Genomic DNA, 144,179 nt, shown 5'->3' on the forward strand with positions numbered 1-144,179 from the left:
TTATGGACAACATTGTTAGACCAAGAGAAGGACCTGTGTGTGTTTAAAATGTGTTGGCTTTTCCAGTTATATTAGGTGCCTTGATAAAACATACAGCCATTTTTAGTTATTCCCTTCAGTTCTAAGATCATGAGATCCAAGAGTCCTACCAATAGGTCTTCCATGTTACTGACCACTTTTTAACTGTATAATCTTTCTAAATGGAAATTGCCCGTTGTTACCGTTGTGATTAAAGCTTCCAAAATATGATTTGACAGATAATTGATAGTGAATGTCTTTATGGGAAATTCATACTGATAAAAGGCACATGGTGCAACACCCTGTGTTGATGTGGCTAGTGAATTGGTCTAAAGACTTTCATTTTGTTGGAATCGGGAATAATTTTGCACTGGAGCAACATATCAGAATAGATTTGGGGTGATTAGGACTATGATAAAAAGTATGGTGGCAGTCTTCTTGCAGTCTGTGCTGTTTTGTCCTGTGGCCTGGAGAACTAGTTCATGGTGACATTGTGTTAGAGACTGCTCTCAAGCCTCCTTGATGGCCAATAGAATTGTTTTTGGCTTCTTTATGCTTGCATATGCTTGAAATCAACATACTGGTCAACTTATTGGCTTTTTTTTTTTTTTTTTTTTTTGCTGCCTGTATATAGTGCCTAATTGTTAGGTTTCTAGCTGCAGCTGTATGAGACCCTGTCCCAGTGCATGCTTTGTAGAGGGAGGCAGAGGTCCAAGAAGTTGATATTCAGGCATAAAAATTAGGTCAGATTTATAGACACTGCTATAATGAGGACTGATCTTGGTCACAGTGGGGGTGCCAGGCAGTGCTGTATAAAACAAAAGCTTTGAAGGTGGCCTGAGAGTTGAGAACAAAAGCCTGGACTTCCAGGCTGTGTTCCAGGCACCTGTGTATATAGCAGAAAAGCAGGACAGGATTTGCTTGTACAGACATCCAAGGCCTTGTACAGACATCCAAGTCCCATCTTCTCCTTCCCAACTGTGGTTGCTACCTTTCTGTCTGTGAGTGCTTAGGCTACCAGCAGCATTTCAGAGCAGACTGGTAAAAGTTACTGCATTTGCTCTTGTTGTTTGTGATAGTTTTAGGCTGATGTATGCTATGCACTTTGTGTTTCTTCTCTCTTCAAATGACAGCCTCCCATCATGTGCTCAAAATGGTGACCTGAGTTTGAAATTAGCTGGGGTAGTTAGAATTGCAGGGGAGTTATATCCCCTGACAAAGCCAAATCTGCTTTACTGTATGCTCAGAGTGTTGTTCTTGTCTCAGTCGGCCTCTTTTCATTCCCAGGACTGGGTCTCACTCATCTCTTTCCCACACTCATGCTCTTTGCTCAGCTCCCAGGCATGCCCAATTAAAAGGAGGCATACCCTATCACAGGAATGTTTTATTGAGAGTTGAGCATCTATAATTCTACTGTAGACTAGATGTCGCATGTGAATCATGTAGAGAATTAATCTGCTGCATCAGTGAAAGTTTATAAACAGTGCTCAGCATGGCATTTTCTTATCTGTACCCATTTTTATCAGTCTACTAACCACAAAATCAAAAGGCCCACATGTATTGTAGCAATATTGAGTACAATGCAATTTTACAAGGTACCAAACACTTTAAAGTCCCAGAAGGCCTACAGCTCGTTGGAAAATAGCAATAATAGCAATGTAAATGATGAGAGTGTCCACAGGGGATGAATAATTGAATTATGGATGTGGAAAGGGCTCTAGTAAGGCTCTAGAATTGCAAGGCAGGTTGCCTTCTCCCCCGTTCTTGAATAGCTGCCTACACCCAGCCTTGCAGAAAATGAAGAGGTGCTGTTCTGGTGAGTAAGTGAAATATATATCTCACTAGGTTCCTGTTACAGACTTAAATGGGTAGTTTCTTTGCCATAGAGAAGAGGGCTTGCCTGAAGAAGTGTAAATTGCAATTGCTAGTTTGACATCTGTGCGATTTGGCTCTTCCTGCTATTCATTTTTAACCAGGCTCATGGTGAACACTGTTTCTCTCACTACTACTGCAAGGTCTATTTTTTAAATGCTGCTTCACTAAGAAAATTAAATACAGCTCGGCAATAACTCTGCATGCTCTTTGCTATGAGCAGTTACCCAGCCACCTATTAGTAATAGTCTCAGTGAACTGGGAAGGTTCCTTGTACTTTTCAAAATGGTACGGGAAGAAAAATGCATAAGGACCCCAGAGACTCCTGAATTGGGGAGAAGCTCTCAAGATGGTATCCCAAATTTGAGGCAGGTTTCTATTTTGTTTGTTTGTTTCTTTTTCCCTTTGACTTGATGAAAATTGAATACTAAGATAGTTTTTTTTCATTGTGCAGAGGGGCTAACTCCAGTATGAGCTGCTGAGGCCTTTGAAGCATGATGGTGCCTCATGATTGGATAATTTAAGGTTGTTTCTTTTCTTTTTTTTTTTTCTTCCTTAATGGGAGGAAAAAAGTGATGAGAGAAGAAAATATTTAGAAACCCTGCAAAAGGGTCTTTGAGATGAAGTAGGCAGCCCAGAAGTAGAGGGTGTTTCTGGGGCAAGAGAAGACAGGACTACAGAGCAAACCAGAAGTGAGCACCACAAAGACCCAAGAGTCAGTAAGTGCAGGCTCACTTGGGCCTGGCAGGACTGAGGCTCACAGTAGTGTAAAGGACAGAGGAGATCAAGTGGCCTGAGCAAGCAAATGCAGAGGCCTTGGCTGTACAGACAGTCTTGTTACCAGTAAAGTCACCCCAAGCTCCTACAGCAGCCTTGCTGGCTCAGCTGGGAGCACTGCCAAGTGTCTGTACATGCAGTCAGTCCTTTGCTCCCTGCCGCGTTTGACACTGTACTGGCAAGCAGAGCTGGGGTCTGGGAAGGCCTCTAAAGTCAGTCTCTAGTCTTTCTGACTTGTGTGCAGGCTGTTTCTGTACTTAATAGATAATCGTCAGTAGAGAACAAATCAAGAGGGAGAGATGTGATAGGGTCCTAGGAGGGCTCTACCATCTACTGCAGAAGCACAGGCTACTGTGCTACACACAGCTACTACTGCACACCAGACGGCTGTGGTGTGGGCTGCAGGGAAAGCAAGGACAGACTTAACTGGATGAGGATGACCTATGATTGTAAGTATTGATGTGTATCTGGAGGTGCGGAGACAGCTGATGGACAAGATCCATAGAAAGATATCATTTGTGAAACAAGCTTCATCAGAGCTGTTTGCTTTTTGCCGTAGTTCTAGTAGCAGCTTCACTCTGTAGCAAGTACAGATTGTGTCAGCTGTTTCTACAGGTACTGGAGAACTTGGCCAAGTGGAGTGGCTGGTTACGATAGGACACCCTCTTATTGTTGTGTTCAGTCTGTGTGGGAGCAAATGCCTTAGTACCAACACGCTTGATCTGAAAGGATCAAAGGATCAATCTACTGTATCAAAAGGAAAGACTGATCTCTGCAACTGTGAATTTATTCTATTACAAGCTTTGAAATTAAATCTTTCTCGCTATTTAATTTAAATCATACCTGCTTGTTTAGCTTTCAATATCCCTACTATTCTGACTTTTGTACTACTAGAAAAATGAGGGGTTTAAAATGAAATTGTCTGTGCTTTCTCTCATTGACCATATTGCAGTTTATAAAATTACTAGGTACCTAAAATAGTGCTAGAGAATGTGCATAATACTTTTGTATAAACACGGAATAGCATTGAATTGAAAATGGAGGTTTTTAAAATTCTTACATAACCTCTTTCTACATCTGTTTCTGTCTGCAGAGTGGAGATAACATTTTGCTATGTACTAGGTATTATTTAAAGTTGAATTTAATGTAAGAAGTTGTTGCTGTTGAGAGATGCCTACTGATGATGACTGTTACAGTTACTTCATAGGATTACAATTTCTTGACAACAGTATCAGACACCTTGTTTCTGTTAATTTTTCCATTGTCAGTGGCATTACACAGCTGCAGTTTGTGCTATAGTTTTCTAAATTTTAACTTTTTAAAGAGGCATTTAAAAACACCTTTTTTTTTTTATTGTGTACATGTTAACTCAGTGTTCTCTGCATTTTTTATAGAGGTTCTGAAAAAAGAAAAGATTGAAGTTCTTAGCTTCACTGCTCTATCAGGTAAAAAGAAGGGATTTCTGCAGGGTAGCTTGTGAGGTCTTGTGGCATTTTGTACATTAGTCTTTAAAAGTACTTGAAGGCTTTGATGACTTTTCACAGCCTGCAGTGTGAACTTTTGTGATGTGCATTTGTTCCCTGCAGTTTGCAGCTGCAGGCACTGCACTAGCTTTGTTTAAATATAATGCTGAATGCCTTTAAAATAGGTATTTGAACTTTGGATTAAGGAGGCTACTTTTGTAATATTAAAGGCCTTTTTGCTGCATACATCAAATATCTAACTTTCAATGCAATCTTCCTGACAGAAGCTTTGAAAACACCATTTTTAAGTCCTTAGTAACGAAAAAGGGAAATGGGTTCTTTAGAAATCTTTTGTGCAATTTTCCTAGTACCAGAAAGTACAAGTTTCCTAGTTTCCAGAAACAAGCAGTAAAAGAAGATTCAGAAATTTTTTAAGTGTTGGCTTCTGACCAAAAATTGTATGCATGCTTTGTCTAGCAAATTCAACCAAAATATTGTATACACAAGATAAATCTAAAACAAAAGGTTATGTTAAATATAGATTTTAATATGACAAGATGAAGTTCTACACTGGAAAAAAATGTTATATTTGTCTTTGATTTTAAACGGTATTCTATTTGCTTAGGCTGTGAAATGATGAAACTTGCCATTGTTTAGTTAATGTATTCTTTATATCCTGGATAGTTATTTGATGTGTAATATTTAACATATTTACCCACTGTTTCAAAGGATTTATGAGTTAATTTATTTTATGAAGTTTAATCTCATCTTTCTCAAAGTGAAAATTGGTTAAGAATTTCCCTACTTAGTTTGCATTTAGATTCTGATGAATGTTTTCTGCAGTTATTCATGTGAACAAGCTCTTGATTTCTGAAATACTCAGCTGAGAAAAATAAAAATGTCATGATAGTCATTTGCATAATTTTTAATGCAGTAACCACCTTGAAAACCCTGTAGGTTTGTAAACTGAGAAAATGTGGATTAGCTGAATAAGTAATCGGATTTATGAATGTAAGATTCTGATGGGATGGCAAGTAGTTTGCAAGCAATCTAGAGACTTAACATATACATACAATCAATTTATTAATAACTCTAAAGAATAATTCACAGGAACAGAAGTGTCCCCTGGAGTTCATTAACAAAGCAGGTGTTGAAGTCACTGAATAAATTGCTCAAAGAGATTAGCTCGTGCATTTCTGCTTGTTAGACCAAGTCTGCTATTGTTATAGTACTTTTTCAATTGCTTATATGTTAAGGCTGTGGCATTTTGTATGTTATTTGCTTTGTTCACTTAGTATTATTTTCTCAATCCCCCCCAAAAAAAACAAACAAACAAACAAAAACCAAAGATGAAGATGTAAAGTGGGGGAAATGTGACACCTGCTTGGTAACATCTTGATTTTGGTAGTTATTTGTCAGTCCCTTCCCCTTCCTCTCTTTCCCCCCCCCCCCAAATGCAAACTAGAAATGCAAGTGCTAGATGCAGCTACTCTATGGTGGGTGCAAAACTGGTGAGACTATCCAGTACCGTAGCCAAGGTTGTTCTGTGAGGGTCTGCTCAGTTGCTACTATGCAAACCAGATTATGGGGTAGACAACAATTTTTAAATTTGCAGGTAATACCAAGCCAAGAGGGACCTGTAGTTGGATGATAAGATTAAAATTCAGAGAAAAGACTAAAAAAAAAAAGTATATGCAAGCACAAGTTCTATGCTTTATTTTTACAGCCAGTGATTTTTAAGTGCCTGATGTGTTGATCCTTGGAAATCTGTAGGGTCCATGAGAGGTGATGGAGAGAAGCAAATTGTTACTTAGCATCAATGTAATTTTTGTGAAATTCCTAAAAAAGATCATATCTTTTTGGTGGAAAAAGTGTTCTACAATACAGAAAAGGTTGAAAATGATTGGAACTACATAAATCAGAGGTTGGGGTAAAAATGAGTGGATGGCAGTTGCAGTAGAAAGCATTGCAGCGACAGAGTGAACTACCAGCTGAATATGAATCAACAATATTGCAGTGCCCTGAAATATAAATGTCACATAAACAGGAAGCCTGCAAGGGACATGCAGTAATCCTTTCACTTGTCAAAGCTTTAGGCTCAATTTGAATGCAGTGTCTAGCTTTGGGCATTACACTGCTGGACTCTCTCTCCAAATGCTTCATATCTTTCTTGAAGAGAATAAGAGAATTTATCTGAGGTCGAGGAAGCATGATCTGTGAGGAAAGGTTGAAGAATTTAGGTTGCATGTGTGGCATAAGGAGGAGAAGGGGGCTGGAGGAGATTTCTACAAGAAAGGAAGGGGTAAACTGTTCTCTGTGCCCACTGTGGATTAACTCAATTTACTAAGCAATATAGGCCATTCTTTATACATGATCCATATTCTGTAACGTTATTCTTTTTACTAGTAAAAACCCCACTAGAAGAATCTGTTTTCTTATTTTCTGTGATGCCCTAAAGTGGGTAGTATGTAGAGGAATTTTGGTGTCCTGGGGTTTTTTTGGTTTTGTTTTCTCTCAGTGAGTGGTTGACTGCAAATTGGGAGAACTTGGGTTTTCTTTTCAGCTTTTGGTAGATAAATCCAAGGATATGAAAGGCTACTGCAGAGGGGAAGGGACCACCTCTCCCCATGTCTGCAATAATGAAATAAAGGGCTTGACTTTGCAGCAAGGAAGATTCAGGTTAGATATTACAAAAAGCTTTTTTCAGAGAAGGCAAACTTAGCCCTAAAATAGCTTGCTTTTGAAGGTTTTAAAAAACAGGTTAGATGTCTGCTGTGAAAGATCAGGTACAACTGATTCTGCCAAGAGACAGGAGAGTAGATTACATGACCTCTCAAGAATTTTTCCAGTTCTGTTTTCTGTGATTCTATCAATTCCATCATTATTCTTAAAAAAAAAAAAAAAAAAGGAAAAGAAAGAAAGAAAAAAAAAGAAAAAAAAAAAGGGGGGGGGGCACGGCAGATGGTCTGACATAAAGTAGGAATGTAAGACTGGCCTTTCAGGGTCAGACTGTTTAACCCAGTATTTCATCTTTAATGTTGTCCAAAACAGATGTGCAGACAAAACTATATGAACAGGGCATATATATGATACTTGCCTTCAGTATTCTCCCAGGCTGTAACCTCCATCTGTGGCTCAAGCATTTCTTGAGCTGTATGTGGTTTCTGTGTGCTTAGTAACTCTTGGTAGATTCCTGTTCTGTGTCCTCTTGAACTAGTCTGAGCCCACCTGCTCCATTACCACTAAAGATTTTATAGGTCTTTACCGTATCCAACCTTAAATGTCTCTCTCTTTCTAAACAGAGGAGTTCTAGCTTAGTTATTTGTTATCTAGAAGAAGATCCTTGGATCCTCCTCGTTGGCTCTCTTGGAACATTTTCAGCTCTACTGTATCTTCTTTGAGCTGGAGGGGAAAAAACCGCACACAGTATCTAAGATGTAGGCACTCCATAACTCTATACAGTGGCAAAGCAATGTTCTCTGTTTTATTCTGAATTCCTTTTCCAATAATTGATTATCTTTTTTTGACTGCTATTGAGCACTAAGCTTGTATTTCCATAATCTGTCTCTCATAATCTCAAGGTAGCAGTCTCAGAGTAATACTGGTCAGTTCATTGTATATGTGAAATTAGGATAGTTTTATTCTCCTGTGTATCTTTTTACATTTTTCTACGTTGAATTTCCTGTCCTGGTTTATTGCCTATTTACTAAGTCTCATAAGGCCCATATGTAGTTTTTTTAATTATGAGCCCTAATCTTCACTACCCTAAATAGCGAAGTAGCATCAGCAACTTTAACCTTGCAATTTACCCCTTTTCTAGTTTGTTAATAAATACAATGAGCAACACAAGTCCCAGCACAGATCTCTATGAGGACTGTTTACTTTCCTAATGCTATTAGGAGGTTATATCCTCCTTCGTTGTTGGTTTGTTCTTGAAAGGTGCTTAGTTTCCAGAAGCCTCTTGAAAAACCAAATAGACTGTATCAACTGGATCTCCATTGTCCATAAGCTTGTGGACATCTTCAAAAACAAATGACATTACTAGTGAACAATGCAATTTTTTCCTTACATGAGAAACTATTCTCTTCACCAAATACAAATTTGCTAATTTCCCAGTGTTACTGTCCTAGTTCTGACTCATAGACTTGGTGTGCTTTTTATTGCTTGTGATACAATGATTTCATCATCTGTGTCTTCACTTTCTGGAATACTGAAATTATAAATGAATGCATTTTACCTCTTGAAAAAAGATTTTGATGAAGAGCATTGTTAACCATGTGCTGTTGAGCATGTCATGTTATGCAGTAAAAAGATTTGCAAATGCATGTGAAGTTTTTCAATATGCATGATTAATATTAAAACTGGATTCTTTTTCAGTACCACTTAGTGTTATATTACTGCTGAGATTATTGACAAAAAATAGGTATGTCAGCCTGTTGTGTCATTTTTATTTCCTAAGCTGTGTTTGAAGATGGCTCAGCAAACTTCAGTAACAGGGAAGAGAAAAAGTAACTTCAAGTCAGAGTTATGCTGTCCTGGTCATGGCAATTGCTCTGACTTGGCCAAAGGCCTGAATTTACTTGTTTGCATTAGGTGGATATATGCAGTCCTTTGCAGTTAAAGAATTTTGCAAATGATCTCATTGTATGAGTAATTAAGATCTCTGCTCTGTTAATGGAGTCCATCATTAAAAAGGTAATGCATGTTTTTATTTAATTAAAAATATTATATCTGAGTACTTTTCAAGATTTTTTCCCCAGCTCCAATTCCTTCCTTCCTCCAATGAACTTCTAGCATGGGGGGGTGTTGTTTCCTGTAGCAAATATTAAGTGCTAATATGAACAGAAGATATCACTGTCTTTACCACCTTTCATCTTTTATGATTGAAAGAAATGTTTTCTGTATTATTTTGATTAAAAAAAAATCATTTAAATTCCTCTTCTGAAAGGTTCTAAGAAATCTTTCTTCTCCACCTAAGGATCTGAGAATGCATGTAATTATATCTAATAATTTCACCATTGTCAGATTAGATTGATTTTTTTTTTTAGTCACTTGTGTAGATTAGATTCAACACAGGTGCTCGAAGTGAAAGAAGGTGCATTAATCTGCAGTGACATTCTGTCTCTCCCAATTAGTGAATTCTAAGAAATGTTAGATAATGGAAGTTTGACCATGTGAGGCATTTTTGTTCGCGCTTGGACCTTAGTAAAGTTAAGGATGATTAGCTCTTCAAAGGCATCCATCAGCAACTTAAGTTTTGGGCCTGCAAAAAAGCATGAAAAGTTATTGGAAATAATATTCTGGACAAATTTAAAAGTTGGAGGACAAATGATTGTTTTTAAACTGACATTTTGAGGGAGACTTTTATTAAATTACTGTAACGTAAACCTGTAGGGTACTGCATCTTTGTGTAATTAAAATGCCTGTCAAAATTTTGATTAGCCTATTCACATTTAACATGTGAATTTGTTTGTACGCAGTGGTTTTTCTAGTGCTATGTAACCTTGTTATTTGACATGTTTGTGGTTCTGTGTAGTGTTGAAGGTTATGCACTAATTTCTTCAAACTGCATGTGGTCAGACCATAATTTTAATTATTTTCAGCACATAGTACATTAACACTACTGGAAGTGAATAGTGAAAGACAAGTACAGAAAAATGAAGTGCAAAGAAGTGACTTATCTCTGTGTTTGCATATCTTCTGATTTGGCAGAATTAATGCTGGCAGTGCTTTGCTGTAGCTTGAAGTATATGCTTATTCCTTAATTATCTCAGTTACTGAATATGCTCATTGCATAATCTGGGGAAGCAGTAATTGAGTCCATTACTGTAGATAAACAATTGCCAATTTATAGTACTTCAAATAAAATCATCTTGACTGTAAACAGATGTTACAGATTCTAAAATATTGATGCTATCTTACTTTTACCATGATGAAATCTAAAGTGATTTTCTTAATGTGCACTCTGCCAATGCTCTTTGAAAATGCCAATGTTTTCTTTTTATTTCTTTGACAGTCTACTCCTATCAGATTAAAATATTTTTTCCTTTTCACATGTGCCTTAATTTTTTGTTGAGCTATTTATCTTTTTTGTTTGTTTGTTTAATATTGGCATTAGCTAATGTCAAGAAGCTAGTCCTTTTTAATAACTTAAGAAGATTGCCTTTTGATTAAATCAGAGCAGTAAAGGATATAACTTTAGTTGATGAAGCAATGATAGTTTTGTAGATGTGTAGGCAGTTTTCAGTTTCCTACTTAAAAAAGATGCAATAGGTTCATCTTATTTGAGGAATGTTTCCATAAATCCCAATGTAGTATTAAAACAAAAAGCCAAACTTGGTAGGAGCTTAATGTTAATAGCAGAAAGTAGATTGAACAGCACAGTGAGATGTAGGAGTTGTCCTGCAGATGACAATACATAGTAATTTTTAGGTTTAATTCCTTATATTTTGCCAGTCTATTAATCCACCAAATCCAGAAGCAGTGGTCAATATGGAGTTTCTATAAAGCATTAATTGGTTGTGTAAAACTGTACTATGGGTTGGAAAGATGGAATTCTGCTGCATCTGAAAAAAATCTATATTAAAAAAAACAGGCTTGGTTGCTTTCTTCCCCCCCTTTATTGGTAATTATGAATTATCTGGTCCTATAAAACATGCAGGTACAAGACCGAATCCTACATCGGTGGGCTTGCAGTATGCTTGTCTGAATGATCTCTCTTGTGGTGGAGCAAGGCTTGATCTAATTCCTCCTGGAAGTGGGGAAAAACTCTTCATTGACCACAGTGAGAGCTAGAACTTCTCCAGAAACAGAAGTAACTTTGGTTACTCAAGGAGAATTATGCGACTGTGAGGTTGGAATTGGGGCCTCTAATGTCTTGTGTGAGTGATGTTGCAACCCATATGAAAGAGTTTCTCTCTTGGGACTGCCCCCTTGTCAGCTTGTGTGTTCTCATATTGCGACATATGCTATACAGCAGTGATTGACTGGATTTCAAAATATATATTAATTAAGTGGAAGTCAGTCTCCCTCCTTCTCTCCCTCCTTCCCTGTTGCGAAAGGAGTGATGCACTTCACTCATAAGAGGGAAGCAGCACTACGTTTATTGCAGTAAGACAGCAACTTTGTTAAGTTCAATCATAAATCAGAACGATTTAATGAGGTTCGATTGGCAAGGTTCACTCAGTTATTTACTGCATGAAGGACAGGGTCAGATGCGTGTGCAACGGAGACCTTCCCATTGAGTCACGAGGTTCAGACTGGACCCCCTTGCTTTCCAAACTCCTCTGGAGAGGAGCCTAGGTGTGGCTGGATCCAGTCCCAGTCCCAGACTTGGTCAATGGTTTATGTCTAAGGGATTATGTGCGCAATTAATCAGAGATATAACTCAGCAAAGTTTCGTGAAGTTCGCAAAAGTTCAGCATGCTATTAATCGTTTACCGAGGATCTGTCGTGGGTAAGGAATCTCTCAACCTCGAGGAGTAACCTTGAGAGGCGTCCCTGCTCAAGGGGACGTTCTGCAGTGCAGCCCGCTGCCATGCAGGAGAGCTCAAGGGGCTCTGGGCTGCCCCCTATTTATGGGGGGGAGATGATTGACTCATAGTCATATTTGCATACTAGACGGGCCTTAGTTGGCGTATGCTCAATTAGCCCCTACATACGTGCTGTTTACAGGGAGGTCAGGTTGAGGGGGAGAGAGCACATCAGTGGGGGGAAAGGAGCACACCGTCACATTCCCCCCCCCCCCCCCCCCAAAAAAAAAATAAAAAGCGCTCTAGAGGCCTATCCTGCTAATGCTAAAGTTTTGCTGTTGAGTATTGTGAGAGTGGGTACATGCCTCCTGTTATGCAGAATTATTCTCCCAGTCTCAAGGGGCGATTTCATATCTTATGCCTGCAAAATGAAATTGATCTCACAAATACATAGCCCAGAAGTGCTCATTTAATCTTGGAAGTAGTCCCACTGAATGTAATGAGCCCTTAGATAGTAGATTCTTTGGGACTTTTATTTTCCTTTGTGCCTTATTCAGTGATAAGCACAATATCCATTAGCTTTTATATTTAACATCTACTGTTACTTACAGCAAAATGCATTTAGGTTTTGGCTTAGAAGTGATATTTCAAACACATAAGCATAAAAAGTATGTGGCAAAAGACAACAGTTAAAATAGAATTATTCTGAAATTAAGATATTTGAAGAATCTGAGTTGGCTTTGTGAAATTTTGAATACTACCTTTTTGAATGCTGCTGCAGGGATTGTAAGATTGGGTCTTAGTTGGAAAGAGTCTTACAGCTACTAGAATTTTTGAGAGAGGAAGGTTTGTAGACCTCGGATAGTAAACACTCCAATCTGCTGATAAACGCTGATAGTTAAAGTAACCCTGGCTTCTACATTGCTGAGAATAAATGCAGAAAAATACAGATTAGCTCCAATGCTGACAGCCGAAGGTATCCGACAGTGTTACCCAATGAGGTGCTCTGACATCTATTCAAGTCAATAGCATGCTTCCAATTGACTTCACCAACTTTGGATGAGCTTTTCTTCCTTAGCTGTCCCTTCATTTCTGCATGTTTCCCAAATCATATTCCTAAAATAAGCTTCCTGCAGGCTGGATTTGATCTGCAGAATTGATGTGGTCTAATTATATATTTATTAATAAGCTATATTTAAAGAGCAATCTCATTTTAGATAATTGAGACATCAGTTTTTCTTCCCAGACAGTTTCAATTTTTGGTTTTAGGGCGGAGGAAAAATTCAACCTTGCTAGAAGAGTTTATAAGCTTTCTAAATACAATGATTTAGTTAGAACAGCATTTCTACTCTGGTTTTGTAAAGCCACATCCCACACTGACCCGAGCTCAGTATGAGGCCTACAGTGCTTGACCATATTCCTTTAGCAGCATGCTTTGGAAGAGTTCATGGGAAATTGTGCATGCTTTTTTAGGTATTTTTTCTGAAGGTTACTGTGCTAGCATCTTACTGTTTGATTATTTTCTCTTTTAGAAAAAAGAGAGGAGTAGGAAATAGGAGGAAGAGACAGCAGAAATAAATAGAAATGTAGGCAATAAAACCAAACTAGTCTATCATGCTATGAGAAAATTAGGTGAGATGAGTTGACTTGCCTATTTGTTTTCACTTTAGAACTGTTTGGAAGGCACATTATCTACTGCATTGGTTTTCATGTTAAAAAATTGTACTCTGGCTCAGCAGTGCTGTCAAGAAGTACAGTATGTCCCACCTCGTTAAGATCTTGTCCATCTGGCTAGAACAGCAGGAAACCTAGTCTTCAAATAGAAAAATAATCAGTTTTGTACATTTCCTTTCTTCAGCTCTGTATCTGTATTCATCTAAAAATTCAATGAAATTTTCAGGCAAGTGCTTCAGGAGCAACAATCCTAATACAAGTGCCATTCAGAACATCAATGCCTATTGTTTGGCATGTAGCAAGGTGACCAACTATGAGAAATGAGAGTCCAAACAAATAATATTTTGGATATGTTAGGGGAAAAAAACCCCTGCTTATTAAATAGAAATACAAACTGTGGTTGATTGACAGCATAATTGGAAGAAATATTAGAAAGGGAGGACTTTCCTCCTCTTTTTGAATATGTGAACAGGATTGCATCACTGTTTGGGCACAGAAGTGCGTCACTTCATGCCTAAAAGTATGTTTTATATGGAAAGCAATAACTGAGCCATATAAAAGAGAAGTGACTTGGAGCTTATTTGATTCACTACAGTACTATTCAGATTAAGGGTCTGTTCCACCATAACAAAAGTATATATTGCCAGTTGTGTAGACACCAACAAACTACAGATGTGTCTTTCCTGTTGGAACTAAGAGAAAAACAACTCCAAAAGCCAGAAGGGGGGGGGGGGGGGGAAAGCACAGCAAAACTGCCAAAACATTGCCTATGTTTTCAGGTAATTGCTTTCATCACCATTCAGCTTCTGGGAATTGTAGCACTCTTCAGGTTAAAGTCATTCTCTTCATGGGATGCATATCAATTCAGTGTCCTTATTCTTTACAGCGGCCACTCGGAGGTCCTGCAAGAAATTGATTTTAAACCTGTATTGTCTTTCTGAAAAATACTCCCCAAGACTGAATGAGGGGTTCTGATTAAACCTTTTTCTTTCAGAGACCTCAGATCTTACTGATACAGTTCTACTAGTTGGAGTTGCAACACCGAATGAATAAAGCAGTGTGACTTTATAAGCTCACTACTTTGCAAAGACAGAGTGTGGCTATTGGTGGAAGGTGGTTGCACACAAGGCTAAAGTCCCACATCAAAGGCTGGATAGAAATCAAATTGTATTTTGCAACTGAGGTAATACCAGAGGATGTGTAATGGTGTGCTAATGAATATTGTTTGCAATATAAAAGAAACAGTTTTTAAAAAGTAAATATAGAGTCAGAAAAGAGCAAATAGGCTAGAATAATTTGTATTTATTCTCTGCCTCCTAAAAATATTTACATCTTTAGTTCTATTGTAGACATAAAAGGTAAGAGAATTCAGTGTGTAACAAAAGAAATGAGCATGCAAATCAATTTCTGACAACAGACATCAGTTAACAATTTGCCATTAGGTGATGTTTAACAATCTGAGAGTAATGAAAGCAGTTTTCAGAGAGAATAATTTACTGTGTTCTGGACTATGTTGTTATACACTGAAAGAATAACTATGCAGAGCATAGTCTTTCGGATAGAGAGATTTAACACCTTGCAAGGCATGAGTGTATCTTTGAAGAAGTCACTTCACTGAGCATTTTCTTTATGCAAAGAAGGATATTTCAAATAATAAAGCAAGTTTTACTGTTAAAACTGCTAAACAGTGATATGCTGTAGTGAAAATTGAGAAGTATGTAACTAAATATGAGTATGGTTTAATAATGAAGTACAGGAATAGGAAGTAAGACCTTGGATTTTCTTTGAAATTTTGTCACTGACTTTCTTTGCAACCTTGGGCAAGACCTCAGTTTGCTTCCCATAAAGACAGGGGTAACTTTACTTGCATTACAGGGTCCTGTTTGGTTAGTATTCAGTGGCATCTGCTACTCTAAGTTCTGCCATTGGTCTAACGAGAGTGGGACTGAGACAGTTGTGTCAGCAAGAGCTTTGAGAACATTAAGTAAAAAATATCGTGGATGTATAACAAGTTTATTTATCTCAGATTTGCACTAACCTAAGTGCCAGTGTTTCCAATATTTAATAACAAGTCCAGCGTATATTCAGATAATTAGATAAAGAGCAAGACATTGTTTAGATGCAAAGATGCAATTTAAAACATGTTTGAGAACAATGATACTGTGTTTACTCTTGACTCTAATGGAAGTGATTGGCCAAGACCCTGTGGAAATGCCAAGGAGTTAGTTCAGGGCACCTGGAATGCAAACAGCTTACGACCCCGAGAAGGTAATATACCTTTTGTGCCCACTGCCACCCACTGCATCTTCCTGTTGACCTCATCAGACTGATGAGTTCACACAAAGGTTGTCACACTTGAGGCACCTGACCTCAGAATAGTTCAATAAGGAAACTTTACATTCCTACACTCTCTGACATTCCTCTGTGAGCTCTGTTGGTAGTAGGCTTCAAGATCCCATGGGGACTTGTGGTATTTGGGCATTGTATTAAGCACATTATCTAAGCTCTCTGGAAATACTTCCTTATTCAGCTCTTTGCTCATGCACATCTGCTCGCTCAGAGTGGAAAGCTCATAGACTTTTCCCTTTTACATTATGGGAAAACATCTCAGAAATGGCACTCTGGAGAGTTAAACCCTTTTTACAAAAGACTTGAGAAAAAAGATATGAAAATAGATTCATTTAAAATTAAATACATTAATTTACTTTAATGCTGCTGTGCTGGTTCTAGACTATAAACTTGAGCTTTTTCTCATCTTCTCAGAAGTGCATAGCTCTTTGCTTGCACAGTTTCTTTGCTTGTAACACTTGATGAAACAATCTTTCTTCACTGTCCACCTGTGCTAGGATCTCTGAGTATATATCAAAAAAATAGCATAGCTTATTTTTAATTTAACATGTTTGTATGAAGGTGGGCGAGAGTGAGGGAGGCTTGCTGTGGCTGTATTGTGTAATACAGATGAAAATATAGTGTGTTTTTGTTTTTGTTTTCTTCCCCTGGATCCACAAGATTACTATCCAGGTAGAATTATTTGCACTGCATAAAGGAAGGGTTAAAAAATGCAGGCAAACCACAAGGTGGGAAGGAGAAGTAGATCAACAGTTTAAGCAGATTTTCTTCATTTTGTCCATTCCAAGCAGTGCTGCTTTGGCTGTGGCAGCTGCTGTAGCTCTAAGGCTGAAACAGCGGCTGCAGACCATTACTTTGAGGTGCTGGACTTTTTCTTTAATCCCTGTATGTTGGCCTCATGCTTAGCCATGGTGTACTCAGCTCTGGTGCAGGATTTAGGAATTGGACAGTAAGCATTAAAACAGGGAGTGATTTTTATCCCCCTTGTCCAAAATCAGTGCATCCCTGGGAGGAAGACAGTGAGTCTACTAATATCAAAGGTCCTAGCAACACAGCAAGACAAAAGAAATCTTATCAGAATCCCCTTATTACTCAGATGTATGGTGGATAAAAGATTTTATACTTGCATATGTTTGAGACTGTGGGGTAGAAGGACTTAAGAATAAGAACAGAACTGTATGAATGTTAGACTATTTCATAATATCTGAAAATTGTTAATGAAGTCTGAGTGTTGGTTTATTTTATGGTTTTACAGAAAAGCCTCTTTATGTTTTAGATAAATTATTTGACCCCCCCCCCCCACACACACACATGTTGTCCACTGGTTCCAGAAATCAAAACCCCATGGAGAGTACATGGATTCCTGTGGTCTGGACCAGATCATAAGGGCAGCACTGAATTAAGAAATGGAGGCAATAGTTGCCTTTTGCTTTTGTCAGCAGCCTGCATGTCTACAAAGCTCACCTGCAGCAATTAAGTATTGCCAGTACATTGCTATTAAACACATATTTAAGTGGACAGCTAGCTGAAATTGATCCACCTAGAATTATTGCCATTTGGAGCTCTGCAGATTATAGAAGAGGAATGATCACCTTTATATTGAAAAGAGAAACTAAACAAAACTTTGGCTGGAAGCTGAGGAGGTGCTGCTATGTATTTGTTCTGGCCCTGGTAATCTTTCCCCAGGCATCCGCTTCTGGGACTGTCAGAGACAGGATACTAAACTACGTGGACTTTTGGTCTGACCCAAACTAGCCATTTGTGCAGGCATAACTCATTTCAAATGCCATGTGGTAAATGGCAAATATAATTAAATCATTAAATTGTAGTGGGTGTTGACCCTTTTAAAACCTTAATTGAGCAATAAAAGTGGAATCTAGATTATGGGTGGAGTCCTTTGGAAATAATATCTGGGAATGCTAATCAATGCACACTTTACTGTAGGAATATGAGACTAATGGGAAAAACCTATGAAATGCTTATTAAAGGCTTGCTCCAACTGAAAAGTGACTGGTGAGTAATGCATTTTTACCATGTTAATGTACTTTCCTTATCTGTCAGTAATTTCTTATGATGCTTGTAACTTAAATGTTCCTACTTCTGCTTGTGCTTCACAAGCCATATATAAAAGAAATAGTATTTTTCCAACACAACTGTTAATATATTAAGTTCCAGTCACTGCCTCCACTAGAAACCTGTGGAAGACAAATAGATTATTCACTTGTCACTGAAGACATAATTTAATGATTCAGCTTATCACTACACTAATGAATTCAGCGTTTTTGTGTCAGTTAATCTATGATGTGTGGAAAAGAGAAGACAGTAGCTTTACGTTGCAGACCTATCAGTGGGAAGCCCACTTCTGTCCTTTGCTTTTCTGTATTGGATAAGTAAGCCTATTTATTGTAGAAGCCACTAAGGTACAAAGCTGAAGCCCCTGAGTGCCACTTTTACAGTCCCTTTGAGAAGATACCTTCACTTTCAGGCAACTGGTTTCTAAATGGCCTCTGGCACCCCCACAAAGCTGCCTTGTTTCACATTTGGTGAAAACCTGGATATTGCTGACCCACTGTGTTAACAGTAATGGGTAAATAGTGAAGGATAGATGGAAGCATCTGGGTGAGAAATCTGTGACAGGCTGTTATGTCAAAATATTTAGTATCTGCTTCTGCTTTAATCACTCTTACTGTTTTTAAGTCAGTGACAAAAACATCCTGCTGGGATAGGAACACTGGGATCCCATCTGCAGGAAGAACAAATGTTAGACAGGCCTTGCTATTATGTAGACCCAATAGTATATCAAGCAAACATATTTGCTAGTTTTACTGTTGTTTTTAAGACTGCTTGAGAAAAGTTGCTTTAACCAGGCTTATAAACTTTCTAATGGCTACATAAAATTATACCTCATCTTTGTTTATCCATAGTGTAAAGCTACTCTGATAAAAATAAGAGAGACTTCATTTTTAGAGGTTTATTATACCTTTATGTTGCTGTAAGGCCATCTGTGTTTTTCTTGGAAGAAAACTCATTCATATTTCTTCCAGGATAGAACCAGTCAGTTTCACTTTGTAAAGGCTAGGACTGTTTGTGATAAATCCTCAGTCCTTTAGGTCACGTGTATATTTGAATAAGGTTTAATAGTTATTTTTCTTTTGTGGTTTAAAAATCCACAATTTGTAGTTGTGGATATTCTTGCTGCATGAAACTTTTGCTAATATATTGAAACATGTTGCTGTGCCAGAAATATCCTATCAATACAGCACTTCTTTTTTTCTTGTAACATAAACTTAGAAATAAGTATCAAAACAAATTATGACATATAGAGTAACAACAGGTTATGGAAGAATGATGAATGTGCTCCGGGTTTAATGTAGATCTTCAGGAAATGGAAGCACTTTTATATCTGCCAATCCCTTTTAAAAAAACTGTTAAACTTTTTGAAAACTGGTGTTTACATTCTTTGAAATCTTTATATTTAGAAGCAACCTTGTTCTTTGAAAAACTTGGTTTAAGCTGCCAAACATACTAACATCCTCTGATGTTGTTCTAAAGCTTGCTTTCAATAAGAGAATTAAGAGAAGGAAAAATTAAGGACTGGAAGTTGAGGAACTAACTCCTGTTGAGGAAGCTAATGCTTTGAAAATGTGGCCTCGGGTGGCTTGCTGCAGTAGGTCAAATAGGAAATGCATAATATCAATCAGGATGGATTTTAGAAATATTGAAAAGAAAGTGCAAGAGTTGCCAAAAACGTTCTTTTACCCAAGGCTTTCCTTAATGATTCAGAGTCTCCTGCAACTCCTGACTCTTCTGTGATACAATATACAGCTTAGGTGGCAGTAGCACAGTGTGATTGCTATTTTGTTTGCACTTGGTACCATATGAGTCAATACTTATTAGATTCTCAAACTAATTGGGTAGCATGATATCCATAGGGTTAGGCTTATGAGTCATTTCCCAGTCCAATTTGGGCTGTGCAGTGTCACTGCTTTTCTGTCCTTAAGTTCCTCCCCAGAGGTAGGACAGTGCCATAGTTCCAGTCCAAGACTGGGAAGAGGAGTGGGGTGAAGGAGACCTGTCCTCCCTCTTTCTTTTCCCCAGCAAAGGATCAAAGGAGAGGGGTTGTGCACACATGGGTTCAGAGAGCATCTATGGAAAGTGAGTGTGCAGGGGTCCTCATTCCCTGAGAAGTGAGAAGGGGTGTCCCTCCCAGAAACCGTGTGCTCTTACCCTTTGCTCTGGGTTACCGGCTCAGGTCCCAGCCATTCCTTCCTACCACCATTAGAGGTGAGGTGACGGGGAGCTGGGGCTCATGAACATCAGACTGGGTGGGGATCAGAGGCACAAGAAAGACAAGTTCTCGTGGCTATTGCTTGCTTGCTTGCTTTTCCTTTGTCCAAAAGGGAATTATTGTCGAGCAAAAATTCAGTCAGTGCTGCTGCAGCTCTTTTGGAGCAAATCAGTGCTACAGATGAAGAGTATAGAGATCACATGCTCCTGTTCACTTGGTTTGGATCACTGAGCAAATGAGCTTCTTACCCATTCTTGATTCATTGCAATGTCACTGGAGCAAATGGAGGACATACAACACTTTGTTCTTGCTCAGGCTGAAGGAAAGCAGCATTAATAATAATAATAATAATAAAAAAATAGTTGCATTTGATAGAAATTTTGGCTTCTGGGGTAAAAGTCGTGTATGACTACCTCTCAGAAGACACTCCAGGAAAAGTAGTGAAAGGAGATATCTTTTGGCAAATTGCTTTTTTGGGATTACTGAGAGCAGCAAGTTGAGAAACAGAAGAGATGAAGCTATGTGGGATCCCAGCTGACCATAAGAAATCAAATTGTGCTCTTTAGAAGAAAACCGATTGCCAGATTTATTAAGCTTTAATCTTATTTGCAGTTAGTAGCCCCAAAGAGAATGTGTTGCTGGAGACCTTGCAAGAACAGGTATTGCAGACAGCTTGTGGAACAAAGACAATGTGATGGAAACAATGCAAAAACAGTTCAACATTTGCTATAATAAAGTTAGCTTATGACTTTCTTTGTAACAAATTCAACAATAAATGCCAATTTCTTCATTGGCAATTACCTCTAGTGGGGCAAACACATCCCCAAAGTTGATGTGAAGAGAGTATTTATATATATATATATATATATATTTTTTTTTCTTTTTCTAGAGTGGATTGTATCTGGCATGTAAATATACATTTTATTTCTACAGTTTTCTTTTAAAAACACCATGCTGAATGAGTGTAAAATGCAAGTGCTACTTGTTTGCATTCGTTTCAAATTGGATGCTTTTTCAGATTCTCATGCAGTGAACTGCAGAATGCTGACATGGTGACCTGCTTCAACTAGGGAAGATTTCTATCCCAGTTCTGTGAGAATTCTTTGGCAAGGCTGCTCATAGTTGTCCTCATGACATAAGCCAAGCTACTCACATGAATTACAATTACACATACCTTATCTGTGGGATCAGGATGGTCCCAAGATCTGGCTCCAGGTACCTCCATGTGCCTTGCAGGTAACCTGAGTCTGAGTTTCTCATCTGCTCTGAATTTGACAGCTCTGGGATTTTTCTAGGAAAGATCTTTTTTTTTTTTTTTTTTTTTTTTTTTTGTCTTGTTCAGTTGACCTTTCTGCTTTTGCATGTGGGCCAGACACATGATAAAGGCCTACCCAGGTAACTGTGCCCTTCAGTGCCTGTTATAGTACCAATTACACTGGGGGTTGCCTTCTGCAGTGTACTACTGTTTGCCCTAGATCTGGTCTCTTAGGGTGGCCTGTGCATATTAGTAGAGTAGAGGAGTGACATAGTTTGGCCTTAAGATGACTTGACAAACATTAACCAGTGTTTGAAATTCCCCTGACACACACACGCAGTGTTGTGCATATATAATTTCTTGAGAGAGTACCATGAAATCAGAAGGGTGGCACTGACAATTACAAACCATTAAAAAGATTTACAAATTCTATTTGCTCTCATGACTTGAAGATGTACATATTTTAAAATAAAGAAATAACACTACAGAGTTGATTCACTAGTGCTCTGCAATCCATTAAACCTGAATCTCAATATACTTCTCTTAATACAACTGCCATAAACTTAGTCCTTAAATTTTACATTTTTGAATGTACACTTACTCCAAAGATGTATCTCTTTATCTGTGTGATTTAGTGAATTCATGTCACTTCTTAAAGTGTCTTTGACTGTGTCTAGAGGTCTCACATTGACTTTTTTTTTCATGAAATTGATAACTTTTTTGCTAAGTGAGTTTCCTAGACTTAGTTGCAGTGCAACAGAATAGATAATTGAGCTGACATAAAGACATTCCACCAGAGGGATTTGGGACACACTCTACAGCATCATCAGTCATAAAGGAACAAGTGTTAAGCTGCTTTCATATGGTAAAGTGCTTGCACATGATAAATCATCCTTGCTATAATGGCTAGCATAAATTGAAAAAACAGAGTTTTGACATAGAAAAGCCTGATACTCATTAAATTATCTGGCTGTGTATAAACACGCATGTATTAATTCCTGAGCCTGTAAATGCTAAATGTAGGCTAGCTCTATAGCTCTTGAAGTGGTGTGCATCACCTCATGTAGGGAAGCTGACTGTACAAATACAGGGTTCCTAATAAATGTATCAGCTGAGCAATCCAGCAAAGCTCAAATATGTTCTTTAAGCAAACAGGGTATCCAGTTCAATTCATTGGAGGTGAGCTATGTGTGAGTGCTATGCTGGACCAGGACCTAAATGAAGAATGCCTCTTTGTTCTGCTACTTATGCATTGGCTACCTTGGTATTTTTACACATAGGTTTACTCTGTGAGCTGATGACAATTTTGAGCCCTTTTTCAAAATATATTATATCCTACCACAGATGTTCAAACTTTAGTCAAACCCACTTTTAGTCTAATGCTCAACCTTGCTTGGCTAGATATTTTCTCTCCTCCAGTGACTATTATCCACTTTTGACTCTCTCCAATGAGGCCATAGCCTAAGAACAGACAGCTGGAGTCTGACTGCAACAATAGTGCTACTGTCTAGTCTCTCCTACTTGAAGATGATGGGTCTGAAATATCTTAATACTTCCAAAAATAGGGAAGTACATAGTGATCAAAATATGTGTACAGCAAAATACACTGAGGAAAAGGATTCCATATGCTCTCTGCCTAGCAAACTAGACACTCATCTTCAGCAGATCTGCAGGGGCATAGAAAGATTCTGAACTCACTGGCTTCATCTCAAGAAGAAAACATTCCAAATGAATCACTGGGAAGCTTAAGTACCTTTAAAAAAGGCCTACATTTATTTTGGAGGAGGCAAGAGCAAGTAGCACCAGCATATGCAAAGCGCTGCAGGAAAAAATAAACCTTACAGCTAGAAAAAATAAAAATATTGTAAGGGTAGTGGCTGCAGTAACCATGTGGTGGGTAAAGGACTAGAACCAGCCAGTGTCTGAATAGCAGTATCGTAAAAGGGAGAAATAAATAGAAGCGTCAGTAAAATTCCTTCTGCTACAAAATTGTAGCATCAGTATGAGTTAAGCACTTGCTTAACTTTGTCTGCACACCTTCCTTTTTTCCCCCTGCATTGTTTAAATTGTATTTAGAATATAGGGTTTCTGCCAAGGAATTTATTAAATATATTTATAATGAGCACAGCATGTTTTTGTTTTATATAAACAAATGCATCTTTATGATTATACATAACTTCAAAGACTAAGATTTACTTGTCAGGAAAACCCAGTATTTTCTCCACTGAACTTCTGCTTGTTAGTTAGACTTTTTAAAGAGGGCATATAAACATTGATTTGTAAATTTTAAAAAGCTAAATTTGAGAGTATGGAAAGGTGAAACACTTCCCAGAATTCCAATGTCCAGTATATATTTGTTTTCAAAGTCATTTTCTAGCTGAATTAAATACTCTTTGTACACAAATACTATTATAGAGCACGTCTTAACATTTTGATGCTGCAGTGGGTTTCATGTCTGTGATCTGCTGTATCGTTCGGAGGCCACTGCCAACAGGAGGTACACTGCCTATTACACTGTAAGGACCCCATGCAGAGTTTACTTTCAGCCGTGGGTACTCAGATTGCCACTGGTGTGCCATGTGAGGGGTGCACAAGCTGTGCCGAAGCCATACGTGGCCCTGGAAGGTCCCTGAACGGCTGTCTCAGGCAGCACCCCTCAGAAAGCTTGGGCAGGGCTACTGAGATAAGCAGTTCTTGCGCGTTCACGTGGACCAGACCGACTCTGAAGAGTGTTTAATTGTGGGTGTAGCAGATGCCAGCGCAGCAGTGATGACACAGAAAAAGTACAAACCCTTATACAAAGCTGCAATCCCTGCTTGCAGCAACGCATTAGTAGCCTGAAGCGTTTTATATTTATATATATATATAAAAATACAGGTGTTGCATAAAGTACAGTTACAGGATGAGGAGAAGGGAGCCGCAGGCCCACAGCACTCAGGATGCCTTGACCCACACTGCTCCCGCCCTTGTGTGTGTAGTCTACCAGCAGCACCGCCGCGGGGAAGAGGCTGCGCGGGCAAAGCCCGCACTTCCCGCTCGCTGACTTGGGCGCCACAACCCCCGGCCCGGTGCGCCCTCCCCGGCCCCGGGCAGGCTCCCCGCCCCGGCGCTGCCCCCCGGCCGCGGCTCATAGCCGCGCCCCGGGTACCCACCCGCCCCGCTCCACAGAGCCATTGCGCAGCACGCCTCCCACATCCGGGTGAGCGGCGGAGCGGGGCGGGGCGCGCGCCGCGGCCGTAACCACCCCGCCCCGCCCCCTGCCTCCTGCCCCCGCCCCCGTGCCGAGGATGGAGCCGCGGCGCTGAGGAGGGCTCGGGCGGCTGCGGCGCGCGGGAGAGTGGCGAGGGGCGGCCGGAGGCGCCGCCGCTGGGGGACTGCGGCTGCTGGCCTCAAGGCGCGGAGGGAGGCGGCGGCTGCTTCGCGGGGCTGTGCGTAGCCGTACCGCGCCCGGCGAGCGCAGGAAGAGGGGGGCTGAGGCGGCGGCGGCGGCGCAGTTCTCCCTTCCTGGCTGCGGAGCGAGGCGGAGAGAGGAGGCGCCGGGTGCCCGCGACCGGCTGCCCGGCTGCGCCACGGCGGCGGCGGGTGGGAGCGGCTGGTCGCCGCCGCCCCCCGCAGGACCGAGGCCGCGGGGCTCCGCTCGCGGGCCGCCGGCGGCAGGAGCGGGCGGCGGGGCCCCCGGCGTCGGGCACGGCGGCCAGGTGAGTGCGGGCGGCGGCGCCGCGCCGCGGCCCGTCCCGCTTTCCTTGCCCCGCGGCTCGGGGCGGCTCGGCTCGGCGCGGCTCGCCTCCTCCCCCCGCCTCACCGGGAATGCAGGAAGGGGAAGAGCAGCGCTGCCGCCGCGCCGGGCTGGGGGCGGTGGGGGCGGGGGGAGGTGCCGCCTCCCCGCTGCCCGCCGGCGGGGGGGCCGGGGCATCCTGCCGCCGCCCTGGGCGGCGAGGGAGGCGCTGCGTGTCGGGGGCAGCGGGGAGCCCCGCGGCGGCATCCCTGGCCCGGCCCCGCTGTCACCTCCGGGTCGGTCACTTAGTGGTCGTTGTGTAACGCGGGGCGAAATATTTTAGACTCTTATTTGGCGGAATCCGGATCAGGCTTATTTTGTTTCCCTTTAATTCATTTATAAAGCTGAGGAAAATTAAGGCTGTCGTTCCAAGTAGCTGCCTGAAGCAAGTTAGTCCTCCTGTGTCTTTACCCGTGTTAACAGAGGGCTGGTACCTCCTTCCACCCCAAGAAAGCAGAAGTCGTCATGCTGTGTCCATTGCCACCCCCCTCCCCGCATTATTATTAAATATGGCCACGTTTTTAGGTCCTGCTTGTTTTTAGCAGTCCCCTGAACCTGTCACTTTGTACACTTACAGGAGTGAGATACTGAAATGGAAACTGATTTTTTTTGTGCAGCAGCTGCTGAGAGAAATAACTTTTATGGCTATCGAACCAGCATCTTATGTTTATATAAATTATGTGAGCAGCACATGAACGGTGAATGAACGTTAACTAACAGCTGTGCAAAGCCGAAACTATGTAACTAACTGTGTATTTTTATACACTGCTGCTCTTAACTTAGCTCCTTTGCAAAGGCAGTGAAGATCATGCTACTCTGAACGCTCGGAACACCACAAAACTCGTTTTTCTTGTAAATACAAAGGGTTGTTTATAGTGGAGAAAGCATTTCACTTTCCAGTGCCAGCTTCATCGTTTTCTGTGACTTGGAATTTTGTCCGTGTCCTTCTGTCATGTTGGCCTTTTATAAGTGGTATTGCTAGCACTCTGAATTTGAATTTGTTGCTTTTTGTCAGGCTTATCTATAAAACATGAAAGCAAATCAGAGAGGAATATTTCTCAAATGACTGTAGATAGGGAGATTGTGGCAGCATGGTTGTCATCAGGAAATGATACATAATGGTACCTGGTAAGGGCACCACATACGAGCCACCCTTGGGATGAAGGGGATAATGATAATGCTTCAACTATTATTGGATGCTCTCTGGCTTTTCAGAATTGTAAACTGTGTGAATGAAGATACTTTATTCCTTAATTTGGAACAGTGCAATTCAAAGACACAAATGAAAATCATGGAAATGTTTTAAAAATACCATGTGACAGTCATTGCATAGCCCGATGGTGAGGTGGTGCAGTTCCACTTTTTTATAAAAAAAAACTTGCACACACACACCCTTCTCCTACACTCCCCCCCCCCGTTATCCTTATCATCTCAAACTGGATTTGTTAAAACACATCCAGGAATCGGATATACGTCGAAAGAATGGAGGTACTTCAGTATAAATTTCAAAGCCAAATTGCTGTTTTGGCAAAACAGAATCCTGCTGTTTTGTTTCTGGAAGAACTTCCTTGTCTTTGGTTCTGTCCTTTCTTTGTTGCACGCACATCGTAAAGCTGCGTATTAGCTGTCAAGTTGTTAGATACCTTTTTTTCTTCAAACAGCATGCTATTTCTATGATAGTCTTTGAGATAAGAACAAAAAGTAGTTTTCCAAGGACACTCATCTAAAAATAGGGTACTTCGAAATACTTAAATCAACTGAATGTAATTTAAATTACATTAGGTTTAGTTCATGAGACAAAGGATTCTTGAAAGATTTTGCATTTTATATTTTGCGTGACTTCAGTGCATGTGGTAAGTGTCAGACTATCCACCTGGCAGGTTGAAGTTTGATTTACAGGACCAACACAGCATGGTCCTCAGTTTCACCATCTTCCTCAGTCTGTTTCTTTAAAGATCTTCTGTGTGGAAGTACAGAAACTATCTCTAGATGTAGGTTTGACTGTATTGGGAGCCTTGAGTGCCTACAATGAAAAGCCCTCACCTAAAAGTTAAAACTAAACTTTTTTTGTGTGTGTAAGATGTATTTAAGCTCACTTTAAAAATTGGAGTGGTGCTTTTGAGAATAATACTTTTTCATACTCATAAATCATTTGCTTTGAACGATAATTCTGTTTTTCTTTTTTATTTTTGTTAAATTAGCCAAAACCTGGAAGTCTGAAATGCTATCAATGAGGTCAAGTTATATTGTATGTTTTGCATTCTAGCATTGCTTTTTAGGATCTTGATTTTGAAAGTTTGCTTGGAAGGTGGTTCCCCGCCCCCCCGCCCCCTTCCCCCAGTAGTTCCATTTTAGTTCAGTTTGAGTTTTGGCCAACACAGTCACTTGAACATTGGAATTGTCACAGTGGAGCTTATTCAGAGTTCATCTGGATGAATATCTTGTTGCAGATAGTTTTGAGAAGTGTTACAGGAGACATGTTGAATACTTCTGTCTTAGTACAGATCTCATACTAATACTTGACAGAAGTAGACTTGAATCCTTAACTGTGATGTTCCTTATTCTGTTCCAGGCTTTTGTTAACTATAACTCATACATGTCAACTTTGAATCCTTTGACTATTGAAATTATTTTCCTTTTGTTTACTTTGTTTAGACTAGCTATAACTGTGTATTTTTCCATGTCTTGCTTCATAATTCTTTTCTTCATATTAGCAATACAAATTTCTAAATCTGCTCATGCAGGTTTTTTCAGATATTTCATCTAATCCTGCAGCAGCCTTTTTTGAGATAGTGATGAAGAATGAGCCACTAATTTTATATGAAGATATCACACTTTTGTTAGTGCTTGTCATTGGTCCTCTTGAATCTTGGACATTTTTAATTTACAAGAGCTATGTTCTCAGATTGAACAGAGGTAGTCTTTGAGTTCTACCTCTTTTATACTAGATCTAGTGAATTTAGAATGTTGCTGACCATATTAATAAGTCTGTTTTTAATTTTCAGTACTACCCCTTTTATATTTACCAACTTTGAGTTTCATATGCTGCTGTATTGCCTGTACATCATGGTTGATTAGCTGCCAGTTGGTTACATTTCTGGTCTTCTGTCCTTGACTAACCCATATAGCTGTTACTTTTTCTACTTTCTTTTCCAGATTGTTAATGAGTACCTTTAAGTGTCACTTGCTTTATGGATCCTTGAAGCATCCTGATTTTAACCTTTTGTCATGTTGAAGTTTGACTATGTATTAATAGTCTGAGCTTCCTGTTTCTTAGCTAGGAATAAAACAAATTCTTTAAAACAAAATATAATTGAAATCTGCAAAATATGTTTGCAGTATTGTAATCATGGACTTTACTCAAGTTTAGTACCAAATCTATTCTTGATAGTAGTATTCTAAATTTAATTGCCCAAAATAAAACATTTTAACTGTATCCTTGTCATAAAAGCATTTTGACACCATCTTCTGCTAATTCTAGCAAAGCCTTTTTTCCCTTTTAGAATCTTTCTAGCAAGCTTAGTCCATTATGTGAAAAAAACGCATCATAAAAATCAATGGAATTGATATACTTTTAGCTAATGTATTAAAAAGCTTGCTAACTGCTCTATTATTCATTTTTTGATTGCTTGAATACTGCTTTACTCTATGAAATACAGAGGTTCTTAAGAGACATTCACTTTCAGTTAAACTAGAAGCTTGTGACTTTGAACATTGCATAAATATCTTGCATATGTACTGTTATAATAACTCCCAACTCCTTGAGGCGTTCTTAACATCAGGTTCATATAAAGGGCTGATTATAATCTACTAAAGAGTATTAACTTAAATTCTAAAACCCTGGGCTACACAGGTTACTGAATGACAGTTTATAGTTTCTTAAGGGAAATATGTCTTTGATTTCTTGTATCTTTGTCTGAAGGTTCAATGGAACTGAGCAGTAAATGTAAAAAGATTTCTTTGGCTGACAGCCTCAGTTGTTGCTGAAAGGAGATGTGCATGGAAACCTGGTTGGTTAAGAAAAGGTTCCCTTAACAAGGTGGTTCCTGTTGATTATTTTGCTTGGTATCACTTCCCACCCATGCTTCTGTTACCCAGAGGTTAGTTTTCAGGCATTAACCCTACTCCCCCTCCCTCTGCCTTTAAGTGCTAGATAATGGTGGTATGGGACTTGATTGTGAAAGGCCTTCAGAACTTTATTTTTTTGCCAGGGTGTGTCTGTGTGTGTGTGGGGGGGTTTTTTTCCCCCCTCTTTTCCCCCCTCTTTTCCCCCCTCTTTTCCCCCCTCTTTTCCCCCCTCTTTTCCCCCCTCTTTTCCCCCCTCTTTTCCCCCCTCTTTTCCCCCCTCTTTTCCCCCCTCTTTTCCCCCCTCTTTTCCCCCCTCTTTTCCCCCCTCTTTTCCCCCCTCTTTTCCCCCCTCTTTTCCCCCCTCTTTTCCCCCCTCTTTTCCCCCCTCTTTTCCCCCCTCTTTTCCCCCCTCTTTTCCCCCCTCTTTTCCCCCCTCTTTTCCCCCCTCTTTTCCCCCCTCTTTTCCCCCCTCTTTTCCCCCCTCTTTTCCCCCCTCTTTTCCCCCCTCTTTTCCCCCCTCTTTTCCCCCCTCTTTTCCCCCCTCTTTTCCCCCCTCTTTTCCCCCCTCTTTTCCCCCCTCTTTTCCCCCCTCTTTTCCCCCCTCTTTTCCCCCCTCTTTTCCCCCCTCTTTTCCCCCCTCTTTTCCCCCCTCTTTTCCCCCCTCTTTTCCCCCCTCTTTTCCCCCCTCTTTTCCCCCCTCTTTTCCCCCCTCTTTTCCCCCCTCTTTTCCCCCCTCTTTTCCCCCCTCTTTTCCCCCCTCTTTTCCCCCCTCTTTTCCCCCCTCTTTTCCCCCCTCTTTTCCCCCCTCTTTTCCCCCCTCTTTTCCCCCCTCTTTTCCCCCCTCTTTTCCCCCCTCTTTTCCCCCCTCTTTTCCCCCCTCTTTTCCCCCCTCTTTTCCCCCCTCTTTTCCCCCCTCTTTTCCCCCCTCTTTTCCCCCCTCTTTTCCCCCCTCTTTTCCCCCCTCTTTTCCCCCCTCTTTTCCCCCCTCTTTTCCCCCCTCTTTTCCCCCCTCTTTTCCCCCCTCTTTTCCCCCCTCTTTTCCCCCCTCTTTTCCCCCCTCTTTTCCCCCCTCTTTTCCCCCCTCTTTTCCCCCCTCTTTTCCCCCCTCTTTTCCCCCCTCTTTTCCCCCCTCTTTTCCCCCCTCTTTTCCCCCCTCTTTTCCCCCCCTATTGTCTATTGTATAGACTACTGTTCTGCATGATAAGATGTCCCTTAAACTTTTTGCATTTATTACATTTGCAGAAGAATCCCATTACTATTAGTAACAGTGTTACTGTGACGTTAGTGAAGACTAATGTATAGTGACATGATACAAAACTGATGTCCAGTGACTAGTGAAGTGTTAGTGTACTGTACTGTTAGTGAAGAACAGTATGAAGCAACAGTTTGTTGCTATGGAAGTTCAGACTGTAGGACCAACTGAAGTACAGCTGCTCTGAAGTTTGTTCCAAATGCAGGAGGGAAGAGGTTTTGCACTTTTTTTTTTTCCTTTTTTTCCTCCTGTGCCATGCTAATATCAACTTTTGGAACCTTTACTCTGTTAGAAAATTTATCAAAAAGATCAGTTCAGTGTTCTGCTGTTTAGTTGAAAGTGTATTAGCTTCCTTTGGAGGTGGAATGTGTGAATTGCTCTTTTGTTCCACAGCACTAGTCTTTCTTTTTAAAACTTGGCTTATAAATTGTAAGGCGGTGTAATTAACGCTGGTAAATGTTTTGGAAAGTCTACTTTATTTCCATTAGTGTTAGTGTTGGTTAAGCTGCACAAATGGTAGAATCCCTGGGAATTTTTCTGTGAGATTTCTTACTGTAGATTAACTCTTACCATTTTTCTTGCAAGTAGTATATCTTTGTAACAGGATGTGGTACTAATTTTGTATTAAGTTCCAATAGCTCTTCATGTGAGAGAATTCTGATTTGTGACTGAAGTCATATGACAAAATTTATCATCACAGTTATGTGGAATAATTGAATTGGCACAATATTCCCCATCCAAATTGCCTATGAAAACTTGTCAGGGCAAGCAGCAGGGTATACATGATCTTTGACTTTTTTTTAACAGCACGTCAGGATAGAGTCCAGAGCTTCAGCTGCTGCTTCTTATCAGCCTCAGAAATTATTTATGATAATATCACAGTGCATAAATACATTATATTAAGTAGTTCTACAGGAGATGGAAATACTGTCTTCATTCTACAGGTGCAGCTTGGTTGAGATGAACAGAGACTGCAGAATTTTGGAACCTAATCTGATTACTTTCCTATAATCATAAGTCGCCATTATCATATCTTTCTCCATGCCATTTACACCTGTACTCTGTATGCTAGCAATGCTTTAGTGCAAATTGTGAATGATAATCAGAATTACATTGAAAATTAGAAAGGAAGTGATAACACCAGGATTCTTTTGGGGAGAGGGAGCAGGAAACGTTTTAGTTCTTTGGAGGGTCTGTGAGGGATATTGGTAATGGGTTGGAATCAGTTGTCAGCAGGAAAAAGGTTTGGAGGCACCCATTAAATATTGAAATAAAGGAGCTGACTTGCTTAAGAAGAAAAAATTAACCTAATGACCATGGACCTCTATAAAGTGAATGAGGTATCTCTCACTGGTCTTAATCGGATGTCTCCACAGCAGTATTCTAAAATGAGTTCCACAGTGGCAGCCAGGGCTAGGACAAGAATTAGGACCAAGCATAAAGCCTTCTCCCACCTCTGCCAGAAGTGGGTGACAAGCTGTTGTAATTTCATGTGGTTACTTCTTAACTTTTCTAGGTAATGCTTGTGTGTGTCTGTCCATCTGTCTTGCTCCTTTAAAAAAAAAAAAAAAAAAAAAAAAGATTTCTGAATCTTAAGATGGTGCAAATGCAAATTAGTTGTAGATGAAAAGTGATTGGTCAGTTGTGCTTTCACTCTTTCTGTGACATTCATCAGTTTGATTACTATTAAGAATAATTTAGCATTAAGAACAACCTGGGATAATTTCTGTATATTCTGCTTCTGACACTTCTGCATTAAATCCATTGAAGAGAGAACATTCAGTGACAGGTCCTTTTTTTTTAAAATATCTTTAAGGACTCATTTAAGTTAAACTAATGGATTTATTTACTTTTCAGTTCATTGTGTACTCAGACTAATTGGGTTTGATACACTTTCAAACATAGAAGCTGAATCTTAATTCTAAATGGAAAACTCAACTTTGACTATTGTTTCTAGAAAATATTTCTGGAAGAAAATATTTCAATTTGTGCTGATTGGAATACTTCTTTGAATATCCATTTTGTGAGATAGTGACTGTCATAAAGAAGTTAAGGATGCATTTCAAGAGCATTTATCTTATTTAGACCATTTTGTGGTTTTAAACTCTAATGTCTGTAGTATCATGTGAGTAATGGTAGTCTGATATCTTTGAAAATGGCTAAAGATAGCATACCAGAACAGTCTTGTTCCAAAGAGATATTTAGAATAACTGGTATACCTAAACTATCTAAAAAAACATGCAAACAATGTCTGACTTCATTTAATTCTTTTCCGATATATTGCAAAATTTTGCATTTTTTTTTCTTCAGGGCTCACAAATCAGAAGTTTAGGAATGTAAGCATCTATATTTTAGTAGTGTAGTAAACCTACATCATTTTCAGTTTTCAAATTTTGAAGATAGTGCACATATATACCTATCATGCTACAAATATTAAGCTTTGTAGAGTGCAACAGAGGTAATGCAATTAAAATATGCTTGTTTGAAATAAATCTTTCAAGCAAAATGGACCCTGTCACTGAAAGTCCTTTTTGTCCTCAAAGAAAGGCTATAAAATGGAAGTCCTTTTCCAGGCTGACATTTCTAAATATTTGATTTTTGTGGAGAATTTCTTGAACTGAGAGTCTCAGAAATACTAAGTTGTGCGGCTCAATATCTTTTTGGAGTAAGAAAGCACAGCACCACCTTCAGGAGTCTTACTGCATGTTAAAAATATGGTAAATCCTTTGTTGTGCTCCAAACTTCCAAGGCCTTTAGGTTTTTACCACAACTTGCACCTTGCTCCCTTTTTAGGCACTTTCTGTTTTACCAGATCTTATACAGAAGGAGTTGCATGTAGGTAGGATGAAAAAATACAGCACATTAAGCTTGCAGTTGCCTGAAACTTATCTTTAATCAGTCTAAAGTATCTGGCCTCTTTAAAGAGCAGTCTGTTGGCTGATAGCATTCTGGAAATGGAGTGTAAGCTATCTGTGGGGAAAAAACTCCCATCTGCTCAGTGGTGGTGTTTCTTTTGCAACTGCTGCTGTGGTTTGTGTGGGCATTGAAGTGAATTAGGAGAATAATGTGGCAGGAAAGGTGCGTAAGAATTCTTCCTTCATTGTAAAAGCCAAAGTTCACTTCTGCAGCAGAACAGAATGGACCAGCTGCTGAAATGTTAGATGGCATACTTCTCAGAAATGTTTTTTGAGCTTCAAATCAGTTTTAACTTCTGGCATCGCTGCTTTTATTTTTATGAAAGTTGGATTGAAATGTTTTCAAAGGGTATGGATCAACATCAGTCTTAGGTACTGTTCCTGCTGTGCAGAGTTCCAGAACTAAATGGTCAATTATTTAGCCTTCAAACTAATTCTGACAGGTTGAAAGCATAAGAAGTATTGGTAGCATAGCTTTAGGAAAACTAGCGTTCATTATAGGTTTAACATGCTTTAAAGTCTGTATTTGATGTTCAGCTATGAATAGATTCATTCAATTGCTAGGAACTGTGTTAACATTTCATCAAGTGTAAGGTCATTTGTATACTTGTATTTGAAATACTATTTTGTTGTACAAAATGTTAGTCAGGCAAAACTTGGTTACTTGACTATCCAGTAGTTCCAGCAGCTCTAACAGACTAGTGCAGAAAACATTAAATAATCCATAAAGTCATATAAAAGTACAGTTGGAAGAAAAATACCTCCCTGCGGTACCGCAGAAGCAGAGCTACTCTGACAAAAGCATGTGAAAAGTCTTACCTTATACATTCAAAAGGCATATGGTATGCTTGCTAAAAGATGAAGGACACTTTTTTTGGGGGGGGGGTATTAGACATTCAAGTACTATTTCATAATACTATTTCCATTATTCTGCTATGCTGTTATCTCATCAAAGGAAATAAGGATGTTAAGGGAAAAAAAATTATGGACAGTTTCAGAAAGGAATCTAGTGAATAACCAGACCCAGTTAAAACACTAAATCAAGACATACCTTGTGTGTGCAGGTCCAGCATAAAACCTTTCTCTTTATTAGAATGTGTTCATCAGGGTATATATCCAATTTTGCATTACAGTTCTAAATCATATCTGCAGAAGTAAGTTTTCAAAAATGTAAGATGACCAATACCTAAAAGAAACAAAGTCATCTTGTATACTGACTTTGTTAAATCTTTAAAAAAAGAAACCCCATAAAAACCAGAAAACCAAAACCCTTATTTCTAGAAGTAATTTATTTTCTTTCCTCCCTCAGGTTTCTTTCTTTTAGTCCCTTTTGGATTTTGTAGAGTTGTTGAATCACATCTTTTATTTTGCTTTTCCATATCCAGGAAAACTAATCACTTTTCTGCAACCAGTTAATGCTTGAAATCTGTTGTGTGCAAGAAATGGATTGTTCCAATCTCAGCTGTGATCTGATTTATAGAAGTGCAATAATATTTTATTTTCTTTCTCTGGATTATCTCAAAGCTTTTTCATGCTGTTTTGGACTGTTTTGACTTTTCCTCACCTCCTCTTTTTTTTTTTGACAGAGTAAGAACTTTTTAGGCTGAAACAATAGTTTCTCTACATTTCATGTGCATTACGTATACTTGAAAAATGCCTACAATTTTTTTTAACCACACTTCACTGTTTTGAAAAACTTTATAAAACGTCTCAACTTCTGCCAGGAAAACCATGCCTTCTATTTTCTGTACATCATGTGTCATCCACAGCTTGGGGGATAAGACTGAGTTGTGGTCACTTGTATTACTCCACTAGGTTGGATCACTGTAGGGTTTTTAAATGAAGAAACCAAAATGGGATGGTTTTAAAAGTGAATAGGCTTTCTTTATTGATGCTTCTGTGTAGAAGAGCCCAGACTTTGATAGTGTGCAAGTCAGGGACTGATCTCCAAATCAAAATTTTGGCTTTGAGATTCCTTGTAGCTAAATTTTCAACTGTGAGGCTGTAAAAATATTTGAAAACAACTTTCTCATAATAATCAAGCCATGTTTTGTTGTAGAAGCTAATAAGATGGTGATTTGCTATAACTTCTGTCTGTAGGGATGATCTGTACAACCTATTTCTTGTGTCTGGTCCACAGAAAAATTTCACATTATTCTAAGGGCCTGTGTTTGCTGTGGTATCCATCACTCCTAACCCATGCTGGCTAATTGCTAGTTTAAAAGAGCTCACATTGATTACTGTTGCAGCATACCAGCTTTATGGTTTTCTGTCATTTGTGATTTCTCCATTTCTTCCTTTTGCCCGAGTATGTAATGGGTGGTTGGGTGTATCATTAATTTTTATTCAGAAGGATGTGGTAATTTTTCAGGGGTGGGAGAGGATAAATGTATTTGGAACAAGCCAAAATAATAAAAATTCCTAGTAACTTTGTGGGGTTTTTGACATCTAGTTTGAAATGTCTTGCAGACATCGCTATCTGAAAGTGAAGCTCAACAACTTTTCAAAATCATCGCTGTAGTGTAACTGGAGTTTTTCAGAAAAAGGAAAAACTCCACCTCAAAGTCAAGTTACTGAAAAAGTTCATTTTACTATTACTGGTACTTGGAGGGTATGCAAAAATGGCACGATGTTTTATATTTTCCTTTGTACATGAGTTCTTGACTTAATTTTATTGACTAGTGGTATTTCAGTGTATTTTGAACAGCTTAATGAGTTCTCTTCTGTTTTAACAAAGTATTAAGCCATAACATGGAAGGCAAGCTAAGATATGTCAGAAGAGAGAAACAATATTTATTTAACAGAAAAGTGATGACTGGCATGGTTGAAATAAATTGAAATCTCTATGTGGCCAGCCATATTGAAGCAGAAATGAACACAATGGCCTAAGTGACAGCTGCTGTTTTTAAGGAATTCCCAATCTGACTGGAGTCAGTTTGGCTGCAGAAAGGGGGATCGGTTTGGTTCTTGGTGGCAGCAGCTGGAACAGTGCTGTTCTGGGATCGTGAAACTTGTCACGGGCTGAACAGTCACTGTCAGAACAAGGAGAAAAAAGTTTAGCCAGTCTTATGCAAGTAGTTATTGAAGAGTTGGCTTCCTTTTTGAAAAGAGTGTTTGTTTCAGATGAGGAGTGGAAGAGGGAAAGAATTTATTTATGAACAGTTTGAATGCTTATGGAGGAACATTAGCAGAAAAGCTTGAAACTTATGAAATCAACTGTATATAGACTAGAAGAATTTTAAGAGGCCTCTAGCCGTCTTAAAATTGTTTGTGTCTGAAAATCTATTGTAAGTGAAAATTTGTGGAGAAAATGCTGTTTTCTGTACAACTTCACAAAGAAATCTGAATAGAGCAATAAACATTTTCTTTTCTACATGGTTCTTCCAGCTATGAGAAGAACTAAAGAAAAAATGTAATATATGAAAAATTTGAAGGATATATGAAATATTTGTAGCCACTCACTTTGACTACATCTGTTTGAATCAAATGTATGGTTTTCAAGTAACGGAAGGGGCATTTTCTTAGCTGTACCATCATCGGCTAGGGTCTGTTCTTTGCCTGCAGCTTCTCTGCTGAAAGACTGGTATCATATGTCCAATATGGCAACATCGTGCTGTTACTGTCTGTGTTGTAAAAGCTAATAGCATAGTGGTTAGGTGAATCCTTGCCCCAGTAAAACATCAGAATTGCTTTGTCAGGAGTAGAGAGGTTGCCATTTGACACCTTTATATTCAGTTTGGTCTCCTGAGAAAACTGGGTTGATATGATTGCTCCGTCCACCTTCAGTCTTCCATCACCCTCCATGTCTGTCCCTGTCCATGCTCCCCCCCCCACCCCAAATAGCTCATAGGCTATTTTTAGTCACACTTGCTGGGGGAGGGAGGGAAGTCCCCAAAATACCAAATTGCTGTAAGTTTGGAGAAAATGAGTGCTGAGGCACAAGAGACACAAATTAATGCTCCTGATGGAGGCTGTGGGGGGAGCTCAGCAGTTGCCTGTTCTCTTTTGGCCAGCCAGTTGACCAGTGAGCCATTTCTTCACTGACCAGATGGCACATGTGAACCTTGGAACAAGTCATAGCATGTGATGCTTCTTGCTGAGTTGGTAATTAAGAGACATAGGAAAGATGTAATAATCTCATGTGGGGAATGGAGGTTTTGAACGTTGAGGGAGAAAGGAGAGCTCATAATGGACAGTGGCAAGGTATTGAGGTTATTGCTGGTGACAGAAATATATGGGACATCAGGCTTCCTGGTTCTGTTTTTCACAGGGCAAGATAACTTGTGTTTTATTGTGGCAAGGGCTGCTTGAAGATGCACTGTAATTTATTTCTAAGCATCAACTTTTCCAAAGATATTTTTCAATGTGCTGCTTGCTCCTACTGCAGCTGGTCTTTTTAAATTATAAAGAAGCAGCCAGCTGCTGCTACAGGGTATTTTTTTAGATGAACACACTGCTGCAAGTTAAACCACTTTGCTTGCATTTATAAGTAGCTGGTTGTGTTTCTTCTCCCCAACACAAAGCTTCCATAGTTTGCTTATAAACTTCTAAATATGGGTTTACTGAATATTCTTTTATAAGACAGGAATGATTTGCTATCTGCTCATAGAAGAGATAATTAGCTCATAAAGTGGCTATTTTTAGGTATAGTATCTCATGTTGTTCTTCTCTTGAAAAGCTAAAAAGAATAGCGGGAAAGCAGACTGCAAACAAGATATAGATAAGATTAACGTATTGTTCATACATGTAAAGTACGTAAGCCAATCTAATTAGGGAGTGCTATAATCTAGTTCAGTTGCTTTCCAAATACTGTGAGGAAAAGCAATGAAAGAAGCTCCAATCTACTCTCTTCAAACTAATATTTTCTCCATTAAAATTAAACCAGATACCTCATTTAGAAAATTGAGGCTTATTTCTTCAGAACTGTGACAGCTTCTTGGGCAGAAGGATTGCAGGTGAAAATTAATAAAGGGACTGTCTGGTCAGACTTTCTTCAAATTCCACTGTTGGATATTTAGTTATGACCTCCTTTCTTTGGTGGACAGGTATTCTACACTGTAATATTCCAGAAAGGAAAAGCTTACCTGCTTTTGAATAACAGTGTGTTTGTAATAATATTCTCCTGCTTTTCTGAACGAACAATATGATTTTAAGTACCTCATTGTTATTAAGAAATAAGATGTTAATGCAAGTTTGGTGCATTCTTAAGTGTTGATACATATGCTTTCACTCCCTTTTTTTTTTTACCTGAATTCTCTGCTGTTTCTCTACTGTAGCATTTCAAGAACTTCCTTGTCATCAAAAAGGTAATTGGTAGAAGAGAGGTTGTTTCAAGTCATGAAATGAGCACATCGTAAGTTAAAGGATAGGTTGTCTTAAGGTGTCTTTTAACTATTTTTCATTTGTTGCTAATGGCATATTAATTTTGTCTCTCTGATTTGCCTAACTGGGTTTGCTCTGTTTTTTTAGCATATTAACAAGAATTTGTAAATTACATGTAATATAATACATCTTGTTACATCCAAATTTCTATTTGTTGTGGTAATGTTCATGGGTCATTGACATTTTTTTCAAAGACTTATAAATATATAGCTGGGTCACAGAATATTAAAATACTGTACTGCTGGCTACTCAGCTTGTAATTATTGCAGAATCTGAAATAATGAGCTGAAATAATCTGAAATAGAGAGCTGCTACTTATAAGTTTGTCCGTATTAATTTTCTATCAAAGTAATTTGAAGCTAAGTATTTATGTGTCATACCATGACAATTTAGCTTAGGTATTTTGATGGGTGGTCTCCTGTTTTGGTGGAAGCCTCACAGGGAGGTAATTGTAAGTCTTAAGTTTCCAGTTGAAGAGAAGGTCTTAAAAATGCTTTTTCAGCTGGCAGTGTTTCTCTAGCTACTAATGATGAATTGGAATTCAAAACTCTTCAAAAAAAAAAAAAAATACTGCATGTTTCCTAGTGTATACAAAAAGGTTAGTTGATACTTCCCATGTAAGCCAATGTTAAGAAATGGTTTGCTAAGGGTGTGAGTTTGATAAGCAGTTGATCTGAAAGCTGAATGAGTTGGCAGGCTCTATTTTGGCCTATCATGAGATGCACAAAAACGTTGAACTTCATACTTGATTTTCTTGGTGTCAACTTAAATATTGTTTTGGATTAAGTGGTTTAAGACAATATGGTAGCCCCAAAGAGTTTCCTGTGTTACTAAAGAAATAATTTAATATTGATTGAACAAAAATACATTCATAACATTTTTATCATTTTATATTTAGCTAAATTTTTAAATGATGTCTTCATTTATTTCTTTTCTGAGCATGCTTGGTATTTTTGGTGCTTGGTGAAGTTGCTCTGTGGTGTAACATCTGCCATTAAAGAAAATGTTCAGGTTTTGTTCTTCTGTAAGTTATAGTTCTCTCTATATACTGTCCTTCCTCACAGAATACCAATCACCTATACTAGCTGACACACTGGTTATTTTATTTTTATTTTTAGGGGCTTTATCTAAAATGTAAATATTCTGGATGTTTTCACATTGCTAGCTAACTTTTGCTGTGACACCTTAAGATAGGCTTCTATCTGGAAGGTTCCTCTTTTGTCCCTTTCTAGAATATTCAAGTAAGAATTATTCCTCATCCCTGAACTAGCTAGATGTTTTGGGGAAGCAAGAATTCATACAGTTGATGTGCTTCCAATTTCTGGAAAATATTAAATGGTTGAATTTATATGAGAATAGCTGATGAAGATTTCCAATAGTGAAGGCGTCTCAGGGCCTGAAGTCTACCAGGTATCAGGCTAATAATTCCTCCCTTGTGCTGTTACAAAGTAGTTCAGGATGTTCCTGCTCCACAGCAACTGCTAAAGAGCTTTTCAAATCAAGATGGAGAAACAAACAGCTGGAGAAAATTTAAGAAATAATTAACAAGTAACAAGCCTGTGAGATTTAATGAAACAGCAATGGCAAGTCTCAAGATTTAAGAGTTAGATTGTAACTTGGTGAGCACATCAATCTGCCACTGCTGCTGAAGGAAACAGTCTTTCGCCCTCTTTACCCTGCTATTCTTTTACTTCCTTAGACCTGGATTTACTTCCTTGTGAACTGGTTTTCAAATTACTCTGGATTACAGCTCATTTTTTGCTAAATTAGTTTTAACCCAAAGCAGTGTTATTACAAAGCAGGAAGCATTGTGGGGATAGGAAGAAATGCTTGGGGACTAGGGGATGTTATAATGCTTTCCTTGAGCTGCAGTGCTAATTTTCAGTGTTTATAATTATGACTTGATTTTAGGCATGATGCATATGCAACCTGGATACCTTTTTTTCCTGGATGCTTCAATATCTTCTGGGCTTGTATGTGTGAAAAGAAAAGCAGTGTGAGCAGCTGACTGGCTCAGCAATTAGTAAACTCAGTGGAACAGGGCATTTCTAGAGTATTTCTTACCCTGTTTTCAGAGTTTGTTATTTCTTACCTTATTTCAGAGTATTTCTTATCTTAAGATTTGCAGCACTATTTGGGAAACTTTATGCTGGATTGCTACGCTGCCGAAGACTGCTTTAAAACAGCAATGTGCTTTTTTGTTGTTGGGCGTGTGGGGTGTTTTTTTTTTTTAAGAAAAGCTAATTCATTATTTTGTTGCCACAGTTTCCTTACCCTTGTTATAATAGCTTGCAGTATTCTGTTTCAGCTGCCAGTTACTGATTTTACAGAGGGGACAAGAAAGAAATTAGGATCGGTATTACTGACTGAATGCATTGTTTTTGAAATTTGATAACACTTCTTATGTTCCTTTGTTACAAACAAAACTTCCTGAAATGGGAACTGATATCTCACCTGAAGCCGGAAAATGTTAGCTTGACTGCCTGCTCCTTAGAAAAATGGAAGAAATTATAATAAAAAAAAAAGGAGGGGGGAATCTTCCTTCTCTTGCAAATAAGAAATGATAGTCATTTATCAGCTCAGCCAAATTTCAGATAGTGCTGCAGGCAGTAGAGCTTTGCTTGAAGACTGATGAAGACATCTGAAACTAGAATTTCTGTGGGAAGGTTAGTATTTATATGTAGAAAGACATATGCTCACTTAAGCAGTTTGTTTTAGGGTATGTAGTCTCCTGTTGACACTGACAGTCTTACTGAAATATTTCAAATCTGACAGAAGGCAGCAAACCATTCATTCTCCACTCCCTTCTGCATGTCTCCCTACAAAATTTTACTTTTAACTGAAGTGTTAATGTTTTCAAAGAACTGGGGTCAGCAGACTAGACTTCTTCTAGGGGTGGTACATATTTCTTCTGTGCTCTATGCTACCTTTCTTTTAAAGTTTATTTTTATGTTCTGTAAGCTTACTGTTCCCTGGATTAGACTCCTTTTAAATAAGCAGTGCATTATTCTGGACTTGCTTTAGAGTTATGATCTGCTTGTTCACCCTTTCAACAGCTGGCACTATTTTGTCCACAAGCTTTTAAGAAGCCCAGTATGTACCTTAGAACTTCAGTCCCCCAATAAGTAAAGGAAGAGAGTGCAGTTTTCTCATTTGCATCTTTGATTAGCAAGTGCTAATTATGTTTTGCAAGAGAATATTTCCTACTTAACTTGTAAGGATTTTTTATGGTTAGATTTACTTCCTAAATTAGTAAATGTATAATAGCCTTTTTCTAGTACTGTATATGGTCATAAAGGATTTAGTTTAGAATAAGTATTGTTTAATATTTATATTTCTTTCACAATGAGGGTACAGAGCTGAATAGACAGTAGACTTTCCTGTGCCAGTGCACTAGAATAAATGATTTCTCTGGGGTTGAACAGACATAATGAGATGTGTGAAGCAATGGTTTTACATTGGGGATTTTCAACCACTTAGCACTTGTTTGTCTTCATAAGAAAATATTATATCATTGAGATCCTTTGTAAATGTTGAAAAGCATTGTGGAAATTTGACATTTGCTTTTACAGTTCAGTAATTGATTTAATTTTAAGCACTGACCATTGTGAAGGGTTAGCCTCAGGGTGTTGCTTAGATACTTTCTCCCCACCTGTTTTCACTAGAGGTATGTTAATTTTCAATAATATGCTATAGATTCTACTACAGTAGTGCGGCATCTTCAAACCTGCTGGCGGCCACATGAATGTTTATTTCCTCTTCTGTAGTTTCCCATGAAATTAAGACTTTTGAAATATATCAAGTACTAATTTTGAGTTTCAGGGAAGAAAGAACTAAACCTTTGGCTAAAACAAATCTGTAGTTCCACTTCTCTACTTAAGGAACAGAGTTGCTATAAATTTTATTATCTCATAATTTGCTTGTTGCTCATGTCACCTGCAAACTGATTTCTTAGCCTGAAGAGGGCTGAGGTTATGATCTTTTAAGAAACATTAGAGCAGCATGTTGTGGCATATTTGAGTGCCCATAATTTTGTATCCCTCTGATCATGTAGGAGGTGATGTAAAATCTTTGTAGTTATCTCAATCTCTGTAGTTCCTTTAAAAATCATCAATGGGGAAATGGAGAATCTGTGTGAATTCACTGTGTGAATTGCTGTCATTATTGGCATTAAATGTGAAAGAAGGATGTTCTCTGAATGTCTGTTCAATACAGACACTTATTCAAATAAGAGAATTATTTTTGCAATCCACAAACATTGTGACTCCTATATGTGGCTCTGGCCAGTGTTTCAGAGTAGCTGGCTAAAACTTGTTTAGGTTTAAATAAAATCTCGGAGTACTGGATTCCAGTGATGCATCACTGTTTTTGTTCTCCAAAATACCTTTCTGGACTGTCAAGTGCCACTCTAGAGTGAGTGCCCTAGCCTTTTTGCAGAGGGTGTTGTGCATGTGATGACAGAACATTTGGCTCTTGGTAAGGGTTGTCTTTACTTATGGAGTTCTCTCGTTACTTTGATTTTTTTCATATTGTATACAATCCCATTCATGTGGATGTTGTTTTTAAAAAATGGATTTTAATTTTTGCTTCCCTCTTTTAACGATCACCTGAAAATTAAAAAAGTTGAAGACATCACCCAAAATATCCAGCAGTATAAAACAGGACAGTAAATGATCAGCAAGGAATATCTTGGCCTACCATCATCCTTATCTAATTTTCATTTTATAAAATATTTGGATTTGATGTGAGGCCTTCTAAGCATAAGCTGCTTGGATGCTGTTTTCTCCAAATTCCAAAATCCCAGCTCCCAAAATTCCACTTTAAATCTGTAGACTATTTATATGGACAGTTTAAAGGAAACATCTTCAGTTTGAACCATGTAACTTAGTAAGGAACATTGAAAACTGGTGCTCGCTGGTAACCTTAGTCTAAGTACTCACAACTGCTATTTCTAGAGGAGGGCTGTTAAATTAAAATGCTGAAAATTTTAAAGCTATTATTATTGCAACAGATGCTTTCTCCTTTTTGTTCACGTGCATGGTCTGTTATCTGTGTGCATGTCTTTCAACCCACCTGCCTGTCTACATCAACAGTGCCCATAGGCTGCAAATATTTTCTGGGTAACTTGCATTTTACATCAAGGAAATGAAGGGTGCAGTGCAGCTTTTTCACCTTGGTTTCTTTTTGCCTGTTTCTGGATTAAAGATGTCTCTTGTTTTGAGTCTGAACTATCAGAAAATCATTTGCTAGTTCTGTACATATTCTGTATCTTAATTTTTCGTTCTTGACAGGATTGAATGGAAAAATCTAGCCAGAATAGAAACATACCTAAGAGATATAGTTATCTATAAGACAGTATTCTCTCTGAACATGCAAATTTGCAAGCCTTACTGTGAAGATCAGAAACAGAGTCAAACCACTCTAACTTCCTCTACAACAGGAAGCTTGTGGACTGGGGGAAAGCCACATGTGATGCACTTACAGAGCAAACTAAGGAAACATGGCCTAGATAAAAGCCGTTTTGGGATGTGTGTAAAATCATTAGGTTAGCAGTAGCCGAGTGTTATTTTTCAGTAGTTCACTTTCAGAAAGGGAGAGAATATTGTACAGGGTTTTGTGCGTGTGTTTCAGCTTATCGTTCTTGTTAATGAACTGGATAATGGAATAGAGTATTATTATGAGATTTGAAGACAACAGGAATTTGGGAATAAGTGCATGTACATGTGAAGTCCAGACAGCAATTCAAAACAATCTTGATCGTTAGAAAGGTGACCTGCAAGTATAAGATATGGTTTAGTAGAATAAATTAAGTGCGTTATGTTTAAGTAGGAATAATCTAAAAATACAAGATGGGGAATGTCGCGAAAGGAGTGATGCACTTCCTTCGTAAGAGGGAAGCAGCACTATGTTTATTGCAGTAAGACAGCAACTTAACAAAGTTCAATCGTAAATAAGAATGATTCAATGAGGTTCGATTGGCAAGGTTCACTCAGTTATTTACTGCATGAAGGACAGGGTCGGATGCGTGTGCAACGGAGACCCTCCTGTTAAGTCACGAGGTTCAGACTGGACCCCCTTGCTTTCCAAACTCCTTCTGAGAGGAGCCTGGGTGCGGCTGGATCCAGTCCTAGTCCCAGACTTGGTCAACGGTTTATGTCTAAGGGATTATGTGCGCAATTAGTCAGAGATATAACTCAGCAAAGTTTCGTGAAGTTCGCAAAAGTTCAGCATGCTATTAATCACTTACCGAGGATCTGTCACGGGTAAGGAATCTCTCAACCTCGAGGAGTAACCTTGAGAGGCGTCCCTGCTCAGGGGGAGGTTCCGCAGTGCAGCCCGCTGCCATGCAGGAGAGCTCAAGGGGCTCTGGGCTGCCCCCTATTTATGGGGGGGAGATGACTGACTCATGGTCATATTTGCATACTAGACGGGCCTTAGTTGGTGCATGCTCAATTAGCCCCTACATACGTGCTGTTTACAGGGAGGTCAGGTTGAGGGGGAGAGAGCACATCAGTGGGGGGAAAGGAGCACACCGTCACACGGAACAATTGCTAAGTAGTCCCCCCTCAAAAGTCTAGGACAAACAGTAGATTACAAATTAAGTAAGAGTTAACAAAGCCATCTTTTTCAGAAAGAAAAGGTGTGTGTATGTATTGGTGTGGATAAACAGTGGCGTAATCGGGAGGTTATGTGCAGCTGAGCCTTCTGCTCTGTTCTGTCTTGTAAGGTTAAAGTATTGTATTGGTTTTGGCCATTGTACTTTAAGAAAGATGTAGGCACAGTTAATTTGCCACAGGAGGACAATGGTAATGACTTGGGATTTAGAAAAGATGGTATCTGCAGAAAGAATGATTAATTGGCATTCTCTTTTTTTGTAACCTAAAGAAAAGATCAAGGCAGAAGATGAGCCTTTAAATGTGTAGAAGTTTGCCACAAAAAAGGGAACATCTGCCCATGGTAGATGTGCCTTCCTTACTAATGGCAGCATGGACCATTCTTTGTGTTCTGCTTTCATTGTTCTTGTTTGTTTGCTTTTAAAGTTGATGATGAACTGATACAGGACAGCAGTGAACAAAGAACATATCTTCTTAGGATCCTTTGAAGAAATGCATTTATTAGCAAAATCACTAAAGGATGGATATTCATGTAAACAGTTAAATAGATCAGATGAACTTGGGTTAAAGCTCTTGACTGGACAGAAGAAAGCCTGGTCCCAGCTTTGCCAGCAGCTTATCCAGTAGTGAGCAGCAGATCACTTCTTTTCCCAGTTTGCCCATCTGTAAAAATGGATCATGTTCTCCACCTCTAAGGCACTTGAATCTTTTTTTGAGGAAAAGTGATACAAAAAAGCTAATTTAACATGAGCAATACTAATTTGTGTGTTGCATGTTATAATATGTAGAACCTAGTCAGATGTCTCATAGAAGTCTGTGCATTTGTTTAACTGTTCTGAAGGCTGTGAATAATTTGATTTAGAAAAAATGATGTTGGGTCTCTGGAATTATGTCACGATCTCTTAACACTTGACTGCCACCTTTCTAAAAGTGTTGTGTGATTGATGTTAACTCTCCTGCTGTGTGTGCCTGGGGTCATCTACTGTATCCTTATTCTTCTGGCCCTTTGAAACTTCTCTGTTTGTTCAGATTTGTTTAAAAATTGTATTACTTCTGGGAGATCCTTAGCCAGTTCTCTTAAAACTCAGACTGTAAGCCACTTCAGTGGATATAAAACTGCTTAATGCATACTGATAGAATAAGAATAGTTTTAGTACTTTAGTAATCTATTGTCAAATGCAGAGCAGAAATGAGTTGAAGCATTTGCCTTTTCTATTTTATGATATGAAAAAAATGAAGACACTGTCAAATATTATACTTGTCTCTGTACTGAGGCAGGTAAAGTAATAATTTGTTTTGGAATAAGCAGCTGACAGATGCCTTTTCTTCCACTGCCAATCTTAGCTTTCCTTACCAGGTATTTCTTCCATACTGTCAAGTTATCATAGAAGTCAGCATCTTTATTTTTTCCTCCTTTGTTTTATGTTATTTTTCATCTAGACAAGCAATACTGAAAGCCATCAGTTTAAACAGGCAGAGCAGTAAACTTGTATAATTTAGTAGGCTCGTTTATAATATGGCAAATATGATAAATGAGCTCATAATATATGGCAAATCTTACTTAAGTGTAGACAAGTTACACTTGCATTAAAAATGGAAAAACTTATTTTATCATGTCTGTTGAGATATTTTGTTCACTTTTCAGTTGTTTAGAAATTCCTTCAGACATTGCTGTATTAACTGGGTGAAGGGAGAGATTTGAAGGAGTTGTTTCATTAAGTATTGCTAAAATTTAAAAGATAACCCTTGGAAAGGTTCAGAAATCATTTTTCAAGTGTCACTCTCCTTTGTTAAGAACTATTTTTTTTTAACTTTAAGTTTGTGTTAGTTTAGTAATACCTTTTTTACAAAAGCTATCATTATAAACACTAATGTTTAAATTGTAGGCAAGAGATGAAAGAATGTATATTAAAAAACAAAAAAACAAAAAAAACCCAAAGCCCCAACATCTATAAACTAGAATACATATGGAAAAATTCAGTTCAGAAGAATGATCTTCTCCAGAGCTGCTCATGTGAATGTAAGCCACAGAGAGGCTGTTTTCTAGCTTTATCTAGAACAAAGTTTGTTGTGCTAAGTGTTCCTGACTGGATAGAGGGCGACATATATAGAACTCAAAAATAGATAACTGCTTATTTAGGAGGAGAGGCAGTCCTACTCAAATCATATCATTTGAAAGGCTACAAAATTTTGATGACTGTTGTTCCGCCTTTCCTTTTTAGTCTGCATATGTTTTCCTCACAGGCTCAGTTCACTGCCTCTCTTAGCAGCTGTCTTTTGGCTTCTCCCTTGTGCAAAAATTTGGATTTTGAAGTCTTAAATGGTTGGGAAACTCTCCTCCCCTTCCCCTTTCACCTCAACCTCTGCCAGAATTGAATTTGAAACTTATTTGAATTTCTGTTCTCCTTCTAGGACAGCCTTAAGACCTTGTGGATGGAAAACATCTGCTTTTGCTTCTATGTTCATGTCAGAATGACCTAGGCCAATACGTTGCTTTATGGATCTTACCACAGATGCTCTACAGCAATGCAGTGGGATCTCACCACCAGTGTTTGTGGACCATCCAGATGGCTGTAAACATACAGAGAAGGTTAGTACAAAATATAATCCAGGAATTCTTGACACTTTGGTAAGGTCTGTCTGCACTGGATGTGTCTTAGAGCAAAGGGAGTGCTTAGAGACCGCATGTATGCTACTACATTGCCATTACATAGTCCATATTTCTTTGTTCTTTCAAGGCCCTGGTGGCCCAAGTCTGTGGTCTGCAACCATTAAAGAGGTGTCCATCAGAATCTCTTTGGATATTAGCACAAGCCTAACTTGTCAATTATTCTGCTTTCCTCCTGGTAGTTGAAAGTACAATGTCCAAGTGAATACACAGAACTTTTGTGCTATAGCTTCTGACAGAAGCATACTTTTCTGTGGGCAGCAGAACTAACAAAGCCTGTTTTCTTGTTTGTTTGTTTGTTTTGTTTTTCTTCTACTGCAGTAAGCACAGTTCCCTTAAAGCATCCTACTTGAGCAAGAGATAACATATTAAACTACAATTGGAATTACATGTGTACTCACTGGTGGCCCAATGCAGTGTTTAATAACTTAGTTCTTGTCAAGTCTTTCTCTTTGTGTGCATCTCCCACTTATTACTGATTTATTTATTTATTTTAAAGTTTGGTTGAAATAAGACGGAGAACCCAAGTTTAAAGAGACAAACAGACAATGATATGGTAGCACAGGTCTGTTTCCTTTGTCAGGAAACAGTAACCAGTTCACTTGTTTTTACTGGGTCAAATGTTGTGTCCTCTAATTGATGTCTTCAGTATTGACATTTTGTGCGCATTTATTTCAGCTTAGGTTTGCAACAACAACAACAAAAAACTATTAGCACCTTTCATAAGATTAGTTTTCATTGACATATTTTAAAGAATTCATTGGCACCAACTTTGAAGTTCAGGTTCAGTGGGGGAAAAGGAGAAAGGCCTCTTTCAACTCTAAGTTGATCTTTTTCCAGTCAGTTTCAAAGCATCCTAATTCAGCACATGCTCTTATATTCAGTATTGAAAAAGGATATCTTGAACAAGCATCAGTTTAGGAGAGGGGGGAAAATTCATCTGAAATGACTACTTCTTATTGTTAAATAAAATCAGTGTTTTTTCTGAGTAAAAACTTTGGATTGAAAAACTTGCTCTGGTTTTTGTTTGTTTATTTCTGAATTTGAATACATACTGATTGGATCATCATTGTAGCTTATGGCCTCTCAAGCTTAGGCTCCTCTTATATTTCTTTCCCTGTAGCCCAGCCACCTCTTTTGTGGTTGTTGGTCTGCATGGTGAATTTAATCAGGTAACTGATATAAGTGGAAAAAAGTGGTGTTGCAGGGAGACTTAATGAATGCCTTACTTAACGGATAAAGTTTTGGCATTCTAAGGAGGAACAATCCTCTCTCCCCTCTCCTTTAATCTTCTAGACATTCTTTGGTCCTCTCTGGGGATCCGGCTGAAAAAAAGCAGAATTGTTCTTAGCTATTTTTCAGTCCTGTCAGTGCCCTGATCTAGTTTGTTGCATTGCTGTATAACTTTTTGTTAACAAAGCAGGAGGCTGGCATGCTGGAATGAGAGAGAAGGGAGAGTAACAGGTACTTATGTAGTAGCATTGATGAATCTCTAGCCATGGTCTAACCATTTGATATGGTTTCTCAAGCATGTCCACTCTCCTTTGTTGAAAGGATTTTGGTATCTTCAGGGAAGCAGAAAAAATCTTTTAGAATAGTTACTGAAAAGTCATTTTAAATGAATTGGAGCATAAAATTTAAGAGTCTTTAGAAGCTATTTGATTTCATTTAAATTAAAATTTAAGTGGTTATACTACTCAAATGCTGCGCACTCCAGTTATGTGTAGCTGAATTTGGAAAACAGTTCCATCATGTTTCCTTTTTTTTAATGCTTTCTGAAGCATTAACTTTTTCTCAGTGACCTGTTTCTCTCTTGCCTTCTAGTCAGATATGAATTTTGAATTGTGAAAAAGCTTAAGTTACTGCCAACTTCATACCTTCAAAAATGAAGTGCCAAATTAAATATGTTGGCCAACTCTTACAAAGTGCCCGACAAACTTCAGGGGGGGAAAAAAATAGCAAAGTAATAAGAAACTGAATATTTGAAGAAATGTAGATAACTTAGTGAAGTCTAATACTTCTCTACCGTACTTAATGGTCTAATGATTATTTTCTCTGTGAAATTATGCAGAAACTCGTTAGCATCAATTTCATAGCTAATTGAAAAACACAATGCACTCATTCAAATATAATCTCTCTGCCTTAAATAATTGCAGATAAAACCCTTCAGATTTCTCTGGAGTGCTGCACAGTGCAACAAATAGCAAATTCTAAACTTAATCACTTTTTTCCCTGTACTGGTGTAGTGCCTATATCTTGATAAGACTAGTTTAAACTTGCAAAACCTTTTTTGTATTAGGATGAAAACTTGTAAGTCGAGCCAGTTGGAATCACTGGCTGTAAGAGAGTAGTCTTGAAGTCTAACACATGAGTGAATCTGCCATTTTAATCCTGGAGACTGAGGAAAAAAGATCCAGCAACATTGGAAAAAGTCTATTACAAAATGATGAAAATGTAGTATTTTCCTGTGGGAAAAGGCTGTTTAAATATTTTCCATGATTTAAGTCAAAACTAAATTTTTGCTAAGTTTTATTGATATTGTTTTTCTGGCATTTTCTTTCACTGAGGGGCTCAAAATTTGAGGTCCTTGTTCATATTCAAGAAAAGTACGAATTTTTGAAGCTGTTGGCAAAATGGGATTGCTGTTTTCTGCAGAACTTGTCTTATGTTTTCCATACTCCTGCCATCAAATGTGGGCTTGAATGCTAATTTTTAAATTTTTGATGAAACAAAAGTTGGAAAGACTGCTCAGGTGATCTGTTTAACCTTTAGATGTCCTGCACAAATGCTGTGATGGCAGTGACTTGATAGGGCTACTGAAGAGCTGCTTTAACTTTATATCCACCTCTTTGTAGACTTTTTTCTTTTTTTGTTACTTTTTCTCATCAATAATGTTATGCTTTTTGTCACGGTATGTCCAAACTGCAGAAGAAAACAAAATATTCTTGTCATATTGGCTTTTCAGATTTAAATGTAACGTGTTCCTGGTCTCAGTGTTAATAGTTTATATATTTCAGTTTGAGCACACCACACTTAACTGGGGTGTGTGTGTGTGTGTTTTGTTTTGTTTTGTTTTTTTTGCTTGCTTGATTGGAAATACTACTATGGTGAATGTAAAGAGATTTTAAAATATTTATTGTAGTATTGGAGATGAGTCTGAGAAGAGTCCTCAATGTAGTCAGCATTTAGTTTGTCTGGAAATACTGGCAAATGGAGTTTTGGTTTGTAAACAATTTCTTTCTAAGGATATCTAATATGTGTGTGTTTGAGGAGGGGGGAGCCAAGGGGAAGCCAAAGTGTTCAGTGAGCTTCATAGACTGGATTTCTTGTCCTTTTTAATTTTTTTTCTTTTTTCCACACTATATGGTCTCAGTATTCCACAATTAAAAGTTGTTTGATTCTACTGGCTGGCCATATGCTGTCTTTTTTTCTTTGCTATTAACCTTCTGCCAGTCTTTCATGGCTCTTCTGATTTCTTTCTTGCCTAGAAAATTTCCTTTTCATGAACTGGGGTGCAATTCCACACTTGTAGTGACTACTAGTGTAAAACCTATTTCGTTTATTTGCGTTAGGACTTGCATATGAGCTGTGTCAAACCTAGTTCTCTCCCCTCTGCTTGGCAGAATATGGAAACTATGACTTCGGATAACTTTAATGAGCTAGGCATGTCCCCATGGTCAATCGCAATATCTATGCATTTATAATTGTTAGTTATCCCTTATAGGAAGGCATATTCAGTGGATAGGTGAATACTGTGTGTTTAAGGTTTTTTCTGTTTTGTTTTGTTTTTTTTATTCATATGGGCAGCTGTGTGTTTCTTAGACAAGTGGAGTCTTAACTTTTTTTTTCCTCCTCTTTTTTTTTTTTTCCTTGTTAAATCAGCCTGAATCTGACAGCAGCAGAAGACCACCTTTCCCTTCTGGCTCTGCTCCATTTGTTTTCTTCATGCTTTTTGGTATGGTAGCAACCTAGGAGATATAAGAGTGATGGGGAAAGTGATTGTGTCTGCTTGCATGGAACAGAAGTGGTCAGATCTGCTGCCTGCCTACCATAGTTTGCTTGCTTGTATATAGAGAGGAAAAATGCAGTGAAAAGGAAAGGGAGAGTGGACTTTTGTGTGAATGTCCTAAAATCTGAAACTAGGCTTTGGGGCAGTTCAGATTGGACAGTAACTTCTTTTGTACTCTTAGGCATAACAAGTGCTTCAATCTATGAACTTCTCTAGCTCACCTAAAATCTGAATTCCAGAGTTAAAGCTCTGGTCCTCTAGAAATAGCAGTCCCAGGGCTGAGAAGACCGGGACGCCATGGGGACAGAGAAAGTATCTGGGACTCTAGCCCTGAACAAAAACCATCTCTATATCGAGCTGTGCTTGCTAACTATTCTATCAACTTCTCCCTTTCTCTTTCTTCTTTCCTTGTCCAGGCTTACAAAGGACCCCAAATTCTAAAGGATTTTCAGGACTCTGCTTTGTTAGTCTGCTTATTTTGTTTTTCATGTGGCAATTTGTTTCTTCATGTTTACCTATCCAAAGTAGAACCCCAAAATACAAAGTTTAGGAACAGACTTCCCACAGACAAATTCATGAGTCCTTGAAGAAAATCTTGTGGTTTGTTCTTTTTATACCACATGTAATTCTCCTTGGATTGACAAGGGAAATGAAGAACTTAAGCCTGAGATATATTATGCTTTCTGATATTTATTTGTTGCCAGAGATCTCTGGGAAGGCAGAATTAGAAAGAATAGATTTATAGCATTTGCTTTAGATAAGAGGGAAAGGGAAAGTTAGAAGTGGAGAAGGGTGACAAGTTTTTATGAGACATATTCCAATAATTTCATGAATGTATCAATTTGATGTAGGATTGTATTGAATAATTTGTGTTGAATAAGTGGATTTAGGAATATAACTTTTGTGTTGTAAGAACTTTTTTAAGAAAATAGTGCTTTGATCTCATTATTAAGTTGAAAAGAAAAGAAATAACTGAAGTCTGTTACAGTAGCAGCTATGTCATTTTTATCAATAGCCATCTATATATTTGGGGAAAAAAAGTGTGTGTTTCATAATCAAATATTTTTTAATTGTTGAGAAAAGGCTGTAAGCAAGTTAAAATGTCTTGTGGCTGACCATTGGACAATGCTTCCCCCCCAGTATCTGATCAGACTTTTCTGTTTAGAGAAAGAAACAAACGTATTCAGATGTACTTTGAGTCCTTTTTTGCTTTGAAGTAGAGAACTGATTTTTTTTTTTCTTTGTTCTTCTATATATTTCAAAAAGTGTTTAGCCCTGCAAAAATGCTCAACTATTTTTGGTTAGGATTCTGATGCTTCCTTGGGCAAGTTATTTTTTACTGTCTGCAACATTACTGTTAGAGGGATGGAAAGTAAATCATGTTAACATAACTTTTTTCAACTTTTTTTTTTTTTTTTTTTTTTTTTTTTTTTGGAAAATCTAACCCACCACATTTTAAAGGGTTGTCTCCCTTACTTTGTCAACTTACATTTCCCTTATTCTTTCAATCTTTGGTCATATGCATTATCCTATTCAGTACTTTTTAACTTGATAACTGCCTGCATTTGGTTTGCTAGCAAGTTGTGCAGTTATGCTAGGCAGAATCCACCCAGTTCGTCTAGGATGACCACCTATGACCCAAGCATGTAACACTAATTTTTCTTTACCTGTATTGTTTTCAAAGCTGCTTTTATTTTAAACACTAACTTTTTTGGAATATTTTCCAGATATTTTGAATGCAGAGAAATAATGTTCTTAATTTTTTTTATATGGTTTTGTTTCTCAATTTTCCTTGCAGTGATGCATCAGTAGCCTTCATTCATATTTTGTATTTCTTCTGGTTCCCCTTCTGGATTATTAATCTACAATAGAAAGCTATCAAGATTAGAGGTTTCTGCTGTTCCTCATGTAAGGACAGTTGGTGCTAATTAGCTGACTCTACTCTTCTTTCATCCAAATTATCTTGGACATAAAGGATACATCCTTAATGATAACTCTTTGTCTATGTCTTCTGCCATCTTTACAGTGTTTGAATTAATGAACAATTTTATTCCACTGTAGCTTTTCTTTTGATACATATCTAAAGAAAATTAGCTGCTTTACACAGTTTGGATATTTTAAAACATTTGAGACTTAGCTTGCAAGATCTAACAATGTCTAATAATATATGAGAGAAGTTTCAAGAATGTCTTATAAAACATTCTTTTGATCCTTTGATTTTTAGTTCATAGTCTGCTTAGGTCTTTGACAGTCTTTTAAAAATGTTTAACTAGCTTGGTGACAGTGAGTCCTGTTGCCTGTCCTCTAAGAAGTGAAGGATTTCTCCTTGGAACTTGTGATTCTTTAATATTGACACCTGAGTTGCTAGTTGTAGTTTTCTTCCCTTTTAACTTGTATCTTAATACTAGGATATGGAGTAAGTTCAAACCCCCTTTGTCTCTGTGGCTGTCAGTGACTTCAGTAGGAATCTCTGCTTTTTCCCTCATATAGTTCAAAAGCGAACATTACCTGAGGTTTCTAACTGTTCACATGTGGTGACTGAAGAAAGTATCATCTGCAGAAAATTCTACTGGGTATTTGACACATCCATGTCAAGAGCGATCAGTTAGTGAGGATAATGTTCATTTTAGTCCAGCCTCAGAAAGCTGGTAAAAAGTGGGTTTGCAGTTTGACACTTTAATGTAGAATTTCAAAAAAAGTTTTGGAAATAAATTTGATTTGGCGCACTATGCAAAAATGTGGTAAGGGAAAATGGAAAATAAATATTGAGAATGTGGAACAGCTTCTAGTGTTTTATTTACCGCCACATAGTCTAATCTAGTGGATATGATTGCTCGAAGAAGGTTGCCATCTCAATAGTAAATGTCAGTTTTTTTCAGCAGGAATTTTAACTGTAAAAGGAATCATGTCAGGTAGTCAGTTCTACTTATAGCTCTTGCACCTGTCAGATGATTTAAAGTAGTCTCTTTTGCATGTGTGACTTGACTTCTTGATTATTAGAAACTCTTCACTGCTTGCCTGCATTTGGTGTTAGTGAACATACTCTTTGTGAGACCAATTGATGCTGCTTTTAGCTAGAAGCCTTCATGTTGTGTTACCACATGTCACAAACTTGTGGATATAAAAAATGTGGAGGTATTTACAGGTTTTTGTTGCAGATAGCAAATTGTGAGCGTACTAATATACTAATAGTCTCTTCTCTACTGCTGTGAGACTGTCCCTTTGAAATATATATTTGAGGTAATTTAGCTTTTTGTTGTTGCTTAAAAGAACCATGGATATCTGCATTTACCTCTGAGAGTTAAGATAAATTACTTAGTTTTAAAACCTGCACATCTTCCAAGTAATGGTAAGCTTGCAGCATTTACATAGCCTTCATGACAGAATTCATTTTCTTGAGAAATGGAGGTGTTCACCTAGAACTGTGATGTGGTGTGGATTTTTCTCTTCCAGTCCTGGAGTGCTGGAACTGGAAGACCAGCTAACACAGCTCTGTAGAGATTTCTTAAAGGCTGGGGTCAGCTTGCAGCTCTGAGATGCTGGTCAGGAGGAGGAGGGAGCATTATTGTACTGAGCAAGCTAAGTGCTGGGTCACCATTTGTGAATCTTTCAAAAAATACTCCTCTTCCCCTCCCAACGCCCCCAAAACCCCCCACAAAACAAAACACCTCTGGTTTTCAGGCCTCTGTAAAGGGTAGCATAAGGCTCAAATAAGTCTTACTGATGCATCTTCAGGCATTAACTATTGTATATCAGGAGCTTGCTTATGAGCTTTGTGCAGTGCTAGTGCTGACATCAAAATCCTGGCGCTGCTGTTGAGAACAAAAGCTTCTTGCTCTTGAAGTACTTATTGTCTCGCTGCTGCCTGCACTACTCACTGCTGAAGATGCCGTCTGTGTTCTCTAAAGGCTGTTACTCCAAGGAAGTGGAGCACACGCGGTAGCCCTTCCGGAGCATGTGTATGAAGTCATTGTGGCTCTGAAGAGGAATGTCTTCTCTTCGTCAGCATCTGAGGTGTCAGCAGCCCACTCTAGGACTGTGATTATTTCAGGGGAAAAAACACCTGTCTATAGGCTTACAGATCTGCTTTCCTAAAAGGATTGCATATCCTGTCAGGGCAGGCTGTATCAACTGTTCAGCTGGAGAAGGAAGAGATTTGAGTAGCAGTTGCTTGGATTTACTTGCCAGGACTGTAATAGCTAATAACTGAAAGCCTATGTTAAAAGGTACTGTTATTAGCTTCAAGGTACTATATGTCTGTGTATTCATTTTGTTATATGTTGGCAATTAAATTGAACTAATGGTGTACTCCCAATGTTTGAAGCAGTAATTTTTAAATATTTATAAGGGTTTTTTTTGGGGGGGGGGGGTGCAGGACTAAGTAGTGTATACTGATTGTTCACTGAGCATAACAAATACATTTTAAATCGCAAAGTGGTTTAGGAGAGAATGGAAACATCTGAAGGGTGCCTGAATAAATCTGTATATTTCTCAGTTAATTTTCCTTCAAACTTGAGCAGGCAGAAAAATTAGAGCATTGGTTGTTTTAGTCGTTGGAAAGCTACTTTCTCAGTAGTCTTTGTACTTTAATTCTGTTCTTAGTTTCCAAATTTTTACAATCCTCTTGAGCTCTTGTAACATTTACAGTGATCTTCCAAAAATGAATATCCTGACCCTTTACTGGATCAGTCTATTACTTCTTTTTTTGTTGTGTAGCAAAAAATATTATAAAAAGAAAAGTATTTTAAATCCAAAAGCTGTGGATAAACTTTTGAACTTATTATATTATTTGATTAAAATTTCATTCATCTGGTCCTTTGAAACCTTGCCCAGTTTAGTTTGTTTCTGTAAACAAGACGGGTTTCTTGAAGTCAGTCTGAAGAATATCTTTTTGGGCTGGGGAGGAGAAATGACTTAAAGCAAAGGCTTTAGTTTGAGAAGTTCTGCAATGGATTTTTTTTATTTTATTCTAAAAAACATCTCTTAGGAGAGCCTGGCAGTAGAGGAATCAAGAAAAGTGTGTGGGGAGGGTTCCCCCCGCTCCCCTCCAAAAGACTAAAAAAAAAACCTCACCCTGAAGATCAAACTGGTGTGGAGGAACTTTCTTACAGAGGTCTGGCATCTGCTTTGCTTCTGGAAGCAATTCCTTTATGCTTTTGCATTTATGCACATTACTATTCTATGAATTCCAGGCTGAAAGAGTAGGATGGGAAAGGACCACCTGGACTGCTGTGCCCAGTCCCCCGATGGGGTTGTTCTTAAAGGCATTCGAGAATGTTAGGACATCTGCTTTGCTGAATACATACCTCTCCCTCTACCCTTCACTGTGAAGTACTGGTGCCTTGTACAGCAGTTTATGGGTTTTAGATCTGCTGAAAATACAGTACTTCATGCATCCAAGAGTCTCATTGGCTTTTTATCCATGACAGGGTGACAGTGGCAGGTCATTGTCACCCTTATGATTCTTATCTCTATTGAGGACTCTTCAGCTGATAGCAGAAAGTTAGTGATTGATACTCAACTGCGTAATACTGCACGTATTGTATTAAATCTCATGTCACTTGTTATTTCAGTCCACAAGATTGTTTCATTCTTCCTATACTATTGTTTGATCCTTTTTTATTGCAAGGGGTATAAAGATCGCTAATCTAGGTCTAGCACAAGATTACTTAAGAAAATATTTAATGCCTAGATTATCCAAGGAATGTTCTTGTGAGCCTGGTAGGTTTTTTATAAATCTGTTAGTCTTTCCTGTAATCATCTTATTTATCCACATTAGTTTTTTTATTAAACCTGATCCTCCTCACCTTAAATAGCTATTTTCCGCATGTAGACTGTATTCAATGATTTGTGCTAGATGACAGCAGTAACTCTGAAGTTGTTTATAGACCAAATCAAATTAACGCTGTTCTAATTTTATTAAAATTGTATTGCTGTTTATTCAACTTCTGATCTACTTACATTCTTGATCATTCAAATTTTCTTCTAGAAGCATTTGTAATATTTTTATTAAGCTAATAAACCTGTGTGTCTGGACAACCTATTCCCCTTTTGAATATCCTCACATTTATGCCTATTTCAGGTAGTATATGACGATAACCAATCCTCTCTGCTATCACACTTCAAAATTTTACATGGCAGTTCTTTTTGTGTTCTAAAGAATGGATTACACAGGTCATCCCAGTTTTATCAGCGTAGGTAATCTCTCTTTTTTGTCTTTTCTCCATCTTAGGTGTGATCAATTCCATGTCATTGTTCCCAATATATTTTTACATAGTATATATGTGTATCTATTATATAGTATAATATGTATAATTAATATTAGGGCCATGCTAATACTATTTGGGCCATTCTTAAGCTACAAATAGTCACAATTATTTAAATAGTGCTAGGTAGGAAGAGAACCATGAAAGACTGCCTAGTAGTGGGAACTACTTGGAAGTGTTAACCAAATGCTTGGTTGATTTCTAGACCAAACTTTGAGAAATTTTAATCAAGATAGTACGTACTGAGTATACACTCAATTTGAGAAACTGTTAAGTATTCCAAATTTGCAAAGTACTCCAATTTGCAAAGCTATAAACCTTTTGTTCAGTAGTTTTCAGTTGTTAAATAGTTGTAATTAAGATATTTTTGAATCCCCTACAGGTATCAAAATAGCAACTTCTTAAATTAATTCTCTTGTAGTAAATTAAAATAGAGAACTTAGTTTTGAAAGCTTTTCTATTCAGTTTATGCAACTATATTTCTGTAGAAGTATTTAGAACCCATCGTAAAAGTTCTGAAGTGTGAAGACTTATTTAAAAGAATAAATGAAGAGAATCATACACATGGTTCAAGTGCCCAGTGACTTAGTTCCATGCAGTTATGAACTATTTGCCAGAACTGTAGAGGGAGCCCATGGCTGCTCTTCAGTTTCTGACAGCTCTTTTCTGTGATGAACAAGACCCTCATCTCTACAGAGCTTTTACTTCTATGTGCATATTTGTGTTCCAACTTATTAGTTTATATTGGCTTTCTTACAAATAACTTCTCTCTTTGTGTAAGTTCATCCTCAGGTTTTTAAGTGTAATCAGTTACTCTTACATTTCTGTTTTTATTTCTTCATTCAAGCCCAGCCAGTTTTGGAAACTGTTTTCCAAGTAAGCAAACATAACTGGTACTTTTTTTCAAATGGTCAATTTAAAAAATTCACTTTTGAACTGAAAATTCGCTTCTGATGAGCTAAGAGTGTAGTCCTTCCATGCAGAGCAAGAAGAATATAAATTGAGTTTTACATTGGTGTATATTTTTTTCGGAGATTTTTCTCAAGAGTAGGTTTATTTTTAATGAGTTGCTTTCTTACTGCCCAGACTGGTATGATCTGTTTTCTCTTGCATCTTTTTTCTTTTTCTTTTTTTTTTTTTTAAACTTACTGTTGGTGAATTGTACTAAACTGATGACTCTTGAATACTGAAATCTTTCAAAATCCATCAGGCAAGTGTAGCCTAATGAATAGTAGCTCTATACGTGTAATTTCCGAGCAGAAGGCAGTTCTGGCATGTTTCATCTCTTTATTTTTTTTGCCTGCTGAACTTTCACAGCTGTGATTGTGTTTCTATGCAGAAGACCCTTTCTTTAAATAGAGTCATCTTCCACAAGATGGGCTGATTTAAATAAATGTTTCTTAGACTTGCTCTTAGAGCGTTGAAACTACATAACACTGTTTATGCTCAAAATGGGCTGATGAGCTCTGTTTATAATGAACCGTGCTCGTTATAAACTCCATAAACTGTTTCTAATGAACTCTACAAGCTAGTACTAAAAACTAGAGAATGGACCAGTAAAAAGAATCTAAAAAGCATCACTATAGTTGCAGAAGTAATTCTGAAACCCGAGTATAGTGTTAGCATCATTTCTGTTTCCAGGTATAGACACACTCAACTGGGTAGTCCTCATTAATAGTTCAGATATATGGAGTTTTAGACAATGTCCATATTGATGATTTGCATTGGGTTCAGTTTTTAAATATTTGATCAAAAAGCTATATATAAATGTATTTTAACTAGAATATGCCAGTCTTTTCTGCCTCTTACTAAATAGACTGAGAAGCTGAAAAGTCCGTTTTGTGTAGACCTTCAAGATTTCCTTATATGCTGTTCATTGAATTGCTTTTCATTTGGCTTAATTTGACACCAGTGACTTAGAAATAGTAAATATTATGTCATGTTTTTGATGAGCTCTGACTTTGTCCCAACATCCTTTTGATCATATCTGAAAGTTCAAAAAACAAAAATTTTTTTTTAATGTAGTCCATCTGACTCAATGTACAGTGGCTACCATGCTAATTTTAGATTAGGCACTGGTGGCAGTTCTGTTTAAGGCTTCAGAAAAGAATCCAAAACAGATTGCGAGTTTGAAAACTCACAGGGTAACTTTAAATCCTTTCGTTGTAATGGTAATTCAAAATATGTTTTCAGTTACAACGACTGAAAAGGAATTTTGGCTTTAGATCAATTTTGTATCTGCTTAGGTACTGCATGTAGTGCAGGATCCTGATCTAGCTCAATAAATGCAATGCAGCCCTTTGTCAAGTCTCACTTACAAACAGCTGTGTTGAAGTCTGATTACTAGTGTAAACAAAGGTGAACTTGTTCCATAACTAAAAATGACTTAATGTCATTTTATATGAACAGAGTTTTTAACTTCTGTTTTTTAACTGGTGGTATGGGAAGCTGAAATCCTTTTTTGTACTTGCTGGGAGTTATATGACCAAAAATCAGATAGATGGGGAAGTGAAACAATGTACTTACACAAGAGCAGTACTTTTAAAGCTGATCTTTCCCTTTAATATCAAGTGTATCAAGTATATTTGTTGGGGGGGAGGGGGATCCCACTTTGACCTTTAAAGGTAACAGGACTTTGTTATGCATTTTACCTCCTTTCACTTTGTTCTTGAAAAGTTAGAGCCTCCATTCCTACTCTTTTCAAGGTACTTTTAATCTTCCCTTTACCTCTGTGGTGTAAAGGCTTTGACATATTGTCCAATATTCTGAAGGGAGGAAAAATATTTTTGCAAAAATCTTCAGTTTGTTGTGTTACTTAGCAGCAAATGCAGTTATTAAACCTATACATCTGGGAATTATTGTTGTGGTTACAGGACTTGTTTAAATTGTTTAAGTCTGGATTTTTTGACAAAAGGAGCGATTCTGACTTACTCTTACCCCTCACAGCTTTCATGTCTTTTCCCTTTGCACTAATGCGAATGTTCTGTAGACTTCATGGTGAACCCAACTGGGTAAACAGTCATATTTAAACTAGCTTTATTTTCTTGATTTACGTTTGATCCACTTTAGTTCCTCAATCTAGTTTGTCACATGACAGCACAAAATTTTCCACTAGCCTTATCTGAAATGCCATGTCCAGTTTTGACACCCCTCTTTCTCCTCCCTACCCCAGATTACAAACAAGCTGTCCATAACCTAGAGAGATTCAAGCGAAGGCCACTGAGGTGGCAAGGGCTCGGAGCACGTGCCTAAGAGTGCTGAGGAAAGGCTGAAAGAACAGGGCATGTTTAGTCTAGAGAAGAGATGGTTTTGGGAGGACTTAATAATAATTTCCTCTTAGTTATTGGAAGGTGGCTGAGAAGATGGAGCCTGGCTGTTTACTGAAGTTCATGGCAAGAGAATGAGAGAGTGATCATAAACAAAAACAAGGGAAGCTCTGCAGTGACCTAAGGGAAAAAAAGTTTCACCACAAGGTCAGTCAAATACAGAATAGGTTGCACAGGAAGGCTGTGGACTCCATCAGTGGGAGTTTTCATGCCCTTACTGCAAAAAGTCCTGAGCAACCTTGTTAGAAGCATAGCATAATTTGGGTTGGACAGAATGGCTGGAGGTTATCTTGTGCAACCCTCTGCTCAAAGCAGGTCCAGTGGGATCAGGTGTCTCTGTCTCCCCTCCCTTCTGTGAATAAGGTTTTCCTTGTATCTGATCTGAATTTCCCATGTTCCAACTTGTGGTCATTGTCTTTTGTTTCAAGAAGACTCTGGCTCTATTTTCCCTACATTCTCCCGTTGGGTGGTTGTAGACCTTTACAACCTCTAAACGTCTATCTTTAACAATCTCTTCTGACAGCTGAACAAATCTAGTTCTCTGAACCTTTTCCTGTACATTGTGCTTCAGACTGCAAGCAGTCTTTGTGGCCCTCTGCTAGACTTGCTGCAATGTTACCACCTGTCTTGTATTGACTGGGAAGCCCAAAATGGGCACACTACTCAGCTGTGATCTCACACATGCCAAACAGAGGGGAGGAATCACTTCCCTTGACTTGCTGGCTACACCCTTGCTAATATAGCCCTAGGTACTATTGGCTTTCTTTGCCCTAGGGGCACACTACTGATTTTGTGTTCAGATTGTGGTCTATCAGGACCCAAAGGTCTTGTTCTGCATAGCTGCTTGGCACTCAGCCTATATGGATAATCAGGTTATCCCATGCCAGGTACAGGACTTTGCACTTGCTTATATTGAACTTCATTAGGTTGCTACCTCTCTGTTTCTCCAGCCTCTGGAAGTCCCTTGGAATGGCTACCCAGGGCCATTCCAGGGTACCCTTCCCGGGTATCAGCTGCACACTCCATCCCCAGCTTGTTGTCACCAGCAATCTTGCTGAGGGTGCATTCACAGAATCACACAGAATTGCTGAGGTTGGAAGGGACCTCTGGAGATCATCTAGTCCAACCCCCCTGCTCAAGCAGGGTCACCTAGAACACATTGCACAGGATTGCATCCAGGCGCGTTTTGAATATCTCCAGAGAAGGAGACTCCACCACCTCTCTGGGCAACCTGTTCCAGTGCTCTGTCACCCTCACAGTGAAGAAGTTTTTCCTCATGTTCAGATGGAAGTGCCTGTGTTTCAGTTTGTGCCCATTGCCTCACGTCCTGTCGCTGGGCGCCACTGAAAAGAGTCTGGTCCCATCCTCTCGACACCCTCCCTTCAGATACTTGTACACATTGATAAGATCTCCTCTCAGCCTTCTCTTCTCCAGGCTAAACAGGCCCAGCTCTCTCAGCCTTTCCTCATAGGAGGATGCTCCAGTCCCCTAATCATCTTTGTAGCCCTTCGCTGGACTTGCTCCAGTAGTGCCACATCCCTCTTGTACTGGGGAGCCCAGAACTGGACGCAGTACTCCAGATGGGGCCTCACCAGGGCTGAGTAGAGGGGGAGAATCACCTCCCTCGACCTGCTGGCAACACTCTTCCTCATGCACCCCAGGAGACCATTGGCCTTCTTGGCCCCAAGGGCACATTGCTGGCTCATGCTTAACTTGTTGTCCACCAGCACTCCCAGGTCCTTCTCCGCAGAGCTGCTTTCCAGCAGGTCAACCCCCAGCCTGTACTGGTGCATGGGGTTATTCCTCCCTAGGTGCAGGACCCTGCACTTGCCTTTGTTGAACTTCAGGAGGTTCCTCTCTGCCCACCTCTCCAGCCTGTCCAAGTCTCTCTGAATGGCAGCACAGCCCTCTGGCGTATCAGCCACTCCTCCCAGTTTTGTATCGTCAGCAAACTTGCTGAGGGTGCACTCTGTCCCTTCATCCAGGTCATTGATGAAGAAGTTGAACAAGACTGGACCCAGGACTGACCCCTGGGGGACACTGCTAGCTACCGGCCTCCAACTAGACTCTGTGCCACTGATCACAACTCTCTGAGCTCTGCCATTCAGCCAGTTCTCAATCCACCTCACTATCCACTCATCTAACCCACACTTCCTGAGCTTGTCTATGAGGATGCTATGGGAGACAGTGTCGAAAGCCTTGCTGAAGTCTAGGTAGACAACATCCACTGCTCTCCCCTCATCTACCCAGCCAGTCATTCCATCAGAGAAGGCTGTCAGGTTGGTTAAGCATGATTTCCCCTTGGTGAAGCCATGCTGACTACTCCTGATCACCTTCTTGTCCTCCACATGCTTGGAGATGGCCTCCAGGATGAGCTGCTCCATCACCTTTCCAGGGATGCAGGTGAGGCTGACTGGCCTGTAGTTGCCTGGGTCCTCCTCCTTGCCCTTTTTGAAGACTGGGGTGACATTGGCTTTCTTCCAGTCCTCAGGCACCTCTCCTGTTCTCCATGACCTTTCAAAGATGATGGAGAGTGGCTTAGCAATAATGTCCGCCAGCTCCCTCAGCACTCGTGGGTGCATCCCATCAGGGCCCATGGATTTGTGGGTGTCAAGTTTGCTTAAATGATCTCTAACCCACTCCTCCTCCACCAAGGGATAGTCTTCCTCTCTCCAGACTTTCTCTCTTGCCTCCAGGATCTGGGGTTCCTGAGGGCTGGCCTGACCAGTAAAGACTGAAGCAAAGAAGGCATTCAGTAACTCTGCCTTCTCTGCATCCTTCGTCACCAGGCCACCCACCCCATTCAGCAAAGGGCCCACATTTTCCCTAGTCTTCCTCTTGCTGCTGATGTATTTGAAGAAGCCCTTCTTGCTGTCCTTGACATCTCTTGCCAGATTTAATTCCAAACGGGCCTTAGCCTTCCTCGTCGCATCCCTGCATACTCTGACAATGTTCCTATATTCCTCCCAAGTGGCCTGTCCCCCTTTCCACTTTCTGTATACTTCCTTCTTCTGGTTGAGTTTTTCCAGGAGCTCCTTGCTCATCCATGCAGGTCTCCTGCCCCCTTTGCTTGACTTCCTACTCATAGGGATGCACCGCTCTTGAGCCTGGAGGAGGTGATGTTTGAATATTAACCAGCTCTCTTGAACACCCCTTCCTTCTAGGGCCCTCACCCATGGGATTCCTCCAAGCAGGTCCCTGAAGAGGCCAGAGTTTGCTCTCCTGAAGTCCAGGGTTGCGATCCTACTTGGTGCCCTGCTGCCTCCTCGCAGGATCCTGAACTCCACCATCTCATGGTCACTGCAGCCAAGGCTGCCCCCGACCTTCACATCTTCCACCAGTCCTTCTTTGTTTGTTAGTACAAGGTCCAGCAGCACACCTCTCCTTGTTGGCTCTTCCACCACCTGTGTCAAAAAGTTGTCACCAATGCTCTGCAGGAACCTCCAGGACTGTTTGAGCCTAGCTGTGTTGTCTTTCCAGCAGATATCGGGAAAGATTCTGTTCCATCACCCAGGGTCTCGGTAAAGACGTTAACCAGTATCAGCCCTGTTATTGACCCCTGAAGGATACAGCAAATAAATGCCTGTCAGCTGAACTTTGTATGGCTAATCAAAACCCCTGGAGCCTAGCGGTCCAGCCATCTTGTAGTCCATGTCTCACTTAGCTCCTACAAAGATACTGTGGAAAACTGTCACAGTCTCTGTTAAAATCAAGGTAAACAACACTCACTGCTCTTCCCTTGCCTCCCAAACCAGTCATCTCCTTAAAGCAAGCTGCTGGGTTAGTCAAGCATGATGTGCCCTTGGTGAATCCGTGCTGTCTGTTACCAGTTGCCTTTTGTTCTTTGTGTTCCTGGATGTAGTTTGCAGGAGTTTTTGCTGCATAATCTGGCCAGGGACTGTGGTAAGACTTGACCAGCAGATGGTTCTCCAGATCCATCTTGTTCTTCTTGACGACTGCTTTTTTTCTAGTAGTGAGGCACCTGTTCCAATCGTTGTGACCAGGTCCACTGTCCCACTGAGCAGTGGACATTCATTTTTCCTTAGCCTTCCTTGGCTGCCAGTGTACTTACAGAAGCCTTTCTTGTTGTACTTCTTGTTCCTCACTAGCTTCAATTCCAGGCTTCCCCGAGTACCTCCCTATAGGCTCAGGGTATGTTTCTATATTCCTTCAAGGTAGACCTGTCTCTATCTTCCGTGTATTTCCTTTTTTTCATTTGAGCTCAGTTTGTTGTTCATCTGTGCTGGTCTTCTGCCATGTTTGCTCAACTTCCGGCACATTGAAGTGGGCTGTAATTGTGCTTTGAGGAAGTTGTCACTGAAGATCAGTCAGCTCTCCTGGGCTTGTCTCTCAAGGGATCCTTCAAGCGTATCTCTGAAATAGCCAAAATCTGCTCTCCTGAAATCCAGGTTTGCAACATCCTGCTCAGTTTTTCTGGATCCTGAACTCCAGTCTTGTGGTGGTTGTAGTCAAGGCTGCCCTTGACCTTCACATCCTCAACAAATTCTTTCTTGTTTATTAGTAGCAAGTCAAGCAGAGCAACTGCCTCATCAGTTGCTCTGCTTGGCTTCTCAGTTACCTGCATCGGGAAATTGTCATCAATTTACTCTAGCAATCTCCTGGCTTGTTTGTGCCCAACCATACTGCCCTTCCAGCAGATATTGGGGTGGTTACAACCCCCATGAGTACTGGGTCCTCTAATCATGAGATTTCCTGCAGTTGTCTAAAGAATGCTTCATCTGCTTTTCCTTCTTGATCAGATGGTCTGTAGCAGATGCCTGCCACAATTGATCCTGTGATCCTTGTCTGTAAGCCCTTGTCTGGCTCACCACCCATTCCGAGGAAGAGCTCTGTGCAATTCAGTCACTCCTTTACATAGTGCAACCCTTCCTCTTTGTCATTCAAGCCTGCGTTTCCTGCAGAGCCTATATCCATCAGTTGTGACACTCCAGTTGTATAAGCCATCCCATCACAATCCCAGTGAGATAATAGCTCTGCAGCTGTGTACAGACTTGTAATTCCTCTTGCTCCTTTGCCATGTTGCATGTGTCTGTTGTACAGGCACTTGAGAAGTGTCTGCAACCCCTAGTAGTGTTGCTTTTACAGGGGAAGTGCAAGAGCCTCCCCATGATGCTGTCTGCCTCACTTTGTCAAGCAGGTTCTGCCCAGCAGTCCTTATTCCTCAAAGTGAATGGTCTTGGAAGCCTCACTATAACCTTCTAGCGTACAGTGACTTAAAGGTCAGGAACTTTCTAAACTAGGGGTGAGGACCTTGCATTTAATAGCTTCGGAATAGACTTGCAGTACTGGCAGTGTACTGTGGCAAGGTATTCCACTGTGTAACTGCACATTCTGGGGAGTACCTTCTCTTTGTTTTTTTACCCTCTTGCTGCTAAATTCACTTGACTACTATTTCTTGTATTGGAAGAAACAGACAACAATTGTCCTCTGTTTGCCATCTCATGTAGCTTTTGATTTTATAGAATTGTCACCTGTTTTGTTACCTCATTTCCAGCCCTGAAGAATGCTACTCGCTTCACTTATATCTTGTAACAAAGCCATTCCTATTCTTCATCATCCTTTCACCCTTCTCATTTGTCCTTTCTTTTAATTGTTTTGTATCCTTTCTGAAATGGCAGGCTTGGATATTCATACAGCACTCAAGATGAGAAAGCAAATACTGTGTAATGATGTAGGGTTGGGGTTTCTTTTGTTGTTCTCTGTTCTTGTCATAATCCCTAGCACCTGATTTTTCTTTCACTGCTACTGATCACCACACAGTTGGTTTTATAAAGTTGTCTAGTGCTACTGCAAGATCCTGAGTTCAGGGCCCATCTTTGTGTATATAAAACTAGGATGTTTTTCTTGACGTATATCACTTAATGTTTTGTTGTGGATAATTTAATCTGTTATTTTATCATCAAGTTATTGAAGAGCTGGAGAAGTATCTGTAATTATGTTAAATTGTCATCTTTGTATTACCAAAATTGTGTAGTTGCAAATTAAGATTATCCCCAGCAGGACTCTGTCTTGGCATTTGATGTGCAGCTGTGCAGGAAGCAAAGGGATATACACCCTCCTGCTCTTGCAGAAGTGAAAGATTAGAAGCTCCTAGATGGCTGTGCCATCCAATCTGATGCCATTTGAATGCATAGGGATGGATGGAGACATAGCTGTCTCTGGAGCCTGTGAGAGGAAGAAGTAAGCTGTATTTAGAAAGGGGATATCATAGTACTTTTCCCCCAAGAAGCAAATAAAAAGCAGGAAATAAATCATGATTAAGAAATTCAAAAGGAAGAATAGTCTTAATGATATGCAGAGTTTTTTTGGTGAGGTTGCTGCATGATTGTGTCTTATGATTAAAGTTCTCCTTTCAAAAAATACTTCAGTTTAGGCACAAAGTATGTATAAGACCGTGTGCGTGTGTTTAAATTTTGTGTGTTTTTGAAGAACAGATTGTATTTTAAGTTTATTTTATTACAAGTTAAGGGTGTCTGTAATTCTGGTTTTATCTAGTAAGTTATTCCCACTTGGAAATACTTTGGGAGGATGTTGTGTTGAAATAATTCTTACCGTAAAGAAACTTCTTTGCTAATAGGAAACAGGAACAATGACACTGAAAGGAAATTGTATATAGTAGAAATATTTCCTAGACAAATGGTAAAGTTATTCATTTTATATGCGGTAGCAGTTAGCCAGAATTCTTTACAGTTTGGCTGTATAACATGAACTATGTAACACGCAAAGCAGTGGTGAGGGGGAACCTCTTGGTTTCCAAATATATATATATATATATATATATATATATATATATATATTTTTTAGTAGTATAAGTGAACAAGCCCAAAGCTGTTCTTGACCTTTTTCCCCAAGTAATATTTTTTTTGTCAGTGATGGAAAATAGCAGTCTTTGTTACAAAATTTATTTTTGATTTGAATAGGACAAAATGGGATTTTAAAAGTTGGATTTCTAAAGTTTTAATTAATACATGTTGAAAAATGCATAGATGTTTGCTCTGTGGTCAAATATTAAATGATTAAATTAAAGTGTCAAATTATTAGGTGAAGTCTTCAGTTTTGAATGTCTAGTAAATGATCATGGTGGCATGTGAGTACTTTCTCTGCTCTGTCTACTGTTTTATTTTACCAAAATGGATACTTATTTTGGTTCGCTGAGTGCAAAGCATTTGTTCGTATGGCTAAAGCGTAATATGCCATTGGACTTTATGTAAATTACAGGGGTTTTTTGTAGACTACCATTCCTAGTGATGGCCACAGAAAGTCAATGTGTACAGCATGGGGGAAGTATGAAGAATATCAGCCAGTTGCCTTTGCTGAGCTCAGATTGTGTATTGCTTCTTAAGTTGTTCACAGTTGTTTAATATAGTAAAAAAATGGAGTGCTGCTGCCTTACTTGGCCCTGTTCTCTTAATCTCACAGGCGCGCATAGAGCAGTCACTTTGATACATACAGGCTTGTCGTAATTAACTTATCTTTAAAACATAATTGAAATTGCTGCTTTTAGCTTCTGTCCTCTGGTAACCTTTTTGTGACTTTTTCTTTTTCTTTTTTTTTTTTTCCAGATATAGAACGTGGTCTCTCAAACTGGATTAAAGCAATCAGTTGCTATTTTTATTTATACTTTTTAATTTTTGTATTTGAGTTAAAGTGCCATGAGAAAATTTGCATATTGCAAGGTGGTCCTTGCCACCTCATTGGTTTGGGTCCTTCTGGATATGTTTCTATTGCTTTACTTCAGTGAGTGCAACAAATGTGATGAGAAGAAAGAACGAGGCCTGCCTGCTGGAGATGGTAAGCTTTCTGCCCAAGTAATCTTTAAATTATGCTTATTTAAAATTACACTTCTCTTTAACATTTGATTTTTGCCCCAGTGGTATAAACACTGAAGCAGTATTGGGTATTGCAAAACTTTCAATGTTTCTTTAAAGCACTATGGAATTCAAGCACATTCCATCTCAGATACATGTTGCAGATTCAGATGCTAGCTTAAGATAAGATTTTAAGCATAAATATGTATGAAAAAAATAAAAATTGCTGTGTAATAAGTAGTTCAGGAACATAAGTTAACGTTAACATAATGTAAAGCACATACTAAATTTCCACCAGTGAATCAATGGCACTGCTGATTTCAGTAGACTTAGTGGTCAAACAAACAAACAAACAAACTCCTTGAAAAACTAAGCCAAAATTTGACCAGTGAATATAATAATGAAGAGGGACAATAGTCTTACCACCAAACAAATGTTGGAGTGGAAATGAATGTATCAAAATAACTGGAATAAAACCAGATACAAAAATGAAAAATCCTGTGTGTTGTGGGTTTTTTGTTTGTTTTGTTTTTTTTTAAGTTATAGCTGTGCTATTCAATGGTAAAGCTCTTCAGATAAGTTTTTCTGTTCTGTTACTGTCATTCTACTTTTCAAGTACCAGTCAGAGGAGCTGGGTGTGTGTTACTTGGATGCCGGTTCCATTCATTTTACCAACTTTGTTTTAGGGCAGCCGACATATGTGGGAGGAAAGATGGATGCTGGGAGAGGTCACCTCTGCTCTGTCTCAGTGTAGGCATTCCCAACTGCAAGCAGCGGCCACCTCTGTGATGTTTGTGAAACATATCTAAATTTGTGGTATGGTCCCTCTTCTTCTGGCAAGGTTAGAAGAATGTTGTAAAGTGTAAAGCTTGTGTAGGTTCAGTACGGGTGTGTCTCTATGTTTCACTGTAGTTATCAGAAACTCATGCAGTGAGGCATGAGTTAAGTCCGGTCAGCCAGCTATGCTCAGAATTATTTAGTGCTTTCTGTAAGAAAATCTTTTTCAAGTGTTGACATCTAGTATAGATAATTTTGACTTCACTGTGAAATTTTCTGAAGTGCTTCAAGAGTAATGCTCCTCTATTACAGAATAACATTAGAGGGGGATGTTTAGGAAATGTTCATGTGTCGTTCCCCCCACACACACACACCCTTGCCCATGATCAAAATGGGCTTATCAACTTCCACAGAGACCAGCAATGCATAGGAATGTGGTATTGCTGCACTTAGTACATCTGAACTGTTGTTTCCACAACTGCTTGCAGAGATTTTGTAGAAAGGTTCTAGCACACCCCTGCTTTGCAGAAGGGACTTCAGTTTTCAGTTGCTTGTCTTTTTATCTTTTGGATTTTTCTTAAGGTAAATGGAAATGACTAGAAAATGAATTAGGGTTATGTAGAAAGTATGTCCTTTATAGGACCTTAGTCTCTTCTTTCAAAAGTTGAGAAACTTTCTTGAGAATAAGAAACAAAGACAGATGGTACTATGTTTTTCAGGAATTGATCTACTTTTTGGATTCCCCTCCAAAACTTTTATGGGATGCTAAGCAGATAGCTTATGCCAGGCTTCTTTCAGAGCTGTGTAGCAAACCAGATTTTTTTTTTTTTCTGTTGATCAACAGCAGTTAGTTTGCTTATCTTTATTTATAGATAGATATATATCTCAGACTTGGTTTGATTTAAATAGATGATGTTAAAACTTCAAATGGCTTTACACATGAAGTTATTGGGAGTTATGTGTATATAAGAAAATACAAGTTTTTCAAAAAGTATTTCAAAGCAGGTAGTTAGTTGCCTGCTAGTTGACTTGTTTCAGTTGAAACTTTTAGTGAACAATTGATTTGTCACATCTGAGGAAGCTTAGGATTCTGTATTCAGAGCTAGGTTTGAATAGTGTGTGCCAACTGAAATGTTGAGGACCTAAAAAACTTCCTCTATTTAGAAAGTATGTTTCTTAGGATGTATTGAAAGGGGTCCTTTAGATGAGGGAAAATCTGCAATTTTTAAAGATTGGTTTTATGACTTTCCCTATCCCACCTTAGTTTCAGTTAGTAGTTGAGTATGGTCTTCATTCTGGCCTTTCCCTAAACTTTCTGTGTTAAAAGCCGCCTTTTTTTTTCTTCCCCCCCCAATATTGTATATAATAAGCTTGTACAAATTGTACACGGCTCTGCGCATTTTTCTTGATTTTCATTGTTGCTTTCCAGTATATGCAGGAATATGCCTGCCAGAAACAACAGTTGTAGTTGGTATTTTGCCACTTCCGTTTAACCTAGTTGTATGCCTATCTTGCATATTCTTATTTTTCCAGTACTTTACTGACTTGGAGTCTGGTGGATTTATTCCCACTCCAGACACCTAGAACCAATAGTATTAAGGCTATTTTTTTGTGGTGCTTTTAGCATAATCTTCTTTTTAGCTTCATTTTCTTTTGTTCATTTCCATAATTAAGTTAGCTCTTGTGATTCAGTCTAACTTTTGTACTAATGTAAATTCTGTAGTTTCCTGAATTTAGAAATTTTTGTTGCAAACAGGGACTATATGCTGGAGCAACATGGGCAATTTGTGGAAGCACTAATGAACAGCTTCTAATGAACCTACTCAATATATAAATGAATTTATTTTAGGAATTTATTTTAAGCTGTGCTTACCTAGTTGTAAAAATTCATCTTTAAATATTTCAGTAGGAGCAAATGATGTTAAGGAAGATTTTGGCCAGTTTAGACATTCATAAAGTTAGAAGGATGTTTTCTCTAGGCTTCAAACACAGAAAACGGAGGGAGAGGTGTTTGCAGAATGAGACTTATTTAGAGCCATGCTCTAAGTTGTCTTTGAGAGAAATCTTTCCTCACTGTTTTGATGGCATTAAGATACCAGTATCTTAAATTATGAGCTTCAGTTACGGCCTACTGTTCCATGGTATGTATACCATCACTACATTTTGCAAATTATTCAAAATAAAAAGCTGTAAAGGAACATGATTGTATTTATTTATTTTTAAGTAACAGCACAGTTGTTGTTTAATGAGTGAGCTGTTTAGAACAACAGCTAGTGAGAGGGCCATGCCTGCCTGCCTTTGCATAGTCTGCTGGAGGCAGAGGAAGCTTGGGAAAGCAATTGCAGCGTTGTTGAAGGGTAGCTGTGTGCTCTGGGATGGTTGCGGGAGCTGCCTAGAATTAATTTTAAGAGGAGCAGGAATTGGAAATTTCCCTTGGGAATTTGTGGAGGACTGGGAAATACTGTGAAGATGAAGGAAAAATCTTTGGGGAAGGTTATGGGGAACCGTAATATGGCTCTAATAATGATCATTGTGTGATGATACTGCAGGGAGGGATATGATAGACTGGAATAATGAGATGACTTAACCATAGGTTAAGGCTTTGCCCATGCCTTCTGCCATGGCTGAAGAAGACAGCAGGAGCTTCAAGAGATTGCCTGGACAGTTGAGTGTGTTTGGGGAAGTGAGATCATACCAGTGATTCATGCTGGGATCAGCTCAGCTACAGGAGGGGTGGGAGGGAGTCTGTGCTTGTCTTGGCTGCTCCTGCTGCTTTTTCTCCCCCCACCAACCCTGGGAACAATCAGTAAAGGGGAGGGAGGTCTGAGGGAAGCTCTCTCCAGTGCTTGGCTCACAGCGGTTGTGTCTCATTCCTTCTGAGCCACCCAGCAGAGCTGGATGGTGCACACCTCTTGCCCAACTATCACAGTTTATGCCCTCGTGGAGGTGGTCACAAGCTGTTCTTCCTATTGACGTATTTGCTGGGTGGTGGTTCCTTTTTTACAGCTAATGGTTGTTGCTGTTGCAAATTTTGATTGGTTCATCAGTCAGATTCACGAAGGGTAATGGTTGCTGATAGAAGACTGTTGCTGTAAGTGTAAAGATTGTAAAAATCAGAAAGAGTGAAACTTTGTAAGCATCATTCATGTTTTGCAGTAGTTTTTCTAAACCTGCAATTCAGATGATTTGTAGTTAAGTACTATCTTTTCCAGATGGGGATTTGGCATTGCAATTTAGACTTCACAGCTAGGATAAAACTTACTGATAAATGTAAACAAGTCCTAGACTCCAAGAAAGGGTTCAAGCCATTCTCTAACACTACAAAAGGGATTGGTTCTTATAAACAGGAAAGGCCTGAATAGTACTGCAGTTTTGCTAATAAAGATCTTCTACATAACTCTTACCTCTGTAAGAATCCTGTATCTCAGCTCTGAGGTCTTGAGTTCAATGAAACTCTAATTAGTCTTTCCCTACCCCAGGTTATAGGCTCCTTAGTTATGACTGCAAAGAAACTTCTAGCTTTGGCACTTGATATGGTTACTGAATAAACTTCTCAACTGATCCTTTTTGGCTTTTTTTCTCCTTCATATGGTTCATTCCACTTATGTAATGATTAGAAGCCATGCAAAAAAGTATTTTCTTCTCTCAGACCAAAGACTGATATCATAGAGTCCTGTGATATCTCAGCTGTTTACTATTTACACTCTTTTCTTGGGGCATTGGCAGAATTTAAACTAAGACCAGTCATTTTGTAAAGTGCCAATTGAGGCTTGTGTTCTGAATTTGAGCTCTTTGATAAAGATGGAATCCCTGTGTTGGGACTCAGGATTCTGAATACTTTCATCCACTTAAATTCCCAAGAAGAAAGGTAAGCAGGTTAGAGATACAGAACAGTGATTGAATTCTTGAAAATAGGGGCTGTTCATACCTGCTCTCCCATAAATCAGCCGTGTTCCACTAAGGCTGAGCTGTGCATAGGAAACAACTTAAAAAAAAATAATAATCTTTTTTTTTACTTGTCAAAAAAGTTTTCATATAATTGCTGTGGTTGCTACAAGGCTGACTGAACTTGGTGTTCTGATTAGTCTACCATTATTGTGGCACCTACAGATGTGCCAGGGAAGCACTCATCCTTTTTTCTAGCTTTAAGTGGTCTCAGGTTTTGAAGTAATCTGTTTTTAATTGGGCACGTTCCCTGGTGAAAGGGAATTTGTCTAAATACCATAGACACAAAGAGTTCTTTGTTTGTTTGTTTTTAATGAAGATCTGGAAAAAATCAGAAAACTAATGGTTTACTGATACAAATGAGGAGAAATGGCTGGAAAAACAATCATCTCTTAATCCAACAGGAAATCTAGTAATAAGTCATTCATTCAGCTCCAGAAGTTGTAGCTGTACATTAAAGCGCCTATTTGCTAGAAGTACGTCATAAGTAGCATGCTCATAATTATTCCTTCAAAGGGAAAAAAAAAAATTTTTTTTCCATAGTTCACTGACCAGAAGTGTACTGATTTTTGAGTTCTTAGCAATATGTATACTGGTCATTTTGGGAGAGTGTTGTTGGTCTGTACGTGTATGAAAACTAAATGCTTTTGTCTGAAAACAGATTATGGGGAATGCAGAAACCTGAGACAAAATAGTTTAACTCTGCTTGGAAAGTCATCTTTATATTTGCGCACCAAACTTGCCTATCTTTGCATCTGAGTTCTGTAACACATATGTGAATCTTTTTTTCTTGTTGATGGGTTTTTCTGCAGGAGATGGGAGGGAGTACATCATTTAGGTAAAAGGTATGATCAAGTGGTAGGTATTTGTATTGAAACTTAAAACTTAAACTAATGAATTGGTGAAAGTTGATAGCTGCACACCTGCATCCAGGTCATTGGTGTGCTAAATGAACTGCTAAATTGGTCAGCAATATCTGCAAATGTCAAAGATTAGAGTTTTCAGTTAATTTAACTATTCAGTTTAACTGGTTTACTCAAAGTTAAAAAAACAAAAACAAAAACTGAAAATTTAAATATTTAAAGTGTTTTTTCTTCTAAATCACAAATACAAGTATGATAGGAAAGAATGTTCTCCCTTGAGAATGCTGAAAAACATGGTGAATAAATTTACCAAGTTTTGTTTTTTTATGTATAACCATGTTCAGATAACTTTTTTGTTTAATAACTTTAAGTTCTGTTAAGCACTCATCATTTAGTTATTTTCTATCCAACTGTACTTGTATACTAATTGCTCCTAAATTTAAGAAAAAATGATTTATGATAACCTGACATAATAGAGTTAAAAATAAGCTGATCATAAAAATTTAAGCCTAAATAATTGCCCAATTATATACCATTGTTTTATGCTAATTAACAAAAAATAGCACAGATTCTAGTTTAAAAGGTTATGCAATTGAAAGTTAGTAAGTTTTGATGCTTTTGAACTAGTGAGGTGCAACCTGTACTTCCTTTAGGAAGTAAAGATACAAAACAAACTTTAAGGCTTTGCGCTTATTTCAAACCATAGTTAAAACAAGTGCTTTAAATCGGTCTGCTCAGTATCTACTTGGAAATACTGATTCTATCAAAATTTTCTGTATATGATTGGCTGGCTAGCAACTTCTAGTAATAAATGGATCAACTTACAGTCAAAGGGAGCTTTGTGGTTAAAAGAAAGTATCTCCATACTGGGAGGATTTTCTCAGCTAAATGTCAATGCTTTGCTACACTAGTGCAGTTTACTTCAGATATTTGAAAATGAAAGTTTCTCATATGGAAAACATTATGGTTGCAACTGATTAATGTTAAATGCAAACCAGCAAAATGTTTCATTTGTTAGTATGTATGGATTTTGAGTCTTCAGTGTTTTGGCAAAGGTGGAAGGCTTGGGCATTTTTTTACTCTTTACATGTCTGTTTGCTCTTGGCATAAACTTTAATTACAATATGCTGTCCTAGCAGGAGATTGAAGATAATTTCAATTTAGGCATATAACTGAGAGCTTTACCTTTATTTTAAAATACTTCCTCCTCTATTTAGGTCCTTTAATATATATATATATTTTTTTTAATTTGTGCTGAATTTGTAAAGTAGTAGTTTTTGAAATTCATTACTTGTGAATTTAAAATAGTTCAGGAGAAAAGTGAATAAATATTTGTAAAGAAAGTATAACATATCAGTAGTTGGTAAAAACTTGTTTGTAAAAACTTTTCCAAGAGTCTGAATTCATTTTCTCCTCCTTCTCTCCCTCAGCAGTTTGGAAAGATATATTTGATATTAATGATTTCTTTTTTTAAAAAACATGTCAAGTGTTAGTGTTACTGTTCCTGTTGATGATCAAGTACCAACATTAAACTCTGAAATGGTGCTTTTAGAACTCCATTTTAAACAGGAACGCTCCTACAATACAAACTGAAATATATTAAACAAAAGCAAGCACGCAAGTAGTGTCGCTAGCGTTTTAATGTATTTGCTCTTAGTTCCAGAACCTATACAAAAACCACATGAAGGACCTGGAGAGATGGGGAAGCCTGTGGTCATTCCGAAAGAGGAGCAAGAAAAGATGAAAGAAATGTTTAAAATAAATCAGTTTAATTTAATGGCAAGTGAATTGATTGCACTCAACAGATCTTTACCTGATGTCAGGTTAGAAGGGTAAGTACCTTATATTGTATTAAAGATGTACTTTATGTAAATGAAGAAAGTGCAAAGAGTGATCCAAAACGAGTTCAGTTCTGCAAGATACTAATGTCAAAGTGAGAAGTAGGAGGATTTCCTGTATATATGGTACTTATTTGTAAAATAAGATCGTGTAGAATGAACTATTTTTCCAGCATTATTTGCTATGAATCTGATTACAACTATGAAGCTTGTTCAGGGAATAGAAATGTAATTGATTGAAGGGAAAGCAAAGTTATCTAAAGTTTGGTATATCAATAAAAAATGACTTGTTTGAAAAATTCATGCTTCACTCAGAATGAGGCAGGCTAAAAATCTGGATTATATGAAATAGAAAAGATGTAATGACAAGAAAAAAGAAATACTTAAAAATTTTATACCTAATAAAATGTGCACAGCCTCGCTTAGATTGCATTTCTTTTCTCTAATATCCATCTGGTTTATATTTTTGATCTTGCTTCTGAAATATTGATCCTTTCAGAGTTATTTGAGTCATGAGTAATTAGAAGGAAAATTGTAGCCTTGCCTTAAATAAAACTAAGATTGCTTTACTCTCTTGGGGCTACCCTGGCAAGGTGGCTGATGACCACCCCCTTCCACCCTCTTGCCTAGCTTACAAAAGGGACTTTAAAGTTAAATAGAGTTTGTAAAATAAGATTTTTCCCAGTCAACTACCTGCGCTTTTCTGCAAGAAATGGATGCTGTACAAACTCAGCTTGCTGCTACTGCATGCACAAGGCCTAACTGCTGGATTGTTTGTTTTCATTTTCGACCTCAGAAAATGATATGAGGAGGAATGAGAAGAAGCTCTGACTACTTCATGTTTAAAGATCTGGTTTGTATGTACCTTCATCTGTAGTAATGGGAATAGTGTGCGAGTTCTGGCAGAGCTGGTATTTTTAATAATAAGCTTTGATATTGAGACACATTTATTGTTAAATATAGAACTTTGTAGGTTTGAATTAATGGGATTTTTCAATTAATTTGCAGATTTACTCTTTGTCAGATTTTGTGGTCGCTACTTGTGTGTTTCTTAGTATTGTGGAAGAACGAACACATGAACTTTGAGGGTTTTTTGAAAACTGACATTTTTTTCCTCCCCTCTGTGTATGTAAAAGTGTGTAACGTAGTTGTATCCTGCTTTTCCTGTCTCTCATATTATTGTTCTGATTATAGTCATAACTTGGCAATGGATCGCTCTTGGCATTTGTGCATATTCATACATAGTATCTGCCCCTCTTAGCGTTTTCTCTATACAATAAGAAATTGTCTCTTAGTGATGACTGCCACTGATTAAGAACTTCTAGTTAACCTGTGAAACTTGTTTTAGCTGCAAGGGAGATGGTGAGTTTCTTTTGAGACTTTTGGTAAAGCTGAAATGCTAACGGGTGATTTCTGTATGTTTTTTCTGGAAGAGCAGAATGGAAATAACACAACTTTGGGAAAATAGCTGGTGTTCTATTTGAAAGGTAAATATGGGTAATTTTTCATTATGATCTTGGAAGTAAGGTGACTAAAGAACATCTTTTGCTGAGCAGCACTAATAGTGGAAAACTTGGATGTATTTATTACACCATTTTATAGTTTGAGTACAAAGTTAAGAAATATAATCCTTATGTGTGGATGTCAAAAGCTGCCTTGGCTATTTGTACTTGTCAGCTTTATAAAATCTACTTTTGAATTAGCTAAAAATGGAAAGAGAAATTGTTGCAAACTATTAGAACTTTAGTACCTAAGCACTGTTAAAGCTTTCACAAAGAAGTCAGATTACAATTTTAAAGTCAACTTGAGCTACAGGAACTTTTCTGTCTTGCACATTTGGCCATGGTCTATAATTTTTGTGTTTTGCAGTAGGATATGCATTATACTTTATCAGTAAGTTTAGTAGTGTTGCATTTGTTCATCTTTTGTATTTGTATGGATACAAATACGATTACAATACTATATGAATAAAAATGGTATCATAGAGTAAAATCTTGAATAAGGGCTTGGGACAGAGCTGGATTTTCTGTTTTTATATTTTGCTGCCAACAATTTTAACATTCACTTGCTCTGAGTTTTTAAGACTCAGGAGCAAGCTTTGCTCCTTTTTTTGTGATTCTTTCAGTATTTACTCCAAAAGTTCATAGTAATTAGGAAGCAGGAAGTGTGCTAACATTTCTCAAGCAAATCTAAATGTTACTATGTTTCCAATGCAGAAAGTGTCTTAATCTGTACCTGTGGGTTAATATTACTTTTCAAGAAAACTGCAGCCACTTTCAGAATTGGGAGAACTGTAAATGTGCTCAGATATGTTGTATGAAGTTATTTATCGCAGTAGTCCAAATATGCACATGGTTAGAAGCATTTTGTGCTGTGTTAGCAGGATTGGTTCTGCTATAACTGCTTAGCCAGGATTTTTTTCTTGTGCTGTCTAAATCCCTGCTAATATGGAAATAGTTGTGGGAGAGGGAGGAGGGGTAATTCTAGCAGTTCCTTACCCCTTTTGTGTGCTTTGCAGTGCAGCTGCCGATAGCACTTTCAGTCAAAGTTTTTGAGAAGTGGGATATGTTCAGAGGCTGACTAAGCTGTTCAACTATGTAATTATTTCACAGGTTTGGTGGGTTAATTCCTGAAATGTGGCATGGGAGGACATGGGATCATTTTGACTCCTACAGTGTTCTGGCCGCATCAGTTCTTTTGAAATACACAAGTCTGTAGAGTCAACTTTGTGCCTAACAGTTAACCATTGAAAAGCTAGTGAAATCAGATGTACCAGGACCAATTTGCCATACATATTTAATGGTGTTGACATGACCTGGCAGCTGCAGAGTGGCTTTGTGAAGTAGTCTACATTATCATTCACGTTAGTTGTTAGTTCTGCCAAACACCACTGTAATCTGCGTGAAGGCAATCATGGCTTTATAGCCCTGCTCAGTTCTACGGAGTCTTGAGGCAGCTACTGCCTTAATCAATAAATTCAACCTTCTAGCTTGCACTTCTGCATCTGGATGTTAGGAGTTTAATCTCTATAGATGACCCAGTTGGGATATCGAGTTTAATTTTTTGGTCAAGAACTTTTTTTCTTAGTAGAAGAACAAAAATGTGAACTGTTTTATTAACTATTAGGCACTTCCCCAGTCAGGGGAGCTCCTCGGTTTCACAGGTCTACAGAGGTTTAAAACTCTGTTCTGTTGAGTGGTACTTCAGATATATTAATAGGTTTCTATTATTATTTGGCCCAAAATTGCTTAGGCATACAAGCGCTTTTAAAATCTTTGATATACGCCTGGATTCCTAGTCATTCTGTATTTGCAAGAGGGAACATTATTCTACTTATTCTTCTAGTTGTCCCAAATAAATGATTTGTTTAACAGGAAAAAAAAATCTGGAAGTTTATTTTTTCACCTGGATTCTTCCACAGCTCTGGACTGGGGCATGTAGACTAACAAACTGATAGCACTGACAGGGCTGCGACCTCTGAAAGGAATGTCATTGTGGGGGAACAAGCAGCTGGGGTTGGCAGATTGGTCTCAAGTTGTTAATAGAATATTTCTTGTAAGCATGTCTTATTCTGGTTGGTGAATCAGTCATCAAAGTGGGAGTTGATTCGCACTTGCCAGGAAAATATGCAGCTGTGGGCTTGACATGACAGCAAAGATTGGTGAATAAGGACACTAGAGTCTTGCCTTGATTTTTGTTGATGAATAGTGAGACAATGACTAAAATAAGCACCATAGGTGGCAATGACTAAAATAGGTGTTCAGCTGTGTATGTTTGTCTTATATTGGTCTTCAGGCTGGGAAGCTGTGTGGTTGAATGTGTGAAACTTGTATGTGTCACAGACTTGGTTTTGCTCTCAAGTCTGCTTGAGGTGATTTTGAATCTGCTTTGTAAAATGGAGACTGAGTACCATGTGCTAAGGTGAGGTTGTTGGGCCTCTGGTCATTATTACTTGTGGAATGTATAAAAAATTTAAGGAGTCATTTGGCTCCCTGGGATGAGAATTTAATCCTAATTCTGGCTCCTTTGCACTAGAGAAGAGCATCCATAAAGCTCTCTTCTCCCTCAGGCCCCAGTGGTCATGGTTGGGAGCACTGGAGGCGTATCTGGAATAGACCTATGTCAGGCAGCATTATGTAAGTGCCGATCCGGACTTGAGCTGTGGCACTGAGCTAGGAAGCTGGTTGAGATTTCTCTGAGGCCTGGTGGACTTCACAGAGCAGACCAGCAGCAACAGGCGGTGTGGAGAGCTTTGGCTACCTTTGCACCACTTTCTCCAAGGCTACAGGTTCTGTACAGCTCAGTAAAAAATGTCATCTTTGTCTTTTTGCTGCTGAGTCAGTACAATACTATCAAAATGAAGGGTATTAGAAGTCTTATTATGTCTCAGTCTTGCATAACGTACGGGATGTTTTAAGTGTCCTCTTCTCAAACGGTCTCCTCTAAGGAAGAGTGTGTATGTTAGCTTTTGAGTGGTGCAGATAATGTTAAGGTATAACCAGAGTTTTTAGCCAAATGATGGTCCTATGTATTTGAGTGAACTGGATTTCAATTCATACAATTTTATGACTTCAGCAATTTAATAGAAAGTTAAGGTGCAGATCTGTAAGATATCAAGGTTTAACCAGTACAGTAATGTGGCTGATTTAAGTTACTATTGAAGGCTGTTTTTGCTGGGTCAAGCTACCTTACTCAGTTGCTGCTTTCAAGCTTATTTTGACCTTCAGGAGGAAGTAGACAATTTTTGTTTGTTTGTTTGTTAAAAGCCATTCTTCTGAATCTAACTTAAACAAATGTTGTGGAGTTTATAGCATTTATGATGTGCTCCTTTCTGAGTAAGCTTCTCATATGACTAACTCCTATTTTGTAACTTCCTTTGTTACAAAGAACTGTATTTAGGTCTAGGCTTTCAGGTGCATCAGATACTGTTAATTGCATGATACAGTATAGCACTTTTCAGTTATGTGACTGCAATCTGCTTTTCAAACTTATTCTTAAAAAAGTATTGTCAATCTTAAACCCAAAATATACATGTGAGAATATACTAGAATTCACATTTTAACTTCTCAAAACATAAATTGTTTTGACTACAAGGGTTTACTGTATACTTTGTTACAGTTGAATCATAATAAGACACAAATTGATCAAATTTACACAATCACTTTGTGAGGAAAATAGTTTATTTGAATAAATCTATTCACAGTAGGACTAATAATGTGCATATGCAGTAGTATGCTCTTGGAGTGTACTCAAATATGTTGAGCTTCATGGTTTTTTTTAAATGGCAGCGCTTGAAGTATTTACATCTATGTGGTGCCTCAGAAGGTGTGCTCTTTTTAATTATGCTAATTCATCCAGGAGAAAAGCTAAGGGAGTCATTTCAAATTACATCCAATCTGGTATAAATGTGGCCAGAGCCAAAAGGAGAATTCTTCTTATTTGATGCTGATCCAAAGATTGCGTGAGTTCATGAACTGAATGGAGGCTTGCACACCAAAAGGGGAAAAAGGCATATGCTGCTGGATCAGCAAAATGAACGAACACATCCAGCAGCTGTATGATTGCCAGATCTGGTGCAAAGGAGGGGATGGGACAGAACTGTGGTGATAGAAAGTGGGGTTATCACTTTTGGCAGCAGCCTGCAGTTGCACCTGATGAAGTGGAATACGAAAAAAACCAGTTCATTATAGAAAGAGTGTGTTAAGTGGTCATGGGGATTTAAATAGATCCATAAATTGTGATACATTTTGTGAACTTTTGGTATTTGTTAAGTTCAGGCTGTGGTGATGTAGAAGAAAATCAAAAAGAGCAAAGTTGTCAAGATGGTAGAAGGTGAAAGTTTATTGAACACTTTATTGTTTGTCACAGGCTAGAAATCCAGGCTGTTAATTTACCTGGGATCTGCAGAGGAAATCTGCTGATGTGGTAACTAGGAATGTAACTTCCAGCAGTGATGCACTGGAAGTTTGAAAGCAGGTGAGACATTGAAGCTTGACAGTTCTCTTTCAAAGCAGGAATATTTTTCATCTGACTTTTCTGTTGCGTGCAGTTTGTTACTGGCCTGGTGCAGAATCAGTATTTGGAAATTTTCTTGTTCATGTTGATTTAGTGCGCTAGCCAGAAGAAATTGCGTGTAAATCTTTTTCCTAGAGAAAATAAAAAATAAAAAACACTAAAAATCAGCTTGTTTTCTATAAACTGTTTTCTGTACAGTTGGCAATCTCATTCTTAGTTACAAGTGTCTTTCATTTTGGATGAGCAGCCATATATTATTCATATATATTCATATATTATCAAATTGATAGGTCAAGTATGCAAAATAATTTGGCAAGAGAACTTAGGTTTGAATTTCAGTCCTTGAGGACACAATTATTTTTATCCAAAGATGCTTTCTTATGATCACTTTCAGGGTAGGAAAAGTAGTCAATTGCAGGTAATTATTTGTGTGAAGTTCTGCTTGAATTCTGTAACCACAATGGTTTTAAGGCCCATTTTGGATTTTGTTTCCAGGGTCTAAAGAAGATTTCTACTTGAATCATGAGATAATGCGACCTTTCTTATATCCAAATCTTTGAAATCAGAAGAAAGGAAAATTTCATACTCTTGAAGTCAGGTAAATTAACATGATACTATTGAAGGCAGACATTTTGGCAGGCTGGACGGAAATGTTTAAATAAGAGTGAAGGATTTGCCTGCATTCCGGTCACCTGTTAAGAAAGATTAATGGTAGTTGTCATATGAATTATATGAATCAAGACCTACTTGTCATATGAATTATATGAATCAAGACCTACTTTTCTAAAACAAATTGTTCTGATTTGGAGGAAGAGGCTTTCTTCAGGAGCAGTGTGAAGTTTTGCTGCAAACTTCTCTGTAGCGCTTTCTTTTTGTGTGGCCACAAATTATTGTGGTTGTATGCAAAGTCAGTGTATTGAAAAAGGGTCTGGCGTATTATGGTACTGAGTGATTCCTTCTTTCTCAGAAGTATTGCTTTTAGCTCTTTTAGCTGTGTTGGTTCTCTGTGAAGTTGAAATGTTTTTCCAGTGCAGGTTATCTACAATCTGCATGCAGTAGGCTCTGTATATTCTTAATATTTATGTTGGAATCAACTTTATTGATGTCCTTGTTTATAATGGTATCATAAGACTGCTGTTGATCTCCAGGAAAGACTAAATCATTGTTTACCAGAAACAAAGTGCTGTAATGCTGTAGCTTTTTAACACCTCAGTCATAGGTTACCACCTCTGTAGCAGAGGTGGCAGAGGAAACAGCTCGATTTCAGCTGCTTCAGCATGACTCAGAGTCTTATTTCAAACCTGCTTTAAGCAGAAAGTAGACAGTGCATTGGGTATTAGCTGTGCCTCAGCTTTATTACCTTCCTTTACTGCAGACTGTAACTTTTGGCAAATGGGTAGGTAAACAGCTGAGTGCTGACATTTTATGGTGCTGCAGCAAGATTCACCAGATATCATTAAGTAAAGACTTGAGGTTTCATGACAGGAGTTAAGACTTTTCTCTAGCAGTCTTGCATTAATTTTGGTAACTTCAGTAGAAAATAAATGTGCGTTTTCAAGTCTAAGGATACTGATGCTTATTTCTCAAACAGACTCCAATGTATTTTAATTATGCTATTTGTATAGAATCACTGGTGTTAAACAGCTTTATTATAGGGGCTGTGCTATATAGTATTTCCTCAAAACTGTAGGTCTAATACAATTTTCAGTAAGACTTCTAAATTTGACAAAAGAATAATCCCAAGTTCTGGCATGTGATTTATTTATAACCACAACTTTTATCTATAACTGTTATTTACTGCCTGCAAAGTCAAAAGATTGGACAAAATTATAAGATGATAAATTTTTTTTTCATCTTTTGTTCATAGTGCAGCTTCCAAAAACCCATCAGCACTGCAATATCACATTGTTGTACATACCAGCTCTGCTCTGAGCTCTAGTAAGGCTGCCCGGCTGAGCTGCCTGGTGCACAGCGGATGCTTTTGCTTGCATTGTCCTATATCAGAATGCGCTGGGTTATGTGCACTGGGCTGGGAAACAAAGGTTGCGTACATGTTTTGCTGCTATTTGTGCCATTTGAAATTATTTTATTGGTCATGTCTTGTTCCCACAAAAAGCTGATAGAATCTGGGCATAAAACTTATCTCAGATGTAGCAAATCATGGCTCAGCTAGTGCCTAAGCCTACTAGGTTTTTTTTTTTTTTTTTTGATAAGCATGAGTGGCCCCATTTTGACAATTCCATATTAAAAAAAAAAAAAGTATTCTAGTGTTACTTCTGCTCTCTTTACTCATCTGTGGAGAATAACCTATTGGCAGTCAAAGAAGAGGTAGAGATCTGTCCTGTAATATTTAGAAACTTAGGATCTATTTCTAATGCAGAATATATATATATCACATCTTCCTAGAAAATGACCTACAAAAACTGTTTTAATGTTATACTTCAATGAAGAAGCTTTTCCTTGTTGCTTCTCACTGCATAAGCATTATGGTAGTATGTAATTGGTTTCCTGAAAGACTACTTCTACCTTTAGCCTTTTTTGGTCTATAATTCTTTAGCCTATGAAACAGAAGTTTGTAAGTTGTATCAGGATATTGAATGCCACTTTACTGCATTACTTTAAGAAATACTTTAGCATGACTTTGAAAGATGTGAAGACAGATTACTGCTAATTTTATTTTAATTATTTAGCTTTTAAGGTATGACAGTATTGCATTTAGTTCTCAATCTTGGGTTTTAGGAATAATTTCTAAATTAAATTGAACTGTAAATACAAGGTACTGAATACAGTTTATTTCAAGGTATTGATAAAATGCCAAGTGTTATCCTGTAATAAGATGACTGTGCAGTTACGTTTTCGAGGTGATCTTTGGAGTGTGTGTAGAAGTCCCAACAGTAAGCTGAAGAAGGTAGCATTAGGATAGTGACTGGCAGTGTGTTGAGTTCCTGGCATTTGTGCACCTTGGGGATGGACGATTAGGATGCGCTGGCCTTGCTGAGCTCTGGGTCAGGCAATGAGCAGAGCAGGACAGGTGTCCAAAGTATTTCAGCTTCCAAGGAATTCAAATGAAGCATCTTGTAAGATCTCCTCATAGGCTTCTTCTGTCTCTGCAATGGGGAAGTATAGTTTTCTCATTCTTCCATTGGCTTGAGAGAAAAGAGGATTCCATTTCTGCTAGATGTGAAGCAGAGTTGAGAGTAAACAGTTTTGGTGATGCAAAAATAGCAAAGTGGAGACGCTCCCACTAGTTTCCACCACCTCAGCGGATTTCCTGTGCAGTGTAATGTGCACTCCTGTCTTTGCTGAAGAGGATTTCAAAGTCTGTTTTATCTGCCTGGGATGCAGTTGTGAATCTATTGTCTAGACACTTTGATATTTAGCTTGCTATATTTTAGAGGCACGAACTATTTCCTTACCAGCATTTGGATGTGAAGTTTCTGTCTATCCAGTGCTCTACTCCAAACGCTTCCATTAACATGAAGGCACAGGCATAGCTAATGCTCCAGGGCTCTAGAGAAGAAGCAGCTTCTGTAAAATGTGATGGCTTAAGTCCTTCCACTGGTGGCATTAGGCACTCTGGATCTGACACCAAGCTTTAGTGGCAGAGGCAGTAACAGTGGCGTGCTTCTCTCTTCATTGTAGTTTGATAGCACCATGGGATCCACCTCATGAAGCGGAGGATGCGTGTCTTTGCCCTCATGAAGCAGGGCACGCGTGTCGGCCAACAGGTTGGCCAACCTGTTAAGGAGGGCTTTAAACTAGGAAAGATGGGGGAAGGGGAGAGTTATAGTGCCAGGGTAGTTGGCAAAAGACTGCTCAAGTCAGGACGCCTCCAGCAGGTGAATGCAGCCAGGGAAGTGCGCAGGGGATGTGGCTATGGAGGATCCTCTTGTATCCCTCCTGGGAAACCTGCATGCTCGATCACCTCTCTGAAATGCCTGTACACCAATGCACGCAGCATGGGGAACAAACAGGAAGAACTAGAGATCTGTGTGCAGTCGCAGGGCCACGATCTCATTGCCATTACAGAGACATGGTGGGATAGCTCACATGACTGGAGTGCTGTCATGGATGGCTACGTGCTTTTTAGGAACGACAGGCCAGGCAAGCGAGGTGGTGGAGTTGCTCTTTATGTGAGAGAGCAACTGGAATGTATTGAGCTGTGCCTAGGGGTGGATGAAGAGCGAGTCGAGAGCTTATGGGTAAGGATTAAAGGACAGGCTAGCATGGGTGACACTGTGGTGGGTGTTTGCTACAGGCCACCTGATCAGGAAGAGGAAGTGGATGAGGCCTTCTACAAACAGCTGGAAGTAGCCTCACGATCCCAGGCCCTGGTTCTCATGGGGGACTTCAGCCACCCTGATATCTGCTGGAAAGACAACACAGCTAGGCTCAAACAGTCCTGGAGGTTCCTGCAGAGCACTGATGATAACTTTTTGACACAGGTGGTGGAAGAGCCAACAAGGAGAGGTGTGCTGCTGCACCTCGTACTAACAAACAAAGAAGGACTGGTGGAAGATGTGAAGGTCAGGGGCAGCCTTGGCTGCAGTGACCATGAGATGGTGGAGTTCAGGATCCTGCGAGGAGGCAGCAGGGCACCAAGTAGGATCGCAACCCTGGACTTCAGGAGAGCAAACTCTGGCCTCTTCAGGGACCTGCTTGGAGGAATCCCATGGGTGAGGGCCCTAGAAGGAAGGGGTGTTCAAGAGAGCTGGTTAATATTCAAACATCACCTCCTCCAGGCTCAAGAGCGGTGCATCCCTATGAGTAGGAAGTCAAGCAAAGGAGGCAGGAGAGCTGCATGGATGAGCAAGGAGCTCCTGGCAGAACTCAACCAGAAGAAGGAAGTATACAGAAAGTGGAAAGGGGGACAGGCCACTTGGGAGGAATATAGGAACATTGTCAGAGTATGCAGGGATGCGACGAGGAAGGCTAAGGCCCGTTTGGAATTAAATTTGGCAAGAGATGTCAAGGACAACAAGAAGGGCTTCTTCAAATACATCAGCAGCAAGAGGAAGACTAGGGAAAATGTGGGCTTGCTGCAGAATGGGGTGGGTGCCCTGGTGACAAAGGATGCAGAGAAGGCAGAGTTACTGAATGCCGCCTTTGCTTCAGTCGTCACTGCTGAGGCCAGCCCTCAGGAACCCCAGACCCTGGAGGCAAGAGAGAAAGTCTGGAGAAAGGAAGACTTTCCCTTGGTTGAGGAGGATCAGGTTAGAGATCATTTAAGCAAACTTGACACCCACAAATCCATGGGTCCCGATGGGCTGCACCCACGAGTGCTGAGGAAGCTGGCGGATGTCATTGCTAAGCCACACTCCATCATCTTTGAAAGGTCATGGAGAACAGGAGAGGTGCCTGAGGACTGGAAGAAAGCCAGTGTCACCCCAGTCTTCAAAAAGGGCAAGGAGGAGGACCCAGGCAACTACAGGCCAGTCAGCCTCACCTGCATCCCTGGAAAGGTGATGGAGCAGCTCATCCTGGAGGCCATCTCCAAGCATGTGGAGGACAAGAAGGTGATCAGGAGTAGTCAGCATGGCTTCACCAAGGGGAAATCATGCTTAACCAACCTGACAGCCTTCTCTGATGGAATGACTGGCTGGGTAGATGAGGGGAGAGCAGTGGATGTTGTCTACCTAGACTTCAGCAAGGCTTTTGACACTGTCTCCCATAGGCAAGCTGAGGAAGTGTGGGTTAGATGAGTGGACAGTGAGGTGGATTGAGAACTGGCTGAATGGCAGAGCTCAGAGAGTTGTGATCAGCAGCACAGAGTCTAGTTGGAGGCCTGTAGCTAACGGTGTCCCCCAGGGGTCAGTCCTGGGTCCAGTCTTGTTCAACTTCTTCATCAATGACCTGGATGAAGGGACAGAGTGCACCCTCAGCAAGTTTGCTGACGATACAAAACTGGGAGGAGTGGCCAATGCACCAGAGGGTTGTGCTGCCATTCAGAGAGACCTGGACAGGCTGGAGAGGTGGGTGGAGAGGAACCTCATGAAGTTCAACAAAGGCAAGTGCAGGGTCCTGCACCTAGGGAGGAATAACCCCATGCACCAGTACAGGCTGGGGGTTGACCTGCTGGAAAGCAGCTCTGTGGAGAAGGACCTGGGAGTGCTGGTGGACAACAAGTTAAGCATGAGCCAGCAGTGTGTCCTTGTGGCCAAGAAGGCCAATGGTATCCTGGGCTGCATCAGGAAGAGTGTTGCCAGCAGGTCAAGGGAGGTGATTCTCCCCCTCTACTCAGCCCTGGTGAGGCCCCATCTGGAGTACTGCGTCCAGTTCTGGGCTCCCCAGTACAAGAGGGATGTGGCACTACTGGAGCAAGTCCAGCGAAGGGCTACAAAGATGATTAGGGGACTGGAGCATCTCTCTTATGAGGAAAGGCTGAGAGAGCTGGGCCTGTTTAGCCTGGAGAAGAGGAGGCTGAGAGGAGATCTTATCAACGTGTACAAGTATCTGAAGGGAGGGTGTCGAGAGGATGGGGCCAGACTCTTTTCAGTGGTGCCGAGTGACAGGACGCGATGCAACAGGCACAAACTGAAACACAGACAACTCCATCTGAACATGAGGAAATATTTTTTCACTGTGAGGGTGACAGAGCCCTGGAACAGGTTGCCCAGAGAGGTTGTGGAGTCTCCTTCCTTGGAGGTATTCAAAAGCCATATGGACACAATCCTGTGCAATGTGCTCTAGGTGACCCTGCTTGAGCAGGGGGGTTGGACTAGATGATCTCCAGAGGTCCCTTCCAACTTCAACCATTCTGTGATTCTGTGAATGCTACTTGGATAACTTTGAAAACCTGCCTTTCTTAAGGTCTATTCTGAATACTACTTTTTACATCTAACTGAAGAGAAAATTCTTTTATTCTTTGTTTTTTCTTGTATTCTACAGAAATGGACATATAGCGCCTATAATTTTTCTGTGTTTATTTGTAGCTGCTTATTTGTTGAATGGGTGGATATAACATTAACAAAATGTAGATTTTGTGTACTAAACTTTTCTTAGCACAGATGGGAATTAAATGAATTTTATGACCTTTTTGGAAGCAAGGTCACAGAAACTACAGTTTTGTTTTTATCTTTTAGTTATTTGTTTTTGAACATAACTACCCTTGTTGGCCATTACTTCTAGTCATCAAGTAGGAGCTTGAATTGTAGGCTTAGTTTATGCAGTTTATGATAACCCTTAGTCCCTGGCCAAAAGTCCTACCTCAAGCAGAATGAGAATTTTATTTTAATTGATATGATTTGTCTTCTCTCCTTTCAAGATTATGCTGAAACAGCGTATAAAGTCTGAAATTTAACAACTTACCAGTTTATTTGGACAGAATTGCCTTATTCAATGTCTCTTCCAAGTTATTTTCATAATCTCCCTTCTAAACTATTTGTACCTGGAGGTGAAAGAGAAAAAAGGACAGCAGTTCTGTCAGATGCTCTTTAAATGCATTTGAAATGGCATCAGGTTTTTATCAGTTGGCCAACCACAATTGTTTTCCTAGAGATTTGTTTATAAACACCCCCATCTAATATCTGTAGAGCTTCTATATAGGACTCAACATCTTTGCAAAAAGTTGTGATAAACGGGGAAGTATAACTGACAAACTGACAGTTGTTTTTGTCCTTCCATTATATGTTTAAAACTGTGAAATTAGGCCACAGGGTGTTAGGGACAACTTTTACTTATCTTGCTATCATTGTTCCTCTTTAGAAAATTTTATATACATACCTGGTTATATCTGTCCTCTTTCCTTTACGTTTAGTCCTTAAAATTTGAATTGAAGTTGATGAAGGATTTAGACCTGTTGCGCTGCCTCATGCTCTTGAGCAGATGGGGACTTATGTGGGGTAACCACATAATTATAAGCAATACCTGCCCAAAGCATTCTGATTATATAGCACAAAATTGCGAATTGTGGAATTCTATGAAGAATGGGTGTTTTAGGAGCATCTTACAGAGGTCAGGAGCTGAACTGTGTCCGTTATTGTCCTGTGGCTCCTTTGTAAAACAAGTTTAAATAGCATAGCCTGCAAACTTATTTTTCCCCAAATCTTTTTTTTTTTTTTTTGGATGGTGTATTAATAATCTTGGACAATTTCCATTATATTTCCCAATTACATGAAAGCAAGAAATAAAATATTAGCCTTGTATTCCTCCCTAATGCAGCTGAAGTTGGGTATTTCAGTGTAGGAGAAAGGAGGCTTGATGCAGAATAAAGAATGTTACTGTTTTGAACACGGGGATGTGTACTTGAGGAAATGTAGATTAATCAGATTTTTTGTCTTGATCATATTTTAACAATCTGGCCCACTCTTTTTCTGTGTCTTTAGGTAAAAGGGCAGTAAGTCCCTGCTTGCATTTAAAATGCCTAACATCTTTTGGGAGTTTCCACAATTTAAATAATATATGGAGTCACATTAGCCAGCATTTTGCATGGTGATTGCCATAGATTAAAGAAAGGAGGGTGCATTTCATGTGAAGTAGACATTCTCAGCCACTGTTTGGAGTCTTCATTAAATTACCAGAGTTGGTATGCATTCCTAATATTATGCAGTCAATTTGAAAATTATTTGAGGTATGATCCAACAAAAGGAACATAATGTATTAGTAGTGAATTGAAATTCAAATCTCCCTTAATTCATACTGAGGATGTGTCATACCTTTGGTTCAGTTCTGCTATTAGTGTTGCGTAACCAGCAGTTGAAACTAATGCTGTATATTAAATTCTATAATAATCCCTTTCTGGGGTAATTTATTTTCAAGTGAAAGACAAAAAAGACTCTTAAATTATTGGTAGGTGTAAAATACGAGGTTTACATAGAAGGCCAATGCTCTAATCACAGGTGTCAACTGTTCTGTTTCACTACTTTTGTTTTATGTTCCTGCAGCAGTAAGGGGAGAGGGAGTGTCACCAGTATCTTCAAAATTAAAATCTTTTTTTGTTTTGATGTGTTCACAAAGTTTATGCAAATATTTATGAAAATAATGTATAGGAAGACAGGTGAAAGGAGCATTAAAAGTCATATATGGCAGCATTTATTCTTTCCTTTACCCTGCCTGCATTAACAAATCTTTCTGGAATAACTTTGCACCAAACACACTTTAAGACTAGCATTCAAAAAACACCAAGCCAGTTCTGTTCGGAAACACTCTTGTGTTGCTACTCATTATAGCCTTCTAAATACTTGTAAACAAGGCAGTTCTTGTCACTCTTAAATTGTTACCCCAGAAGGGTTCAAAATCTTCTCTAAAAGCAAACTAGGCAAGGCTAGACATGAAAGATTTCAAATTACAGTGCTGGATCCTCAGGCCCCTCCAGGAAGAGATTCCTGTCAAATGAGACATTGCTATTGCTCTAAATGGAGATCAGCTAATTTAGATTTCTCTTAACTTTCCTGCAAATATCCTGTCAAAAAGAACAGGGGGAACTAGTGGATTTGTATTACTACTATCACGGAAGGTCCACAATTGGATACTTACTCTGGTCTAGAAAGCAGTGATGCTGCAGAGAAATAAAATATTTGAGATTTTTTTCACCTTAAGTACTGAAATTTTTATCTGAAATTCATAATATCTTGCCTGAAAAGTGCTTTATTTTTAAGTAATACTTCAGAAGTAATTTGTGAAGTACTGCAATTTATAAGGTGTTTTCTTTATAAATGAATTAAATCAAAAAATACAGGGATAGGTAGCTCCTTTTCCCAAAGATTTTGTAACAATCACTTCTCTCTGATGGATGATTAAATTTGTTCTTAGTTCTAGGTAAGTATAGTACTGAAGACGGATTGTGCCTCATCCTTCAAAGGTGTCACTGTTTCAAATCTCAAAAGTGAAATAAGATTCCACAGAAGCTCTTCATGACATTTCTTAAATAATACCTGCTCTTCACTGATCCTTTCTGGGATTTGGATGTACCTTGGACTTTTGTCACTACCTTAGAGTTGAAATGCATCTGTGTTATGTGAGCAGCTCTCACTTGCAAGAGCTCTCTGGCTAACCAAGTTCTCCAGCAAATATAATACTTATGTTCAAGGGGTGGAAAAGCCCAGCTTTGGCTGGTGTTCATGGCATTACCTGCTTTTCCAGAGGAAAACAGAGTGAGAATAGATGCGGGTGTCATGATCCTGTATTGGCAAGCTGTTCCTTGAGTATTCTTTTTATATGTCTAAGGTGGAAGATATGTACTTCTCAGGCCCTTATACTGGGCCACTGCTATTAAGGTGACAGTCTTGACTACTCATCTTGTTAGCATATTTTAATGGCATGTCAATCGAGTTACATTATAATGAATTGATTCAGTGATTTGGGATCTGATAAAAGCTTTTCTGTTGGAATGAAGCTCCATTGCCTTTTTTTTATTTTTTTTATTCTTAAATGTTCTTGTGTATGAGATCTGCATGTTTCTGTTTAGTTTTGATTCTTAAAGGATTTGGTACCATCAAATTTTATGCAAGCGTCCATGTGTGATTTCTGAATATACAGGAAGAACAGATGTGTGCACTGTTTTCATTAAGTTTTCATTATTGTTTTTTAGAGCAGAATTGTATTTTCAGAATTGTTAGAGTACTTTATAAACAATGTAGTCATTTTTTTTTCTAGGAGATGCTGAAAATATCATTTGTTTCCAAATAGTATTGTAGGGAGTGTTAAATGTTGGTTGTGTAAGGATGTGTTAGTTGGTTGTATAAGGGTGTATATTATTTTTTGCATAAATATCCTATATATACTATTTGGAGAACTAAACCTGTGGTCTTTCATGTGGACTTTGGAATGTGAATATATAAAAGCTGATCAAATTAAAAATATGTATATATCACCTCCAACATGTATAAGATGGAAAAAGACCCTTTTGTGCAATGTAAACCCAATAAATCATCAAATATACTTGATTCACCAGTATTATCAGTAGCATGCATGTAGTCTTTGCTTTTTCCAAACATAAACTGTGTCCTGAACTGTTTTTCCTCTTTTAGCTATGAATTATTTTTTATTTATTATATACTTCTTACTATATTTACATTTTTGTTTCTTTGAAAGTTATCCATTTCTCTCCTTTTGCATCTCTCTACCCTCTTCTCCTCCCCCATTGCAATACTAGGGGTTTCCCCCTTTCCCTCTGAGGGAATGTAGGCCTGAATTAAGGACTCCAATTAGTGTATTTGGAAGTGATACTCTTCACAAAACAGAAGTAGCAGAAATATTCTGTTATTGTGTTTGTTAACCATATAGATGTCTCTCTCATTTCTAGCATTGGTTATTTCTTAGTGATAGGATGGGATACATGAATGTATACATAAACATAAGGATGTTTGTTATGTGAAAATATAGATCTGCAGTGTTTGCCACTTCGTCATACTTTGCATACAATGTCATACTTTTCACATCATTATACAATATCATAAATGTTACAATTAGTTTCAATACTTAAAAATGCACTTCAATGTTGCAATTCTAACTGAAGGCCTGACCTGTAAAATATTTGCCTTTTTTTGGTTTACAGGTGTAAAACAAAGGTGTATCTAGACAACCTTCCCACAACAAGTGTTGTCATTGTTTTTCACAATGAGGCTTGGAGCACACTTCTGCGAACTGTTCATAGCGTGATAAACCGGTCACCACGACACATGCTGGAAGAAATCGTACTCGTAGATGATGCCAGTGAAAGAGGTAATCATAATGTGGAGATCTTGCAGATATTTTAGCTTGCTGCTCTTTTTACTCCAAAAATTGAGACTGACTTTCTATGAATTTAGCTTTAATTTGGAAAAACACAGTATTTGCAGGGGAAAAAAAAGGGATAGTGAGCAATGTCCATCTTGAAACTCAGGTGGATCATTCTGCTCTGGAAATTAGTAAAAGCTTATCTATCAGCTTTTCTGTTGACAGTGCTGAGTTTGTGTTCTTGACTTTTTTGATGGGTTTGTCCTATTCCTGCCTTCATGTTTTGCGTTTGGCATTTTAACACATTTCTAAAGTTTGAGGGTATTTAAAACTTGAATCACCTGATAAATAATAGCAAAGGCAACTTTAATCCTTCTGAGCTCCATGTTTGATAGTGGTAGAGGCAGTAAGTTAGGAACATTTTTGGTTTTGTTTAGAAATAATCTTGATTATTCAGTTTGTAGAAAGTTGAAATTCAGTTTCTGAGCTGTAAGAGATTCTGCTTTTTAATAATTATTACTCCAAATGAAAATTCCATGCTATGTAATGAAACTTTTCACGTGAAACGAAATTAATGGAAAAAACTTGAAGCTAACTTCTTCAAAATAAAATAATTTTATTTAGATTGTAGTCCTTTTTTACAATATAGTAAAAAATAGAAAAAATACTCTAGAGAGTAGATGATATTTTTATTAATAATTGGTATTTGGCTTGAACCTTGATTAATCTTCCGAAGTGGTATAGGTTATAAAGTATATCTGATAGATTTGATTTTTTTTTTTTCCCTTGCGTTTGTATATGGGAATGAGAGGGCATATGTTTTGTGTGTTTGTTTTTAATTTTAAGCGCCATAATATATTGAAAACTTTCCGGTAGCACTAGTACTAGTTGCTGGATGCCACTTGATGAAAGTCCTGCCAGTTGCAGGCTGTATCAGCATGATGCATCTGTATCAGCAGAAATTCCCATGCTTCAGTAGCGAAAGGCTTTAACACCCAGCATGCTGACACGTCAGCTTGAGCCTTCTAATACCAGTGCTGCAAAGCCCATGTTCTGTTCCTTGTGTTAATTCCAGCGTTAGAGGAAGATGGGTGACTGACTTGTTTGAACAGCTGAGATCTATGAATGAAAGATGACTCTGGGTTTAGAATCATATGGTTTAAGTAGCGTTAGGGTGCACCAGTTACAAATGTTAACAGGAGTTTTTATAATGCGTAGCTGAAGCACTTTGGGAGTCAACTCCTGCTCTCTATATCCAGTGTGGTGGAAAGTAGAAGTTTCTTCTTCAGGTTGCCTCTGTGTGTGATGCTTTAGCATATTGCCTGACCTATTCCAAAGTGTGTAGCTCTACAGTACAGCTGGTTGTGGAGTAGCTGAGTAGAGGAAGGAAAGAGAGCGTATCAGCCATCTGAGCTCTGACCAACCTGCTTTCCTAAGCATAAATAACGCATGCACTCGGGGAGTGTTTGCACTCATGTAAGTCTGTGTCCCTTTCCTTTCTCTCATGCCTGATACTAACTTTAAATCCTTTAGCCAAATTCAGTGCAGTTCAATGTGAAAGAGATAGGGGCCTTTAAAGGCTGTTGCTCTCTGGAAGAGGAGGAATGCCTAGACCCAAGGGGAAGGCTACTGCATGAATGTACTCCAGATTAGATGAAAGATGTGGTTAACTTTGGCCTTTAGAAAAGCACAAGATCAAATTCTGTCTATTTTCATTTGTGGGGAATTTGTAACTTCACCCGTCAGTTTTTCGGAGTTAATCAACCTTTACATAAAAATTCCAGTTTTCTTTAGTTCTAATGCTTGTGCAACTGCTCACCTCTCCTGGAGTTGTTCCTGGGGAAAAAATCCTCTTTTTAATGCAGATCCTAATATTAATGTTCTGAGTTACCTATATTAGGTTATTATAAAGGTAGATGCTGCTCTAATGAAACAGAGAATAGTACCTTTGTTTTGGTTACCTTTTTGCACAAACTTGCAATATACTTTGTTTTCCTAGTGAAAATGTGCTCTGTTTCATCTGTCCAAACAAACTTTGGCAGTAATTCAAATCAGTGCAAAAAGTTGTGACAAGTCAGCTTTCAATGTAACTTAGAAATAAAGAGCAATCTAATAGTAGAATGATGTAGACATAATATTTCTTGTGTCTTGTCTCTTTGATATCAGTTTTTTTTAAAAAGAGAGTCAGTTTTATCATAGCCATTAGCCATATCTTCATTATGAAGTAGAACTATAGCCCAGATAGAAAATGTGTGGCTTTTTTTGTTGTTGTTTCTGGTTTGTTGGGTTTGGAAAAAACAAGGTGACTTCTTTCTAGGCTGAAAGACACTAGCATTTCAGAATTATTTTGTTTGTTGTTATTGAACCTCTTTTTACATTTAGCTTTTAAATCTGTGATCTTGATTTCAGAACACCCAAGCATCATTCCACTTTAAAGATTTTGAATAATATTATTTTCTGTTTTATTTGTGGCTATTCTCAACAGTTACTGAAAGTTTTTTGCAACGTTATGTTTTCAGCAGACATACTTTTACATTAATCAAAACTGAAGGGTCTGATGCCTGAAAATATAAAGGCTTTAGCATATGCTAGTTAAGTATTCTGTTTGTATTGAACTAAAACAGCAGACATTTTCCAGAAAAAGAAAATGTTCAGCCTGAATAGGGTATTTTGAATTCTAGCATCAGAGTCAATTTAATTGGAATAAAGTAAGCATTCAGTCTGCCTGAAGAACACTTTGTACCTGCCAATGTCATTCTTTTAGCAAAATGAATTTGCATAATATCACACAGTTGTTTACACTGGAAAGAAAAGCTTTGGAGAAACAAGACACATCTGTAATGCTTGCTTCTCTAGTTACTAATCAGAATTGCTTTTTTTTTTTTAAGTATTGATCTTTAGCTACTTTGCAAAAAAGTTAACAGAAGAAATCAGAAACAGTCGGTACTTAAAACTAGACCAACACTGAATGGCCAAGTGTAGGCAGATTGCATCAGGATAAAAATAGGCTCACAGAAGTTATACAGATGCATTTCAAAGCAATACATCTAACCTTACATTTCTGCAAATAATGTCATATAAAAGTTTATATTTCTTAAAACTGTATTTGCATGCTTGTAAATTTGTGTCTTATTGTAGCATAATAAAAACATTTTGTTTGAATTTTAACATTTTATTTATATTCATAGAATATATATTTAAATGCAACTCAGTAGTAGAATTGTTCAGTTATTTTTTTCATTTTGTACACTTGTTTGACTTCAATTTAATATATTTGTTTTTCCTGACATCTGGGCTTTCTTAGTTCTGCTACTGCCACATAAACTGCTCTTTAAATTGTCCATGATGCTAACTAAAATTATGCACCTTTTTGGTATAAAAAAAGTGTTTTAAAAAGGAGTATCCAGCAGAAAGAGTTAAATGGAACCAAAATTATGTCTCTGAACATAAATGAAGTACTATTCTCCCAAGTAAAAGTTTTTTAAAAGTATTGCCAAAACCTCACTCTGATGTTAGAAATGCATTGAGGCTATGCCAAAAATTTACTCAGGCACTCCACTGTCATCCCAGGTCACTCTTAAACAACTGACTATGCAATTGTGTAAACTTCTGAGTGTTTAATATAGGGTTTAGTATAAACACAACAAACAAGTTTGTGTAGAAGATAGTCTTTAAAGCTTAATTCTGGCATTTCAAGCAGGCTGAAGTGTATTAGACGCATTAAAAGACTGTTCAAATACTCTCTTAGGAGCAAAGCAAGTCTCACCTTCCAAGAAACTACTGTAGGTTTCTGGCTGGGTGACTAGTGGAATCCAGGTCCAGAACTATATGTGCAGCCTCTTGCTGCTTGACCTGAGGGAGCCGTTTGTAAATGATGGTGACTATATATTGCTGTAAGAGTCAGTGCTTTGAACAGAAAATATGCTGCTTACATGTGAGCATTTAACCCTAACTGCTGAATAGCAGAGGAACACAAGAAATCTTGATGCCTAAGTTAGGAGAAGGCATTCAGCCTTATCTTTCTTCTTATTTTGCTGAAATTATAGTAATTTAAAGGCCCAGTTACTGAGTATCTGGCACACTGTCCCTGGAAATACTCCCTTCTGAAGTTAATGGAACTGTTTTGAACAAGGTGGTACTTTAGAAGAATATTTTCATGGATGTGATTAAGTATAGCAGGAGGACCATTCTTAACCCTATTCTCTCCAAAGTTAAAACACTTCACATGGCTCCTAGATTCCTGCCCCTCCCAACCTGCAAGCTACCTTTTCTAGGTACTTAAAAAGATAAATTGAAATTTGAAATCCTTTTTCAGAGAAGTTGTGCGTAAGACTTAAGTTTTTTTGATACGCGATGCATCTAGCATACCTTTCTGCAATGTAACTAAAACAAATTATTTTCATGTTGGTTCTTGGCTGGCCACAGTTATGTTGCTGGAGTCTTTCTCACTTCCTCCTGGCAGAACTTTACCATTCTTCTGTTAATAGAATTACTCCTTCCAGGAACAATGCCATTCATTACATTCATTCATCTTTAAGTGGTTAGAACTACTTTAAAAGCTTGTCAATACGAGGTTTGAAGTATGCAGCGCAACAGGCTGATTTGTTTGAACTGTTGCCTGGATCACAAGGTGGCTGGCAGAGAGAGGGATGCTTTGCTGCTGTAGTCTCTTTGTGTATATCATGGAAGGCATAGAGATTAAAACTGGAAATACTAGTTCTTTTAATTTAGTAACTCTGTAAGGCTACCCTGTAAAGAGATGAGATTATATTTGCCACCGATTCGGTCAGCCAAACAATCTCTGTGCTCATTCCCAAAAGGCCTGCAAAATTGAGACATGTACAAACCAAGTGTTTTTTGGTACAAACCAAATGTATTTACTGAATCCCTGTTAATATGTACGTTTAAAAATTAACTTGCTTTGAGCTTCTCTGGAGACAAACATCTATTTAAGATTATTCAAACTTTTAGGCCCTTAGCACAAGTTCAGCTTTCAAGATGGGTCAGAACTAATTTCTGTGGGGTTTAGTGACTATTCAACAATGTAAAGAAAAAAACGAGGGGGAAATTAGAGCTTGTTCAACCAGAACAATGGTAGGGAATGGTAATCACCCTCAAGTCAGCTCTGCCTCTCAGGATTTGCAATACAGCCACTAAGAGTTCATGGCATGATGCTTTTTTTTTTTTCTTCCTTCTCCTCTCCCTTCCCTCCAGCAACACACTTGCTCTTGCATGAGGTACTGCCTTGCAGTGAATCCTCCTACAGACCTTGCACTGTTGTAGTAAAACTCTTATGTGCTTTTGGTATATCAACTAATATATTCTGTAGCTGTGTTTATACAAAAAATATATAAATATTTGGTCTTTATTATTACTGATTTGAAATCTGCAAGTTACTGCTGATGGCTTTTTTCTGTGACTGTCAATTGCATTCTCCCTCTATTCTTTGTTCTTCCTTTGATATCATCCATCATTAGCTAATTTTTCATGATGACCAAAGACTGTTCCCAGCAATGGGAAACCTGTTAATTTGGCAGCTACTTGTATTACGAGTAATTTTGTGTCCCTAGGCAACTGCAAGTCAGTTAAGGCTGTGGCACTTTGAATAATTTGTTCCTTGAATAAGCTGGTTCATTTGTGATTCAGATGGTCACTTATGTATAGCTCATTTTGCCTTTATTTTTGTTTTTAAGTGTTAAAGCGATTGGATTAATAAAAAAAGATCTTACCCCAAAAATCTAAAGGAAACAGAAGTGAAAATTGGGTTTGGTTATGTTTTAAACTTTTACAGATAATTTCTTTGCAAGCAGATACAGTACTGTAGGAAATGATTCATTATGGGTGCTAGGCAGCTCATTTTCTCTATTTTCTTGGTAGATAAGTGTATGCACAAGGAAGTTTGAGCATAGGTTTTTGAAAGTAAGAGGCGTGTTTATCCCATCTGATTTCTGCGTAAGCGTTTTACACTCTTTGTTTTGCTGTTTCCAAAAATGAAGAAAAGGAGGAACTTCCTGCTCTACCAAGTGAAATGCGTGTAGATATGGAAGGGCATATTATGAGGTGGAAAAAAGTAGGTCAGAAAGTAGGAAGAGGATAGAAAAGAGTTGAGGAAGTGTCTCCTATTTCAAGTTGCATTATCAAAAAAAAAAAAAAAGCAATTTTATATAATTGATGGTTTATGTGGATTGATCATTCCTTGCAGACTTCTTGAAGAGACCGCTGGAGAATTATGTGAAGAAATTAAAAGTCCCTGTTCATGTGATTCGAATGGAACAGCGTTCTGGATTGATTAGAGCCAGATTAAAGGGGGCTGCTGCTTCTAAAGGCCAGGTCATCACCTTCTTAGATGCTCACTGTGAATGTACAGTAGGCTGGCTTGAACCTCTGCTGGCAAGGATCAAAGCTGACAGGTATTTTTTCCGTCTATTGGTCTATGCTGTTGCTTGTAGGTTAGTAAGAAATGTTCTAAATATTACCATATAACCTACAAGCAAGTATTTGTATGCCTTTTGAAGGATTGGATTAATACCATACTTTCTATTGGTGTTATGATAAGATACTAATTCAGTACAGCTTTTTAAAAGTAAAACTTGGTTCAGATTGAAGCTTATATTAGGATCTGTGTGATAATGTGTTAAATACCAGGATATCTCAGCATGCATGTAGTTGAGAGAGCAGCAGAATTTGAGCTCTTCTGTCTACAGCCTGAACCACTCCTCCATGATTTGGGGAAGATATTCTTGGGAAAGAAATGAAGCCCTGATCTCCCATAAAACCAACACTAGGCAAGAACTGTCAGATTTACTGGTTTTAGGTTCTCATTGTGATTCCTTTATTCCATATTATATTTGAGTTGTGGATTACCTGTAAATGAGTAGAATTCTGTGATATGGTGTGATCTTCTGGGATGCGTTTTCTAAAGTTAAAATGGTTCCTGGAATTGCCGTAACATATAGTGTGTGTCCACCATAGTGTGATGGAAAGTGTGATACAAGTCGCTTTTAAAATTTAGCGCTAGAACGTAGCATCGCATAATGAAAGAGCTGCAAGCAATAATAATTTTTTGTTCAGAACTGTGTTAGGATATAATACTAACCGTCAAGCTATTATCATCAATACATATTTTTGTGAGACTATCATATGTAAATTATTGTTCTGATTTGTGCTAAATAGGTCCTTTGAATTTAGTTGCAACCCTTGAATCCTTTAACATGGCTTTCCATGTGAGGAAGCCTGGTTGAGGACAGTTGTTATTTAAGTGTTTCTAAGATGATTAGAATTTATATTTTTGACTATATGTCTTAATAATGTCAGGACAATGGGCAAAGAAGACTCTTTCTGTAGACTTTTATATAGTAGTTATACTTTGTTAACAGCAATTATCACTTCTTAGTCCTGATGGCATATCAGAATACTTCCCCAGAGCAAATGATTGAATTTTCACTTCAAAACATGCAAGATATTTTGACCATGTAACTAGAAACCAAAACCTCTTCTGTATTCCATACAATTGCTGTGTGGCATTGAGAAAGCTCTGATCAGCTTTTCTATCTGGAGGAGGAGGAGAATTATAGATAATACTGGTAATAAAATGCAAATACTTAATAATAAAAATAGTATTGAAAATATTGGGTCAGAAACACACATTTTCCTTTAGATGAATTAATTCTAACTAGCAAGACAGAACTTAAACATATTTCATGGTAACCATCTTTTGAGTACTGTGTTGTTAAACATAGTAATCTTAAAGTATAAACTCTGTGTGTGTTAAAAATAAACTGAAACAAACATCTTTTCTGACACTTCAACTAATAGGTTTTGCTGCTTTCCTTTCTCTAGGAGAACAGTAGTGTGTCCCATCATTGACGTAATTAGCGATGACACCTTTGAATATATGGCAGGTTCTGATATGACCTATGGTGGATTCAACTGGAAGTTGAATTTTCGTTGGTATCCTGTTCCTCAGAGAGAGATGGATCGACGGAAAGGAGATCGAACCCTTCCTGTTAGGTAATGAGAAATGATGCATTGATTGAAATGTTTGGCTGATGTTTAGTCATATCCTCTCTAGGTTAATCTTGTATATAAGCAATTAATGAGCTGCGTCCTATTGTCATTTTGGTCTGTTTGAAGGAACAGCGTGAATTTTTTTTTTTTACGTGGTTGGCTTCTTGGTAAATTTCAGTAGGAGTAAAGGAAGCAATTAGTTTGTCCCTTTAGGAATATTTTTAAGTTTTATGCTAATTACTAGTTACTTACTAGTTTTTAGACTGCACAAGTTTTAATTGAAGCTCATCTTATTTTTTCTATTTATTATTATTTATATTTATAAAATATATATTTATTATTAGTTTTTGTTCTAGGGAAGTAAATGCTACTTTGAAGGGATGCAACCAGTTGCTTGCATATATCTAGCTACCTATAGGGAAAGATTTATTTGTGTGTATCTGTGTGTGTGTATACACATGTATGAACTTAACATCTTTGAGGTACATAGATGGGAGGTGAATTTATACTAGCATGTCATGTAGATGTTACAGCAAAGATGATGAGGAAACAAATAATTTGTGTGTAATACTTACTATTTTTTTAAATTAAAAATTTACATTTTTCTGGCATTACCATTCTGAAAATGGGCAATATTTTCTTACTGTAAAGGTGAGGGTATGGCCATTATTCTTTTTTTGTTTTTTGTTTTTTTTTCGTTATGCAAATAAAAGAAATCAGAGGGGCTTTTGGGGATGTGGCAAAATGTTTTCTTTTTACTTTTTTTCTTTTTAGTTTTATTTCCTTTTTAGGGGGGAAAAGCCACAAAAAAAATTAGTTACAAGTTATGACCTAGCTTGTATTTAACATGTCATTCAGAGAAAGCCTGAAGTGTTTCTGGAATATGACTGGTGATAGAAATCCACTTATGTTAAAAGAACAAATCATTTATTTACTTGAAGTACAAAATGTCATCAGCCTAATGTGTAACTTATTTAGTTACTAAAAAAAAAAAAAAAGGAAATTTGGGAGACTTAGGTAAATTTAGGACTAACACAACTTTATTATATTTTTTTTTTCTACCAATAGGGAATTTGTAAAGAAGCTCTGGGTGTAAGCTGATTATGGAATTTTCTTGTGTGATGCATAATAGTGAAATCAGGCATAGGCCACTTCATGGCATGCCATAATTTCTTCAAGAATAGTTGCCAGAAATGTAAATATTCTGCACGATGTTGGTTTCTCTATGTGACTTACCAGCATTGGAGGCAGAAGTTGTCTTTTTGCCCTCTATTTGGGAAATAAAAGGCCATTTTGTCAGTGTTAGAGTGAAATATATTTAAACAATAGAAATTTTCATAGTGACCAATATTCTGCTCCTCCCCGCCCCCCCCCCCTTTCTTCAGGACACCTACAATGGCAGGAGGTCTTTTTTCAATAGACAGAGATTACTTTCAGGAGATTGGAACATATGATGCTGGAATGGATATTTGGGGTGGAGAAAACTTAGAAATTTCCTTCAGGGTAAGTAAAAAATCCTCTCTGTTCAGTATTTTACTGCTCATGACAGTACAACTTAAGTTCTGTACAGTAGGAGTTTTAATGACTGCGACGGGTTCCTCTCCATTCAGTTAGCAGTTCACTTCATGTGATGTTCCTCCAATGGACATATGAAATGACTGTATCTGTCAGTGAAGAAAAGTGTTTGGTGAACACTTGACAGAGCCTTGAGACAAAAAGATTGGAATGTTCATCCTAAATAAATATATATATATATATATTTTAAATGGCTGAAACTTCTCTGAAGGAGTTTGATTTGAAAAGTTAGTTGGGGAGCACAAAATGAGGATTATGTCATCAGTGTATATTTAAGCTGTTACATGACTAGCTCAGTTAAAAAAAACAGCAAAAAGAGAGGGTTTCCAACTTAATGATTGCACGCTTTTCATTTGGATGTGGACCTAACCAGCACTGTTCTCACTTCTTCAGTTTCTACCAAATAGCACTATTGCCTTTTGCTTTACTTACTGGCTCAGAGTATATAGGCGGATATTTTTAAAGTAGTTCAGGTTTCTGAATCTGACATTTTTAGAGGTTCAGGGAAAAAAATGAAAATATTTTGGGAAACTTTTACTTGGGAAGTGCATATTTTTTCAGATGAAGAATCTATTAAGAATGGCTTTTGTGGACAGATTACCACCTGTTATTTCCTTGTGATTCATGTGAGCCTTACCCTTCATTCACTGTCAGCTCTTCCAGTGCTCTACAGTAGTCTCTTGTTGATACATCATTGCTATGAGGCCTGACATACTCTCATGCTACCCAAGCTCTGGCTTGCGAGCATCCTTATCTGTTGAGCAGGAAACAGGCGTACTTCTCTCTTCCATGCAGTATGCATTTGTGCTAGACCTTAACTAATGTTGTTTATCTCACTTGAAGAAAGGCGAATAACGAAGATAGCACTTGAACCTATGCAATAACTGTTTTATCACTTTCAGATTTGGCAGTGTGGTGGCACTTTGGAAATTGTAACTTGTTCACATGTTGGGCATGTGTTCAGAAAAGCAACGCCATACACTTTTCCAGGAGGTACAGGGCAGATAATCAACAAAAATAACAGGCGGCTTGCAGAAGTCTGGATGGATGAATTCAAAAACTTTTTTTACATTATTTCTCCAGGTGAGCAGGTCTTTGGTTATGAAAAGTATCTATTAAGAATTAAAAATTCAAGTACTACTGGGAAAGAACATCAATATTTAAATAAGTGTTACTGTTTTGAAGTTTGTAAGCAAGAGAAAATTCACCTAAGACATACAAAAAAAGGAAGTGAGTTTTGGGTGTTTTGTTTTGTTGGATTTTTTTTCCCCCTTTTTTTAACATACGCGTGATTAGTGAATGAGCTTCCTGTGCAGGAGAGTTAAAACTCAGTGGATTGTCAAAGAGCTCAATTGCAGTTCAGAAAACTAGCTATCCAAATGCATCTCTCAACATGCTGGAGTTTGGCCTCTGGCTGCTATATTGTAGGCATTGGAAGCTGAATAGGTCAGAAGTGATTTAAATGAAACTCTGTAGCAGGGGTGGCAAAGATGAGCCTCTCAGAGCTTGCACTTATATTCCTTAAAATGGATGTTAATAAAGCAAGAGGATTTAAAATATGAGATCAGATTTCCTATGAACTCAAATGTTCTGAAAAAGCTCGGTTGGACAAGAGAGGAAGCCAGGGAAATGCTGAATTATTAGTTTATGCTACAGATTTTGTGCGCTCCTTTTTTTAAGGACTTGGTGAGCAACAGACATCCTGTCTAAATACTTGAGAGATTAAGTTAGAGACATTCAGCTTTAAATGTTATAGTTTTATATGCCACCATCTACTTTTTTAAATAGGTATCTTTGAAACAAGTATTTCCCTGTGACTTGCTTATTAAACACAAATTAGTACTGAAATTTAAAAGCTGTAGTACGATGCAGTGTGAATCTGAACAATGTCAAAGAGATTTTCATTATAGGTTTTAAGAACACTTGTGAGAACAAGTGACCACACTGCTTTACATGCTGCTTTATCTTTTTTTTTTTTTTTTTTCAACAGAATGCTCTACTCAGATAAGACAGTATAGGATTTTTTTTTAATAGAAAAATTCTTGGTAATAATCAATGCCTTTTAGGTGAAGTCAAAAGTTAATAGCTTATGCTTACTGCCATGTCTTTTTATTAATGAAGCATTATGAATTCGAATATGACATGTATAGATATATCATACAAAAAACTTGTATAAAAAGCTGCAATTATATTCTTCATTATGATTGTTTTTATGCATCCATGTCAAACCAGATTTTTAAATGTACTAAGTTGGGAACACCTAACCATAAAAATAAATTAACTCTTAAAAATAAGCCAAAATTAGTGACGAGCATGATAAGGCTCTATGACTTTGTATATAATATTTATAGCCTTTTTATTTCATGAGACCGTAAGCTACAAAAGCAGTTACACTATTTTAACTTCATAAAATGGTTGTTCTGGTAGGGCTTTTTTCATAGCTTTGCAATATTGTGGATTATACATGCATTCTCCTGTTAGAAAAAAGGAATGAAAGATAATTTTGTTTGAAAGATAATTTTGTTTGAAATAGGGTAAAAGTTTTTAAATGGTGAAAATAACTGCAACAATTATCTATAATTATACTGTATATTCTCTTTTTTCCAAAGAGAAATTTGTTGTATGCTAATAGCCTGAATTATATGCAAATAGGGATGCGTTCTTGCCATGCTCCTCTTAAAGCATCTGTACCTGCTGACAGGCACACATCTTATTTGTGTACTCATATCCATATTGACACTGCACTAAAGTTTGATACTAGATTTTCCAAGAGTATCAAGAATCATAGGGTCTGTAGTACCTGAATAAGTTGTGTTATTTTGAAATTGGTTTGGTGCCTGGAGCTGTGAAAAATAGCACTGTGGTTCATTTAGTTAGCTGTGAAATATTATTTCATGTTTCAGAGAACGGATGGACTTACAAATCATACTGATGCTGTCGGTGCTATTCATGCCTTACCCCCCACCCCCCTTCTTCTCTCCCCACTTCTCTCTGGTGTGCAAGTTGTGAGAACCAGTAGCTATTAACTAAGAAGGATTATTATCTTGGGACCTGTTAAAGGGAAGTTCACAACCCCCTTACCATTGCTGTTTTGGTACCACCTGTGTTACCAGAGTTATGCAGACCTCTGATTCACCTGTAGACAGCAAATACATCGCCGTAAGTTTCAGTAAGTCTTTTTGGGCCCATGGTTGTTTTGGGGAACTTGATGAAGCTCTGCCACATTGATTCATTTAGCCATACTCTGTTTTCTTCACTAAGATAAAAATGAAAATGTTTAGTACTTGCAGAATGATGGTGTAGTGACCCTCTGGCAGACTGCAGTATGCAGCCTGCAAAACTTTAATTGCCAATGCAATGTGTACTTTCAATATTACTGTGACAGTGTGTCACACACAACCTCTTGCAAGGAGGGAGGTGAGAATTTTTGAGCTGATGCTGGTTTACGAGCTTGGGTACAGATGAGCAAGGAAATTGGGCAATTCTCTGTGCACCCACATTTTTTCTTGTCAGTTGGGTGAGAAGTTGAGTGTCTCAAATGGGTGAGAAAATTGGGTGTTGGAGGAGGTAATATTACTGACAGGCATCACTGAGCCTAGCTAACATGAGATTTGTTTCCTCCTCTATATCAAATGTCTTCTGCTCTTCTAAGGTAGTGAATCACAAAGGGATTGGTCCAGGATACCACGCCTGAGATTCCCAGGTAGCTTTCCCACTTCGTATAATCTGAGTTGTCTGGAGGGGGAAGAAAAAAAAAAGTTACTGTTTGAATAGTAGGAATTTGAGAGACTTTTTGCTATTGATATAATATAGTTAAATGGAAAGCTCTTCTAAAATAAGCCTGTAATCCTTTTTTTCTTTAAGTACAGCCTAATAGGAATTGTTGCTTGTTTGTTGCTAAGCTTTCATGCATTTTAGAAGCCATCTTTCTGCTTAGAGTTGGATAGGTACAGATGGGAGGTGGACAGGAAAATGTTGCAGCTGCTGCTCAGCCCAAATCAAACCTGTCTCACTGCATGCAGCAGCTATTCTCCATGACAGTAATGGCACTTGGTATAGTCTTTCCTCACTAGACTGTAGTTTTCCTGAGGATCACGTGTTACAGCAGGGCATAGTTTGACTTGATGATTTCACTTGCTCTTTTCCTTGCATGACTTTCCTAGAGCATTTCCTGTTAGTTCTTCAGAAAATGGATTTGGGACATTCAGGTGTGATTCTTGTTTCCTGTTAGCCTGTTCCAGAGACTCTGCCACTTCTTCGTTTGTAATTTCTAGTGTTGTTCTATCATCTAAAATACTAGGACAGAAGTATCCATGGTGAGGCTTCATGAGATGGTGTTGTCAGTCTAACAGCTTGTTGCAAGCAGGGTGCCTTGCTTTTCATGTCTGGTCATGTGGCTCTCCCCTCATATGGTGGTTGTTCATCCATGTAAACTAACTTGACTGGCTAAACTCTTAAGGATTTTTTTTTTTCCTGTGGGCTGGTTTTCTGCTGGTTAAGTTAGCACCTGTGTCAGCACAGAAGAAGCAGCAGGTGTGTGAAGTTGAACAGGGGAAAACTGCCTCTTTTAGCAGTGGCAACAGCAGCAAACCATTAGGTTGGCTTACCGCAACTACCTCAGCTCAACCTGACCACAGCTGTTTGTTAATGATAAACTGACAGTTTGTCAGGTTTTTTGGGATCCGTAATCTAAAGATGCAATATAGATGTTTGGGATTGTGTGGTTTCCCTGTGCTGCATGTGAGTCTGGATTCACCCTCCTACATGCAGTCTCCTGTTCCTTGCCTGTTCGCACCATTGCTGGTCAGCAGCCTCTCGCTTCCCTGTTGGTAAGTGGAAGGCATCTTAAAGAGCTGCTATAATGAGTATGGAAATTAATTTTAGTGATGGCAAAAAGTTTGACCCAGAAGGTATCTTTCATTGCATAGGGAATAACTGAACAGATAGAAATCCTGAAAATACAGCAACATAGAATTATCTAAACAAGAACCATCTAGACCTGTGTAGACCTGTTTTTTCTCAAAACTGGATCAGTAGGACTGGTTTCTAACTGCTGCATGTATTTGTCACTAGCCAAGCATGATAAGTCTAGGTTCAGCATGTACAGATTGCAGATAGGTAAGGTTTTATTTTTGGTGATGGGGAGGACCAAGAAGGGCTGAGCCCATGATGGTAGATCTTGCAGCGTAGACAAGCCTGTGTTCAAAATATGTACTTAACAATTGCATATGTTCTTCTCTTCAGCTAGTATTCCCTATTAGCATTAATTGGAAATGCAAATGTGTAGTTATTTGAAGCAGGTTTAAATGATTACTGCTTATTCAGTTTCATAATAGTAAGTAGAAACAAGTTCTATGATTTTAACAGAAGATTAATTTGGGATGAAACGTTTTTCATACTGCGAAAATGACTGAGTGATTTATAATCATGATGAAAACAGCATGCTTCTATTTTTTTTTAAAGCAGTTTAGCATAAATATATTGCCACACATTGAACTTGTCAAGCAAATCCTCAGCTCTTTTGAAATTTTGAGGATGGCGGAACTGTTGCAACACGGCCACTGGGAAGCTTTAATATTCATAAGATGGCAAAGAAAATTAAGCTGAAGAAGACTTATTCTACTGGTAGAAATCATTATATATACGTGTAGGCAGTTAGGGTATTTGTACTTTTATATGAGAAGGAGTGTGGAGGAGATACTAATTCTGAAATTGGCTTATAAGACCCTTCCTTTCTTTCCCAGTCAGTGGAATTATATCTTAAAAATAGAGTAAATATGTTTTTTGGAAAATACTGATAGCATCGTTGAGTAGCTTCTAACCATATGTTCTATATGTTCACGTGTTCTCTAATACCAAAATTGCAGAAATGCCTGTTTGGGTAAGATGTCTGGATTTGTCAAAAACTCCGTGATTACTTTTTTCTTTTTTGTGAAAATGCAAGTATACCAGAGAGATCTGGTTGAACAGGGAAGACCATTATACATTACCAAACAAAGTGATCTGGTACTGCATAGAAAATTTCTTTTTCAAGAGTAGTGACAGTATTGGCAAGTGCTAAAATGAACCTTACGTTTGTACAAGAGATTGTCGAAGGTCTGTCTGGATGATTGGATATATTCTTTTGCCATATTGGTATTTTTTTGTATTGTTTGAGTACATCTTTAAGCATATTTGTGAAAAGAGCATGTGATTGTTGCACAGCATACAGCAAGCTGTGGGACAAGTGAAATCACCAGGAAGGTCCAGGCTTTTTATACAATTAAAATATTTTTTTTCTGGCAAAAATCTTATTGCATGGTCCAGTGAAGACAACAGAAGCAAGTACTGTTTAAATACTATTTCTGATTTTTTTTTCTTTTTTTAATAAAGCAAAACCAAGTGTTTGAAAGAATAACCAACAGATTATTACTTTCCTCATGATATTCCTAGTTGTGTTGTCTGGTATAATTGTCTCCTGGAAGTAAGATTTGATCTAATGGTGGATTTCTAGCTGAGCTTTTAAGAACAAGTACAAAAACACTGGAAACAATATGTAAGACTCTTCAGTAGATTCATTTGCTCACCTGGGAAATAAGGTAAACCAACCTTGTTACAGAACACCACTAAGGGAACTATGCCATTTCTGGTATCCAGTCCATCTGTTACCTGATGCTAACTGCAGTCTCTATGTGCCAGTATGTTGTCTGGTGCAAACTAACTTTAGAGAGGACTCTTTCACTTCTTTCAGACTAAAAATGGTTAAATGGGGTATAATGCACATCTTTTAATTCAGCATAATGGAGGGAAAAACAGCTGGCACTGTTCTTTTTACATGGTGGCATTTAAAACTACTTTAACAAATAGCATGGTTGTACACTATTAAGTATCACTTTGCATTTAATTCCGTATTGCTGTGCCTTTAATTCTTACTGTCATGCAGTAATGTGGCAAAATCTTAACAGTGTTTTTCTGAAGGTCAGTGTAGCAAATTGTCAACGAATGAGTTTTGATTGTTGTAAGGTTAGAGATGGTGTGACAACTGTTTCATCCATCAGCTACATTTTTCTGACCGAAAGATGAAGAATTTCAGCTGTGGTTTGTTCAGCAAGGCAGCTTTTTCTTTTTTACTTTGCCTCTTCTTGAGAGCGTGCTTCTTTTGGTGTAGAGCAAACATGTGCATGGATCAAGTAGGGCAGTTTTTTCATGACTAGAAGGCCCAGACTGATGTTTGCCAAGGTTCCATTCTAAGAGAATTTTTAAGTTCATTCACATTAGTCAAATTTTTTTCAAAAAACAAGCTTTTCTTTCCTTTTCTTCTCTTACTGGTATGGTTTTCCTACATCTTAAAAAAAAAATAAATAAAATAATAATAATTAGAATTAAAAAAAACTGTTCAGGAATATTGAAATTAGTACAGATACTTAATTTTTTATTGATAATTATGGATATTTAGCTGAAATTATATGGTTATCTAACTGTTCTAATTGAGTAGCAATACACCATCTGCTGGTAGGTTGATTTGATAATGCAGTAGGCCAACTTTGAAATGTCTCAAGCTCAGCTGCAAAAGGTCAGGAAATTTAGAGGTAATTTATTGTCTCAGTGCAGGGATTTCTGAAAAATGTATGTAACTCGAGGTACAAGGCTTCCAGCTTGTGAACAAGTCAAGTGGCCAGCATAGCATTTTTGTGGGCTGCAGAGCAAATTTAAATTTTGTACATGGCTGAGATTTCCTTTTTTATTTTGATAGCGTATTATTTATGTCCTGTGTGATTTGGAGTGTAATATGGAAAGTATGAATTGAATGTGATGCCTGAAAATTAGACATTACTTTACCCTTATTAACATTATTGGAATATTAATAACAGCAGTGCTTAATTCTGTTTTATTAAAAATATTCACTGATCATGCACACCTTCCTCATCCCATTTACAGATGGGATTTGTACAGCTTAATGTGCAGAATAAAAAACAACAACCATAGTGGGGTGGGAGGGTACAGGAAGAATGGCACACTGATAAACGAAGAGCAAAGGAGAAAAGCAGGCAAAATACCACAGAAATATGATGACAGTCCTAATGGTGAACACATTTCCTGCAAATGCTGCAGTTACACTGAACAAATACTGAATTATTAAAGGATCAGTTCCATGTGTTAGTTTTTGCCTGTTTCTTTATGCAGTTAAATGGATGATGAAGAGTCCAGTAGGTGGTTCCTGTCTCAGAATTTAGTTAAAATGGAATTTTCCTTACTCCACAAAAGGATACTGCTATTTTACACTGCATAGGTATGCTCCCCAGTTGCTATTGGGAATAGAATGGAAGTAGTGACTATACGGGTTTCAGCCTTTCCCCTTTGTTAACTTAATAAGTGATTGCATTCAATTGCTCCACAAAACAAAGGTAAGATATTGTCATATGTAGGACAGATGTAGTCACTCTGCCTTTTATAATAACTGTCTGGAAAAAGAAGTCATGGATAGTGATTGACTTGTCCTTTGTGATAATATAAACACCATGATACTATATTGGAAAAAGCATTTTTAGTGTAGAGATCAGTTTTTCATTAGAGGGAGCGGCTATTTGATGCAAGCAGCGTATTATGCTGATTGCTTTTGTCTTAAATGGAACCATACACAAAATTCACTAGCAGCCATTTGTCTCTACAGGAGTTACTAAAGTTGATTATGGGGACATATCATCACGACTTGGACTAAGACGCAAACTCCAGTGCAAGCCTTTCTCCTGGTACCTGGAGAATGTTTATCCTGATTCCCAAATTCCACGGCATTACTTTTCTCTGGGGGAGGTAAGAGTTCACCGCACGTGCTTATCTACCATTTTTAAAGTACGTTGAAGAGTAAGTTTATATTCAGGGCTGAATAGCATGAACATGTGACCTCCAGCAAAATTCAGGTATCTTGCATGCACATTCTTGTCATCTGTAAAATGATACATTTGACTTCTGAGTGGGATAGAACATTGAACTTTGATCCACAGTATTGTAAGTTGAATGTTTTCCTTTTTTTCTACAGTACTAAATTTACATGGGCTTTAGAAAAATTCCTTCAGAAATGTATAGTTATGGATAACTTCATGTATAAAGTTCTCTACCTAGAATACGAGCAGTTTTGCTTGAAGAACAAGACTAGACCCAAGAAAGTACTTTTCCTAAAAACAGCTCTGAACTTTGCCCTTAGAACCCTCTTCAGTAACCACTAAATTCCAGTGGCTCTTAAATCTTGCTGGGTATTTCCCTGTTTTTCCTTGAATTTTCTGGAGTGACTGTAAATGTAGCATGGATGATGCTATCCTGAATAAGTAGGTGCCTAACCTCCCCCACAAAGCATGTTGAGCTCAATTCTAAGCCTCCTATAAGGTGATTTTTATACTGCAGTGTATTTGTTTGAAGACAGGAGGGGAAAAAAAAAATAAAGCAACATAAGGAGGACGTAGTGAGGCTGATGTTCATACCTGTTTATTATACAGACATACAGGAATTAAGGCTCTAATTCAGGCAGTGAGGAAACTGAACCCAGTCACCCCTGATTTTGAAATTAATTAAACCACAATGCCCAAGAGTACTTTAAAATTTCTGGCAGTTCTGGCAGTCTTGGGACCCCCAAGATTGGGTACAGAAGAAAGCAAAGAAAGGAACATGATTCTGTAATGTGCTGGCTTGAGCATTTGTCCGGGAGAGCGAGTCTTGGGTGTAGCGGTCCCTCATGGTAGTACTGTTTATGTATTTCACATATCATTTGAATGATCTCTGGATGTATAGCAGGCAGAACTGGTGCCAGTGTAGTTTGATATGGAGCTATTTCTTTTCTAAAAATAACAACCTTTTGTGATGTGCTCTTTTTCCCTCCCAGATAAGAAATGTGGAGACAAATCAGTGTCTGGATAACATGGCAAGAAAGGAAAATGAAAAAGTTGGAATCTTTAACTGCCATGGAATGGGTGGAAATCAGGTGATAATTTTTTTTTGTAACTGTAACGATTTGAATTATTTGGAAAACTACTTCTCATCAGGACATAATTTTTCAGTTCTTTCGGTAGTTATCTTACATAAGCTGTAAAGTTTAGGAAAACCCTCACTGGAGAATAGAACTGTAAGAAGGAATGCACAAGAAGATTTGTTGGTGTTTTGTCATTGGAAGGTTTTGAGGCCTGATTGCAAGAGCTTTTAGTTTCACTTTAGATTCAAAAATGAAATGAGGGGAGGAGACTGATAAAAGCTAGGCTTTGCCTCCTATAGGTTCTCTGGAACTGTCTCCTGTTCAGACCTGCTAATTGGCATCCTTACTTAAAAAACATGCTTGCATCTGCAATGCTGTTCTTAATGTACATTTTTCTGTGAGTGTCAACTTTGGTATTTTTCTGTCTGTCTGGTTTTCTATTTTATTTTATTAAAAATTCTTGGTGAAATCTTTGACAGTATACAAAGATTGCCTGTGTTGGGGATCCTCTGCTCCTGTGCAGGAAACAGTCTGCAATTTAACAGTCACTTTTTTTCTGAAGAACTTTTTCATATAGTGTTTGTATTTCTTCCCTTTTTAAAAAAAAAGTAAAAAAAAAACCAAAACTTTTTATACACTCTGTGGGGGAGGGGGAGAGTAGTATAGATATTAATGAAATAATGTGCAAACTTTCCCCCTTGTCCTAAAGCAATTTTTTAGGTGAACCTTTTTTTTTTTCCCAGTTCCACTCATATTGTTTTTCTGTTTAGGTTTTCTCATATACTGCCAACAAAGAAATTCGAACAGATGATTTATGTTTAGATGTCTCCAAACTTAATGGCCCAGTAACAATGCTCAAGTGCCACCATCTAAAAGGAAATCAGCTTTGGGAATATGATCCAGTGGTAAGTCTTCTAATGACTTGTGACATTGAAATGAGACAACTTGTATCTTTACATAAGCCTACAGAGCAACCTATTCCTTTGTGGGACCACTATCCGAGAGTCAGAATAGGAAACAAAGTCAGGGTTATGTTCTGTCTGTCTTTAATTCATGGTGTAATCACTCAATATAAATCTGTATTTGATTTAATTACCTGGTGAGTTTTTGGTAGCTCATAAAAGTAAAAAAAAATTTGCAAAGTGCTTTCAGATCCTTAGATGAAAGATAGTGTAGTGCTCTGTTAGGGTGAGATCGATGATTGATAGAAAATTATTCCAGGTACTTATACTTCTGGATTTTTTTTTATTCCTGGACCAGAAAAAGATAATGCTAATGATTCTGTGGCAGCTTCAGCACCTGGTGTCATCTCTTACAAGATTAAAGGAAATATTCTTCTAATTAAAAAATCAATATCCCAAAATTATAAGGAACGTTTTACACTTCTAATCTTTATATGTTTAAGGTAGAACTGATTAAAACATCTTTATTTTAATCATTTTTTCTCCCTTGTACTTAATGTTCACTCACTTTGAAACTTGTATGTTGAACTGCCAGATCAAAAAAACACTGCCAGTTGATCCGTTGATCATTAATTTTATCTGAAAGATTTCAGAATAATTGTGATTGAATAGCAGGGTAAGAATTCTGACTTATGGCTCAGCTAATTAGAGAAAAAAATCTTTCTCAAGCTTATTAATTTAAAATCAGTTATTGTGAAAGATAGTTGTAAGACAATTCACAGAAGAAGAATCTTGCCATTATAAGCGTAATGATTGTTTGATAAAGGAGAACATGTACATATTTAGCTACCGAAAAGTCATTTCAGTACTTAAAAATGTTTTGGTACTTAAATCAATAGACTTATTACAGATTCCAGTAACTGAGATGTTAATGAAAGCAACAGTCTTTAAGACTGAAAAGAAGCATGTATGAATGATGCTTTTTCTGTTAGGATGGCAGTTAATGTGTGAGACACTGGATCACTACTAGGATTTCTGTAGATTGCTAGCAGCTGCTGATAGATTGAAGAAAGCTGCTGAAGGCTTTCAGGATTAAGAGTTAACTGAAATGCTTAAATCTGAGTCTTGGAAACTGTTTATTCTTTCTAAAGTAGTTCACCTGGCTTAAGTAAATGAGTAATATTACTAAATGCAGTGATTTGCCAAAGAATAAATGCTTTTTATTTTGCTTCTACCTTGCCAATACTTAGTACATTGCATCTTTAAAAACTTAATTACAGATAGCATCAGGTAGTTTAAAGATGAGTATTAGTAATTTTTTTTTGTAATGACGCAATAAAGCTATGAAGATAGTATCTAGATAAAAGATGCTGGTATTTTTTAGGAGTTTCAGATTTGGATTTTTTCATAATTCAAGTGGGGAATAATTTTTAACATTAATCTGTGCATGGATCAGTTTTGTAATTTGACAATTCTTGCTAGTTTTGTTCATATTTTGTACAATGCATGCAAAAATCTTGATGCTTTAGCTGAAAGAACCAAATAGTCTTTCTTACGATGGTTGCTGCAACCTGAAAAACAGCTTTCCGCTATGCAGATCTCTATCTATAAAATTAATTGTATGTGTTTGTATTTCACTCTAAAGCTGGCTAGTGAAGCACAAAAGCAAGTTAGAGAATTCTTAGCAAGAATTCCTGCCCACATAGTTGGGTGTTTTTCTGTCATTTTTTTCTTTCTGCCTAAGTCAGGAGGTGTGTAGGAAGTGCCTTTCCCTTGATGTCTACTAGAAAAAAAAGTCTCTAAGAGTGTTAGAATTGTTTGTCTGCTCTCATGTCTTCCAACTCCCTTCTTCATCTCCAACTGCTCTGAGTGCAGGAGATCGAAGTATTGGGTTTTTTGTTTGTTTGTTTGTTTGTTTTTTTACCCTTTGCTGCCTATGCACATATGGCCTGCCTATTCTTATGCCACTTTTCAGTCAATCCAGTGTCTTGGCTGAGCTGCTAAATGAGAGAAGATATACTGACGCTAACGCCAGTCAGTGCCATGGACATGCTGGGGCACTAATGAGCGTCAGTAGTACAGTGGCAGGAAATGCAGTTTTTGAAGACCTTTCTTGCAGGAGGACAGTGCCAAGGTAGATGGAGCAGTGTATGGCCAATTGCATAAGTATGACTAGTAGGTACTGGAAAAGATATACATAAATATGTGCATATTTTTTTAAAGAATGTAGTCCTGAAAAAAACCATTGTGTAATGTCACTTTTGTGTCCCCAGCTGAGGAGAAAAAAGCATACATTTGAATGCATATTTAATGTGTTCTGATCTGATGAAATTGAATATTGTTACTAATAATCAAAACTGTATGTGTACATTGTACCAAATTTTAATTTCTAACATCTCAAAGATCCCCAACAATATGGTCCTATTTAAAGAATTGTGTTTGAAAGTAGTCATTTCCAAGTTTCAGACTGTTGTTTTTCATAGATCTTAATGCTTTTAAATATGCTTCTCATGTTGTAAATATTAAGTGCTCTTTAGAATTGGGAACTGGAATCAGTAACCAATGAGGTCTTGTTTAGCTCATGTTTTACCTATGGAAGAATGTTAATGGCCATTAAAAACGTTTGGGTTAGCTTCTGCCTGATGATTTTGTAAAACTTGTTTCTTTTTATTTTCTTTTCAAGAAATTAACCCTGTTGCATGTGAACAGTAACCAGTGCCTGGACAAAGCCACCGAAGAAGACAGCCAGGTACCCAGCATCAGAGACTGCAATGGCAGCCGCTCACAGCAGTGGCTGCTTCGCAATGTCACCCTTCCAGAAATATTCTGAGAGGTTCTACAGAAAAGCAAGGATTGACTGGGCTACCTCGGCTAATACTTTGGCTACACCGTTAAGTAGCAACAGAAGGAAACTTCTGCTCCACAGAATACACAGTTCATCAGCTGTTAGAACTTGTAACTCGTGCAGCTTTTCAGTAGCTGTGAACAAGCCTTCCTGTAATAAGGATGTGAAACTACCACACATAGTAGGGAAACTGCGCCCGCTGATGTTTACAAGATTGAGAGAGTCTTTTCCAGCAAATAATGTAGAGAACATTTGGACGATGGAAACATAATCAATGAAATACTCTCTCTGGAGAGCCGCGTATTGTTGTAGTTTGCTTGCACATCAGTAACCTCTGCTGAAAGTGCTGTTGTAATGAAGACATTTCCAAGAACTTTTTTCTGGTTAGCAGTGGTAACCAGCTTACTAAATACAGATCCACAAATAAATGAAGCAGAGAGCTGGAGACCAGATTCAGTAACATGAAATAAGAATTCTGTGGTTTAAAAAAAAAAAAAGTAAACAGGGTTTAATGGAAGCTAAATCAGAACTATGAAAAGTACAATTTATTATAGTGACGTATCAAATTTATATGTAGATTTTATACCTCAATGGGGGAAAATAACCAAGTCAAAAGGCAGGGGTTTTTTTTAATTGTGTGATAGTCCATACTTTTTTTTTTCCTGGTTGGTCTAAAATTATTTTGGGCACAAACAAAATGAGTATAAGAATAAACTTAGCTCTTTGAATGTCAGTTCAACTTTTTTCATTTTAATTTCTGGGCTGTTGGAATTGTATCTTTTTATTACTGTCTGAAAACTGGAGGTTAACATGCTGTCAAACTTTTTTTGTCTAGACCTGCCGTTTCGGTTTATACTTGGGTCAGCTTGTGGACTTTCATGGCCAGACAAAAGATTTTAGTACATTTTGAAATCCTTAAGTTAACTTGACTGAATATGTTTCGCACCCAAGACTCATACTACTGTACTATGGTTTTGTTTTCATAGCAATAAATCTTTTGTTACTTGTTTGATTTCAGCCATCAGAAAGCCTGAAGAAAAGATTTATGATTGAGTAGCAGGAGACTGGCAAAACTGAAGGTTTTCTGGAATCCTTTTTCACTTCATATTCAGATGTGCTTCATTGTCAAGTGCATATTTAGATTAGACTCTGAATTGTAATGTTGATCTGCTGCTTTTTTTCTAATAAAACCTAAAGAAAAGTAGCTAAATTGGCATGGGTTTTTAAAATTAGGATAGCCAAAAGTAATATGACTGTCATTACATTGGTCTGCATTTTTTAATTGAATTGCTTTGTTTTGTTAAGAAAAGTCTACATAGGCTGATCTTGAAAACAAGACACTGAATGCTCAGAGTATACATTGAATTTCCTTTTGGAAAGAAAGGTGAGATTTACATAACGGAGAGGCTATTTTTATGATAAATGTCATTGTTTGGCCAACTGTCCTGTAAAGCAAATTAAACCTAGACTCATGCAAAACGTGTGGAATTGTATTTGGCTTTTATGGCCATTTTAGATTTGCCGTTCCAAGTTGCTTTAGTCAGTGTTATCTCCATTATTTCTGCAGCAGTACACACGAGTTTTTGTATGCAAAGCAGAGGAACTAGCAACAAATTGCAGTATTATGTTGCTACTTCAGAAATTCATAGGATGAGATGATGTGGAATTAATATCAGATAAAATGTCCAAATATATAAGTATCTTTCATTGACCTTTCTTACTGGGACAGCTCTGCAAATCTGTCCTTAGGTAGAAGTAGATTTACAAAAGTAATGGTATGGTACAGTTTATCAGAAAGGACTTTAAGTGTGTCCAGATGACTTAAATCAAAACAAACCTGTTGTCATGGTTGTGTGCAAAGACTTATTTCTTTGATATGGTCAGTGAAAAGGATTGGGTGTGTGACAGTGTCCTCATTTGTGATCAATATATCTTCTTGTTCCTTAGATATTCAGTGGTCCCTCCTGCCTTTACACTATTTCTAAAGTAGTCCGTGGTCATCTGATACTGCATGTTAGCCCACGGAAATAGTAACTGTTTCCAGTTTTTTGCCCTGTTATCAGGGCATGATGGTCTTCAGCATGTTTTGGATTTTATCCTAGTTTGTCTTAGCAAACTAACTTAATTTGGGGAGGTAAAAATGAGGTTGTATATCAGTTCAGAAACAATTTCCCAAATTCAGAATGCATCTCTTTAAAAATGTTGACAGAAAAGAGGTTCTAAATCAGAGATGGGTAACCATTCAGAGTGTGAAGCACAAAAATCAGAAGAGCAGTGTCAGTCCTATAAGTTTTTAAAATTTCTTAATTTAGTGTTTCAGATTTTACAAGTGTACTACCCAACACTGAACACACAAAAACAAATACACTTTCATGGCTTTTGTTTTTAGTTCTTACGATCACAGCTCTGATATTTTTCCTGTTAACACAACTTAATTGTCATGACTTGTAATGTAACTAAACCTGTAAGCAGGCCTCAGCATTACCATGAATTTGGCCCATATAATTCAGCAAATCATTTTATATGTTGGCCAAATAAACCTGCAGTAAAAATCATTGCACAACTAATACCCCACATACTGAATTGTAAGCCTTGGAAGGCGATTGTAGAAATCTGATTTCCAGCCTGCACCTTGTTGATCCTCACCTGCAAAGGCAGCCCACTGATGGGAGCCTCTTCCCCTGCTGAATGCTGAGTGGAAGTAGCAGGCTGGAGAATATCTGCAGCCTCCGAGCGTTCGGTTCAAAAATCTCTTAGCTCAGCCAGTCCCGTGGTGGGGCTAACTGGTGCTGGTTGACTGGGAGTCAGCTGTGCTTAGCTTGCCAGTCTTGCCATTGAAAACACTTGGCAGTTGTACAGGCTGTGTTGGTGGACAATGCATAGCTTCTGCAAAGTTTCTCTGTCCATCTAGTAATGTGCTGCTCAAATAATCTGTGGTGTTAGGTATCTTCAGAACATGGCCATAGAATGGTTTCCCCATGCATCATCTATTTCTAGCTGTCCTTACCCCCAGTTGTGGTAGCTGTCTTCCACATTCCCTGCTAAAAGTGACCTTACGATCCCATTCTTACATTTGTTCTCTCCCAGTGGTGGTCTTCTGCTTACAGGAATAGTATTTTTATGTTCCAGCTTTACATAGGAATATCAGTTGACTCTATCCTTTCGTATTTGTAGACTTATTTGAATTCCATCGAATCTGTCTTCTCATTTAAAAGTCCTTTGTTGGAATTTTTAAAGCCTCTATAATTATTTTTATTCTGTTCTGGGAAAAAAAAAAAAGCTTTTTTTTCCTCACTGTGTAACATACCTGTCTTGTTAGGCAAATGAGTAGTTTCTAGTAGAATTCCCCCTCTACTTCCCAGCATCTCTGTCTTTGCTTTGTTCAGGTCAAAAGTGTGTGTGTGTGGTGGGGGGGGGGGGCACTGTCTTATTTAGCGTTGATAGAAAATATAAGCAGGATAAGTAGAGAGGTCAGCAGTCCTGTTTTGGAGAGAATCAGTGAACTCTTTTTGTGCTCCTTCTGTACTGCACTTAGTGTGTTCAGTGAAAATTTCCTATGCAGGCTGCAACAGTAGCATTCTGTTCTCCATCTCTTCTCATTTGCCTGTGTGAAGACATGTATTGAGAAACACTAATGCCTTTTAACTGAGTTGAAGTGTATTACATTTTATGGTACGACCTTTGGATAACTACAGTGTGCCAGGTTTTATTAGGTCATCTTCAATGTGTTTAGGTACTGAAAGTCACAAAATAGTTATCTGTATGCACATACAACTCTGAATGTTTTTGTGAACCAAAGTTACCTCATTCTGCCAGTTTGTTTTATCAGTATGAAGTCAAGTTGTATTTTAGTGGCTTTATTTTTATGATAGTGCTATACAAAAGGGCTTAACAGTCACTTCTTATGGTATCGCCAAATCCGTTTAAGTGAAACGGACCTAAACTGAGATACACACTGTTAGCAAAAGAGAGAACCTGTGGGTTATAAATTAGCTACAGAAGTTAGATAATCGTTCCAATTTTCACTCTGCAGAATACTTTTTAGATGTTCTATCTGTTCAAGCGATTTAACACAGAGATGAGTAAACTGTTGTCAGAGTTCTGCCATATTTTTCCCTGCAAGGTAAGGAGAGGCAAGTATATTTCAAAAGATTGACTAGGAAATAATTACTCAAAGCTTTCCTTCATTTGAAAGCATGGAGGAACTGTTAATGTAGTAAAGAAATGCTGGAAAACATTAGTTGTTACAGAATAGATTTTAATAGCTTTAGGCACCTTGCATCTCATTTAAACTTAATTGTAATAATAGAGATTTAGGGTCAGATATGAATATGTCAGATTAAAATGATCAGATTTACACAGCTGTAGACTTCTGTTTGCTTTCTGGCCTGGGAAAAAAAAGAAATCTTTCAATCATTTTAAAACAAATAGTTCCCAGATTTGTGTCTAATTCTAAACACTGTGATCAAGAACTGTTTAACTAAACATAGTTGCAGTGTTCTGTGAAGGTCATTCACTCATTCACATGGTGTACAGTGCTTTGAATAACAAAATAGTACTTTTTTAAAAAGCCATTTTAATAAAGCTTTTAATGTCGACAACAAAAGTGGCACAATAGCTAGCTGATAATCTAGAGACTAGAAATTACCACACTGAGATGAAAACTGACTCACTGCGCTGCTCGCTTCTTTGCTTTTTGAATCTTGGCTAATGCAATTGTAGCATGCTGCTTACATTTTGTGCAGTGCCAACTGGTCCTTACCACACTGAGCCGTTCAGCCAGGTGATGCTAGTCCATATCAAAACCAAACTTCAAGATGAAAGCAAGCTGCTACTCATGACAGTAAGCCTATTACTTGGCATAGCATCAGATCAGGCTTTAGGCAGTCTGTAACCTGCCTCTGAAATAACCATTACTGGGTCCTTGTCTCTTCTCTGAAGCATCTGGTAAGTGAATACAGATTAACTTCCTTCATTTGAGAGGGAAATTCTTCCTAAAACTGTCAAGGTAGTGGGTTTTGCCTGAGGCATGAGAATTTATAGCTTGTTTTACCTTCTCTTGTTACTGTGCATGTTCATATTATGCATAGAAGTATCTGCTGATTTTAGATTCTCCTTTGTTACATTAATTTTGTTGGTTAACGTGAAGTGTTCCTATAGAAGCATTTTTTTTATTCATCAGTTTTAAATGCATCATCTTTCCTTTTTTCAGTAAATGAGTGGGTTTGGGGATTCTCAATATTACTGATATTATTCGTGTTTTGTATTTCTGTATTCTTCAAGTAGTTCTAAGCTTTAGTTTCACTTCATGTGGAGTTGTCTCACTTTAACACTGTTCTCTAAGTCTCCTCTTCTGTATTTTTTTTTTTTTTTAAGATTAGGTGATGGTATTCAAGGTACAGATGAGTTCATATATTGCCATTAAAGATGTACATTATTTCTATGTTAACCTGCATGCATTCTAACCATGCTTTAGGTAAATGTTTTCGTGAAGTGATCGTCAGTGGCATATTAGTCTTCTGAACAGTTAGCTTATAACACAGGACTGTAGAAGTAATTTTGTTCCATTTTGCATTAACTTGAGCTTATAGACTTTTACTTTCTTTCCTTGTGTGTTGTCTGATCACCTAGCTTTGTTTGGTTATTTCACCATCTTAAATAGCTTTGACTTTTTGGAAGCCTTGTGTGTTTTATTCATCTTCCTGAGTACTTGAAGATTCAATCACAAGTCTCTGACATGCCCTCTTACGCTTTTCCCTCATAGAATGATAGAGTAGTTCAGGCTGGAATGAATCATGACTTTGTGTCACCTGGTCCAAACCCCTACTTAAAGCCGGGCTAACTTCAAAGTTAATCAGATTGCTCAGTCTTGTCAAGTTCTCAGTATCTTCAGGGATGGAGACATCACCACCTTCTGGGCAACCTGTTTCAGTATTTGACAACCCTTAAGGTGAAGTGTGGGTTTTTTCTTTTTCTCTCCTTCTCCCCCCCCCCCCCCCAAACCTAACTGGAATTTCCCTTGCTGCAGCTTGTGTGTTGCGTCTCATTCTTTTACTATGCATCTCTGAGAAGAGTCTGGCGCAGTCTTCTCTATAACCACCCACTGCGTAGTGGAAGGGAGCAGTAAAATCCCATTTCAGTCTTCTCAAGACTGAGCAAGCTAGCCTTTCCTGTTCTTTCCTATGTTCTCTGGCCCCCTAATCATACTGTAGTGGTTTCACTCTAGCTTGTTTTTGTCTTTTTTTGTACTGAGGAGCTCAAAGCTGGACACAGTACTTTAGCTGTGATTTTACAAATATGAAATAGAGGGGAATAGTCACTTCCCTTCACCTGCTGACTATATTATTGCTAACATGGTCCACTGTCTAGTTAGCCCTCATCATAGCAAGGGCACAGTGTAACTCATGTTCAGTTTGTCCACTGGCATCCTCCAAGTCCTTCTCTCAAAAGCTGCTTTCTAGCCAGCCTCTACTGTTGCAGGAGATTTAGTCTGTCCCAGGCACAGGACTTTGCATGTGTTTTTGTTGAGCTTCAGGAGGTTTTTGTCAGTGTGTTTCTCCAACCTGTCACAATTCCTTTGAGTTGCAGCCTTGGCCTCCAGCATGTCATTGCTCCCATTCCCCCAAGTTTGGTGTTATCTATGGCTTTGCTGAGGGTGTGTTCCATCTCATTGTCCAGGTCATTAACAAAGATATTAAACAGTATTGGCCTCAGTACTGACTCCTGAAGAACACTGTTTTTAATGGACCATCGGTTGGACTTCAAAACAATAATCCCTACCCTATAAGCCTAGCAATCCAGCTAGTTTTCCAGTTCGTATCTCTCAGTTTCTTCTATGTAATGACTTTATCTTTTCACACCCAATATATGTTGTTTCATTACAGGCTAATTTCTCAGATAACTTCTAATGAAGTTATGAAGATCGCTTTTCTTCGCTCACTGATTTGTCTAGTAACTCTAGGGGTAAGAGAGATTTTAGAAGAGCTCTGGATGAAATGCTTACCTTTGTGTGTCAGAATCCAGATTTAGCTGCAGATCTAGTCTGAATTCATGTTTCAGTTAATCATAAATCTTTACTGTTCAGATATTCCGTCTGCTATGTTACTTCCCTGTTTCTAGGGGTATAACCAGTTGGCCATGTGTAGTTTACATACTGGAAGTGAACTGCTACCAGAATGGAGGTTAAACCAGCATTTTTCTTTTAAGGGACTTCACCACTGCTTCCTCTAAAATTCTAGAAATATTCTTTTCCTACAAACTCAACTTTGGCAAGTACAGGCACCTATGCTGCTGAATGGTCCAAGAAAAACTTTTGGGTTGGTGCCCAGTCCACGGGAAGTGGGAAAGAAGCCCAGCCTTTTTTGCTGCGGCGACTTCAGAATTGGAAATATTCAGACCAAAGAATTTGAGACTAAGTTTTGTAGTTGCTTTGGCTGCAGAATGAGGTGATCTTGATTGTTTCAGAAGAGAAACCTTGTTTTAAGTTTTATGAAAACGGGAAGAATTCCCTGTCCGTTTTTTCTCATGGGTTTGGTGTAAATGAATTGATTAATCTCCTCAGGGTGCCTGTGTCTCTAATGGACCTCTTTGGTCTGAAAATGTTATCAAGTAGCTAACCAGATAATAGATTAGCAAATTGGTAATCTCTTATCTGTGCTGTTTGGACAGACACAGCTCCAGTGACCAATTCTGATGGTAAGTCTTCTAGGATCTCGGGATATAACAGCTGTCACTATAGGTAATTGCCATGATATGGTAAGTAATGACTTGTTGAATGCTGATGAACTCCTCACCTGCAATTTCTCCTGAAGTCTTGTAAATCAGGAAATCCTGGGAGTAATAAATGTCATTTCCTTTAACAGAGTAGAGAACCTCTCCCTATGTGAAATATTAAAGATATGTATCCATGTAACCAGTGAGATCAAGTTGCACATGTAATTCCATTTAGATGCAGCTGTACTAATACAGTGAATGAACTAGAGGCAAGTCTCAAAGACAAAAATGTCTCTCATTCCCAGATGCTGAAAACCACAGGAACCAATTCCATATTACCCATATTTATGGCTTGCTTGAATGTAGTAGCTCTCAAGATTATCCTTTGTAGTCAAAGCCAACCATTCCTCTGATCTGCCCTAGATATTTTTCCCCGACCTTGAATATGAATTACTAAAAGAAAAAGCAAAGAATGGTTTAATCATAGATTGTGCGTATGTGCATATTTATGTGAGGTAGCTTAGACAAAGCACATCAAACCAGCTCAACCAACTAAACCTTAAGTTCAGTCCCACAGCAAGAGTGTTTAGACATCATTTGAGAGGCTGCTTTCCTTCCTCACATATAGGCACACTTAGCTCCAACTCTCATGCTTGGTGCATGGGATGTGGTCTGTGCTGTCTCAGGCCTGCTCTGTTAGGTTTCTAGTGAGATGAAATGCTTCCTTGTTCTAGTTTCTTTTCATGGCTCATGACTGCTAAGAGGCATCGTATGCCATTTCCACTTTCTAGGTTGTTTTCTTACCTTATTTCAGCCTATGCCGCAGTGCTGCTTCTTTTGAAGAGGTTAATGTGGGGTAACTTTTTCTGGTTGATAGCATATTACTGCCCAGAACAGTATCTGCTCTTTTTTCAAGCCCTTTTATCAGAGTCAAGATTATCCAAAATACCTCTTGAAGGACACAGTATCTTCTGATTCTTCTGATTTGAAGAAACCAGATGCCAAAAATCTGTTTTTGTTTCTGGCCGGGGACTTGACCACTGAATCCTTTGTACATGTTGGGGTCAGTCCCTTAAGACATGCTTTGGTTTTCTTGTGCTTCAGTCCAATTGGATCTGTGATCTTCCAGTCTCATGAAAGCTTAAGAGGCTATCTGAGTATAATTCATTAACTCAGTTCATGCAGTCAAGTTTATGACAAATGCTAGGAGTGATCTTAGGTAATTACTGACATCAGAAATCCATTTTCATCAGGCTTCCAAAAATCCCCCCACAAACACACATTTTGTCAAAAGAGAAGGGATTTTTTCCTCTGTGAAGACAGTAACAAGAGAGAACTTTGGTTCATGCAACTCTTGAATTGTCTGTGCTCAGGTGTAGGTGCTTAAGAGCTATCATTTGCTCCTATGCAGGACACCAGATCTGCTCTGTAATCGGTGTTCTTGAAAGCCTTCTGTCTGTGAACAGCCTCACAACCTGAGTACCTCTCTCCTCCTGCTACCACTGCCCTGCCACTGTGCAGCACTTCTGGGACATGTGGCAACATCCACCATCTGTCACTTCATCCCAGGACAGGTGCCTGAAGATTGCAGACCTGGCTTGCAACAACTTGCATAAACAGTTTCATTTTGAAGGTCACAAACTACTGATTGAAATGGCTTTCTTCTCTGGTGGTTGAACGAGCCTGGTATTCAGTAAAGTAGCAGCTTCCATCCTGTTTTTGTCCAGATAGCTAGTTACAGATGCTTCCATATGAAGCATTTGCTTAGAGGGTTGTTGGTACCTAAAGGAGGAGGAAGGGGCCATGTTATTCTGCATAGTGAACCAGCCTTGCACAGCGATGAATTGATTCATGCTCCTGTATCTTGTGTAAGATATATCAGAGGGATGTCTATTAGGCTTTCTTCCAGAAATGGTGCCATCTGAGTCTGCCTGTTAATTGTCTGCTTGACTTGGACAGCAACAACAAACATTGGTTGTTCTCAAACTAAGTCAGTGATGTCTGGGAAAGGAAAAAGAGGTCTACTAGATATGTTTCTGTTTGCAGGACTAGAAAGACTGATGAGCAACTTCCCTCCATTTTTTCTGAAGAGACAACAGAACTAGACTTCTAGCAATGATGGTAATGGGGTAATAATTAATGTGATTTGATGGAGACTGCATTGACAGTAGGAATATCTTTATCTCTCTGTCCCCCTCTCTCATGTCTGGTGATGGCAAACTCTAGAGCACCATGCCTACCCATGCAGCTGTGCTTGATCTAGGGCATGGACAGATCTCTTAGTAATATACACCTGGTTCGTTGTGCAGGAGGTTTTCATCAATGGCAAAAAGGGCTACACAACATATGCCTATATATGATTTTCAAACTGTTGCTCCTACAGTCATTCATATTGCTGGTTAGGCCTGTAGGGTCTGAAGTATTCTGGTTTGTTCTTCAGTTTCTTCAACATCAGTGTTGTAATTATTTTTGTTAACTATCCTTTGCTGGGTTCATATTCCATGATATTAAAGCTTTTTAAGGAAGTTAGATGAATCCCACCTGTACCTTGATGGAACTTGTCTGTGAAGGAGATGTTCATAAGAATGACAAATTATGCCAGGAAGATAGAGAAGATAAAAGCACTTATGGATAATAACATCCTACCTGCATCAACCTTTACCCTGGGATCTTCTGAGATATGGTGTCCTCGAGCAGCTCAGCTTGAATTTCTTCCTCTAGTGAACTGAGTTCCACTTTAATTGTGAGATAAAGGTAACTGTGTTTTCCACTAAACCTCACACCTCTGAAACTGTGCTTCACAGTATTACCATAGGCAGTGTTGTCTTTGTCAGTGGTATGACGTTCCTTAGATGAGCCTCTCTAGGACTGTCTGTACTATTAGTTGGCAAAACTAAGGGAATGGTCACCTCCATGTATACACCATTGAATGTTTCAAGAGTGAGGAGAGTACCAAGGAGTATCTTCCTCCTTTCAAGAGTATTTCACTACAATTGAGGTTATATTAAGTGGTCTTCCTGCAACTTCCCGAGTAAACAACGCACGCACCTAGAGCTAACATGGCACTTGGAAAGGTGTGTGTGAAGTTGCTGTTTGTGAGAAGAAACCAACTAAATCTTACTGTGCATAGCACTATATATTAACACTGCAGGTGACTCTATACATCTGTTCTTTCTTTTGATAATAGAATAATTACTAACCTAGAACTGGATTTATTCCAGATGTGCACATTCACTTCCTTCCCGCCTTTTCCTTTCCATAAAAGTCCTTAAAGTTCATGACTACCAGTCGAGTGGCTGAGCAGAAACTTGTATGGTGCTAGACACATCTGTGCTCCAAATATGAACAGCGGAAGAGTTACTTTTTTCCACTATGGATACTAGAAATAGAGAGCTGCAGCATGTGTACAACCAATATGTTAATATACAAATGAACTATGCAATCTGGAGAATGTTGTTCAAAGGTAATTTCACTTTAAGGCAACCTTGTGTATGGTTTTTTGTTTCTTTGGGTTTTTTTGTTTTTGATTTTAGACTGAAGAAGTGAGCCTCGATTTCTGCACATCTTGATTATTCAGGACATGAAGCTTATTGAAAACTAAGTTGCTGCAAAATGTTAATGAAGTGGTTGTTCCTGCATCCTGTCAATATAGCTTAATGCCTTTAAATTTCTGCTTAGCTTTTTTAGTATGTGCCTGGACTTAGGAATGTTAACTAGCTAAAATGGATTTGATACAGCTGTATATAATCAAGGAGAAAAGGAATAGAAACTCATGTTCTACATGATAGGGTTTGGATTAAAAAGTAATGGGGTAAATGTGACTCAGAACAGATTTGTTCCTTGCTGGCATGTCAAAAAAGACCAGCCAAAAAAAAGCTAGCCTTACCAGTGACCCTAGTATGTTTTAATAACTTCTCACAGTTTGGGGGGTAGTAAAATACTCAGTGCACAACTGAATATTTTGCTTCTCTGAATTTCTCAAAGATTATTTTTAATGCTTCTCTCCTTACTGAAGGTAGGATTTTTTTTTCTTTCAAAGTCCAAGCCAGCATATCTTCTTAACCAGTTTTGCTGTATATGTAAGCACTCTAAATTGGAAATGTATAGGGTCAGTACAGGGGCAAGATTCATTCTGCTGGTTCAAATAACCTAAAATGCATATAAGTTGAGTCCCAGTAAAGACAAATTATTTTTCTTTTAAGTAGGCAAGCCAAAAATCATATCTGGACCACTACTGGGAAAAAATATACTTTTATAATTTTCAGCTAAATTTAAACTTATTATTTTATAATCCTTCCTCTGAAGCAGGTGACCCAGCTCACATGCTTCTCACAGGTGGTGAAGCCTGCTGTCTGCCTGGGAATAATCAGCTCGGGGCAAGGGGAGCAGCAGCAGCACTGCTGAGCTGGGCACAGGAATTTGGTTCCAGAGTGTTCTCATGAGCTCAGAGGTAGGTCACTGACTGACTGATGGAGTGCACTAAATCCTTCTTCCCACCTTGCATAGAATACGTTATTTTTCAAAGAAAAGGAAATTAATATAGTCAAAGGGAAACCACCTTTGTGTTAGACTTGCTTTTTGTGAGAGCAAGAGCACAGGTATGGGAAAGCAGGATCTGTGATATTGCCTTTGGTCAGAAATGTCTCCACTGAACAGCACAGAAATCCCAGCCAGTCAGGATGTTGCAGTGGTCAGTAGGGGATCCTAGTCCATGAGGAGGGAAAAAGGAAAAAAAGAGAAAAATGCATAAAGCAACATAAGAAAAAAACACTAGAACATCTGTGGCTGAATATTTAGAAATATTAGCTTTGAAGAAGTGTATGTGACACATCATTTTATAAAGAATCAGCAAAGTATTTTGAATAAGATGACAAGTAAAAGGCCTCACTTTTTCCTTTCTGCCTGTAGTCTCACTTTGTCACCCCGGAACATGTCTTTTCACTCATGTTTTCTTTTTCTCTTTTTCTACACCCCCCCTGTCTTGATTTCCAAAAATGTAACTCTGATTACATCAGAGGATTAGGCTTGGGACAGTGCAGGAGGGAAGCACTGTGTGGTGTCTTGCTGCTCTTCCATTGCACTGCACTTTTCTCAGTTTTAATTATCCTTACAGTTTTGCCTCCCACTGTTTCCATTTTACAAACAGTTGCTTCATGTGGGCTTCACTCAGAGCAACCACCCACCCTTTCATTTTGATTTCTAACTAGAAACTAAAGACACCGTTAAAATTCAAACCCTTACCTGGATATATATCTCCTGTATTATCTGCATACTTTCCCTTCCCATTGCGAAAGCAAGCATCCCTTAGCTAAACTCAGAATCTTGTTCGGAGAGGAGATCTGCATCCACAATTTCATTTTACTGCTTTTTGGGTTATATCACTGTAGCAGATGCAACTAAAACAGTGCTAATGTGGATCCTGGCTCACCAAAGCTGTCATTGGTTCCTGGGCTTTTGTCTTCCTCACCCTCTTCCATGGAGAGATCTCACATTTGGGTCAGATCGGTTCACTCCTCTGGGCATGAACTGCTTTTGCTACACCTGCTAGTAATATGCAGTCCCTTTCAAAGTGGCAGGTCAGAGCTTGTGACAAAGGCACAAAGGGTCGATGACAACATTGACTCCAGAGGAGGTATAAAAATTGTTTTGTACTATGAGAGGTGCTCATGCTCTCACTGATGACCGCTTGTCATTGGCATGTTTTTTATCCAACTGGTAGTGCCTATGAAGAGCAAACTTTAAAAATAAGAGAAGGTGACCCAGCAAAAGCTGGGTCTCTTTAACAATTTCCTAATTGCCTTACAAGTTTCTCACAGGATGGGATGTCTTTTTCTCTGGGTACTGAAAACCCTTCAGAAAACTTCTGGGCACTGCAAGCAAAACCTTCTGCTTAGCCACAAGCAGTTAAATCTTAGAAAAAACTATTTTAAAATGTTTTTAAGCAGTTTTGAAGCATTTGTGTTGGACAGATTTTTTGGCATCCCCTTTTTTGTCATTAAAGCCAGGTGCATCAGTTACCATGAGTACTACAAGGCCAGAGGCAGCCGTAAGAACCTATGAAAGGAATGAAACCTCTTTTCTGTGACTAATAACACTGCACGTTCTGTGATCTGAAATTTTAGGATCTTGTAGTGTTAGAAGTGATTACTGGCTGTCCTATCAAACTTTGTCAAAGCTGGCTTAAAAGGCTGGGGCATTCGTGGAGCGAGCCTAGTCCTAAATATTCAGTTGCGTTCCCTGCCCAGAAAGCTGAGGAGTACAAAAAATGGGAAGCAAATCTTTCAAGCTCTTATCAGACAGATTCCCAGATGATAGTGAAACCATTTGCAGCTGGCCATGTTAAACCAGCAGTTAGCACCACATGTTTTGATTCAGAGCACAATGGGTCAAATTTTTGAGGCAGTTCTCTGTAACATATCTAGAATAGTCTTATTTGCAGATTCTGCATCAACAGGTGGTAAGTGCCCTAATTTAAGGAGTAGGAGTGGCTCCTGTTGTTAATATGCACTGCTGGTAAAAGGTCTCTCCTGTGCCTGTCTAGGAAAGTAAATAGAAAATATCAGTGATTTTTTTTTCCCCTTGGGGAGGGGAAGAGGAGTGCATGAACTACAACTTCCTTGTGATTAAAAAGAAAAAAAACGTACTGTTTATCTGCTTGTCTGTTTAGCTACACAGTGCTGAACTTCAGTACTGAAGATCATAATATGGACAAATATTGCATTTTAACCCTGTCTTGTTTGTTCTAAATCTTAATAAGAAATCTGCAGAAACATGGGTGATTTTCCTCTGCATGCTTATATCTTACTGAACCTCAAGAATCAGCCTCAAATTGACATGATCTTTGATGCCTCTTGCCTTCTTCAGACAAATTTTGAATTATTTCCAATAAACTAAAAATGCTGAGGATATATATACATATACACACATATATGATTTGAATAAAATAAGTCGTCTTTGAACCTTAAAATAATAATAGTATTAATGCCATGAAGCTAGAAACCAGGACCAAATAAAACCCTAGGAAGAAAAGATTCATTTCTCCCAATGATATAATAGAACTTTCTTTACCCATGGCTCTACAAGAAAAATTTCTTTGGGTTATAAATGTCAACCTTTGACGATGGTGCCATGTGTCAAAGAGCTGAGATGGGAAAGCGTTTCAGATTATGAGTCTGACTTTTTAAAATAGATCAGGCTTTTGTTGCAGAAAGTTTCCAAATTACATTTGGATGATACCGGTGTTCCAATGGAGAAGGAGAGCAGGAGGGAGCAGAGCATGCGGACATGCGATCAGCTGCTGATGGGCTGGATGGGGCAGTATAACTGCTGCATGGAGGAGAAGTGTGAGTGTTCAGGCTCCATACCTCTGCTTTCTTAAATGCCTGAATGTGGATTTAGTATTCTAGCTTATTTAAGTAGATTGTTTAAAATAATTAGATTTTGGAGTTCATTGCTTAGAATTTTTTTACTCTCGTGTGCTTCATATAACAATCATATCTGTTTGTAGTTAAGCTTTCATATGGAAATAATCTAGAGTGCAATGACTTTGTTTTTATTATTGGATGTATTTTAGTTATTTTTTTAATATTATGCATCTAGTTTTGGCTAAAAGAAGAGGGAGTATGAGAGCATTTGGGGTTTTTCAGTCTCAAGAGTCACCCAGAGTAGCTAAATTCCCAGTAAAAGTCTGATCACCAGCTGACCTCTCTTGCCTTATTTCCAGTGTTTTCTCATAGGAAAATAAATATTGTACAACACAAAGAGTGTAAGCAGAACTGGTATCCTGCTTAGGGCTCTGCAGGAGGTGCTGGGCTCCTAAGGACGGTGGTCTCAAAAGCACATAGTCTTTTCTCATCCAAACCCAACTTCACAGACTGCTCTGGTGCAACAAAAGCTCCCCAGCTTGAATCTAAATTCACCACCAGTGCCCAAATAAATTCTGATGTGCTTTGCATGCCTGCCTGGGCTTGCAGTTGAAATGTCCTTATCTGTTTATTCTAGGCCTCTTCTGACCTGAGGCACTTATTTAATCTGCTTTGGTAGTCATCTGAAGCCTTGAGGGGAGGAGGGGACCCCATCCTCGGATTTTCCTACCTTCCTTCTTTCTGGACATTGGAGACAGTGTTATCTCTTATTTTCCAACATGTGTTGCTCTGGAGTGGCAAGCTTATATGATGACTGATGTCTGAAATCACTGATATCTCCAGTAGATGTAGACTTATTTCTCAGAAAGTGGGGGCAGGGCCTAGAATCAAAACTCAGAGAGCTTTCATATGAAGTTTTATCTGCCTTTTATATACCCATAAACCCCCATTTCCTCTGATCTCATCTTTCAGCATTCCAGCCACCCCATTCTTGATCTGAAAACACATGGTTTATCAGAAACCTGCCATGTATTGCAGACCTACTCTAAATTTCACTGTACTAAATACAGCTTAGCCTAACGGCCACTGTGAATGGCTGCTTCGTTATTTAATACAGTTCCTGTTATAAGAAACTCACTTTAGTTTGTGTTTGTTCTGACTCTTTCCTGAGCTGCCTGTTGTCCCTGATTATGCTTTCCAATATTTTTAAGCAAATCAAGTCAGCATCCTAGTAGGAAAATATTTGGCAATGGCTTCCTCTAACATGATCAAGCTTTGTAGGTTGTGGAATTTTCTCTTTTTGTGTATTAAATCAGGTCTTTGGGTTTATACATTTAAACATTTGGAATTTTGCTTCCCTGCAATGATGAGCAAGTATTCCTATACTTCAGTCTAGTAAAGGTACTATTTTCCCAAGCACTATTACAGATATTTTCTAGTTCATTAATGTTCATGATGGTTTACTTGCCAATGTGTCAAGTCTCCTTTTTCCTCTAACAGCAAAGACTGGTTACAGTAAACCCTGGCCTTCCTAGTAAATTTTCAGTGCTTGGAACTTTTTTCACATAATATTGTTGTTTCTGGCAACTAACTTGTAATTGTGTAACAGTGTCCGATTGAAAGTTAATAATGTTACTTGCTTTTCAGATTGCTTTTTAGCAGGATACGGACAGATTGTCAATTCCCCTTAGCTAGCAGTGCTTGAGATGATCACTTTTGTCCACTGTTTGTTTGCCAAAAATGAAGTAATCCATTTAGGCCTTTGTCTTTTTCCCTTATGGTACTATTGTCCTGGCCTGTGGAGATCACAACAGCTTGCTTGACTCTGGTTTTGAGCCCAGCATGACTTGCAGGTGCAGGAGTTTGTAGGCAGACAAACCTGATTGTAGCATCAGTCCTATTTGCCTTGCCTGAACTTTGTTTTAGATTAAGTGCAACCTCCAGTAACTATTAAGGGGTAAATACGGGTCTCCTAGTAGTCTCTAATTTGCTGTTTTGGGTGCCAACAATAGTTCAGTTTCCTATCAGGCCCTTAGAGTGTCAGGATTGGCCCTGGATCAGTCACAAACTTCAAAAAACATTGTGCTGCTCATCATCTTGTAGTGACACCTTCCAGTTACTTTCATCTGCCCAAGTTATGTGACAACTGTTACATATCAAGTATGCCAGAGCATGTCATTTTGCCAGATGAGATGCTTTTCTGATGGCCTTGCTTTTCGTTATTGCTAGTACTTTCTTATTTTGTTCAGAGTGAAATTCTGCCTAAATATTTTCCAGTTATTTCACATGTTCTGGAGGGTTTGATACTAGAGGAAAGTTCAGCTCTCTCATTCTTTCCTGTGTGTTTAAACTGAAGCCATTCTTTTTTTCAGTTCTTGGTACTGTGTGAGGTTTGAGAATTGCACAGGGCCCAAAGTGCTTGGAAAAGTACCTTTTGTGTTTGGTGGCCAGGTTTAAGGGCACCTGAGCACCAGCAAGCAGACCTCTGCCTGCCCATGTCCCCTGGCAGAATCAGATTTCCAGCAGTTAGGCCACCTAGTTCTAGACTCTCACTTTCCTTCTGACCCCCCTATGTACATGGGTTTAGCTGCTACTTTTGGTCAGGATTAAGTTTGTTCAGTGGATATGGTTGAAGCAGTATTAATTTTTGCAAGTTCCAAAACCTTTCTTTTGCGTGCAGTAAAGCCTAAAGAGCAATTATGATGTCAAATGGCTGGAGAACACTTTTTTTAATGTGAGCTTTTTCTGTGTGTGCATTTAAATATATATATATATTTATGCAAGTGCATATACAAATAATTAAAATATATACATGTGGTACTTTGGTGGGCTATTTTACAGATAGATTAGGATCACATGAACCACATTTTCCATGGACAGCAAGAAAATTGAAAAATTTTCCGTATTCACTGATTGAAATTGTACGCTTGTAAATACAGTTATTCTAAGGCTGTAGGTATAAATGGCCTATAAAGTGAAGTATATCCACATAGACAAACTGCTGTGTATTAGCTGAATGCATTTGGCATGTTAACTGCAATCTTTATTAGTCCACTTGTGTATGTTGTACTGACTAAATGGGCCCCTTCCTAGTTTGGATGCTGTTCACACGCATGCATGTGCACACACACGCACACAAGCAAACTGAGTGAGCATAATTCAGTCATTTACTTTGCTAATCAGAGCTGTGTGTATAGTTGATTCAGCTGTAGATTTTACTAGTGACTTTTTATGCATTTGGCAGGAGGAGCCGTATTATTTTGAAGAGCTCATTGCCCTGTGTAGTTAACTGACCCCACTGTGACCAGAGGCCGGGGACTGCAGAGTCCAGCTGGGCACTACCACAGAAGCATGGCTAGGGAGAAAACTGCCCTCTCTTTGCAGGCTGGGCTGCTTCACTATTCAACCCACATCTTCTAGCAATCAAAAATTACCCCTCATGTGACTTCTATCTCTAGAATGCATGTACCCACTGAGTTTGCTGGCTTGTGTGTGTGTGTCTGGATTCGGCTAAGTTTTCTCGAAGATAATGGATTAATACGTTTTGGTCTATCCTACCTGAGGAATAAGATACAGGAACTTCATTTCTCAGAGTTTTGGTTAAGACTGTGTGATATCAGTGGTGAGCTGTGAAGGAGGAAAGGAAACCTGCTTCCGTATTTTGCATAGAGCCACTGAAGAGAAAGGTGGGAGAGCTGGCACAAGTCCTCCAGGATCTAGCAACAATAAGGGATTTTGTAGATAAACAGTCCAGTCTGCAGCATGGAATTTGCGTTCCCTGTGCTTCGTTCTAGGTTGTGTGCAACTTGCAGTGATTGAATTACCTAATCAAGGGATAAATATAGGTCTCCTGTGGTAGTCTCTCTGGGTAGTTTCTCTCAAAGGGCCCAAGGAACCTTTTAGCTCCTTCACCCTGCCCCTGCTCTCTTTCTTTCTGCTCTGGCATTGCAGCTGCTGCCATGCTATTTACTGGTGGGGTAAAAAGATCCAGGAGCTGAGAACATCATGGAGTGAAGGCAGAAGGAGGGCAGGAGAACAGCCTGCAGGATGAATACGTTGCTTGTCTTGGGCCTTGAAACACTTCTTGTTGTTTCTGTTTCTGTGGAACTAATATTCAGTCAGAAATGCTGCTATGCCTTTGGCCAGAATTATAAATAGTCCTTAAAAATCAGAAGCAAAATACTAGATTACATCAGGTATTGTTTTTCTCAGTGTTTAGGTTCTCTTGTCTACGCGTTTAAGTACAGATGTCTACCAGTCTGAGTTGAAATCAGATTTTTCCTTTGACCATCCTGTTTCCTGTCCTATTACCTTTATTACATCAATATCACAACTTCAGAAGACAGGCTATCAACAGGAGATAGGCACCGGATCTGAATGGCCCAATCCTCCTTATTGTGCCCCAAAGCCCCTGAGCTGCAGTTCCTTGCTTCTTCGGTTACATGCTAGAGAGAAGGGTGTGTGCCATGACAATGCTGATATTAGGGTATTGTGGCTAGGCCCCAGCAGAAAGACTTCCAGCTCAAGGAGCTGGTGTTGAAAGGCACTGGGGACAGAATTAAAATGAGCAAATCACTTGATGTCTTCAATATTCTGTGATAGCAGGAATGTGGAAAGAGGAGGAATCCTTAATTAAATGCTTTCAGAAGTCTTAATGAAATCAGATGGCTAATCCTGGAGGCAGATCTACTTTTAACTAGATAAGGCATCTTGGCTTGACATGAAGAGAATGAAGTCAGTTGCAAATCAGCTCTGGTCTCACATTAAATGAAAGTCTCCAGAGATGGCAATGATTTTGAATAATGAGAACACTCAAACTTATCAATAGCTCTCTGAAAGTGCAATTACATTATTAAAATGCAGTTTGGATTACATTTCCTCCATCAAGGCAAGGCCCATGAGTAGGAGTATATGCGTGTCAATACATGTCAATAGGTGAAGCATATTGCTGCATCAAATGCACATCATCTGTTTCACACATTATATGTATGAACATAAGTGACAGTCAATATGCATTTCCATTTAGCTGATGCACAGTCCCCATTTTTTCCCTCCCGAAACAGTGTCCATAAATCTCAGGTTTTTCTTTGAATATTAGCAACAATAAATTGGGGAAAATGTCATTTCTTTGTCCAGTTTCCTTCTTTTCCTTGTCACTAAGACCTTAATCTGCAATTTGCTAATTCTTTACCCTGCCTGGGGGATAGGGTAACTTCACCAGAAGTGCGCATTGATGTGGTTCATCCAGGTGTTTGAGCAAGTCGGTCAGAAGGCAAGACGTATAACCAGGGAAAGGAAGCTTAAGAAACTGTAAAAACATGCTTGTAAGTGTAGAAAAAATGATGGAAAAAGCAGGAGCAGGTGTAATGTTTGAATTTATTTTTGTTTAAATAGACCAGACTTGAAGTTGATGTCTTCTGAACCAGTACTGTGCAGCACACTGGAAGTGATTCTGTGCCCATATATCACATGGGGGGTATCTGTACAAGCCAGTTGCACATGCCTATTTATGGATAAAAATGACTATTGGTGTACACAGGTTGTGTTAGTGCCTTCCAGCTTTTTCCAGCTGAAGGAGTTTAGCATTTGGTTTGGATCCCCTTTCTGCAGACAGTTTAAGGTGGTAACAGAGTGCAAGAGAAGGTGGAGAAGCAGTGAAAAGTTGTGCATCTTTCATGTGTGTAACCTACTGATTAGCTTCTTTAAATTAACAAAACAAAATTAAACAAAACAACCCTCCTGAGGTCAGGAGTAGAGTCGGAGGGGGAGTGAGCACACAGACGAGGCAAAGAAAAGTTTATCCCAGAGCTTCCTTTCCTTCAGTAGCCCCTCCTGCCTTTAGCTCTTAGATGATGTTTTCTTGAATTTTTATGTTTCTCCATCTCTGCCTCTAATCTCTTATGTGGTATCTTAAGGGGCAGGTTGTGTGTTTGGAAATACAGGTATCAGAAAGTGAGGCTCAGAGTCGGTGTGGACAAAGTTCCATTAAAGGCATATATAATACCTTATTGCCCTGGTGCAGCGTGATGGAGAGATGCTTCGCAAAGCTTGCAGTTTGATTTAAACGGTGGAAAAACTCCAGAGCCAACAAAATGGGGTTGCAGGCTTCAGACAGGCACCTCCAAGGGCACTAAGGCATATGGGATCTCTTGCCTCAATGTGAGGAGAGTGAAGGTTAGAAGCTAGCACCAGTCATGAGTTAATATTTTTTGAACAAGTAAATGGAGAAGAATAACTGAAAGGCCTGGTGCGTGTGTGTATGTTATAATACAAGCTGCTAAAAGGCAATTGTTAATCAGAGCTAACCTGTTCAAGGAAGTAAAATGATAAAAAGACTAAAGGCTTATGGATGGAAATGTTGGTTACCATGGATGTAACTCTCCTTTGATCTGGCAATTCATACTCTTTTGCCATTCCCTCTCCCCCGCAAAAAGTGTGTATCCAAATTTCCATCAAAGAAGTAGAAAGTTGCAGCTCAGCCTCTTTGCTTCTGAGACTTTGAGGCAGCCAGTGTTCAAGATGTCATAATGCACAACCACATCAAAAAGCCATGATGACATGAACCAATGCTTTCTGCCTGGATTTCTAGGTAAGTATGTACAACTGGGTTTATCTAGGATTGCATTGGACAGCAGCCTGTTTTGACCTGCTCCTTTGTTCATCTCCTAAGAAATTTCTCAGAAAGTATCTTGGCTGCTGAGTAAAGGGGGAGTTTGTATAATTTGAACCTGAAAGAAGGATGATGATATTGCTCCCACACAAATGTATTGTTTTCGCAAGGAGATGAAACATTCTGTAGCCAATCATTAACAGTAATTAGCTTGTGCAAAAAAGCATTTTTTTGGAATGAGGCAAACAGTTTTGTTGGAAGTCATAAAAGTTCACGTACAGTGAAAGTTGTGTGTCTTAGTAAAAATTTACTGGTTCTGGAACTAAATATCATTACCAGTTTACTTGTATTTCACTACCTGTGGTTAGAGTGTCAGATAACTGAGAAGTAACTTAGCCTTACTTTTGAGTGGTAGAGATAGCTAATCTAAAGGAATTTAAATAGCCTGAGTGATGCAATATGTTAACTGGGGCACCAGGTCTTGTTTAGCAGTATCACAGAGGTGATTACTTCTGTTGCAATGAGGAATAAGCTTTAAAAGTGAAATAAGTGTATAATTTTAGCTCTGATTACCAAGATACGATGCCTGTGCATTTCTTCAAGCCTCCTGTCAGATCTTCTTACCAACAGATGTTGGTAACAAATTATAGGATGGCCCATACAAGTTAGAACTGGAAAACTACTGCAACCTGCACAGACTCTGAGATAGCAAAATTGAAGCCAGTAGTTTCTAGTTAACCAATCTGAATTATAGAAGATCTAGAGAGGTGCCTACCTGGTGTCTGAGACTGAGATGCCTTAGTGAGCAGTGTATGATTTACCATGGACCTTACATCCTGGGTTAAATAAGTTGTTAGAGGTTTAGCTGGGCCTCTCTTTACCGGCAATGCTTTCCGGGCTCTATCCTGGTCCTCTCACTGCCAGACATCTTTTTTCATGAGAGTAACCTGGGACTTAAGTCTCACCAAGGTCCCTTGTGTGCTGTCTTTGAGATCATCAGCTGACGTACAGTGTATGACTTAAGCACTGTACTATGACTGGTATTATCCCTCCAACTGAAAAATGGCCTAGGATGGTGTATGGGAAAGTGTGGAAGAATGTCGAGGAGATAGGCGATGGAAGCTAGCCAGACCGTTCTGCGGGAAAAGGAGCATCAACAGGACATGTTGACCCATAGCCATGTAGCTGGGCCTATGCCAGTGTGGTGCTGCACCTGGGCTTTGACTTGAGATTAGTGATGAGCTCAATGTGCCCACTGCGCATGTGTATAGTACACAAAAACCATGTACAGTGCCCCCCCCAGAGTTCCTCGCCTTGGACCGACGCTCAGCGGTGCCAGGGACTCTCCTGCTCCTTTATTGCCTCGATCGGGAAATCGCTGGGGTACCCCCGCTCAGACGCAGAGGTAATAAACGCTCAGCATTGACCTTAGTGTGCCTTGTGTTTGTGTATCTGTTCCTGCCGGGAGTCCAGGTGTCGCCCCCGCCGGACCCTTACAACTGGCATAGTCGGCAGGATACACAAACGACAATGCCGTGGCCAAGGAGAGCGAAGGGGGAGGGCGAGAGCCACGGAGGGACTGCTCGCCTGCGGCTGCCAGGATGGCCCCAGACTGAGCGGTGGGGGGCCGGTAGCTGCATTGCTTGCCACTCTGGCAGTCCCCCAGGACTGGCCAGAGTTGGCACAGGGGGAAAATGTTACCCCGAAGGCGGTTGAATCCGCTTTACAGGCTATGCCCTTCCATGCTGCTTCGGAAGCAGCTCGGAAGCTCGTCGGACAATTAGGGTGGGTGCTGTTGACGGGCATTCAAGCCTTAGATAATGAGGTATCATCTTTGCAGCAACGAGTAAAAGATCTGGAGAAGGAGAATGGAGATTTGTGTGATGCGAGGGCGGTAGCACAGGAGTTGATCACGAGCCAAGCTGAAAAGAGTCAGGAATTAACCCATAGGGTAGAGCGATTAGCTTTACGAATGGCTAACAAGCGCCGTGTGCGCTATGGTAAAGCCCCAGCTACAGTTGCACAGGTGAGAGCAATAATAACTAGACCTTCCTGGGACCCAGAGGAGTGGGATGGTAATATTTGGAGTACTTCATCTGACTCGGAGATTGAATTTGGATTAGAAGGAGAATTGGCTACTCCCCAGGTCCAACCTCTTGTGCAACTGAAGGGGGAGAGGCAAGTAGACGGGAATACAGTGGAGCAATCTAGGACGTATACCCCGAAGGAATTGCGTTAGTTTTTAACTGCTTTCCAGCAGCAGCATGGGGAGTCTTTGTTAGCCTGGTTAGTGAGAGCATGGGATGCAGGTGCCGGATCGCTTAGTCTCGTAAGAGAGGAGCTGAATTTAATGAGCCCCTTATCAACCGATGCTCAAGTTCAGTATTATCTTACCCAATTAACTGCTCCGCGGGACGGGGCAGGAAATATTATCGTAGCTCCAACATTATATCAATGGTTATGTGCTGCTGTGGTAGGTGCTTATCCGTCCACTGATGAGTTAGCCGCCACAGTGGGAGCGTGGCGTACTTTGGAGGAAGGGATCAACGTGTTGCGGCAGCTAGGGGTAGCAATCGGATTAGCAGATGGAGAAGGACCGGATGGTGTGGAAATAACGCGGCAGATGAAGACCCAGTTATTAAGGGGGGCTCCAAGTGCCTTAAAGCCCTTACTATTTGGCATAGTAATGCCTGCAACTGGAACAGTGGGGGCTTTAATACACAATATAAGGGATTTGACACTTGTTGGTGAACCAGATACTAAGCAAGCGAGAGCAGTTTGGAATTCCGAAGGAAGAAAATTGGCAGGGACTACTAAATTGAGTGGAAAGGTAACAAGGCGGCAGATGTGGACTGATTTGCTGCAGGCAGGGGTATTACGTGATGAGATAAATGGTCTTTCTACTGCTGACTTATTCAAGCAGTGGCAGCGGCTACCTGCTAATCAGCAATATCGAACACAGCCTACCGCCCCCCCTGCTCCAGCCACAGCATGGAAGCTGCCGGCCAAAAGACAATGAGGGGGAGGCGGGTCCCCTGCAATACCAGCGTCAGTTGCGGCTTACCATCGGGGGGACCGACGCCCTTATGCACCCTTGCGAATTCGCTGGCGCTCTGGAGGAGAAATTGCTGTGCTTGCTTTAGTAGATACTGGAGCAGAAGCTACTGTACTACATAGTGCGGTAGCTCCGGGGAAGGCCACTACCCATATATGTGGGTTGGGAGGATCAGCCACCCCGGCGAGACAGGCTGTAGTTACGTTAGCAATTGGCAAAACCCCCCCATTTTCTGCCACTGTTTTATTAGCACCGATTCACGAGTATATCTTGGGGATCGATGTGCTACTGGGCAGAGATATTCAGACCCTGCAAGGATTGTTCTCCTTTGGAAAAAGTTCTGCGTTACCGCAGTTGCGATCCATTACTTTGATTAGAGGGTATCCAAAATGGGACCCAGTGGATCTACCGGTTCCCCCCACTGTAGTGCAAGTGAAGCAATACAGAATTCCTGGTGGGGAACAGGAGATTCAGGAAACTATAGATGCTTTATTGCATACCCAAATAATATGCCCTGCCCTGTCGGCTTTCAATAGTCCTATTTGGCCTGTTCGGAAGCCTGATGGCTCATGGCGTATGACTGTGGATTATAGGGAGCTAAATAAAGTCACCCCACCATTAGCAGCCGTAGTACCTGACATGGTAACTCTGCTGGAAGGCATAGGGAAACATCTGCAAGAATGGAAAGCTGTCATTGATTTGGCAAATGCATTCTTCTCTATCGCTATATCCCCGCAATCGCAAGACCAATTTGCGTTTACATGGGATAATAAGCAATATACGTTTCAAGTCCTTCCTCAGGGCTATAAACACAGCCCCACTATTTGCCACCAGATGATCTCAGCTGATCTTCCCCCCCCACTTAGAGTGTACCATCCATCATTATATCGATGTCATTTTGATAATGGGACCTTCTGAAGAACAAGTCTGTGAGCAGTTATCATTGCTGGTACAGACCCTACAGGAGCGGGGGTGGGCTGTAAACCCTAAGAAGGTACAGGGGCTGGACATCAGTGTGCAATTCTTAGGGATAGTCTAGAGGGGGCAGATGAAAGTTATCCCTGAGAAAGTGCGCAATACCATTCAACAGTACCCTGTCCCCACTACTGTGAGACAACTACAAGCTTTTTTGGGCCTTTTGGGGTTCTGGAGGACCTTTATACCCCACTTAGCATATTCAATGCGGCCGCTACAGCGTTTGACCAAAAAAAGTAGCCAGTGGCAATGGACTAAAGAACATCAGCAAGCCTTCGACCTGTGCAAGGAGGCGGTGGTCCAACATTGCGAACTATTCACTCCATATGAGGGACGACCTTTTGAGCTGGAGGTAACGGTCATGGGGGATACGGTGTCTTGGGGGTTGTGGCAGCAATGTACCCACGCAAGGCGGGAACCTATAGGTTTCTGGTCCCATTCCGTGCAAGGGGCCACAGCAAATTATACACCTCTAGAAAAACAGCTCTTGGCTGTGGTGTGGACTTTGCAGGATACCGAACGAGTTACAGGACGTGACCCAGTGACCATACACCCCCCCATCCCCATTCAGGCATGGGTGACAGATGATACCATCAGGGCCCATGTGGGGGTGGCCCAAGCTGCAACTCAGTGGAAATGGAAACACTATTTACAAGCCCGGTTTAAGGCAGGGAGAAAGGACATGAGCACCCCGCATGCAACCTTGTTAGGGGAGGTACGTTTTGAGCACATGCCTCTATTGTCAGAGCCAGAGGGGCTGCCCCCCCTTGCTCCCCCAATAGAGCCATCGCCTGTCCAAGAGGCCCCTCCTTTTGAGACGTTATCTCC

At 38.8% G+C, this 144,179-nt stretch overlaps 1 protein-coding gene across 2 annotated transcripts; it reads left to right on the forward strand.

The window, feature by feature from the left end:
• The first annotated feature begins 24,455 nt into the window (after positions 1-24,455).
• On the forward strand, positions 24,456-119,117 carry GALNT1 (polypeptide N-acetylgalactosaminyltransferase 1). Of its 2 annotated transcripts, XM_067291165.1 has the most exons (13): positions 24,456-24,866; positions 47,587-47,764; positions 69,027-69,255; positions 76,515-76,689; positions 94,205-94,371; positions 100,568-100,775; positions 102,205-102,375; positions 103,758-103,875; positions 104,850-105,030; positions 112,598-112,737; positions 113,801-113,899; positions 114,658-114,792; positions 117,473-119,117. In XM_067291165.1, the coding sequence occupies exons 3-13, from the start codon at positions 69,117-69,119 to the stop codon at positions 117,617-117,619; spliced, it is 1,680 nt and encodes a 559-aa protein (XP_067147266.1). In that variant the 5' UTR covers positions 24,456-24,866; positions 47,587-47,764; positions 69,027-69,116; the 3' UTR covers positions 117,620-119,117. The 2 variants fall into 2 exon arrangements, with proteins under 2 accessions (XP_067147266.1, XP_067147267.1); XM_067291166.1 differs by lacking the exons at positions 24,456-24,866; positions 47,587-47,764; positions 69,027-69,255; positions 76,515-76,689 and adding an exon at positions 83,253-83,308.
• Positions 119,118-144,179: the final 25,062 nt, after the last annotated feature.

The sequence above is a fragment of the Apteryx mantelli genome, chromosome 2 (assembly GCF_036417845.1).
Source record: "Apteryx mantelli isolate bAptMan1 chromosome 2, bAptMan1.hap1, whole genome shotgun sequence".
Lineage (NCBI taxonomy): Eukaryota > Metazoa > Chordata > Aves > Apterygiformes > Apterygidae > Apteryx > Apteryx mantelli.

Bases quoted from the DNA above. Each gene is read 5' to 3' on its own strand.
- GALNT1 (XM_067291165.1), top strand. From the start codon at position 69,117: ATGAGAAAATTTGCATATTGCAAGGTGGTCCTTGCCACCTCATTGGTT. The intron at 76,690-94,204 runs GTAAGTACCTTA...TTTGGTTTACAG, and splicing joins CCTGATGTCAGGTTAGAAGG to GTGTAAAACAAAGGTGTATC. The intron at 100,776-102,204 runs GTATTTTTTCCG...TCCTTTCTCTAG, and splicing joins GCAAGGATCAAAGCTGACAG to GAGAACAGTAGTGTGTCCCA.